General features: G+C 27.2%; 9 protein-coding genes and 2 long non-coding RNA genes across 15 annotated transcripts in view; 6 read left to right on the top strand and 5 right to left on the bottom strand.

Annotated features, from left to right (window-relative positions):
• The window catches only part of LOC114121091 (low-density lipoprotein receptor-related protein 1-like), a 15,937-nt gene extending 4,513 nt beyond the window's left edge, over window positions 1-11,424 (top strand). Inside the window, exons 2-10 of one of the 2 annotated variants that reach the window (XM_027983256.2) lie at window positions 3,388-3,854; window positions 6,312-6,442; window positions 6,569-6,812; window positions 7,053-7,352; window positions 7,923-8,097; window positions 9,861-9,985; window positions 10,087-10,197; window positions 10,352-10,499; window positions 11,220-11,424. In XM_027983256.2, the coding sequence (XP_027839057.2) occupies window positions 3,440-3,854; window positions 6,312-6,442; window positions 6,569-6,812; window positions 7,053-7,352; window positions 7,923-8,097; window positions 9,861-9,985; window positions 10,087-10,197; window positions 10,352-10,499; window positions 11,220-11,304 (1,734 nt within the window). In that variant the 5' untranslated portion in view covers window positions 3,388-3,439 and the 3' untranslated portion in view covers window positions 11,305-11,424. The remainder of the gene's footprint in view (window positions 1-3,387; window positions 3,855-6,311; window positions 6,443-6,568; window positions 6,813-7,052; window positions 7,353-7,922; window positions 8,098-9,860; window positions 9,986-10,086; window positions 10,198-10,351; window positions 10,500-11,219) is intronic. The other variant, XM_027983258.2, reaches the window with a different exon arrangement.
• Window positions 11,425-21,146: 9,722 nt separating this feature from the next.
• Window positions 21,147-23,853, bottom strand: LOC126550871 (uncharacterized). The gene is made up of 2 exons (XR_007604921.1): window positions 22,049-23,853; window positions 21,147-21,909 (listed from the first exon to the last, which is right to left on the bottom strand). It is a non-coding gene; the product is annotated as an uncharacterized LOC126550871 (long non-coding RNA).
• Window positions 23,854-32,417: 8,564 nt separating this feature from the next.
• Window positions 32,418-49,482, top strand: LOC114131047 (protein argonaute-2). 2 transcript variants are annotated; one of them, XM_027996166.2, is made up of 19 exons: window positions 32,418-33,023; window positions 36,130-36,240; window positions 40,546-40,653; window positions 41,357-41,637; window positions 41,700-41,831; window positions 41,904-42,078; window positions 42,139-42,361; window positions 42,419-42,566; window positions 43,058-43,315; window positions 43,435-43,589; window positions 43,705-43,775; window positions 43,843-43,956; window positions 44,046-44,212; window positions 44,273-44,457; window positions 44,523-44,619; window positions 44,741-44,847; window positions 44,908-45,037; window positions 46,077-46,276; window positions 47,444-49,482. In XM_027996166.2, exons 2-19 carry the CDS (start codon window positions 36,153-36,155, stop codon window positions 47,550-47,552), a joined length of 2,748 nt encoding a protein of 915 aa, XP_027851967.1. In that variant the 5' UTR covers window positions 32,418-33,023; window positions 36,130-36,152; the 3' UTR covers window positions 47,553-49,482. The 2 variants fall into 2 exon arrangements, with proteins under 2 accessions (XP_027851967.1, XP_050058611.1); XM_050202654.1 differs by lacking the exons at window positions 32,418-33,023; window positions 36,130-36,240 and adding an exon at window positions 37,262-37,605.
• LOC114131049 (uncharacterized) lies at window positions 35,417-35,705 on the bottom strand. The gene has a single exon (XM_050202655.1). The coding sequence runs from the start codon at window positions 35,703-35,705 to the stop codon at window positions 35,523-35,525; it is 183 nt and encodes a 60-aa protein (XP_050058612.1). The 3' UTR covers window positions 35,417-35,522.
• Window positions 35,417-37,033, bottom strand: LOC114131048 (39S ribosomal protein L53, mitochondrial). The gene is made up of 3 exons (XM_027996167.2): window positions 36,788-37,033; window positions 35,934-36,046; window positions 35,417-35,862 (listed from the first exon to the last, which is right to left on the bottom strand). Exons 1-3 carry the CDS (start codon window positions 36,931-36,933, stop codon window positions 35,708-35,710), a joined length of 414 nt encoding a protein of 137 aa, XP_027851968.1. The 5' UTR covers window positions 36,934-37,033; the 3' UTR covers window positions 35,417-35,707.
• Window positions 49,483-51,220: 1,738 nt separating the features above from the next.
• On the top strand, window positions 51,221-54,152 carry LOC126551269 (uncharacterized). The gene is made up of 2 exons (XR_007605141.1): window positions 51,221-53,247; window positions 53,743-54,152. It is a non-coding gene; the product is annotated as an uncharacterized LOC126551269 (long non-coding RNA).
• Window positions 54,153-56,506: 2,354 nt separating this feature from the next.
• On the bottom strand, window positions 56,507-58,129 carry LOC114131046 (immunoglobulin-binding protein 1). The gene is made up of 4 exons (XM_027996165.2): window positions 57,805-58,129; window positions 57,516-57,742; window positions 56,949-57,437; window positions 56,507-56,877 (listed from the first exon to the last, which is right to left on the bottom strand). Exons 1-4 carry the CDS (start codon window positions 57,928-57,930, stop codon window positions 56,685-56,687), a joined length of 1,035 nt encoding a protein of 344 aa, XP_027851966.2. The 5' UTR covers window positions 57,931-58,129; the 3' UTR covers window positions 56,507-56,684.
• Window positions 58,130-58,246: 117 nt separating this feature from the next.
• LOC114131045 (EARP-interacting protein homolog) lies at window positions 58,247-61,411 on the top strand. The gene is made up of 7 exons (XM_027996163.2): window positions 58,247-58,552; window positions 58,633-58,767; window positions 58,874-59,068; window positions 59,129-59,252; window positions 59,474-59,624; window positions 59,870-60,010; window positions 60,468-61,411. Exons 1-7 carry the CDS (start codon window positions 58,514-58,516, stop codon window positions 60,751-60,753), a joined length of 1,071 nt encoding a protein of 356 aa, XP_027851964.1. The 5' UTR covers window positions 58,247-58,513; the 3' UTR covers window positions 60,754-61,411.
• A 1,265-nt stretch (window positions 61,412-62,676) lies between these two features.
• On the top strand, window positions 62,677-72,756 carry LOC114131050 (delta-1-pyrroline-5-carboxylate dehydrogenase, mitochondrial). Of its 2 annotated transcripts, XM_050202588.1 has the most exons (13): window positions 62,677-63,103; window positions 63,757-63,849; window positions 65,235-65,311; window positions 65,852-65,985; window positions 66,386-66,433; window positions 66,504-66,718; window positions 66,781-66,952; window positions 67,015-67,202; window positions 69,812-70,034; window positions 70,104-70,282; window positions 70,362-70,550; window positions 70,615-70,733; window positions 71,861-72,756. In XM_050202588.1, exons 2-13 carry the CDS (start codon window positions 63,797-63,799, stop codon window positions 71,971-71,973), a joined length of 1,710 nt encoding a protein of 569 aa, XP_050058545.1. In that variant the 5' UTR covers window positions 62,677-63,103; window positions 63,757-63,796; the 3' UTR covers window positions 71,974-72,756. The 2 variants fall into 2 exon arrangements, with proteins under 2 accessions (XP_050058545.1, XP_050058546.1); XM_050202589.1 differs by lacking the exons at window positions 62,677-63,103; window positions 63,757-63,849 and having other exon boundaries at window positions 65,235-65,321.
• Window positions 72,757-75,466: 2,710 nt separating this feature from the next.
• LOC114133052 (bestrophin-2-like) lies at window positions 75,467-119,134 on the bottom strand. 2 transcript variants are annotated; one of them, XR_007605001.1, is made up of 11 exons: window positions 118,035-119,134; window positions 93,113-93,247; window positions 92,857-93,023; window positions 92,548-92,705; window positions 85,931-86,008; window positions 85,689-85,841; window positions 83,221-83,301; window positions 82,954-83,105; window positions 82,713-82,874; window positions 76,642-77,668; window positions 75,468-76,130 (listed from the first exon to the last, which is right to left on the bottom strand). XR_007605001.1 is itself a non-coding variant. In XM_050203693.1 (10 exons), exons 1-10 carry the CDS (start codon window positions 118,211-118,213, stop codon window positions 77,299-77,301), a joined length of 1,635 nt encoding a protein of 544 aa, XP_050059650.1. In that variant the 5' UTR covers window positions 118,214-119,134; the 3' UTR covers window positions 75,467-77,298. The 2 variants fall into 2 exon arrangements, 1 of the variants encoding a protein (XP_050059650.1); XM_050203693.1 differs by having other exon boundaries at window positions 75,467-77,668.
• A 14,125-nt stretch (window positions 119,135-133,259) lies between these two features.
• On the top strand, window positions 133,260-135,295 carry LOC114128471 (apolipoprotein D-like). The gene is made up of 5 exons (XM_050203974.1): window positions 133,260-133,510; window positions 134,267-134,397; window positions 134,480-134,571; window positions 134,750-134,842; window positions 134,954-135,295. Exons 1-5 carry the CDS (start codon window positions 133,385-133,387, stop codon window positions 135,145-135,147), a joined length of 636 nt encoding a protein of 211 aa, XP_050059931.1. The 5' UTR covers window positions 133,260-133,384; the 3' UTR covers window positions 135,148-135,295.
• Window positions 135,296-144,179: the final 8,884 nt, after the last annotated feature.

The raw sequence follows: 144,179 nt of genomic DNA on the forward strand, positions 1-144,179 counted from the left end.
GTAAAATATTTTGGAAAACACTTTAATTATTATATTAATTATTTTATATCAGTAAATTACTTTATTATTATTTTTGTTTAATTTTTTTTTACCGTTGCATCATATAATATTAAAATAATAAATAATTTGTTTGAAATTAACTAAAATCATTTTCATGATTTAACGATCGATAAATTTTTCATAGTATATTATTTAATTTCTACAGTGTCATTTAAACTGTATATTTAAATAATTATAATATTTAAGTATAAAAAAAATAATCACTATGTATAATAAAATGACTTAAATTGAATTCAATGAAGTAGGGTCTTAATGTCCTGTATAAAGAATATTATACAAATAATCATTAATAATAATGCGTTGATGTTAATTTCGTTTCTACAATTGAGTGCATGTGGTGCCAAACATATACTTAAATGACATTACCAACAAAGTAGGAAGTTAACAGTTATTATTGTCAGTCTCTAACGATTCATGACTTATGATCCCAGAGGTATAGTATGGCGTGTGAAATTTAGAGAACAATGGTTTTCAGAACTCGATCTACCTGGATGTTAGGGACCACCTATGTTTTTTTTGCACTGAATTATTTTGTAAAAAAAAAAAGAAACAAAATTGCTACCTTTTTTCACATTTAAAAATACAATTCCGGAAATTCTTAAAGAGAATTTGATGCAATAATATTTCCCTCTGAAAAGAGCCTTTTTATCTACTATATTATATTGTATAATATATTATATGTATTTATTTTTATTTCAAATGTAACAATAAGCTATTCATTTAAAATAAATGTTTATTTTATATTTTTATAGTCAAACCAAGTATTTATAAAACATTTAAAGAAATACAACGGTTTTTTTTTGCCAAAATGATCCAAAGTAAATAAGATCTAAACAAATTTCTTTACAACAGTTTCTCTAAAACAACAATTATTAAGTTAAGTACCCGTAAGTACGTTACACGCCAGTACACCATATTATTACTACAATGCTTATTGAGAATTTTCTAATGTTACAATTCCTTACTCTATTTTACTTGTTGGCTTTCTTTATAGATTCATATTCAATTAAATAATATTTTAAAATTAATATTTAAACAAATAAAAATAACTTGTTCTAGAACGTATATGCTGTATAAACTAATAAAAATAGTCTCGTTTTTTATACGAGTAAACGGTCAATAATTGCTATAGAACGTCATGCAGTATATTCAGCATATTAATATTGTATTTTTATCGTATTCATGCATATACATGATTTTATGGTTATTTTCAAAGCAGTTTTAATGGTGGCTAGATTAATTTTTGGCCTATATAATTATGTAATGCCGTTAATTTATTTTCTAGGATTGAAATCACAAAATAAGTAATAGTTTCATTATTTTTATTCACTGAAACTGGTGTAATTAATTAAATTATAGTAGCTGAATAAGTATAATGGGATACATTATGAAACGTAAAATTCTTATTAAAAAAAGTCTAGATTTATTTTTCTATGACTTATATACACGTATGATTGAAACAACACACTTAACATTATTATACATCTATATACCTATATTCGATATTAAATTTGAAATTAATAATGTTATTAAATTATTTAACTGTTGTTGGTCATCTCTAAGAACGTGCGAATATTATGTGCTATTACATTAGTTTATTGCTACTTGATATTCTATTTTTATAATTAATATAGTAAATATATTTATTCCGTTTAACTTTAATGTATTAATATAATATGTGATGTATTGCAGCAATCGCAGGTCTCGCGATTTTCTTCGTAAACAATAATTAATTGGTTTCTTGCATAATATAATCATTCATATAGTGATAAAACAACAACGAAAAAAAATTCAATGAACTTTTACTGTTTTAATATTAATAAAATAGACTCTCACGGACGTCATCATTAGTCATTCGTCGTTTTTTATCTTCCGTAGACGCCTGAAGATATTTTTTTCGGTCCGCAGCAAAGACGTTCGAGGTGCATCGGTCACTACCTACCTATAAATCTATACGTTTACGGAGAAATTTTATTTGTACAATTTTTATATGTCATTAAAAATACAAGGGATAGTCAGTTGTTCACGTTAAATAACCGGCCGATTAAATGTTTAAACGACCCCGGCACTTAATAAAACGTCTCGGGTTTTCTTCAGATTCTTTTTATTTAATTTGCGGACTCACTCACGGCTAAGAGTTAAAACGTGTTCGGCGCTTAATGAATATCCTAAACAACAATTTAAATAAATAAATAAAAAAAATAAAAAATAAAAAAACAACAACAACTATGAACCGTACAGCATATATACATATACATATGCGTAGTGTTCATATGGGTATATATATTGACTCGTAAATGTGTTATTTATGCAAATCGAGAGACGTCTCTTGGACATTGCCCATGAACACGCCATAAGACCGGCATTATGGTGGTGTGGTAGTGGGCATATAATATGTATATAAGGTATATTATAATGTATATATTATTATTGTGATGTTTTCGTTCAGACGATCACACACCCACGTGAAAAATTCCATATTTACTCTCAGTCATTATTCTGGTCGACACATGTACTTTACGACTATATGACCGGGCAACGATTTAATGACCCATTGAATAAAAAAAAATAATAATAAACTCGACAATAGGATTTTTGACGTTTCATTCATGTACCTACTATAATATAGTTGATCACAATGCTAGTGTGATGTCCACGATTATCGGAACGAAAATTTCCACCGGCGGCGCCACGTTACCGTTTTAATACACGCGAGACGGTGGTTTTCCATTTTCCCCTCAGCAAGTGGTATATATATGTATATATAAACATAAATAGGAGCAGTATATAATATTACTATTATTATTTACTATTATATTATGTCGTCTATACAGGAGTGTGTGCGTATAAAATGAGAGTCGCTGAACCCGAGATAGGATCGAACGCCCGTATAAAAATATAGTGTATAACATATAATATTATGAATTGTAAACGTCACGTCCGACTATATGATATATTATGATATTATTATTATGACGTATATATACAAGCGAAGACGGACCAAATCCGTGGGGGGGGGGGGCTATCGAGAAGTCTTAAATCTCCTCCCCGTTATTGAAATACATTATACTATTTCAAAGATATATTACTCCTTACGTCGGTTTATAATTATAATAGCGTTTTAGTCTCCGACTGCACTTAATATACGTTATATATAGGCGCGTATTTCGTATATATGTCCTAAGAGCGATATCAACCCTTTCCCTTCCGATTTACTTGATATTCGTCACCCGACTTACACAATAATGACCACACAATATTATACTGTTTTATACGGGGTTAACGATGATATGATTTAAAATAATCTTTACTCGACGACTGTTTCAGACGATCGGTGCTCCTGCAGCGGACTTGTCACCACCGTCGAAATCACAACACAATGGAAAACCCGGCTTACAACCCGGAGGAGGGCCAGCGGATGGCCAACGAGTGTTTGGCCGCGAGGTTATTGTCCGGTAAGGACAACACGGGCGGCCGCGGCGGCACCGGCACCGCGGTGTCCACGATCTACGACCCACGCGCCTACGGAACCACCGGCACAGCCGCAGCCACCAACGCCGCCGCGGTAGTGACGACGCCCACGCCGGCCGCATTCCAACCGGCGACCCGGCAACAGCCCGGCAAGCGGTGTACCTGCTGGCAGCCGCCCTCGGACATACCGCATTTGCATAAGTGCAATTCGCCGCCCAGGACCATGTGCCACACCAACATGTTCGTTCTGTACACGTTCCTGTTCTTCACGGCTCTCATATGCCTCACCACCAGCGTGCTGTTGTACATCACTAGAATACAAGGTACCTATATGGGAAAATTATGCGTAATATAATATATAGGTACGCCGACGAGCGTGTGCTTTATATCGTCTGCAGACGATGTATAATAATATTGTATTTAAAAGTAGGAGCAGAAAATATTATATTATATGTATAATGAATTATTTCGTACGATATTATAATAATAAGTTTAGGTATATAGTTGGTAATTGGTATACCTACAGGCAACGAGTATGTCTGTGATTCGACGACGCGACGGCTAAAATCATAATGTACCTACATATAGTATAACTTTGCGAGTAAATTATTACATTTACCAGTCCGTATTCGGGTTGTTAACAAACATCTGGACATTTATCCATATCGTATTTGAACATTACTATTATGTTAATCCTAAATTACTATAAATGCGAATAATTAAATATACCCAGTACTTTCGGGACGTAATAATATGTGATGAACTGATGAATAGTAAAAAAATTACTAATTATTTCCAATCATACTTATCGTCATATAACATTTGAATTAAAATCATTAAACACATTTATGATTCACTAAAGTATAATATTAAAGTATTAATCCGTAAGTCGTACCATTCATAATACCCATTAGCTAACGTCGATGGTGATCATAATATGAAAATAGGAATTTTCATTTAAACGGGCAGAGGTATTGTATTTTACAATATTGAATAGTATTATATTAAAAACGGGTCTCTTGTAAAATTCTAATATATCAGTGTTCCGTCACTATACACTATGGCTATACAATAAAATAATATGTACGTGTGCGTGACGTCCAAACGTGGGGCGTGCTATTTATAAAGTAATGCGTAAATTATGAGTTCCCTTTGGGTGAAGCAGCTGCCCAGAATCTGGAGCTGCGGCGTTTACGCTTTATAAAATATGGGTAATTGCTGGGTCGGTTTTTGAAACAAAATCCAAGGAATCGTTACTGAAAAATATGAGATTAGGTAATTAAAACTTCAACCCTAAATTGCCTTATTTCTGTTGGAAGTTGGAATTAGGATTTATTCATATCCTTTATTTCTAAAGTATAAAAAAATAATATTAACAATGATTGCGATAATAAGAATCTAATAGATTACTATATGAAATGAATTCATGTACAGAAATTAAGAGTTTATCGCGAGAAGCTATTTAGTCGTATACCCATCAAGGCTTTAATTTACATAATAATATTGTATACTCGGCTATAGAAAATTAAAGTTAGGTATTACAGATAACTACTAACTAGACAGATGATCCAATATACAAAGATTATACTATATCGTGTAATATATTCATGCGCGTATACTGCATTGACTACGCTTGTTTTCAAAAATTACAATCAACACACATACATCTGCAGGCGTATTTTAATTCCGCGTGAAATCCTCGAATCGTGGAGAGAGGAAATGATGTTGGTCCACTCCCTGCCACGAGCAACCGTATGGCGCCCTCGTATTTAGACACATAATGATATTATTGTATATAATATACGCGTTTGTCTACAGCGTAGTATACCTACCCGCAGTATTGTGCGTGTATTACTATATTATTATTGTGTACATCAAACGAAGACATGAACGCGCGATCCGCTACAATATGCCATATAATAATAAATACGTATATAATTCGATTTAGACAACACAATGGGTAGAACGCACATAATGTACCACGCACCGTATTATAGACGTATAGATCAATCAGATTACGTACCGAGATCGATTGATACCGAAATATCGATAGTGCACAAATAATACATTTTGTGTAGGATGCACGTGTGTAGTGTATTATTGTTCATTATATACGTACGTATAAATATAAGTATATGAGTACTGAATAGTGAATAGGAACTGATGAATATAATATATATATTGTATATATATAATATATATATAATGCGCAATGCCGATTTAGACCGTCGTGTTTCAATTGAAAAACATAACGCTATTGATGAAAACAAATTACCCGTAAAAACTAGGTTCTCCGGGTGTTTTTATTTATTATTATTTTTTTTTTATATAAACCGCTCACGAAATATTCGATATTGCAAGTTCTGTGTACTACAGATATATTATACTATTATACAATATTTTTAATATAATACAAGCATCTTTTAATTCATCGCCCGAGGCCGATAGTGTAGAGATATTAATTTTCAACGAGCACGTACGCACGCCTGACCAAAAACCAATAGTAATAGGTATAATCGTATATTTTATGAGTAGGTATATTATGAGTATACGTCGTCCGTCGATATTAATAATTAATAGGCAGATCATCGTATATCGTGAGTTTTTCCAAACCTTTTTTTTTACTTGTCTCGTCGTACACTGACCATCACCGTTGATTAAAATTTAAAAAAAAAAATCATTATATATTATTTTATAACGCGTTCGTGCTAGTATATTAAAATAAATAATTTAAGTATTTTGCATTCATTTTTAAATCTTTTTATTTTATATTTTTACAGTTCCACATAAAGAGAAATATCCATTAGTAGTAGAAGGAGAATTTCAAATCACAAATATCCCGTACACGATAGGCTTTGTGGATAGAAACTCCACCGAGTTTTTAGCACTAAGTGCCAATATTACGACTCAGGTAACTATAAATATTATCTCTTTATAGTATAGTAGTTACTATAGTTAGTACGTTTATCATTGTATTTCATTCTATTATTGTTCGTATAAGCGACTGTAAAATGTAACTAAACTGTTTTTATTATAGTTGGACGACACGTTCAGAAACAGTGAACTGTCACCTTGGTATGATGGCTGTGAGGTGATTGATCTAAGTCCCGGCCAAGCAAAAGGTGTTCAAGTACAGTGTGAGATCAAGTTCTCTCAAGAACCCGAGTCTGCGATCGGCATTGGGCAGATCGGTATTGCATTCCTTAAAACTCTTCGCATACAACATGGACATACTTGGCTAGGAAACTACAGCGTGGACGTTCAATCTATTGGATTTCAAAGTAAATAAATAAATTAGTACTTGTTTATTAATTTCATCAGATAAAATAACTTTAGAAGTATTGAAAAATTTAAAGTTAAACAGTTGGAATGGGTTACAAAATAAAAAAATGTACTATAGACTACTTTTTAGCAAAATAATTAACGGTCTACAATAAATTGTGTAGCACTTCCAACTACTGAATACTATAAACATCTACAATATTATAAAACCATAACGTTGTTTTATTTTTATGAAATAGTGAGTGGCGAGTTGGGAGTGTGGACTGATTGGTCTGAATGGAGTGGCTGTGAAGATCCCGGAGACTATGTAGCTACCAGAACCAGAAAATGTTTAACTCGGGACACGCGAGAACCGACAAGCGTAGACCGGTGTTTGTTAATACCTGGAAATAAGAGTGATCTGGACCTGATGCCCTGTCGAATATATCTATCACAAAACTCAGACCTCGATGAATATTTCACAGTCCCGCCACCGATTTCGACATCGACCAGCAAGGAAGTAATTGAACAAGCACCGACGAATAAAGTCACCGAAAACGGTAACTATAAAACCACTAATTTACTTTTCACCTAAAGAACACTGCTCGTATTTAAAATAGTAGATATCAATAGCAAACCTATTTATTAAAATTATAGAATATGGGTAGGTTTTACGAGTTTATTATATATAATGTGCTTTTACTATAATATGCTTACCTATATCGATTAAAATCAATGCGTTTCGTGGAATAGATAAAAATATATAAAACTGGGTAATAAAACAATGTTAGGGCGGGTCTCGTCTGCTTAGAAATTGTAAGTATTCTGAAAAAAACCTATTATATTTCTCATCATAATCGAAAAAAATTTTAAAACGTTTAATTCTAATAATAATTTATAAAACTACAATAATTTAATCTGTTTAAGCTTTAGGCTATATCTCGTTTAATATTTATTTTGATTACATTTTAACAAGGATGTAAATTTAATCAGTCATAGAACATTAATAAAAAAATTTTTGACAGTACCTGAGTACCTATATGCTTTATAAAACAATTCGATTCTCAACATTTTATTCTATAAAACGTAGGTACTATCTTATACCCGATTAAATTTATTTAAAATTTCAGTTGAAGATAATTGGATTTGTGACGAATGCAAAGATGACGAAGTCTGTTTGGCCGATCGTGACGAAGGGATTCTACAGTGTTTACCAAGCTTGGATACAAAGGATTTAACTGGATGTGGTGGACGGTGCGGTATAAATACCCAATACTGTCAAAATATTCATAGAAATGCGTATACGTAAGTCATCGTTATTTTATAATAATTATAATTATAGATATTGAGATCACTGAGTCATATACAATATTCATAATTAGTCTAAAAGTTATATAAAGTAAAGATGAAATATTTTTTAAATTTCAACATTCCTTTGAAATACCACTAAAATTGGTCATTCGGTAGTTACTACTTAATGACTATTATTAAGTTAAATTAATTGGAATATAAAATACCAAATTAAACTGGTTTTGTATTCGTACGTAATATACTACGCGACTGTGAATCCGTTCAAATTTATATAGTATATAGTTTTTTTCAAACAGGTTTTCCAAAATTATAAGAATATAAAAGTTCTTATTTTGACACAACATCAAACAATAGTTTGTAAATTTTCTTTAAAATTAGTTTTTAAATTATTCTTAAAACAATTAATTTTTTTTATTATTAGCTTTCACCTTAATAAGTACTACTATATAGTATATAGCTCAACATTTAAAATTGTTCATAATATATAGATGGAAGTTAAGTGATAAAATAATAACAATGTGATATTTGCATATAATAACAATTATTATGATTAATATAACTATAGACAATTACAATATTGTATCATTATATAGAAATAAAAATAAATTCGTTATTTAGTTGGTATAGCTTAAACAATTAAAACTGGTGTGAAGAGAAAGATAAAATGAATATAATAGCAGCTAAAACGTCGACAATTATTTTTGATAAAGTTTTGTTATATTTTCAAAGAACTGTGCAAACTATACAGAGAGCAGAGTGTTCCTTGTATTTAGTTGCCATCATTTACGGTACTCAAAATGTGCATATACTCATAGAAAAGTACTATATTATCCTTATATGTTTCCCAAATGCTTATACTGTATGAATCCAATTTCCTTATTTTTTTTTCACTCATTTTTTCTCATTCTAAAAATTTACTATAGTTTTTTATATTCTCGACTCTTCTTAGGTAGTAAAATCTTTAAAATCTTTTATTTTTAATCTTATCATCATTTGGTAAAACAGAGAACCTATTTAAACTACTATTTATATGATACTGTAGGATTTTAATGCAATATAATCTCGTGAAATCAATATACTGAATATTTTATTATGTATGAATAACATATTATTCTAAGTTATAAAGCTTGTAGTTATATATCTTCGTCATGTCTGGTTTCATATAATACGTCTTATTTAATTTGAATACCTATTTGATTTAAGATATTATTATCAAATAATGTCCGTTCGATCATTTTCTACCACCTACCCACACATTATTTTATTCTGTGTACATTATCCGTTTCAAACCCACAACATCTCATTCCCTACTTATCCTATAAATATCTAACATATAGACCACGTTGCCACTTCCTGGTAAAAAAAAAAACATGATTGTTTTATCGTGAATAATAATTGTTTTGAATCGTGAAATCAATTGTTATACAATAAATTAAAGTTACATAAAATTGTTTGTAATTTGGAATAAAATATGTTCCTTTTTCATACGTATCACCATTAAAAATTTTCAAATCAGGATTGAAATTTATGTATCTATTTTGCTAGTAGATTACTGCAGGTCAAAATATATTAGTAAGCTAGGATCATGTAATTATTAAGATGTCTATAGACTAGGTATATACTATCATAGGTATATGTTGATATGTTCGTCAATATAATTTGCCTCTCAATAAATTTGAAATATTTATTATATAACAGTAAATATTAATGAAATATATAAAATATAAATTACAATGTAATTATTGTTTTGGTTTTAGTTGTGTGGATACATCGCCATGCTCTAAAAACGAGTTCGAGTGTGGAAACCGCATGTGCGTATCGGATAAAGCAAAGTGTAATGGTATTTACGATTGTTTAGACCAAACAGACGAAAAAGATTGTCGTAAGTATATTGCTTGCCAGTTGCCATATAAAAAATATAAATTATAATATGATTATACACAAAAGAAACACACTATATAATATGCATGTTTTCGATTTTAGCATGTGATCTCGAGACACACTTCCGATGTGGCATTCAATGTTTCCTAAAGACAAAAATGTGTGATGGCGTGTCTGACTGCTGGAATGGCCACGACGAACTGAATTGCACTCGTAAGTATATATTTACGTTTAACGGTGTTTGTGATAAATTAATTTAGAAATAATAATAAATCATTTATAACTAAATAACTTCATATATTACATAAATAAATAATATTAATATATTATATACATAGTATAATAAACACACAAAAAAAAAATTTAGATTGCGAAGACGGTAAATTTGCTTGTAATTCAAACGATGAGTGTGTGATCTACGATCGTTTTTGTGACGCATACCCAGACTGTACAGACAAGTCTGACGAACCGTTAGGATGTGAAGGGCCTTGCAGGAGTAATGAGAAAGCTTGCAGGTAGATATTGCATTGAACGAATATGCTCCTTCACACGAATGTCTTCGAATTGTTTTGAGCACCATGTTTCTAAAAGAATTTTCGGACTGCGCAACTGTCTTATACTTAGTAATTTAGTACAATAAATAATAATGTAACATTATAACACTTGTTGCCGAATGAAAATAAAATTTATCAATATTATTCGCCATTGATTTATAATATAATCAGTATACCTGTTATATGTTTGGATTTAACGATACTTATGACTTTCGAGATGATAATACATCATTTATTGATGCAGAAATTGTTTCTTAAAAGATTCATAAATTAGTCAAAATTATTTAATATATTTCGTTTTATGATAATGATTACCTATACTATTTACATAGGAATAAATTATTATAATCATATCCCACCATATTGTTGCAATTATAATATTAAATTTTGCACAATTCGCACGCACGTCTGTAGAGCGTGGCTTGACTATTAATACTTACTACTGTACCTCTGTAGAAACTAGAATGTGATACTTATTTAACATATATATATGTATTTAATACAATGTGTGTACTTATACATTTACAAATTATAATGAATGTCTTTTACATTAGTTATTAACAATTTTAATATTCATAATTCGTATTAATTTTAGTTATTAACCATATTTTAAATAATCATTATAAATAATTATTATCATGTTATACATAAACAAAAACTCTATTCATTATTTTTTTTCAGAAATGGCCGGTGTGTAAAAATCCATGCACTTTGTGATGAAATAGAAGACTGCGGAAATGAATTTAACAATAAAACTAATTGTTAATTTGTAAAATTTAAAAATAATATGTATATTGAAACATTTATTTAGGTATATATTTTGTATTTGTTGTATGTTGTAAATTACTAAGTATTTATTAATAAAATATAATATTTAAACTTTAAATCTGATAAATTGTTAAATTAATTAATAGAAGTATAATGTGTGAAAAGTAGATAGGTACCTACTTTAAAATGCAATGTGTAACAACTAACTTGTCAACCACGATAAAATAACAAAAATATCACAGTTAGGTATTTCGTAATTAATAGGATACATATTATAATAAATCATAATTGTGTATTTTATGCAAAAACACAAAATTTTAAATGACCATACAGTTTACAAATTTCTAACATTGTCAAAACTCAATTTACTGTTGTACCTATATTGTGTATTTCTGATAAAATAATATGAATGAACTATGAATACTTATACAATGGTTAATATTACATATAATTATATAAATTAAGCAACTGAAGACTTAAGTATACTGCTTCAAATACTTAATACTCTATTTGTGCCATTAATAAATATTTATTATTTTTTCATAGGCAGACTATGCATTCAGTCAGACAGCTCACACATAAATATTGAAATAGTATTAAATATTTTTACTTCTTATAGTCTATAGATCTAAACAGTTTTTAAAAAAAACCTGTACACTTGATTCCAACTGTTACTACATACTTGTTAGTTGTTTGTCTGATCAACTATACCCATTTAATTTTAAATATTGAGTAGAGTGATCAATGATCATTGAATTTATTTTACAATGTGAATAGAGTATATTAAAAAAAAAAAAATGTTATGTGAAGGGAATTTTCAATTTCAAATATTATGATTTTTGGTAGCAAATCTGATCTAGTAGATTATGTGAAGGGAGAAGGGATCAAAAGTAAAAATCCTAAATAATCGGAAGAAAAGGTGAAATAAGTATAATAAAGCAAACCGGTTTTTATTGGTTTAATTTTTTGCCAGTGTAATTTTAAAAAAAAAACAGGAAAATTATATTTTCAAGTATTTACCTATGAATTTTTATTTGTATATAAAAATGCTGAACCACTTGAATATTCAATTCTGGATAATACGAACAATTGTAAAACTATGCCAGTACTTGATTAACTATGTAAAGGATTCGTTACCAAATATTTGTATATAATAGTTAAAATTTTTCTTATAATGTATATCTAAATAAAGGTGCTGCATTAGATGCCTATATCAAACGTATGCTTTTATTACTGTAAAAAAATAAAATGATAGAAGTTTTGATATTTATAATGTTTTTATTCTTTATTTACGTATGAACAATAACAACATTAAATATCATGTTTTGAGTATTTATCATTTCTTTTCAGGATAATGATTGTGTACTTATGTATTAAAAAGTGTAAATTTGATTCAATTTAGTAACAAATCTAAAAAAAACCTCCAAAGTTGATGACTGAAGCATTTTTACTACCTACTTTAAAAGATGGCGATAGACACAATCAAAAATAAATAAATACAGCGGAATTTCGATAACTCGAATTGGTTGAGGGTAAAAAAAATGTCAAGTTATCGAAAATTCAACTTACAGAAAATATATAAAATATATATTGTAAGGCAGGGGCCAAGCCATTCCTTCAAGTTATCGAAAATTCGACTAATAGAGGTTCGAGTTATCAAGGTTCCACCTTGTATTATATTATATCAATTTATTGCTCCATTCAGAATCTAAATTCATAGGATTTTAATATGTTTTTTTAGCTTTGTAACCTTTGTAAAATTTATGCTTTTTCACACTTTATTATATCATCAGTTATTGTTTAATATTATTGTTAAATGTTAATATGACAAATGCATATAAATAATATCACAATAAAATATTCAAAGTGCATGTCCATGATCTAATATCATTCTCAATAAAGATAAGTGCAAGAAATTTTTATTTTTAATACAATAGTTACTTCATCATAATATGTCTATCATCATACATTCCATAGGTACAATTTTTAAATTATAAAAATGAAAGTTATTTTGGAAATAATAATGAATGATAAATAAGTATTACAATATATAAAATATAAATATAAATACTAAAATATAATAGTGAATTGAACACATTTGATTAATAATATTTTATTATAATTAGTTATAATAATATACTTAATTCGAAATAAAGTGAAACTAAATTAATAATATTACATTAATTTTTTAATAGGGAATAAAGAATTAATTCATAATATTACACATAGACGGAGTTATGAATAGGCAATTACAATACCATAATCAAAGAATATACCTATAACCTATAGGGCTATTTTATACCGAATTATATCGTTTTATGTATTTTTTTTTTTTTGTTTGTGTGTGTACTTTGTACTCTGTTCTTAACATAAAAGATTAGTTACTAATATTTTAATTAAATCAATTATTTTTATAATAGTTTTTATGAATATTTAAATAATTTAGATGTTTATTTTATTTATATTAATAGACATAAATCAATGGCATATTACGTCTTTATATAAGTAGTATTAAGCTCAGTAAATACGCCTTAAATTTAATGTTGTGCAAAGATAGTTAACCAAACTAAAAAGTTAAACACCATTAATCTAGATATTAGTTTTTTTTTATAAAATATCTATAGCTGTTATTCAACATTTTTTTTTTTTTTTTTAATAAAATAAAATAAAACATTATACAAGTATTTACATTTTCAATGAATTTATATTGTTAATAACTAGGGCTTGGAAATTATAGGAGCAAAAACAAATATGCGCAAAAAAAATTTAATTTATTGCAATGTTGTATTGTTAGTATTATATCAAAAAAAGATCTTATATGTGAAATACTGCTAGTCGTTTATGCTAATAACTATTGAACTGAAAAAAAATTATAGGTACTAACTTAAATAGTATTAATATAATACACTTCTTATATTTATTAAGTTTTATAATGAAATATACAATTATAAAATAAAAACAAAAGATTTTTGGAAAACATTAATAAATATGAATAAAATATGTACAAAGATGGAAAAATATACGTAATCGTTTTCTAAAAATGACAAAATATACTATATACATTTTAAATTCGCCATTGCATAGAATAATTTCAAACAGAGCATGTAATGAAATTATGCGATATCTTCAAATTTCAGCTTCCGAGTCCTATATTCATATAGTTCCTGTGTCTAATAACTATGTACAATTGTATTCAATAATAATTATACTTATTAATTGTTATATTATATTATATATAAATATCATATACAGGTTTTTGCAATAGAAAGTAATCTTAATGAATATCAATTATATGGTTTACTAATAATTTAGAAGAAGATATTATTAGTTTTTTTTTCAGTAGCACTACAATTATTAATATTCTATATTCTATAATAGTACATAACTTCTATTAATTATAACATGGTTAAAATTTAAAGAGGGGATAAAATAATATAATGATTAATGACAAATGTCATATTATGTATAATATATATATGAGTATACTCATACGTATACAACAAATAAGAGATTAATAATCTATTTATTAAATTAAAGATAAATTTAATGATAATAATTGTTTGTTTGATAGATGTCCACACATTAAGTTAGGTTAGGTTGTCCAACATATGAAAAAAGTACTTTGAACATTTACGTTCCAATAATTAATACAGTTTGTAAATTTTTATATTAAAATATTAATCAATTGCAACCAAATTTAAATAATATTTATATTGTCTTTGATGATAACTCATTTGTTTTTGTCACATTTGTATTTATTTAATGAAACACTCAGCATCAACCGTGATGTGTGTGATACTATATGATTAACAAAATGTGTTGACTTTATAAATTACATTATGAATATTATAAACAACACATATAAACAATAATATGCATTATATAAAATTCTCAGTTATTTAATATATTTTGCATTTCTATTAAGTACATTTAATGCATATTTTAAAATACCGAACTACGGGAAGCATACGTGTATAATGGTAGGGAAGATATTAGGCAAAAAAGAAGCAGAATACTTAGGTTTTATAGTGAAGAAAAATATTTTATTACTCCTTGTTTAAGTTCTAATTCATTGAATATTACAAAATATTAATATATATATATATATATATATATAATATAATGCTTGAGCTTGAATATTATTTTTTTGTGTACAATGTAATGATGTATGTAATTAAGATTTTATCATTAAAACATTTATGATGTAATAAGTACACTTAAAATATTGTTCATTATACAAAAATTATGAATAGTATACTATAACTTGATATTATATTTTCAGTTTTCACTAATTTTACAATTCTACAAACTCAAGGACTACTGTAATATTTACATTTATTATTGGTAAATTATTTGATGGTTATAGAATGTTGTCATCTACTATTATTCCCACTATATTTTCTATTTACTATAATACTATATAGTATATATTATTTATAAACTATAATTAACAAACTGTTAGCATAGTCGCGTTGGAAACAACGACGCCATTAAAACATAATTAAGATAATACTATACAGTATAGACTTTTTAATTTTTAATACATTACACGTACACTGTATTAGAAGTCCAATTATACCGATAACAACTGATATATTATATGAACGTGACGCATAAGAAACGTTTTTAAAGTTCTGTGCGAAATTTCATTGCAAATATTATATTTATTATAGTCATATGGTACTTAAAAATAACAAATATTATTTTAAAGCGTATGTTTCAAATAAGTATTTTTTTCATTAAATTCCTTACACTAATTTTTACGTTTTCCTTTCTTTTTTAAATTGAAAAAATCATAATAAAATATTGTAACTATACGTTGTTAAATTATTTAAAATTTATATAAGTATTATAAGTAATTAACAAAATTAATCAAATTAAAGCTCTTCAGAAAATTCAAGTACTTTAAACATTACCACTTCACAGTCATCTATGTCAGTCATATCTATGAAACTACAATGATGATAATATGAAGTCAATAGATCTATTCAGAACGGTAGCTATGTATTGATTATATTGTATAATAAATATTTTAGTTTCTCAGCGGAGCGACGAATGTATTGATTTTAGAATTTTAGTGTTTTTTTGTATCTGTATGTACTATTTATGATAATTGATAAGTACTTAATCAAAAATCCTTCGATTATAAACTTTGTGTATGATTTTAGTTGAAAAATTTAATCTAGTTAGTGCTTAAGTTTAAACAGGTCAAATTTTCAGTATTTTCAAAATATAGTTAAGAAAAAAAAACAAAAATTTAAAAAAAAATTGAGACTTTTTACATAAAATCAGTTTTTTATTAATTCGATTTTGTTTTTTTTCTTGGTGTTACTTAAAAATGAATAACCATAGATGATATTTGAAATTTTCACTGATTGTTTATGTGAACATTCGTTACGCATAATGTAATTTTTAGAACTCTATAGATTAACAGATTATAATATTTGTAAACTCGTTTTTAGTTATTTATAGTCGTACGAAATATATTTAGTTTTATTTCTATAACTGTCAATAAAATTTTTCAGTTGGCTAAAGGACTTGAAAAATAAATATAGATCCACATATATGTATATTTTATAGTTATATAAAAAAAATTTAAATATATTTTCACAATTTATTTTATAGGAATTTAAAGTTAAAATTTTAACAAAATCATGAATATTTTAAATTTTACATTATTTTTACTATACACACTATTATGTAGATTAGATCAAGGGTAGCCAACAAGTCAATCGCAATGATATTCTAAAAAAAAGAAATGTACATAAATAATAAATATATTAATATATTTTTAATTATTATTAATAATTTATTAACGACCTTTTTTTTTCGATCAATATTCCATAAAAGTTGGCCACGCCTGGATTATATTAATGATATTATATATTTATACTTGTACATAACTTTTTATGTCAAAATACGAGTAGTATTGACTCAAGTTTTTTTTTTATTTAACAAAAACAATTGTCTAAAAAGTAAAATATAAAACAAATATACATCGATATTAACCAGTAGAAATTATATACAAGAGTTACATATAATACAAAAAAAAAAATTAAATAAATTAGACTTCACTCAAAAGTTAATAATATATTATTGTAGTATAAATACCTAAATAAATATATATATAATTATAATCAAGTAATAATTGTATAATGTTTTAGGTAAATATTTAATTAAACTATTGTAATATTATAATAAAATATATATTAAAAGTACGAAATATTCCTTAGCTTTCCCTCCATGATCCCTTTCTCAAATAAAAAAGAGAAATTCCTTGTTGAAGTAGAGCTGTTATTCAGAATTCACACCAAGGTACTAACCGATATTTTAATAACAGCAATACAAAATATATATTATTCTTTCTATTCGTTATTCAATTTTTGATAATAATGATACATTATGTTCTTTAAGTGTACCTATATGACAATATTATACGGTTACCTATATGTACTATTTATAAATTGATTACAATCTATCAATGTTACGGATAATAATTAAGATGTATAGGAAATCAATTATAGTATTTTATATTCTATTTTATCTCGAAGATATAATGGAACACACTGGATGTGCAGTAAGTCAGTAAGTGTACCTATATAATATTATTATATACATAAAATAACTAACTTTTGACAAAAATGATTCACGATTAAATGGATTCTAGAATACAAAGTACCCCTTCACAACCATTATTTTTAGGGAAAGATTATATAGTGTTATAAATTATATTTTTAGTTTGTGTGTGCCAATGCGCAATATTTAAATAGGTACCTACTTACTTAATAATTACTGGCTGTTATATTTATTATCACAAGTTATTATTTATCAAAGAAATTTTAATGGAAGGCTTCTTTAATCCGTCTTTTTCTCAAGTCATAAACTCGCTTATCTCTTTTACTTATTGTTCTATCTAGTAACAGATTGTAAATTTTATTATAAAAAATAAAATTAAAAAAAAAGTTATTATTTATTAAACAACCAAAATCTGCTGCAACTGGTGTGTACAATGTACATACTATATTTTTATTTCTATACAATCATAATGTGTATAGTTAAATGTTCAAACATAACCACTATCCACTTATAATAGTTAACGTCTACAACAATTTTTATTTAAAAAGATTAATAATTTAAATGCAGCTTATTATTTATTAAATCAACTAACCTCTTATTGTGACCTTCATCCCCCGGGCCCTAATATAGCTAATCTCTTCGCTTATCCTCTTATTTTAATAGCTTATATGTGATACCAGTTCCTTTATTAATTATATTGTCTTGATTAATGTTTTTAAAATATATATAAATATAAATAGATAAAAGATATACGATAATAATGTGTGAAGTACGTCATCTGTTTTATTTTATAGATTAAAGAGAATATAGATTATCAAATAGAAAATGAATGGTTTAGTATGAATCATAATGAATATAAGTATTAATGAATCCATAACCTAAAGATAATATAATCTAAATATAAAATCGTATTAAAAAAAAAAAAAAAAAAATGAAATGAAATGATTAAAGCCGTAAAATAGTATAATGAAAACTTTGTCATATACTCGAAATACTTAAGGAACATTTTAATTTTTTCTCCAGTTTTACGATATGGATAAGTTTCTTATAGGTATTACAATAATAAGTATTTATAGTTTACTTTTTTGTATGTGTATTTTATGTATTATATATTTAATAGATGTATATTTATTCAATATTTATTAGCCTACTTTTATATGAGATATTTTTTAAGATTTTGTTCTCAAAACTAACCGTTATTTTATTGAAAACGCCAATAACAATAGGACTTGGATAATTTACGTCACGGTTTCGCGAATCGCGTGTTTATGGCAATACTCTCTTTTCACAATTCCCTTTCTACCAACATTATCAGCATTCATTATTTGAGTAGGTATATAAAATTCAATTTTAACACCTGGCTACATGGTAGATAATAATAGTGTCTACTTTCTAGAAATAAAAATTAACAATTTTATTTCTATGTGCATACATTTTAAAAGTGAGTAAAGCCAAGAATTTATTAAATTTATTACAGTATTATATTTTTTCGGATGCTTAAGAACTACGTAAAAAATGTACTCCGACATATATACCTATAATAATTAATAGTAAGTAGGTATTCTTTTATAATTTATACATTTTTTGTATCTGTGTATAGCATAACTTGTCGAATTAATACTTCAATTTCAAACTTCGGGGGTGGTTTCCAATGATCAGGTGAATATCCATGGTGAATAAAAAAATCTTGAAAAACAAAAAAAGAGTGACGGAAAAAACGGGAATTTTTACGCAAAACCAGTATTCGACCAAATCGATTCTTTTATATGGTGGTAACTCGAAAATTAATAACTGTAAATATATTTCCTTATGAATTGTTCTTATTGTAGTTTAAAAAAAAAAGCGATTATACTTCAAACTTTTACGAAACATATCAAAATTGTGAAAATGTGCAGGTAATCTTGTAGTTGAAAAATCATAAAAATATTCGTGTTTATATCTAAGGTTAAAAAATTCAACACTAAGTTTTTCTTCAAATAACTATAAAAAAAACTCGAAACATTATTTATAGAAAAAATTGTATGTGTGTTTGAATTTTATATTTTTACGAAACTGCATAACAATAACGATTTTAAATATTTGTTATTATTCAAAAAGTATAAGTCGTAGATACTTGAAAATTTCACCAATTATTTAGATTGGCATTTTCTTTACATAATTTGAAAATGCACAATTTTTTTTTAATAACATTTGAAGTTCAAATATTGACAACAATTTTTCAAAATCATGAATATTTATAAATTATTTTGTTGATATAATTCATAAAAATTGTTGTATAAGTAGCTATTAATTAACAATTTTCAAGATAGATAAGTGTATATTATATATAATTATATGATTATAATGTTAACAAAATATCAACAATTATAAATTATAAAAAATATTATTTAAGAGCTTCATTTTTTTTCAATCATAACAAATGTATTTTAGAATAATAATTTATGATTACTTAAAATAAACATTGTGTAAATAGTAATTAGGTACATTATAACAAGAGAAAAAGTAATAGAAAATAGTAATGCCATATAGCTTGAATTCAGTATAATTTACAAATTAATGTAACTATTTGTTTTGGTAATATTTTTTTAAGTATTGTTATAATGAATAGTATTTTGATGAATTTTAATCAATAACAGTCTCTACATTTCTAGTAAATTTTGAACTAACTAAGTAGAATAGTTTAAACCAACTTGAGAAATAATATGTTTTTGTACAAATACAATTTTAAAAATTCCCTTTTTATTTAAAAAAATTCACATTGTTAAGATGCGTCATAAACTCATAACTTTTGTTTTAATATTTTGGAAATGGAACAGTCATTTCATGACAAACGATAAACACATAGAGTAGCATGGATTATCATAAAACATTGATATACAGTAACCGATGGTCTCGACGCTCTATGTAAGAAGACGTAATAGACGTATAAAACAGTGAGCTACCGATGAACCGAATGATACGTCGACTTATAAGTTTTTAGTATGGGGTAAAAATACTTAATATGACTTAATATTATTATTTAATATGTATACGTCGTAAAAAATACATAAGCCATAGTTGATTTAATAAAATGGTAAAATATTATGTCTCGAAAATAATTTAAATTTTTAAATTTTTGGAGGTTATATTCTTAATTTTAATGTTTAATATATTTTACTCATTCATTTCATTTCCATAAATATTATTTTCTTCACCTTAGAAACAGTATATTATTTTAAATTTTGAACTTAAAATTTGACCTTTCACAGTTAACAAAAATAAAAATTATATTTTCTTGATAAGTTTTATTTATATAACAATTTACAATAAAGATAAGAAAAAAAAAAGAAAACATTTTTTAAAGAAAGAAACATAAAGATAAACATAAACATAAAGACTAAGACTAAGGTCTGAATATACTAAAAGTCTCTCCATTCAGAGCACGGGTAGGTGCATTTTTCCGGTTTATTAGAGGTATATAACGTCTTCTTAAATGTTTTATTTTTTGTCGATATCTTTGGCGTGAACGTGCAAAGCTCGCTAGAGCACTTGTACGCTTCTTTTCCGAACCGGACGTGGTAATAACACCACGACTTTGGGATTGTATGGGTTTGTTCAGAGGTTTGAATTAGAGTAGCGCTATTTGTTGGCGCGCAATTTGTTGGCGCGCGATTGGTTGGCGCTTGAATTAGCGTCGCGCGATTTGTTGGAGCGCGATTTGTTACTGATTGTACTGTTGGCGCTCGATTTGTTGACCCTTGAGCTGTTGGCACCTGGTTTGTAAGCGCGTGGTTAAACTTGAACTGCGCGAACTCGGCCGAGAGTAGCCGGACGGCGTCCTCTAATGCACCGAGGCGCTCGTCAATAATTGTTCCAGGCGCATCGGCGATATCGACTTCGCCGGGCATGAGCGAGTCCAGAATGAATAAATACACGATTCCTAATAACCGTTGAATAAACGAATAGGAATCTGCCGACCACGTCTTTAGTTTTTGCAAGGAGTTCAAAAAATTCATCTTGAATGAATTAAGCACAATTGAAATATCACCTTCAAACAAATACAATTTTTGATTTAACTGATAAAAGTAGGTTAATAATACATTTTAGTAATTATCTCTGTGTAAAGTTACGTAGGCGAGTTTGATTATTGAAAAACACACTCTTGAAATAATTAAATGTATACTTACAATTTAAACAATTGTTCAATATTGCTTACTATTAGAATAGGATTCTAGAATGCCAAAAGAAAAGTAGAAATTATGAATTCTTTATACTATAGACGAGTTAAATTTATTTTATACTGCAGATGTCTACGGTTGAACGTTCAAAATAGTACTGACGAAATTTTATGTCTAACAGGAATGAATAGATATATTTTAACACCGAAAAATCATATCATTGACGACAACATTTCTATTGTTTTTGTGGCCAGAATATATTTATATGTAAATAGCTAAATTGGTTTTATAATACAATATATCTATGGCATTACTCCTATATTGTAATCGTGCATTATGTCAAACAATTCTATTTATTTATTTTTTTTTTTTTTCATTAGACATTTAATCAGTATTGTTAATAATTAAAATAAATCGGCTCATTTCGTGAACACGAGAAAACTTTTTTTTTATTCGTGTAACCTAGCTGGCTGGCTATAAGTGTTGTCCGGTCTCTATAGGATATGCTGTTTATTCAATCACGGAACGTTTTCTTATGGTTAACTCATATAGCATTTTTTTTTCAAGTTCCTATTGTAAAGCACATAGTAGAAATAAATAAATTTTTATTGTGGTCCGCACATGAAACTGCATTAAGTATTACTGTATAACTGATTGTACGTTATTTGATGAATTTTATAGTTTTTTGAAAACGATTTTATAAAATAAAATAAAAACTATTTTATTATCGTCACCACTGGCAATTGCTTCGGGCCATGAGTAACACGATGCTCGGTAAGATTATAAGTTCAATACAGTCGTTTGTAAAATGCAATTGACATTTCGAGTAACGGTATTGGCAAACACTATTGCACTAATCTAAAGTTAGACGGAATATTGATAACCAAACTTCATCGATGACAAATCTATATAATAAAGACTTCTCCGGTCTACCGAAAATGCATTATACAAGTTCGACGTCCAATATAAAATTTATGGTACTTGAATCAAGACACGATGGACAGAACTCGGTGCGGATTTATAGCTGTCTCGCTGAAAAAATATCATTCGCCGTACCAAACACCTATCACAGGAAACACGTCCAAAGTCGCCGACTATATTATGTTACAATATTAAAAAAAATAAAGAATAAGAAACTAGAAATTTTCTTGATCATTTATATTGTCATTCTCTATACCATTATCGTTTTCAAATTATTATTATAGCTCTTTGTACCTATACTTCGTTTCTAATTCACTGAGAAAAGTATTTTATAGTAGGTACTAGACAAATTATCGATATTAAAAATCTAAGCATTTTTACTGCTCCAATGTTTGACGACAGATATCAAAATAAATACATCTGTGATTTGTCGATTCTCTCAAAACCTAAAATGTTTTTTTTTTTAATACAGAAATGTAACAATATAGTTTATCAGCGTTACGGCGTACGCATAAAATAAAAAATATATATACTATATAGGTATAATAAAATTAGCTGAATAACCCGGCTTTGCCCGTGTACAGTTTTTTGTGTTACCTACTAAAACTTTTATTCAATCAGTTTTTATATTTATTACAATCTGCTTTTAGAAATTATGTTGATTCTAGGTTTCCATGTATTATAACAATTATAAGTCGCCAAAAAATATACATTATGGTGTTATAAAAACTAAAAAAAAATATTTACATTGACATATTTTATTCATCTCAATAATTCTTTATAAACATTATTGTTTCTACTGCCTTTTAGGGCTAAAATAACCAAACTATTGGCAGAGCTAACTCTAGAACATGCGACATAGAACTGTCCGTGTGAAAAACATTCTTCTCTCAAGTCAATATCTATGTCATGCCCAACGATTGTCCTTGAGACTTATTATAATAGTCATAGCAAAGCAAACTTTTAATGGGAATTGTATTCTTTTAAACTAAAAGGGATAATCATTTGGAATTAAAATTATTCTAGGGATTATAACTATATCTGCTCTAGCACACCCAGCAATAGCTATAGCTTTTATAAAATTTTTGTGCAGAGCTTTAACTTGCGATCTCGGTTCCTTTCTGATTCAAATTTTTCATACAGTTCACCATTGAGGTACACCTCAATAAATACCAAAAATAATTGTCCGGCTGCCACCAACTCACATTCGACAACCATATTAATTACTTTTTTATTAATTTGTAAGAAATAGAAATGCGTATACGAAAACGCATCAATATTCGAAAATAATAAGTAAAACCCTTGTCCTTGTATATGCGTAAATGCGTAGGATATTTTACGACTTCATGTTATTTTAATACATTTCAATATTTAGAAAAAACCGTAGTTACCGTATATAAACTTTGTAAGTGTGCGTATACGAAGACGCGTTATTTAATAATAATAATAATTAGCTGTAATAATAAAGTGATAAATGTGTCAATACATAAATTAGGTTGTTATAGCAACCATTTGTAAACAAAAATAATAAATACAATTTCCATCGTAAATCTCAAAATCCCCGTTTAAGCAACCCTTTAAAATGCGAATTTTGAAAAATCCTTTCTTAATTCGCTTCTACATTGCTACTAAGGAACCTCTGTACAATTTTTTTAAGTCTCTAGACCCAACGGTTTGGTCTGGGCGTTAATGAATCACCCAGGAAAAGTTTCTTTATATAATAAAAAGAAGATAATATAGACAGTATAAGTACATAAGACGGTTTAAAATGTTTAAATTGTTAAAACTAAAGGGAGAAGATTTATAAAAAAAACCCGGCTAAGTGCGATTCGGACTCGCGCACAAAGGGTTCCGTTGTCCCTACCATGAGTACAGGGAAAAAAGATCAGGCCAGAAAAATAAATTTCCTCCAGGCCATTATACACACCAACTTACAAAGAACCAACTACCTAATTTAGCTTTAGATGTAATTTGTCCATCATGATTTATTCTGATTAATAATAGGTAGGTACTTTGATGAAAAATATAGGAAAAACGTATATTTGAATCGATGGCCGCTCAGCGATAAGGTATGATTGTGTTATAGAGCTTCGGTGAAAATTATAAAAATAAATAGAGAGTACTGTAATGTGGGTATATCGCATATTTTATGTATACCATTTACGGGCTATGAAAAATTTATATCGAATAAATTAATTTATTTTAAAAAATTAAAAATTAAAGCCATGGCTTATCAGAATTACTAAAATATAATTTCTTACGCGCTAATTATTATTGTAACTAATAGCAACCAAACTAAAATATCAAATAAATAAAATTTCCATCGTAAATCTCAAAATATCAGTTTAAACACCTCCTGGGGTCGAGCCTATTACTTTTTAAAGTATTTGTTGTTAATAAATCATTAATAATAGTTCAAATAGACATTTTAAAAAACCCATGCTACGGTGTTTACCGTTCGAAGTGTATATTCGTACGAGTAATCGGGTAATCAAACAGCGCCCTCTATCTTGTTATGCATTCCATACGCTCATTGCTTATCTAGTAGTATAAGATCTATGCATCTACCCCAGTCGTGTCGTATACGATGTGTCATCCGCTAATACTTTAACGTTTTCGAGTGTAGTTCGGTGGCAATAATGTTACTTTGGTTTTTCATATTCACACTACTAATACCGACTGTTTTCACAAGTCAATCATAACTTATAACATTAACTTAAAAGTTATAAATTTAACTGTATATAGATAATTTTAATTTAAACATTTGGTGAAAATTTCAAGTATTTACAGTGATCTGATTTGAATGACAACTGTATAAAAACATCGATTATGTCAAAGACTCGTTTTGCGTAAAAATTCCCGTTTTGCCGTCATTTTTTATTTTGTTTTTCCCGATTTTTTTTTTTTTTTAACTACTGGAAAATGTTTACTTTTGACCTGTACAATACACCAAGAATATTCAATTTGCAATCGAAAAGCACCGATCCCGAAGTTTGAAATTGAAGCATATTATTTCGACAAGTTATGCTGTACACAGACACACAAAAAAAACCAAAAGTACTTAGTCACGATTTTCACTAGCCTTTAATTAATTTTACCATAGCGTTTTGGGTCTTTTATACTATTTTACCTGTATTAAATAAAAAACAGTTAAATTACTCAAAGAAAATATTCATTTATTATATAACTTATTAATAAACATTTAATAAATGATCAAATATGAAATACTTCATCAAAATGGTAACTATGCATAAACTAATGATGAATTATTTTAACAATAATAGATAGTATAATTAGTGCGTTTTTGCTTTATGTATCAAAGGGATTATTGTAATATAACAGGCATTTTTTTTTCATGGTATGCCTGTATATTATAATAATCTTTACACCTCTGATGCATAAAACAAACTTTACTAATTATACTAGCTGATTGAAATGGTGTATTAATAAATTTATACATAGTGTTTCATTAAATATAAATTGAAAAAAAATTATCACAAAAAAGTTATAGCAAATTGAGCACAGCAGCAACACAAGTACTTGAAAAATCGCTTGACTCGCTTGAATATAGTTCGCCGTTTCTTTTTTGGAACTTCTATTTCTTCTTGTGCGCATTGTATTTCGGGTATTTTTTCCGAATTATACGCCTTTTTTATTTCCAATTCGTTAGAATATGTTAATACCATGTTTGGCAATGATTTTGATTTGTTATCAGAGTTCAATTTTTGATTTGTCCATTCGTGTTTCAGCGTCAAATTTGGACAAGACGCGCTTAATTTTTCGTTGTTTTCTACAATTTTAAATGTATTACTTACACTCGTGTCTTTTGTCTCTATCTCCAATTCATGATACAACAATGCCATATTTGGCAATGACTTAATTTTTCTATCAGAATTTAATTTTTGATCTGTCCATTCGTGTTTCAACGTCAAATCTGGAAAAGACACACTAAATATTTTTTTATCTGCCATTTTAGACATGTTAAATTTATTTTACACTGTAGATGTCTACGGTTGAACGTTCAAAATAGTACTAATGAAATTTTTTGTGTAACAGAGATGAATAAGTATAATATATTATTTTTACACGACTACATATCTATTGTTTTTATGACTAGAATATATTTATATGTAAATAGCTAAACCCGTGCACTTCGTTGCCCGTTAAAAATGCCAATCTACAATATGATTCAAACTTTGTTTAAGTTTTTATCTTTAATACAAAAATATTAAATGCCGCCCTAGGCGTGGGCCTATGTCACATGTCCCTTGAGCCGGGCCTGCTTACGATTATGCGAGCAGTATTTTATTATCAGGTAGGGAACCCACCTATTGTGGATTGTGGACTCCACGAGATGTGTGCGTAAGTTTATAGCTTCTAACCCTTAAGTTTCAAAGTTATATCAATTTTTTTTTACTACGGTGGATTAGAAGCAATAATGTGCAGTCTTGTGGTTTTTATTTGGTTGGTATAACAATCTGACTTTTGCGTCGACCACTTTATTATTATAGCTAATTATTATTAAAAACCTATAGCAACCATTTATAAACAAAAAATTTTATATTAAATCTCAAAATACTGTTTTAAGCTTTTTGCATCTACATAAATTGTGTTTTTTCCAAGCTATTGTGATAGAAACCTTCTCCGTGATATACTCTTATTTCGTTAAAAAAAAGAAATTCAAAAAGATCTCATGAGTAGTTTAAAACTAGTTTATAGAAGTTTAGTTTTTTACAGTCTTTACCTTGTACTCTGTAGTATATCTGCAAAAATATGTATTCGTCATATCGATTTGGTAGTAGACTGCCAGCCAAATGATATACCCGGCCTTAGACTTTAAAAGTAGGCATCACCTTCAACTATTTTACCACTTTAAAATTATGTTATTTGAAAAGCATTATTATAACGAAATATGTTACGCTTGAATTATCCATGTTTATAGGATGATCGCATATAAGTAGAGAATTTAATGGTTCAGAAGGGGGTCAAATCTCTTCTAATTTAATTTTTCTATTTAAACGACACATTCTTTTAGATTCATCATTTTACTTTAGAGCTAAACAATACTGACAAACAATAGACATTGCACCTAATAAAACTAGGTAAATCGGATCATTTTTATAATCAATAATAAAATCGTAATTCATTGCAGAGTATTCTTAAATAAATTATGAATTAACATTTCTTAAATTTATATTTCTTTCACAATTTTGTAAAAGTCTATTGTTTTGTTCAGTAGAATTTTCATTGCTACGTAGTAAGGTACTCTTTTTGTATTTGCTGTATTACGTCTTGTAGTAGACCGTTGCTTAGGCATGATTTATATGCAAACGTTCGGTAACTACAACTTCAAATACCAAACGTGACAGTCCACTTTTCGCTTATATGCGCCTGTTTAGTATTGTAGCGTGCCCCGTGTGAGCAACCGTAGTGATGTAGATTTGAGGTGGAAGTTGAAATAATAAATGCTGATGGAATATATTTAAAGTGTTTTATTGTAAAAATATTCTAAGTCCAAATAATTATTTAAAATAAACTGGTGAAATTATTCTAAGTCCAAATAATTATACGTATCGACAACGATAAATAATTTGTTATTTACATACTAAAATAACTAGGTTTAGGTTATTGTGTTTCTACAAACAAAATTGTTACGATGTTTACCAGTATAATAATTTTTGAGATTAGACCTTTACAGCATATTTTCTATATACGTTGAAATTTTATATAAATATTTTATTTTTAGATTAGAAAGTAGTTGGTTGTCTTCAAATTCTATGCTGCTACAATTATAATCATTCCTTTATCAAGTAAATTAAATCGTGTTTCTTTTTATTTGCGGTAAACATAAGATTTTACTAGTATGATTAAAATATAAATAACCTTAATGCATTATGATGTTATTATGATCTATTTTTTTTAAATTTAGTAACACATCAGGAGTCAGGGATTAGGGTAATATCCGGTTTACGTATGGGTAAGTATCAGGTATTCAAGTGTAGATATATAAGTATCTTGTATTAATTTTTTTATGAATTATAGTTATATCATATTTAATATCATGTATATTGTATATTGTATATGCTATGTAGTTTAAGTGACCTCTCGATTTGGATTTCAAGATTTGAGTTAACCTCAGTGGCACAACTATTGTGAGGGTTGGGTGTATCGATCACTAAGGCCTCTAGTATTAACAGCCCCTGCCAAACCAACAATATCGTATTTCGTTATTTGGTTATAAAATGTACAACAACAAATACTTAAGTCATAATATTTTGAATATTAAAATTAATTTGTGAAATACCAATGACCCAATACGCTTTTAATAACAAAGTAAAACTATTGAGGACACAATAAAAAAAAAAATATTATATAAAAATACAAGTCTAATGAGTATATGAGTATATTATACGATTTATAATCGATATTATTGTATTATAAAACTAAATAATTCCTAATTGTACAATTAGTGATGTATTGATAAAAAAAAAACGTGTATATTCAGTGTATACTATCAACTCCTTTTTTATGTAAAGATATCAGCAAATGGTAAAAGCTTATTATTAGTTCAAAAAAAAATGTTGTCGCTTATTATTACCTCGTAATAACTATTTTTCTATTATTGTATATAAGATCATCTAACCCTTTATTAAAATTAAGTACAAGTATGGTTTTATGTTAACCTAAAAACGGAGACAGAGATGACTTTGGATCTGAAAAAAAACATCATGAAAATAGAAGATATGTTACACATAAATTTACTAGACTAATTTGAATAAACAAATATTACAGTTACTAATTAAAATGACTTTTTTAAATTATTTTCTATATTGAGTTAGATCAATGGATTACTTGGAGAAGAAATAGTAGAAGTACTCTGGTCTCCGATGACTCATGGAAAAATAATGTTGTGTCCCTGTAACTATATACGTTTTAATTAATATACGTAGTATAACCGTAGGCGACTTAAAATTTTCTAACCACTCCCCTATTAGACCCTCAAACATATCATAAATCAAATACTTATATACCTATTGTATAAACTATAGAAAAAATATCAAAAATCAATCTCAAATTCTAAATATATTACTCAGGTATTTTAAAAATAAACGTGTGTATAAGGATTAATTTGTCATCACAGGAAATTTCTAATTTGTAAATGTTAACATTTATACATATTTAACAATGAGAACAAATACTTTTTAGATTTATTAATCTTAATTAAACTTTCAACTCTACAAATGAAAATATTTTTAATTAATAAAATTGTCTACTTGTATTTTATCATTCGTGGTTACTTATCATACCTAGCACCCTATATTCAACTATTGAACATAATGTATTAATAAAATCATATAAGTATAAGTTATCAACATTTACATATATTTTGTAAATGTTTTTTTTATAAGAAGAACTAATTATCTATAATGGTATATAAAATCTCAAATAATATACAGTTCTATGCGTTCTTATTCAAAAAAAAATTAGTAAAAATTCTGTTGAAACACTGTTAAATAACCTATTTTTGAAATTTTACGTATCAAATAGTTTGAGATACTTATATTTTATGTATTTTATATACATTTTGAAGATTTTCATTTGGCGTAAAGTATATTATGCACACATACGATCGATCTAGTAATTAAGAACGGAAATCGATTGGCGATAATAATAACCATCTCGTGGACAATGCTGAGCTGTGTTATTAACAGTGTTAGCACTATATCAATTACGCCAGTACACATAATACGTATTAAATAATGTGTAAATACTAATAGTATCGGTCGTATAGAGGCCAACGCGATAAGTGGTGAACTGGCGACAACGACGTCAACATATTATATCTAATTATTATTTTAATATTATACTGAATTATCGATTACGTGTAAATAAGAACATTATGTACGTATATACATTTTATCAGCGTCCAGTAACTTACGGAGAGTGAGAAAAAGAAACTAATATTCATTTAACCGTGTATAGCGTGTACCAGGGGTCACCAACCTTTTCAAACAAGAGTGAGCTACATTTGAAATTTTAAGTCCCTGGTGTTTGACGTCCAGGAGAATTTAGGTCTCTAGGAATATTGTTTGATGAGCAAAAAAACAAAAAAGGTCAATATGCTTCATTGCTCCAAAGAATAATTATTTATTATTTCTTCGTAGTAATAATAATAATAATAATCGTAATAATTTATTACGCGATCAACCGATAATGGTAAAATTAATTTTTATAACGATCGACCTAAATTCATAAAAAGATAAACCAGACAATCGCGATGGACTATAGTTGACGACCCATGATGATGTATACTGTATAATAGTAATAAATAAAACTCGTTTCTGAACGCTCTGTATATAATTTTGTGTAGGCGTTTACACCGTGTTCGCCTTTACTCGTCTTTACTGAGCTCCGTCTTAGTGACGGAACGTCTTGCCCGCTACAGAGGACTACGTGTCTCCCGCACCTCGATGGCAGTAACAATAACAACGACGACGTCGCCGCAGTGGTGTATTAACAAGGTAAGGAGTATTAATTACATCCCCTTCCTCTCTACCCACCCCTTTTAGACTCCACGACACTCGAGAGCTTTTCTTTTAACGCTATCGCGCATTTTACGTGTTCTTAAAATATTCTTTAAACGGAAACGGTCATGATTGCAGGATTATGGTATTAAAAGTGTAGGTATATACGTTTCAACGATATAATTACAGTGAATGTCAAGTCCCTCGAAAACCGTAGGTATACATTCAAATACTCGATACGCCACTTAAAGACTATAATATTATGTGAGCGCGCGTGTGTGAACGCGTCGCCGAGGAGGCCTGTGCGGGTTGACGTGCGCCTACCACACGCATTCTCATCGCCGCCGCGCCACAGCAGATGCCGGCCAGGTATAGGCCGAGAGAGAGAGCGATTCGCAGACGATTTGGCTTCCCGAAAGACAAAAAAAAAAAAAAATAAAAAATATTCACCCGAAACTCGATACCGTTTTGCTCGCGACGTATACGACTCGTTTGAGGTTCTCAAAACCGAAGAATTTTTTGTGTTCGCGGTACATAAATCTGCGCGTTATCATTTACACACTTTTCGTTTCGGGCAGCCAACAACCCTCTGCGCGTCATAACACGTCGTCGTCCCCTCGAGGCTTCGGCGGCCGACCCTGACAAAGGCCGCCGGAGCGGTGCGCGCGGTCCCTTATCGATTATCACCCCCACCCGACGGCGACGGCCTCGCCGCCGTTCTTTTTGACGGTCATTCGAAGGGATGGTTGCGCGAAACCGACGGCACCACCGTCGTTGCCGGCAGGGCGGCGGCGGGTGACTGCGGAGGAGCGATGCTGCTGCTGGCGGCGGCGGCGGTGGTGGTGACGGTGCCGATGCAACTACGTCGTCGGTCTGACGCGGCGGCGGCGGTGGTGGCGGTGGATACACTCGCACAGACAGTGCTGCGCGGGTGCGCGCGTGTTGTTGTTGTTGTTGTTATTATTATTATTATTATTGTCGTCATCGCCGCCGCCGCTCCGTTGTAGTAGCCGTCGAACAGTACCAGCGACCGGTCCGTTCGATCGCGTTCGCGTCTGTGCAGTGAATCTGTTTTCGATTTTCGCTTTCGTCCGTCGGCAAAAATACGAAATCCGTGTCGTCTCGACTCCACAGCAGTCACTGTACTTGGACGTGCATTCGTCGAACCGTCCTTTCGGCCGCGTCGCGAACCATAGGTATAACCCCTCGGTCAGTACCTATAGGTAAAGGTAATAATATATATATATAATATTATATAACGTCCTCACTGCAGTCGTCCGATGTAACGCCACTGCAATATGGGACCGACCGGACGGAGGAAAAAAATCATAACAACAACAATAATATCGAATAGTGTACCGCTGCCGAAAACGTTGCGCACGCAAGACCTTGACCTTGAGACTTCAGTTCAGTAGACCAGCGCCACCCGCCACCGCCGCCGATAGGTGTGCGTGCGTAAAGGTAGTTGTGTGCTTCTACGCTGGTTCTTGTTCCACTGCACGGCGCCCGGTGTACCCACATCGGAAGAAGAGAAAAAGGTAGGTCGGAGGGAACGACGAGAAGAGAGTGGGAGAGAGACAGAACATCCCCTGTTCGGAGGCCGAGGATTGAAGGTTGTCTCAATCCTTTGTCGCGGATGATACACGGCACGGGTGCAGGGTGGATGATGGGTTCTTAGACGTAATTATTAATTTTTACAGTGACTTCCTATCCACGTCACGTCCGAAAATCGAATTTATTTAATGATATTCGTAGTTGTCTTATTGTCCTCGTCGTAAAACTAAAATGAAAACTGGCAGAAAACGATCCGCCGCCGTCAATTCGATGGTCTCTTGCAGTGTAGTTGTGTCTAAACTCTAAATCGTCTTAATACCATGTAATATGTTATATAACATAATATTATTATTATGCCATGGGATGAAGCCACTCGTTATCGACGATGATGTATAAGTGTATAACATAAAAAATACCGTCCTACGATAATAATTTCGGTGTTGGTAACGATGCGGCTGTTTCAGGGTTTCTCTCTCAGTACTCAATCAGTAGTCAGTATTCACTAGTCAGTGTGCTGTGTGCAACGCGGCACCGTACCTTGGTGGCTGTGTAATTTTCGACAAGTGTTACATAAATTATTTAACGTCATTCGATGTCGATGTCGTCGTTGTTGTTATTTGTTCACCTGAGTTCAACGAATATCATGGAACAGTTAGGTACCTATCGAATATCCGAGTCCTAAATGAAAATAATCTCGAAAAAGTTAAACAACGTTTCTATAACTGACCGATTAGCCGTTTTTAAAGTAACAATAGGTAAAATCTCTGCAAAAAAAATGTGCGAGCTTAATTTACCGAATAGTAGGTATTTTTATTTTTTACAGTATAATTAGGTTAAAGAAAAGTTTCACAAATAATTTTATTTTTACCATAATTGATTTATCAATAGCATAGGTGCTTATACAATTTTTTTTACGATCTACATTAATTCCCTCAATTATCCACTTAAAGCCAGTGACAATATTTGAATCCGATTGGCCGAACATCATTAATACATTAATACCAACCGATATAGTACAATATTATCATTTATCATACAATGAGTATGTGCAATATACATAGCATGGTGTTGCATTTTACTAGGTAAATTTACAAATTGCATGTTATAGTTAAAATATACCTCGAAAAATATATTCCATAAATATGTACTCCAACTTCTCCAACTATATAGGTAAAGAATTCCCAGGAGGCTAGTGGTAGGTATTTTAAGACAATAGTTTTTGATCAAAACTTTAGGTACTTAGCATCACCTAACAATGGGTTGTACTTTTATATCTTGTATTTTATATGCACATTTTTCAATTCTAAAGATAATATCATATTATGTTAATACTTATTGTTACATATTATTACAAAACAAATCAAATTGACTTGATCAATAATTATTTTTACTTACATATTTGTAATAGAAACATTTCGTATATTTATGTTGAGTTGTTTTGGTTTGTATTTTATTTATAATACAAATATTCTGTATGCTTTAGTTAAGAAGTATTAAATAATATTTTTATGCAAATGATGATTAGTGTCTACCTATTAGCTAATGCCTAATGTATGATAGGATATATTTTATTATTGGGCCTTTCTCACTTTGGCTATACAGCAACATTATAGTATTTTACTATAATATATAAGCATAGAGTATACAATGGTATTCAAATAAAACATTTTGATCAATTTAAAACTCAAGGTACACAGAAATAATAGTTGATTGGAAACTTTTAACCCAGAACTAAAAAATTCTTATTATTAGTTTATAATTGTATGTCAAATAGTAACTTACCTACATTTAAAATGATGTTGATACAAGCATATTATCTTATTTCTATAAACTAATTTAAAGATCGATATATTTTGAGAATCATAATATACTGTAAATTATATTGGAATTAACTTATAATATAATGTATTATAAAATAAAATATTTTTTGGATTACAGAGCCAATGAAAAACATAATAATATAGATTGTTGTTTTAATTTATAAAATAATCCATCAGACTAGTCACGCATGTAAAAATAATTAAGTTAAAATTTTAATTTAATTAGTTTATAAATATAAATAGGGTTCAAGTAATGAAATGGTTTGTTGTATAAAGTAGTTTTATAAGATTCACTAAGGTTAGTTTTTTTTAAAGATTACAAATATATTTTACATTTTATGAAATTGTTAATAACTTACTAATAAATAATAATTTACAAATTAGATTGCATAAATGTATAAAAAGTTTGAACTGTTAATGCTAGTGATCAATTATTAAAGGTTTTTGATTTTTAAATTACGCATTTTAGTCTAAACCAAAGGTTAAAATTTTAAATGAATACATTTAAAAAGCAATCTTATGAGTAAATAATGTTAATAATAAAAATATTACTAATATTTTTAGTTTCAAAATGCATTCTTTATTTAAAAACATTACAAATTACAAGATTTTTACATAATGAAATAATTTAATTTAAACAACTATTTCTAAAAATATTTTTCATCACCAATCTACAGGTTGTAACTTTATGAACTTAGATAAAATATAAACAACTATTAATGTGAATGTCACAAAACATATTACAAATAAATACCAGGATTCTTCATCAAAAACATCTGAGAAAGCTGGTAATTGATTATAGAATCCATTGATAATTGTCGTAGTATAATGTTCTTTTTTGGCCATTCTTACCGTTTTCCTCCTTTTTTCTTATCAGTCTTAGTTACAAGAACTTCGGTAACTTCTTCTTTAGGTGCTAAGGGAGTTATATGCTTGTTAAACTGTTGAAAAATTTCCAAAACAGTCAAATTTTGGCATTTAAATAACACTGATTCACCATTCACTGTAATTAAAAATTTGTATTAATATACATTCAATTATTTACATAACAATATACAAAATTTAATATCTTACCTAAAGAAACATCAACTGTTGATTCACTTCTATCGTTCACAACTTCGTTTCTCACTAAACACTGAGGATTTGTCTGGATTACTTTGGGTGATAGTAAATAGTACATGAAATTTCTAAAAAATAAAAATATATTGTATTATATACATAGAAATTAAATATGTTAGGAATGGAATTTATATCAATTTTTTTGTTTTAGGAATAACATAGAATAAATAAATCATGGAAGTTAATGCTAATTTTGTAGCACCTCAGGAACAAATTAATTTCAAACCCGTTTATGAAAACATCAATGGACATTTCAATGGAAGTAAGTACTTATAATTTTTTAGTTGTTTGAGATTTAAAATATAACTACAATTTAAGCATTTAATATACATTAACAACTAAATTTGCAACGTTTTGTAATTTATTAAGTTTGATATCATGAAGTTTATTTCATTGGCATATAACACAACTTAATAAAAATTATTAACATAAGAAGTATAAATTATTTTTTTGTGTATATGATTTATTTATATATTGTACCATAAAAATACTAAATAAGATCATCATATAAATCACTATCTATTCAAATTTTTTAAATTGTTAAGATCACAACTAATTTATTACAATCGTGAGTTTTATAGATTTAATTGCGTATTTAGCCAAGTCTAATCATAGTGTATTTAAAATAAACAGTGTTTTTTTAATACAATGACGAACTGAAACTTTCCTCAAACATACACATACCACTAATAGATAAAGTTATATTATATTCGTCGTGACCAAAAACGGCGCTCCGTTCAAACATGGCGATTCAGTGACATGGCGTTTCGTACATAACAACAGTAGGTAGAGCGTAAAAAACAATTTACCTGGCTACGGCAGAATTTTGGTGAAAAGGATCGAACTTGACCAACACTTTTTTCACCGGCTTAAGGTTCAACAGTTGCGTCTGTTTCCTTATCGCGCTCACTATGCCCGCTGACTTTGATTTCGAGCCGGAAAATGGTAAAGACATAGTTACAGCCGTACGTGCTTATTTAGGAACAAAAATCGATAAAATCCCTGCGGGAGCGGCTGAATAGCCTGCACTCTACGTCTTTACTCTTTACACTTTATCAGTTATCATTATAGTTTTAGTTTAGTCGCTACCGCGGCGCTCGCAGCGGCAGCGCTGACAACACGCCTCGCGTGACGTCACGAATCCTAATTATAAAAGCACGGTTTGTCCAGAGATTGAGGTTATTGTTTCCATCGCTCATAGATACCGTGGTAGTGGTTACCACCCGCGCGTCGGCCATTAAATTTCAATTCTGCGAGGTTGACGACGATCGAACTTACTGCTGCAACCAGCGAACGTGAAACGAAATCCAGTTGGGCAACACTGGTCGTCGGGCTTGGGTCAACTACGTACGCGTCGTAGTGCAGTCCATCGCGGTTTTTTTAATTTATTTTTTTTTTCTCCCGCTATCGTAATCATTATTTTAGCGTCAGCCTTTTTTTATTAGCGTATTGTTTTTATTATTTTATCGTTGCGATTTTCCGCTTTTTAAAATTTTCATTTTCAATAATGCACTCGTTCAGTTGATCCTCGCCGCCAACAGTATCTGACGCGAACGCTTAAGCGTGTGAGCTTGCTGCCGCTGTCATAACTCATAACCGGAACAAGTCATGTATCCCGTCGGCCAACGTGAGTACAAGGCACAGCGCGCGCGCACACACCAATACTCTAATACGTACACACATACAAGTTTACACGCACGCTCAAACACTATCATACTTCTTATAGCTTTGTGTGCGGATTGATCATCAGAGCTATAGAGGCAATGACCTCCATTCCCAGAATAATATCGCGGTAATGAGACTACTGTAGTGTCGGGGGTTTTTTGTCATCTCAAATGTCGGATCTCATGCTTGCGTCCCGCCCTTTAGATGTTCGTGATAATGGGTTTGTTTTAAAAAATTAAATTTTTTGCATCAATAAATCAATCAGCTCGATCCATGAGCTCTCCGGTCGCCTGTCCCCACTTACGATTTTTTGCTGCTTGACATTTTTCCGTTCCATTCCATTAAAAATTATAAAAACTTTTAATGCTCTTACTTAAAAACTCGGTTTATCACCACTTCCAGTCCAGCCACACCACTATATTATGCTAAGTGATGAAATGTTAAAACTTTGTGAACTGTTGATAATAATTATTAAAAATTGAACTAGATGAATGGATGAATGGCAGTTACACTTATCAGACTAGTGGTTCATTTTTTCACCTTAGATATTTATTGAATTAGGTACCTATATACTTTTAGAATTGATGTTAATATCCCAAACTTTATGAAAAAATACTTAGGTGTTACTGAATACAATTTTGATATTTATATGTTTTTCATTTTGATCCTTACAATTGTTGTACTTGTTATATACATCTGAGTTATTATTTAAATCTCAATAAAATTATAATTACTGAATAGGTATTGTGTTGTATTAATTATTGTGCTTAGAGATATTGGAAGCGATAACTTGTTGTCATTGCCTAATAAATATACAATATAAAAATATTGACATGTTCTATTTTCAACATACTACTTGATGTAATAAATAGCCAATCTATCTTACATTTTTGATTTTATCCCTCTAAATTCCAAAAAAAATATATATTTTAAAAGTAAAAATTAATTAAATTGTATTCTTATATTTTTTTTAAAGAAGTTGAAATGAGAATTTGAATCAGAATGATCTCAAGTAGATTTGACAACAAATTCAAATCTTTTTTCCGTTATTGCTTCACTAGATCAATCTGTATGCTGAGTATGGAATGTATTTAAATTCTTTTGTTACACAGACATCCAATCTTAAAAAAATTATTACATTATTATAAATATAGGTACTTATCAGAACTTAGAATTCGATGTCTATCTCTCATTATCTTAAAGATAGATTAAATAAGAAGATTAGAATATTTTCATAGTTTTCTTCATACAGTTAGGCTCACAAATCTGGAAAATTCCTGAAAGTTGGATTCGCAAGTTAAGAGCCATATGCCCATATTTTGTTTATTTAAAAATTAATTCTTTATTTTAGTGTAGGTATACTAAGAAGCCAGTTTTGAATGAGTAAGAAGTTGCAAATAGCAATAATTTAGTGATAGCCTTAATAGACAATTTTTTGTAATCACTCTCTGTGAGAATCCAGAACTCCTCAATTCTATGTAACTCAAACTTGATTTTCAAATCTGAAGAAGATGTTATTTCAAGCAAACTTTCATATTCAATGAATAAGGTCTTTGAGCTTCTTCTGAATTGAAAATGGATTTTGTGCCCACAAATTATCTGAATCTTCATTTTATTCTTGGAAATTAGGAGAGTGAACCAGATTTTAAATTAATTAAATGGTCTTTTTTTTTATTATTGATGTCACCAAGCTTTCATTTTCATGTAAGAATGCATTTGGTAGGAGAAACATGAAAAATAATTTTCTTGTACACGTTTGACTTTAAAGTCTAATTTTTTAATGAGAATTTAAATCTTTGAAAGATCAAAGTTTCTTTTCCTTGTAAATTTGTGTTAGTTTTATTTGATCTGTTGAAAATACCAGAGAGGTAAGCTAGCTTTAAGAGCCAATTTTTATTACAAAACCACTCAGAAAGATATGTGTTTGTATGCTCATTGAGGAAAAGTATTACTTCATCTCACACTTCAAAAAATCTTGTTAAAACTTTCCTTTTGAATAACCACCTGATTTCTGCATTTAAAAGAAGATTTTGATGATCACTTTCTATTATCTCACCGAGTTTTTTAAATAGGCTTGTTTGCAAGGGACATGATTTTATAATAAAGTTAATTTTTAGTGTATGACAAAGTTCATTATGTAATCAAATATTTAATTATAAAAGAAAAAATCATTGAAGCATTCATTCTAAGTTCAAATCAAAAATATGGAACATCAGTTAGAAAACACTTTTAAGTGGATAGAGTATGTGAAGAAAACCATTAAATTGTTAAAATTCAGAAATCAAATGGAGGAATACATAATGTTTTTGGCTTTAAAATAGACATTAGGTATAGTGTTGTTATTACAAATAGTTAAAAAATTTCCTAAGATTAAAATGGGTGGGTAAGGGGAGTAGTGCTTGATAATGAATTTAGTATAATTAAAAGTTTTTATTAAATTATTTAGTGGAAAAAAAAATACAAGTTGAAAGCTGTGGATGTGTAGGTGGTCAAATAATAGTAATATTTGCCTCATGTCTAAAAATTGTCCAGCATGTTTATGTTTAATGATATTGATAAAAAATTATAATAATTAATTTTGTCAATAATATTAAATAATATATAATACATATATATATATTTAAACTGTTCACAATATAGAATTAGATAGTTCAGTAATTTAATTGAATACAAATGTATTAGGTACTAAAAATATTTTTGTATGAAACTTGTTCTTACCTATTAAAAATTTTCATACTAAGTAGTACCTTGAAAATACCTCGAATATAACTGTTTAAGTTCTATGATATTAGTATAAAGACTAGCTAATTGACATAAAAATAAGTATTTGTAATTTGAGTTAGTATAGGTATGATGTTTTAATTACCTATTAAATTATATATTTTTTTTATAAATATTTTAGCCCCTGCGGCACCTGTTGTGGCCCCAGTACCAGTTGGAGTTCCTGGAGCAATGGGCGTTCTTCAACCTCAGGCTCCTGCATTGCAACCACAACTAGTTGATGTACCAGGTAAAATCTCATAATATTTTAAAACATTTAGGTATAGTATTTTAATAATCATAGTGATTTTTGTTTATTTGTAAGGAACAAGATTATTTTATCATGCTCCTAGTTAATTTTTTTTTAAATAATGTTGGAAAGTATTGATATATTTCATCAAGTTCAGAATGATGGTGTAATCATCAATTTCACAGGGATTTTGTTTCAAAATTAAAGCCATTTAAAAGTTTTTTATTTATCACAGTAATCGGGTTTAGTGATAATATAAAGACAGTTTCATAGAATCACAGGTATGTTGCCTGTATGTGATGGTCAATATACCTGTTATTGTTTTCTGCTGATTTCCTATCTTAAAACCAGTTTCTAGGTCCTATAGTCCTTTCATAACATTGCCAATCGAAGTATAATATCTAAAAAGAGTAGGTAGTTGCTCCCTATTCCTACTGTCTCTGATTGCAAAAAAGTTGCATGTCAACAGTTTTCATACACCTAAAAGCAACACCAATGTAGACAAGAATATTATGTGTGACACTTCCTGATTGGCAATCCCAATGATAAATGAAAAACTTCAAACAAAATCTAAGTGACAATTTATAATTGCACCATCAATTTTACTCTGTGTAATACGAAATTCCAAAAAAAATTTTATTTCTTGATAGACATGGTAAAGTTAATGTTGGCCATTTATAAATTGTTTGTTTTTAATTTATAGTATTTAATTGTCCACGTCGACCAAATTTGGGACGAGAAGGCCGACCAATTGTGCTTCGTGCTAATCATTTTCAAATATCAATGCCAAGAGGTTATGTTCATCATTATGATATCAATATTCAACCAGATAAATGTCCACGAAAAGTTAATCGTGAAATTATTGAAACTATGGTCCATGCGTACAGTAAACTTTTTGGTAATCTTCGACCTGTATTTGACGGTCGAAATAATTTATATACGAGAGATCCATTGCCTATCGGAAATGATCGAATGGAATTAGAAGTATGTTTTTTCTTTTAAATTACATTATTACTATACATTAAATTGTATTAATTTTTAATTAGGTTACATTGCCTGGTGAAGGTAAAGATAGAGTGTTCCGTGTTAATATTAAATGGTTAGCTCAAGTATCATTATTTGCTCTGGAAGAAGCATTAGAAGGCCGCACAAGACAGATACCATATGATGCTATTTTGGTTGGTTAATCTTATTCTTTTTCTAGTTAATATTTTTTATTTGTGTTGATTTCCAATATAATTTTTATACAGGCTTTGGATGTAGTCATGAGACATCTTCCATCTATGACTTACACACCAGTGGGTCGATCATTTTTTTCTTCTCCTGAAGGATATTATCATCCATTAGGTGGTGGTAGAGAAGTTTGGTTTGGTTTTCACCAGTCTGTCCGACCATCTCAATGGAAAATGATGCTTAATATTGATGGTAATTTATAAAATAAAAATAAAATTAGTTTATCTTCATTGACATATTTTATGTTTTTAGTGTCAGCAACCGCTTTTTATAAAGCACAACCAGTAATAGAATTCATGTGTGAAGTATTGGATATTAGAGATATTGGTGAACAAAGGAAACCGTTAACAGATTCACAAAGAGTTAAATTTACAAAGGAAATTAAAGGTCTTAAAATAGAGATAACACATTGTGGAGCAATGCGAAGAAAATATAGAGTTTGTAATGTTACAAGAAGACCAGCTCAAATGCAATCGTAAGCAATTAAATTTTAAACTTTATATTGTCATACATTCTTTGAAACAATTTTTAGTTTTCCATTGCAATTGGAAAATGGTCAGACAGTAGAATGCACAGTAGCTAAATATTTCTTAGACAAATACAAGATGAAACTACGTTATCCACATTTACCATGTCTTCAAGTTGGACAGGAACATAAACATACATATCTTCCTTTGGAGGTTCGTGCATTTGGATGATTAATATGTTAATATATTTTGAATACATATATCATATGTATATATAACAGTTTTTAATTACTTTTAAGTTAAAAGTCTTAACTAATAATTCGACTATCAATCAATTAAGCTGTAATGATTCTGCTTTATCATTTTTTAACTTAATATAGTATTATAGTGTGTTTCTCACACATTTTATGTTCATTCAATATTTTCTCATAACATTTTTATCATAATTTTTTTATAAAATGTAATAGTATTACATTTATTACAACACGATTAATAAATATTTCGTTATATAACTCGGAGTTTTGATTTAATACATTTAATTAATTTGAGTATCTTGAATTTTAAAAATCTGAAAATGATTTTTACCCTCCTTCAACTTCAAGTTATCGCGACTTAACTGTGTATACAATATGTATGATAGGATTATAATATAGATTTGTGTTTGTTAGTAATAAGTAAGAACTATTGTAAATTTCTTTTATTAGGTCTGTAACATAGTAGCGGGTCAACGGTGTATTAAAAAATTAACTGACATGCAAACATCAACGATGATTAAGGCAACTGCACGCAGTGCTCCTGATCGTGAACGAGAAATTAATTCCTTAGTTCGCAGAGCTGATTTTAATAATGATTCATATGTACAAGAATTTGGTCTTACCATATCAAATAGCATGATGGAAGTGCGTGGTCGTGTCTTACCACCACCAAAATTACAATATGGTGGACGAACTCTGCCTAATCAGGTACAAAAATATATCTACTCTGTACATTTCGTTACCCTTACAATTTTTATAAGTAATCTTCTATAAAAAAATATGTCAAAATGGTAATTTTTTAATTTTAAAAATTATTTTTGTTTTAGGGAGGATTAAATGTTCAACAAACTAAACAACAAGCATTGCCCAATCAAGGAGTTTGGGATATGAGAGGCAAACAGTTTTTCACAGGTGTCGAAATTCGCAATTGGGCAATAGCTTGTTTTGCACCACAGAGAACTGTTCGCGAAGACGCGTTAAGGTAATTAAAAATAATTTTATTATTATTATAATGGCAGAATTAGTTATCATAAAAATCTTAAAAATCCATTGTAGTATTGTTTGTTAGTATTTACTTTATATTATTTATATTATAGAAACTTTACAACACAACTCCAAAAGATAAGCAGTGATGCTGGCATGCCAATAGTTGGTCAACCATGTTTTTGTAAGAATAAAATATACAATAAATATAATTCTATTTTACTAAGTTAATTATTATTATTTTTTGTCAGGTAAATATGCCACTGGACCTGATCAAGTAGAACCTATGTTCCGTTACTTAAAATCAACATTCACTGGGTTACAACTCGTAGTTGTCGTTTTACCAGGAAAAACTCCAGTATATGGTATTATATTTTTTTTTTTTATATTTAGAATTTTTAATTTTCCCCATTGATTTCAATACAAATCATGTGTTATTAATTGTTACTATTAGCTGAAGTCAAAAGAGTTGGAGACACTGTTCTAGGAATGGCTACACAATGTGTTCAAGCAAAAAATGTTAACAAAACTTCACCTCAAACATTGTCTAATTTATGTTTAAAGATCAATGTGAAATTAGGTGGTATCAATAGCATTCTTGTACCGAGCATCAGACCTAAAGTATGTAAACTAATAAATAAAGTACTGACTTCTTATTAATTAATAAATTCATTTTTTTAGGTATTCAATGAACCAGTGATATTTTTGGGTGCAGATGTAACTCACCCACCAGCAGGTGATAATAAAAAACCATCCATTGCAGCAGTAGTTGGATCTATGGATGCTCATCCTAGTCGATATGCTGCTACTGTACGTGTCCAACAACACAGACAAGAAATCATTCAAGAACTTAGTTCTATGGTTAGGTATGTAGCACATACACCTTTCTTTAATAAAATTGTATTATTAATTTTTAATTTTTAATTTTTAGGGAACTTCTAATCATGTTTTATAAAAGTACTGGTGGTTATAAGCCTCATAGAATTATATTATACCGTGATGGAGTATCAGAAGGACAATTTCCTCATGTATGTTTAATTTTATTTATTTATATAAAAGATACATAAGTTGTATTTTCTAATAAATAGTAATGAAATATAAATGTTAATGTATATTCTATATTATATTAACTATTTTTTTTATTGACAGGTCTTACAACATGAACTTACAGCTATTCGAGAAGCATGTATTAAGTTAGAAGGTGATTACAAGCCAGGAATCACATTTATAATTGTTCAAAAACGTCATCATACTAGGTTTGTTTTTATTTAGTATATCAAGTCTAATTTTTATAATAAATTTTTTTTCTGTTTTAGATTGTTCTGTGCCGATAAAAAGGAACAATCCGGAAAATCTGGAAATATTCCAGCAGGTACAACAGTTGATGTTGGAATAACACATCCTACAGAATTTGATTTTTACTTATGTAGTCATCAGGGAATTCAGGTAATAATTTTTTTATTTGTATAATATACAGAATGATTCTTTTATCAATTAACACTCATTATTTCAAAATCTATTGACTATTTTGAAAATATTTTTTACATAATTTTCAATTGAAATAGGTTACCAATATTAAAAAAATGTAATTTAACACATGGCCTTCAGCCATCCAAATGATTTTATTTATTGGTAAGCCAATTGGGTAGCTGGCGACCCAAACCAAATTATTTTTCAGGAGCCGCTTGGGTCGCCAGCTACCAAATTCGACATTATTTTAATACAGCTAAGATAGAAAAATATAAATATTACCGTGGCCTAGACAACAAAAAGTAGACAGTTTTGGAAAAAAAAACCATTAAATATTCAAATTTATGAAAGCTTTATTATTACTTAAAAATATGTGAACAAAAGTTACTTTTATATTAACATAATACATAAAAAATTATTATTACTAAGTATTATGTATTTAATTTATTGTGTTGATAATATTGGAAACATTGAGGCACACAAATGATTTTGATTGACAAATGCCACAAAATGTTGTCACTTCTTTTGCCATGTTTATGCTTCTCTAAAATTAATAATTATATTATTTAAACATTATTTACTAAAAACATGTTTAATTCAAAATAATTTGCAAATTTAAGTAAAATTAAGTGTTCATTTTTCACTTTTAGCTTACTTGTAGCCTAATTCAGCGGAATACTTTGTGTAGTATTCAGTGTACTTTCTTATTTTTCTATTTCTCTGGCTTTTGTCTTCAGTTTTTTCAGTTTTTGTTTTATCGCTAGTTTTCAGTAGAATCTATTTTCAACTAATTTTGGTGTATGGCAGATGTATGTGAACATTTACGATAAATTACATAAAAATAGTATGGCCCACCACACTTTGAAATGATAAAAGTGTTAATAGATTTTGAAATAATGGTATGCTATTAATCTTAAATTTATTATATATTATAATATATTCATTATGCATTTTTATGGTGATAAGTGAAATAGCTTAAAAATATATTGAAATATAATAATAAAAATGTTAACAGGGAACAAGTCGCCCAAGTCATTATCATGTTTTATGGGATGACAATCATTTTGAATCAGATGAATTACAATGCTTAACGTACCAATTATGTCACACTTATGTGAGATGTACACGTTCTGTATCTATACCTGCACCTGCCTATTATGCTCACTTAGTTGCATTTAGGGCTAGGTATCACTTAGTCGAAAAAGAACATGACAGGTAAGAATATTGAATTTACTTATATCATTGTATTTGTAGAGAGGTCTTTTTAAGAGTGTACTATATTTGAAAGTATTTAAATCCAGAGGTTGAGGTTTAGAATGGTATTGAAAAATATTTGTCTAATAATTTAAAATTTAACACATTCATCTTATTTAATTCAGGTTTAACCTAACCTAATCTTTAGAGCTTAGTCAAAAACTTGATCTTGGATAAAAATTTGCTGATATTCTCACAATTGTTTTTGAAATATTTTCAAAAGTACAATGATATTTTTACTTTTAAAGTTTTAACAATCAAAGTATAAATTAGATCTAACTTGGTACTAAAAACCACCCTTAACACTGAAGATCGTAGTATTTTTTGTCTATAAATATGACCATTTTATTGAAAACAACAAAATAAATACATACTTATTTTTATTTTATTTGCAAGCAGTATTTTACAGTGTTACACAATAAGTAAATTGGGTAATTTTGATTAGTTATATTAATTATTAACAATATTTTGTTTATTTAATAATTAAAAAAAAATTACATAATGTTATATATTTATTGTTGGAATAATTTTTTTTTATTAAGTGAGATTACTTCAGTATTGAGTAGAATGCTGATAAACTGAGCTTAGGTAAAAAAAAATATTATACATTTATAAAAATAATTTTTCCTTATATTTTCTTTGTGTACCTTATGAAAATGAAACACATGTCCCAAAAATTTTACTGGTGTATAATGGTATAGAAGTATGAAAAACTAGTCATATGCCATAATATGGTCTTCAGTTTTCTACTATTAAACTTGTTCTTTAGAAAAAAAATGATTAAAATCAATATAATAATAATATATCTGTTTAGAATCTAATATAAAAACCACTTTCCCAGTAGCTTATGTAATCTTTTTTGAGATAAATGTTGTTATTTATTATGTGTTAGGATTTTTTAACATAAACCAAGTAATAGTAGTAATACAATTCTTTATTTAAAATATTTAAATAAAAGTACGTTTTACTTAAAAATGTAATCTAATAATGTTAAATTGCTTATAATTAAATTTAGTTAGACCTTAATTTATTCTTGAATTAAGATTTAATGTAAAATTTATTTCTTGCACATACATAAAATTATGTAAAAATAATTACATTTTGTAAAAAAAAAAAATTTGTTTTCAGTGGTGAAGGATCACATCAATCTGGCTGTAGTGAAGACCGAACACCTGGTGCGATGGCACGAGCTATTACAGTACATGCTGATACCAAGAAAGTTATGTACTTTGCTTAAAATACCAAAATTAAAAAAAAAATTATCGCGCAACATATAAGTTAATATTAGGCATAAATTATAATACGACCTACCTTGCCAATCATTGCCTTTAAATGTAACTTTAGACCAAACTAATTATTTTTTCGACCTCTGATGATTAATTTTAAGTTTCATTCTTATATTATTTTTTTTTTTTACATTTTGAATTCCCATATAGTTTTTAGACATTTTCCAAAGTTCAATTTTGTTGTTGCTAGTATTTGTTTTGTTACCTATTTTTCTTTTATTTTTATTTCTAATCAAAATTAGACATCACTTGAATGCTTCCAGTATCTTAGTTATGCGAAAATTCTAGTCTAACCGGTTTATCGAAGGAAATGGTTTTGAATAGCAACAGCAGTAATGAAAAATGCATTCCTCTTTTAAAATATATAATTATTGTATAATAAATATATCGTATTATTGTTAAGTGTGTATTATAGTCATAATTAGTAATTGTTTGTAATGTTTGTATTCCAATCTTCCTGCCAACTTAATCTCTACTTATCTGATTTTATTTCTTCTTATCTCGAGCTTAAATAATTTTAATTGTGATTAACTTTAATTGTATTTAGTTTTCCGGTTGGTTAATTCCCATTTCTTGTTGATATAGACATATGTTAAATGTGGTCCTCAATTAAACCGGAAATGTGGTACCAGTCATTGCTTAATATCTCAATATTCTTAATTTATACATTTCAATAAGTTTTATTGTTTAATAACTTCCAACAATTTTCCAAAATACTTCTATTGTGATAAATATTTTAAATTATTTTATTTTTAAATTATACATATTGGTATTATACCTGAAGTATATTATTTTGTTTTAATAAAATAAAAAAGTGTTTTCATTTGGGGTTAAGTTGTAACAAACACTAATTGTACCTGATACTTAAGAATATCATAAAACTTAATATTAGCAGATAAGATTTCAGTTCAATTTCATTTTAGGTTATTTTGATCAAATTTTAAGGGAACCATATTATTTTCCCTCAAAATTATTTTATACTTAGTTAAATAAAACAAAATTATATATTTAATATTAACTTATAATATTTAATACCTTAAACTATATAACATTTTTATGTTAATTAGAATTACCATAGTATTATAATAATCAAACAATGCATATAATTTTAAAATGTGCATTTGATTGGTACCACAATATTGCTAACCCTCCGATTTTATAATTTGAGTATTAAATCAATTAAATTTTAAAAATATTTATATATATACATACATACATTTACATAATTATAATAATAATTATTATTACTATTTTATACAAAATATTTTATCAATTTTATCTTAGTTAGAAATTAAAATTTGGTTAATATTTAGTTGACCGGTATTTAAAAAGTATATAAGTATACTTTAATTTTAAGTATACTTTTTATGCCTTTTGAATTGCTGTTATAAGTATAATTCATATTTATAGGAAAAATAAAATGGGATAACTTATTATACCCATTTATATTATACATTATTACGCTTATATTCTGTTAGTTTTTTTTTCATTAAATGATAGATCTATTACTTTTTTGCAAATCATAAATATACGAGGTATTTGTATTATAAATTATAAGAATATATATTTTAACATTGTAGTTTAAATTTTGTTTTAAGTAATTTGATTTTAAAAATATTGTTTTTAAGATTATAATATATGCAACAAAAACGTATAATTGTCGTTTAATTAATATCCATGTATCTATCTGATAATTCTTAATGAAAACGTGGTTTAAGGGGTTCAACAGTATGCATAATTTTAAAATTATTTTGTATGAAAATAGCTGTTAAAAATGGTTATACTTGTATATATATTACATATTATTTATATAATAATAAATATGATATTTATTACCTTTTGCAGTGCAATTGGTGAACATAATATTTAAACTTTGTAAAAGTATTTGTTCAATTTTATAAACATATTGGTAAAGTTTTGTGTAACATCAGTTTAAATGTATCATAAATTAAATGTTTGCTCTTCCGGTTTTAATATTATATTTTATATTGAATTTATTAATTATTACAGATGGATAATATATGGATAGGTTTATTTCATTTTTTTTCTTAATATGAGATACCAAATGTTTCCGTAGTAAATTTTATCTACTGTAATGATTGGTAAATATGTATAATGTATGTAAAATGTTGTAACTTATAAGAATATTAAATAAAGTTATCTAGGTACTAAAAAAAAAATATTTTACTAATTAAAAATTTCAAAAAATACTTATAAATGTCATTATAATTTACTTGAAAATACAAGAAAAATTAAATATTTAATTATTTGTTCGTGTGAGTCACTAACTTAATTTCATATATATGTTCATTAAAACAGTGGAATGTTTCTTAACAAAAGAATCTTCATATATTGCTGAAATAAATACTGTTTTACTGATGTCTATGAGGCTATGAAATGAAATTTTCAACGTGCTGGCAGAGTATTATTCCACAGAAAGGTAAAAACATTCTCATGACAACTCAGTTATTTTTAGTAAATGAAAAATTATTGCATTTGTTTAATTAATTTAAACTATAAATTAATATTTTAGCACCAATCATACAGGGGGATGCTTTGAGAAAAAAATGTTTAGTACTTTATTATGTTATACAATAACATAATGGTAGTTTTCACTTTTGAACAGGAATGGTACACACACTATTGCACTAATCTTATAATTTTTTTAACACATTTATTTCATACAATATTACTTCATATTAGAAAACTACAATGGTGAATATTTTGTATAGGTTTTAGGATGGGTAATTTAATACAGTGTAAAATAATATGATAATATGATAATAAATTATCATACACCTTATGATCTATAGAACAACCTGCCGTTGGTCGCGACTGTCAGTATGTCATCGACACTTAGGTTGTGACCCCAACACGTACAAGCGGTAAACGGGAGAAATCATACCAGACGACAGAAGACGGCAAGTCGGAAACGTCTTGTCCGACAACGCGCTTAACAAAACGATCTCCCCGCCGACTCACGATACCTAGTCGTGGTTGGTGGTGTCGGTCACAATCTGCGACAACCGTCGATATTTTGTTGAGTGTTTGTATTATTGCTCCCAAAGTTTATTATATTATTTATTATTAACGTTCCATTGAATTGTTTTAGATTGATTCTTTCAGAGTCCTTGTTCAGTACTTAAGATAAAGTATCAAATATCTTGGCCTTAAATTTATAAACTTTACTTAATTTTGAAAAAAGAGCACTTTTTTCTTGCCAGTTTAAATTTTCCAAATTTTATATAGGTAGTTCAATATTTTAATCATATTATTATTATTATTAATAAGTAGGACTCGAATTTTAAAGCTTATGCTTCTTTTTTATTTATGAGACAGAAATATAATTTTTATACATAAATTCGTTTCACATCATTCTGGTTCCAAATAAATAGATTTATTTTTACTTTTTTCGGCTATTTTTAGGTACTTAAATGTTTGTTGCTTTTTTTAGTTATTTTAACCGTAGAATTTTTATATGTTATTATAATATGTTAAATAAAGTAGTATAATAAACTTATAAAAATATAACAGCTAAAATAACTGAAAAAAGCAAAAAAAAAATTAAAAAAATATGTTATCTTTATTATGCAGCTTTTATGGTTTCCATACGAATAAATAAAAATTACTATAATTTTATTTATAGTAATAATAAAAAATTGAATTAATAAGAAGCGTAAAAACCCAGAATGCGGACTAAATGTTTATTATTGTTTTCGTTATGTAAGGGTTGTCGACCTACAGATAGCCTGCAGTACCTATACGGTCAGTAATCAGTATGCCTTTAACGTCGGTATCGACCACTTCAAAATTTAAGTGTTGTAATTTGAAAACTCTTATATGAAGTATGCTCCGATCATTTCAGTGGATGTAGAGAGTGTTCGTTTTGTATGTTAAATGTTGAATATTCTGCCGGACAATAGTCAGTTTCACTACTGCGAATTAAGAGAAATATACGTTAGGTAATTACATTTTTTTTTTTTAATTTAAATTAACTTTTAAAAAAAAATTTCAACTAGGTAGGTAGTTCATATTAATTTTTGGTCATGCTATTTTTTTTTGCTTTTTTTTTTTAGAAAATAAATACACTTCTTATTTGCTTTTTTATAATAATCGTGTGCTTTTTTAGTTGCTTATTATGCTTTAAAATCCGAGCCCTATTAATAAGTAATTTAAAACATTAAATACCGTGTTGTAACTGGGCCCCCATAATTTGGTGCGAACAGGGGCCCACCGGGAAAATCCCAATTTCGCTATAATAGGCCTAATAACCACCTCTGCTTACCAATAACTTACTAAAAAATTACAGTATTTCATTAATAATAATTTATCAAACCAGTTTTTAATGTATTGCTGATGAGTGATGATTAGGGTTAGGATGTTTATGATTTTCCATATTTTTTTAGATTGTCCAATGGCTTTCGTTCTCATACAGAAATGTGTCTCATGATATCTATATTTAAAATACCAAATTTTTATTTTGCATACTTATAATTGCATATTTTTCCATTTTTTATTTATACCTAAGTGCATAATTTATGTTTTTTCTACTTATAAGCGCATATTTGACGGTTTTCGATGAAAAATGATAAAAAATAACGTAATTTTATGGTATAACGAGCAAGGCCGCAACTGAAAAAAAATTTCGAGGGGGAGGTCCAAATTTTTTTTTAAATCTATAGATATTGAACGTAATTTCTACGTTAAAAGTATAAAATTTGATTATTATCGTTATTGAAAACTTAATTCGTCATTATAATACTTAATTCACATAATAGTTAATTATTTAATAATAAAAAAATATTTCTACTTTTAAAAATTTCGATGAGGGGGCCGGACTCCTGCACCCTCCCCTCAGTTACTGCCTTGAAAACGAGTACATAAAAATAACACCAACACAATTTGTTGATATTTTAATATTCTATCTATTAATAATAATTTAATTTATCTCTATATATTTATTGAACTTATTTTCACATTTCTTTATTTTTAATGCATATTTTTCAAATTTTTCATACACATTTAACTGTTTTTTTAGCGCATAAGTGCATACTTATTCATATATGTTTTAGTGCATAAACATGCTTATGCCGTTCACCGTCATTTTAATCGAGGCCTATGTTCGTTATCACTTAATGTCACTCGTACTTATAAGATAAAATTAAATTATTATTTTTCTAAAATTGAATAATAATTATATTCACAGATATATAAAATAATAAATAATATAATATGTAAATTGTAAATATTTATTTTATATATCTGTGTGCTATCTATATATTAGTATATAATATTATTGTTATCTTCATGATAAACGTAATGTAAATCTATTCTGTTAATCAGTATCGGATATCTGTGCTGATTCAAAAGTTGTAAGTTATTATTTACAATCTTCAATCTTGTAAGTTGTTAGGTTGTAACGCAGAAATGCACAAACAATTGATGGAGATATGAAATGGATTTCATCCATTCTGTGGTTAGTAAGTATTTGATAATTGATATTATTATAATATTAGACCGTTTCCGCGGTTCTGTGTATCTTGATGTTAATAGGCAGTATTGAAGATGGGAATTAAAAGATAAAACAATAGCCATTTATTTAATATTGGACGTACGATTTTCGAAAAGTGAGCATTTTTATTTAAGGTAAGATCACAATATCTCAATAATATTTATTGCCAATTTATACGGGTACCTATCTATATTGTATTGTCTTAATTTGTTATAATATTATATGTTAATACCATCTCTGTATTAGTTACAATTAAATAAAAATTTTAATTTTTATATTAAACAATTTGAAATTAAATAATCTACCATAATGATAAATATTTGTATACATTGATATTAAGTACCTATATAGACAATATTGTCTATAATATTAGTTTTTAATCATCAAAATGTATTTCATGATACACATGTATGTTTTACAATTCTGACTTTTCTTTGATCTAAAATCTTTTGCTGTACACTTGTTATGGGCCTGTAGCATCTTTTTAACTATATATGAACACTCTCGTTTTAAATAAATGTGACTATCCTATGTCATGGTCAAAATTTTTGATAACTGAACAATTATTTTGTTAATTAATTATATTTTATTTTAATACAGGTGTAAGATCTATTTGAATTTTGTTCCAGGTTTTTCATTGTTGCTTGATATTTTTCAATAATTAATTAGTCGAATTAATAAATTACACAACATTTAATTAAAATGGAGAGTGTAAATGATAATGTACAAAACAAAACCAATCATGTCATGACGGATAACGATTATTTGTTTGATTTTGAACAAGAGAATTGGCACAACCAAAAAATTCATCGTTCAAATATTATGACAAATAATGCAGTGAAGACAATTGAAAAAGAACGAGAAAACGTAGCAAAAGATTTAAAGTTATTACAAGCTATTGAAGAAGAAAAATCAAGGTTGAAAAATTCAATGGAAATATTTATACAGTTGAAAAATGAACTTGAAAAAAAACTCAAGTCATAGTCATTAAAGAACTTATTTAATTTACTTAAAATATACGATCTAGTAAAAATGAAAATTGTTTAATTTGATGTATAAATATTTACATTCTTCTACTTTCACTATCTCTTCTAACAGTTCAAGATTCTTTGCCAATACTTAGCCTATTTATCTGTCTATTCTATGTCCATTCTTCTAAATCCATAACTCTTATTTTTTTGCCTTCTATAATGATATTTTTTAGGTCCTCTCTGTCTTTTGTTTTTTTTTCTAGTTTAAACTGTGGATTCCCTTCTTAACTCTTTTCATTACTTGTCTATACCATTTAGATTATTGTCCTTTTATAAAATTACGGATCCACTTCAATCTTTTAATTTCCTTCAATTTTTATTTTACCTTCTCCGAGATTTGGTCTCTATATCATATATTAGTCCACTACAATAACCCTTGTTTTATAAACTACAATTTTCTTTAACATTTACATGGATTATAACAAATTATAATTAGTTATAACCAACTATTGTAAATGGTTCGAGTTTAAACAAGTTATATTTATTTAAGTAATGTAAAAAATTTTTTTTTATCCTATAAAAATAAAATGGGTTAATAAAATATTCATAGAGCACTGAGGGCTAATAAGATTTTTATGTTTATGACCAATGGCAGTGGTATATGCATGGTGTGGCGTTTTCCATAAGAGCAGATCAGTGAAAGAAACCTAAATTCTAGATTTGTACAAAAATAATAGTTTTGGTCTAAATAAAAAAAAATTGTATGCATGATGCAAATCCATATCATGCATGTTTTACTGTGTGAAAGCTTTATCATGCTATTTTGACAGCATTTTTATATTGTTGTCCTTATGATAATAGCTGGTTTAAACATTATATTAGCTCATAGTTGTTACAATTGAAACTTTAACTTTTTGTTTCATTCAACTACATCATTGTAATGAAATTGGCGATTACTTTTATTATATTATTTATTTTGTATATAATACATTATTTATAGAATATAGTTATACTCAATTAAATTTATTTTTATCTTGGTGCTATAAATTTTATACAGGGTGATTCTTTTATCAAACAACACTCATTATTTCCAAAAAGTATTCATTTTTTTGAAAATATTTTTTTTTTTACATAGTTTCAAATTGTTAAAAAAACAACATTTTTATAAAAAAAATTATATTTTTGAATATTTTTTATCCTTATAATTTTTAAGGTTTTTTACTTTTTTGAACGACAACATAGATTTTTAATTTCATATTCCAAAGCAGAATAATTTTTTGAGTATTTTTATGTATCGAATTACTCAGAAAATTATTCTGCTTTGGAATATGAAATTAAAAATCTATGTTGTCATTCAAAAAAGTAAAAAACCTTAAAAATTATAAGGATAAAAAATATTCAAAAATATAATTTTTTTATAAAAACGTTGTTTTTTTAACAATTTGAAACTATGTAAAAAAATATTTTCAAAAACATTAATACTTTTTTGGAAATAATGATTGTTGTTTGATAAAAAAATCACCCTGTAAAATAATAATATGCATAATATTGAATACCTTTTTTTCTAGGGCTTAACATTTCCACATCATTTAAGCATATTGGATATTGTAAATTAATTTTTTTGATGTCCTTAGAAAATTTTTTTTAATAATGGAAAGGAGCTTACCAAAAAAAAAAATGTAGGTTACTTTGAATGTATGCTAATTTATAAATTCTAATATTTTAAGGTTTTTGAAGTCTTACCTTTTCTCATTATAGAATTAATTATAACAATGAAAACTATTATTTAGTTAATACTTATTAATCATCTACTCATTAAATTTATAGTATTAGATGGTAATAAGATAGTAATACTCATGGTGGTAATGGTAGTATAACTTTAAATAAACCTCTATTTTAATGTGTTTATTCCGTGTATTAACTTTACATTTATATATTTTAGTTTTTGAAAAGATAAACAGATATTCCATGAATATAATTGTAACAACCAATCATCTAAATAAAATTTATTTTTCAAAGTAAAAATTAATGATAGATTATGAATTACGCAGTATGTGTATCTATTAAGCTAATTTATATATTATGTCAAATTAGATGACAATTTAGTACAAACTATAACCAGAAGTAGAATAACAATGTAAATATTGTTTATTACCATCAAAAAAACAACTTTGTTTTGTAACATATTCATTTTTATTTATAAATGAAACATATAACACTATGTTAAATTATGTTTTTCTTCTATAATGACTGATAAGGTTAAAGATCAGTCTCAAATTACCCAAATAATGTCTTATACAAATAAATAATTTTTTTTATCAAATACATTAACAAAAAATGTACTATTTTCAAACTATAAAATGTATATTTAGATCTTTAATATAATTGCCTAATGAATTATGTACATATTTACAACCAAAAATAAAACTTTTAGATAATCAAAATTTATTCAAATTTAATATAGCTATTTACAAAAATGTATTAGTTGTATCTGTAGAGAATTGAACATCATTTTTTTTTTTTTTAATTGTTCATACAAATAGACACATTTTGTGTATACAATACGCTGCTAATATCAACGGACCTCTAAAACAGGCCCTTTAACTTCTATTATGTCTATTACCCCATCCTCGGCGATGGTTATCTTTGTACTCATCGCGAGCATTTAATCGTTGTCTTTCGTTTTCTTCTTCTTCCTCATTGATTTTGTCTTCTTTATCTTCTTGTTCCGGTTCTGGGGCTTCAGACAATTGTTGTAAACATTTGGTATTATCAGCTGTAGGTAAATGCCATCTAATATAGGAAAAAATAATGTAATTAGAATTTCAAAACTTAAATAAATACTTCTTTTAATATATACTTACATTCCATCGTTAATACGTTTTTGACAAAATTCTTCAACTGTCATTGTTGGCAAACTTGGATAGCCAGCACCAAATACTTGTTTTTGTAATTCGTTTTTAGTAATAATAATAGGCATTAATGGTTTAGGTTTAATTTTTTGGGATTTTGCATGTTCAGGGTTGTCTTTATCCTCATGTTTCAACTTATAGTGTAAAATTCTCATTTCAGCTTGAAGCGAATCTAATTCTTCTAGAGCTTTACCAATATTGTATTTTAGTAAAGAGACTATGTACTTTCTTCTCATTTCATCATCAACAGACTCGCTTTCGTTTTGTTCCTTCAACAGCTGTAATTGAGACTCCATTAATTTTTGTTCCTTGTAACTCTTGATTTTTTCAGCACGCCTACGAGCCATCAGAGAAAAGTCCATAGTGGCTTGGGTAGTGGTTTCTTCAGAGTCTGTGTACACAGGCGGAATAGTATGGTCAGACAGACCGTAATCTTTACACCTACAACATGCCAAAAGGGATGAAGTTTGTAAATGAGTTCAAACTTAAAAACTAATCAAATGCACTTTCTAGACAAACCTTTGGAGATAATCTCTGAAATACACCTCCGCTGTTTTAACAACATCCAATCTGTTGCCGTTGTTTGTGAGTTTTAGAGCTAGAGACCCCAACATGAATGGAAGTAACATGTATTTGACGTCGGCCGTTGGTATTTCTTCAATGGTCTCATTGTCACTGAACATGCCAGCCGCCGATACGAGTTGTGTAGTGTGCTCCAAGATTTTCATGCATTTTATTATCCTATACTGAAAACAGAAGATAGTCATTAGAAAAACTGTAAGAAACCAGCAATGCTACAAACACTAACCTGTGTTCCGGATTCCTTAGCTGGCTCTGTAGAGTCGCAAATACTCTCGTAAGACGACAAGCCTTGGTCGAAACATTCGGACAATGTGAGGTTTTGAAATTCTACGGGGACTGACGATGTCGCCATTTTTCAAAAATGTTCAAATATTTTAAATTAAAATTGGCGATGGTGATCTTACAACGGATCACGGAATACTGACTAGTGACTAGTGAGTAGTAACTTTTATTTATTTTTTGTTTAACAGAAATGTTTACAATTGGATGTACACCATAGGTAAGGTAATTTAAGATTGTGGATACAGAATAATAACACAGAACATAACAATAATAATAAATCGTTTTTTATCAGTCGTATCATTCATTCTATATATATACTCTTAGAATTCTACACAGATAACATATCATCAAAGAACAATATTATCAAAATAGAAATAATTACAAAAAGTAGAGATAGTATGTGGAAATAACTAATAATAATAAGAAAATAATATATTAAATTATACCTAGTACTTCAAATTTATTCTAGTTACCTATTAGTTATTACTTAGTACTCAATTCCTTCTTTCTTAGTAGTTATTTTCTTGCTTTGTATTAATTACTTATTTACTCCTAGATCGTGAGATGTTTACCTAGACGTCAGATGACTGTTATTAATTGTTTTAGTTTAAAGATTTATAAACGAACACGAAAGAGTAACGTTGATTAACATAATGTCCAATAATCCTATAATTTATGGAGTTGAATTCCAGGTAGATACTTAATAATTAAAACATAATTAAACATTGTTGGGAAAAGAGTTTAATTTTATCAATTTTTAATTACATTTTAGGCCAGATCGTTGTGTTCTTTGCACGCTAATGTTGATCAAGACTGTTTTTTAATCGGAACTCAATCATTGATCACGTCAAATAATCAAGTGCACCTTGTTACATTACAAGAAGAAACCAATACACTTAGTCCTCAAGTGTGTATTTAATAAAATATTGTCATTATTGTTGTATTTTACCTATAAATAATTTAAAGAAAGATAAAATTAATGACTTAAAACTGTCTTATTGTGTTGGTTTTAGATATATGAGCATAGCAGTGGTGAAATATGGTCATTAGCATCTTCTCCAACAGATAAACGTTTAATATCTACTTGTTATGCTAGTATAGAACAAGACTGTGAGAAACGTACAGCTTTATGGCGACTGCCAGAAGATGACGGTCAATTAGAAAATGTCATTACTTTTCCTTCAGAAAAGTATGGTACTGATGTTAAGGTATTTATAACTATAGTTTTATTTCTTGATTTTTAGAATTTTAAATTTCATCTAATTTAGGTGACCACGTTTCATCCCACAAATGATGCATACATGTGTTCTGTTATTGATAATAATTTAGTGATGTGGGATGTGAGTGAAAGTGGAGTAAAAATTGTATGTACTGCAGTATTGGATGGTAAAGGTATGACATTATGTATTTTACTAGGAAATAAACAAATTGTTTTAACCAAAGTTGATATTTTATACTAGACCTATTCAAATGTTTTATCTAGTAATCTGGATATACCTAACACTAGGACTTACAATTTCTAAAATTAAACAAAAAAAATTATTAGAGTAATGATTTTTAGTAAAATAATATATTGATTGTATTTCGTTAATGTGTAGTTGTTCATTTTTTAGGGCAACCAAGGTTTACTACTGGAAAATGGAATCCACAAAGTGTCAATTTACAGTTTGTAACTGCTGATGATTGTAATATAAAAGCTTGGGATTTAAGATCCCAGACTAAAATTGCATGGAGTTTAGATGGAGTTCATACTCAAATCATTAGGTATGATAAATATTTTATCTACTAAGTTTTGAACTACAGCATTTGCAAATAATACTTTTTTAATGCAAATTATAAAATCTACTTTTGTTTATATATTTTAATTATTTAATATTATATAAATTAAAGTTTTTTTTTTAGTTATAATAAAAAATATACTGTACTTGTCATTAATACTTAGTGTTTTTGTGATTTTAAATGTTTCAAAAGTAATATGTTTTTATTATAATAATATTAATTAATTTTAGAGATTTTGATTTTAATCCAAATCGTCAATACTATATGGCGACATGTGGAGATGATGGGTATTCTAAGTTCTGGGATATACGCAATTCTAGCAAACCTGTAATATCCCGTGCTGATCATTCGCATTGGATTTGGTCTATTAGGTAACAAAATACAAAAATACTTAAGTGAAATAAATTACATTTATTTAGTATAAATACCTATGTATATTATTTTTTATTGCAATAGTACATTTTAACTTTAAGAAATACCAAATATATTTTTTAATAATAAATTATTTATAATATCTATTGCATATAATATATTTAAGTTTAACTTGGAAAATTACATTTTAAAATTTAATTATATATAAAAAAAATTATTATTAATGCTTAGTACCTATATTTTACAGAAATTTGAGAACATTAATCAAATAGTAAAATTAAAAAATATTTTATTTTAAGTTAAACTTAAAATTAAAAACCTAAGCACACATTTTTTTACATTTTGGATTTATAATTATTATTTTTAAAATTTAAATAAGTAGTCCTCTTTATTTTTCTGTTTAACTTAATTAGCCACCATAATTTTTTTTGTTTATTATTGCGATTCATTTTATAGGTATAACCCAGTACATGATGAATTAATTGGAACAGCCTCAAGTGATGGTCAAGTCTTAATAACGCGTTTAGCTGGGATTTCATCAGCTGCCATTGAAAATGAAGATTTAAAAACTAAAACTTCCATTGAAGATAAAATAGTAGCTACGTGTGATCAACATGAAGATTCTGTGTACTGTGTTGAGTGGTCCTCTGGAGATGCATGGATATTAGCTTCTTTAAGCTATGATGGTCGTTTATTGCTTAATAAAGTACCAAAAGACGAACAGCTTCGAATTTTATTGTAAAGGGAACATTTTCCAATACTATTTTTTCAAACATCAATTATATTAAGGTTTAATCTGTTATATTAATACATTCTATTACTTTTAAGGAAAACAATACACATCTACGATCTACTGAATTAAATTATGTCTTATAGATTTTGACTATATATTTTAGTTAAATCTTTATGAAAATAACTAAATTTAAGTACACACACCCATTCTAATTTTATTATAGGTACCTAATACCTATATAAAATACATTTTATAATATAACTATATATTTATTTGTTTCAAAATGCTGTTGTTTTTATATTTTTGTTTTTATTAAAGTTTGTTTAAGATGTTTCTGTGGTAGGTATATTCAATGTTTTTTACTTGTATAAGTCTTATAGCTGGGATCATTCTGTTAATTTGTGCAATACCGAGAATGTTACCAGTTGAGACAGTGATTGTTTATAGTGACCGGTTGTAATAGCAACCGATTGCTATAACAAGACACATACATGTACAGATGTATCTGTATGTAGTGTAGATACTTTTTTGTTATTTTTATTATAATTTTTATCCAGTGTTTAGAAAGTTCACTCGAAAATAAAATATTTCATTCACTTTTATTTTTTTTAAGAAATAGGTTATTTTATTTACATTTTAAAATAAAATGAATACCTATTGGACTGTTCATTAAAATCATCATTTTATAGATCTAATTACAATGTTGTATAAGCTATAGATCATTTTTAAACAGTTGTTTTTTATGTATGTAATAATTAAATGTTATGTAATACTTTATTTTAATAGAAAAAAAAATCTTGTATAATAACAATTAATAATATATAGGCAAAATAAGATAATCAATTTTTATAAAACATATAATCCTTATTTATACATCCAATATAGTCATGGGCGCCCATTCGTGATGGTGGGGGGGGGGGGGGTAAGATAGTGTACTAGCCCCTCCTGGGCAAAAAATATAATGAACTTGTAGTTCAATAATTATAGCATATTTACATTTATTAGTGAAAATAACATCAAATCTTATTGTGTTACAATTGAGATTTTTTTTTAATTTGACTACCTCTAAAATTTTACCTATGGGCGACCATTAATATACACTACAAATTAAAAAATTATCTTACTATAAACATTGTTTAATATTGCATTTGTCAACATCATCACATGGATATAATGATTAAATGATAGAAAAAATGAAATTTTATTTTTCATTTGAACGACTTAAAAATCGTTATGATCTGAAGGTTATATCGTGATGACTTGTAATTATTATAAAATAATATTTTTTTGTCGTTAAAAATATGTGATATAGTCGGATGGTCTTATAATATAAAAGATACATTAATGTGTTTTGTATACTATGTATATTTATAGTTTATTTTGAAACGTTTCTATATTGTTTAAAATGCATAAACAATACGTTTTTTAATGTTGTATCCGCCGTGAATTGGAGTGAATCGTAATGTTATCCGGTTAGACATTTAGTACACCGTTTCAAAACTGTCGGGGACTTGCGTTTGTTAATCAGACTACGGCCGACGGCGCGTAGTTCGACTCTAGTGGAAAACGTCATCACAGCGAATGAAGAATGAACAGCTCAATAATTAAAATAAACGACGGGGCTGGACTAATAAAGAGTAATAATTATCAATTCAAATTATTTTGACCGTTTGAGCTATCGGCTGACGTCGGCCGCGTCATTTGTGCGGTCGACAGTTCGACACTCTACAGTAGGAACACAGAACGATTTATGCTCGTGTACTCGTGTAGTCCGGTAGTCGACGTAAGTTCGTATTCGTCTACGGGTCGGAGAGAGGAGTAAGAGGAGGGGTTTATTGGCGCCTTCGGTCACATTTTGATTTCGGAACGAGCGGCGTGACAATATCGTCGCAGAGCTGTGTCACGTTGGCAGCACTCGGGGACCCGTAATTTTCGTTTTTTTAGTTTTGGCAATCGACGAACCGCGCGCCAACGTCGTTTGCGTCCGAGCGAGGAGGGACACCTCTCTCCGTCCGCCCTCCGTCGACAATCGTGGGCGAGGCGCCGGGTGGCGGTGCTCGCGCATTGTGTAACCGAGTCTCTCTCTCTCTCTTAGTCGGACGTATTGACGGTGTCTCGCTCGCTCTCAGTCATTGGCTCGACGCAGCAGCGTACACTGTTCGGTTCTTGGGTCACATCGTTGCCGCCGTTTTGAATTTCTGGTGGTGCCTTCGTTGACCGTTCGCACTCAGTTGTCACCACTCACTCGTCTCGAACGTTTGTCCCAGTTTCAATATCGCGTTGGCCGTGCGTCAGAGAGGTCGTGTCGTACGCTGTGTGTAGAGCGTTTCGTCGTCGTGCGAAAACAAAAAAAAAAATTGTAATAATAAACCAACACTCGTATAAGTCATGTCATAATAATAATAATATGTATAATAATCGATAGATAATTGCATTGATGTTTATTAATAGTAGTCGTGGTGGTGAACGGCGAGCAGGGAAAGTCCGGCGATATCCAATGATCCAATGTAGAAAACGATCGATTCGTACCTATACCGCTCTAATGTGTAACGATAATCGTCGTAACGCTTCGTCGCAATTACTCATATTACTGTGGTAGCAGTAATGTTTACCATTAATTAATGTTTATGTCGGAACGTAGCGCCGCTCACCCGTTTTGTTTTTCACTCAGAAATTTTTTTTCTTAATTTCCCATATCCCCTCCCGTCTCGAAATCGTGCCTACCGACTGTACTATCGTTTGAAACACAATTTGATTTCGCAGACCACGGTACGCCAGTACACGACGCTTTGTTATGGTGTCAGTGCGACATTTACGACCGTAAACGACGTTGTTGTCGACCGTTCGATTATTGTTTTGTTATTATATAAATTGTCTAGCGATTAATCATAAGTTTGATACCGGGTTCCTCTATCATTGCATCAACCACTAATCTATCTGTTCTGGGAAAGAAATTATTTTTTGTTTTAAAAAAATCACTGCTTAATATAACGTGTATTTGTTACCAACCAGGTCGTAAGCTGTCGAAAGAACGACACTTACCCAAGTCATAATGCTGTCGAACGCCAATCGTTTCTCATCGGCCACGCTGAAAGGATTTCAAAGGTAAAAATACTTTTAAATATATTATCTACTGACTTTTTTTGACGGGTAGGGGGTGTGTAATATGACTGTTTATTTAAACGAGGCTAACGAATTACAGATGATCCGAGGCATTGGTTTGAAATCTAGATAGTAGGTTTACAATATATTATATTAGGTATATGTCGTTTTACACTAATCGAATACATTATTTTACTGTATGGCATTACGAGATTCGAATTTTAAAACTTAATTTTCAGGCTTTGTAATGGCTTTTTTTGTATAGGTTATTTAAAATTAAGCGCATATATTATTCAGTATATTCTAGGCTTTAGACACAATTATGTACAATTACAAAATTTCCTATTATTTGTTGTTTTAATTTAGAACTTTCATGATTGGTTACAGTTTGAAAAACCTAACCTATTCTTTTATACACTTAACATACCTACCATTTAAATTTAAAGTAGGTTTTTAAAAACAAATATTTTATGTTTCAACTGTTGAATATTGTCTATTATTAGTAATAATTTATTACCTAGTAAAGAGCTGAGAATGCTTGAGAATTAATTATCAATGTTGCCTAGGGTCATGGTTTTAAAATTTATTTTACGACGATTTACATAACCACTATTGTTATGTAAATAAATAATTAAGATAGTAATATACACATTTTTTTCTAGTTGATATACATTTGAAGTTGTTACTATGCTTTTAAAATGTATATTAAATGATTACACTAATTTTATTATTTTAGTTGATAATAATTTACATCTTGATAAATAAATTTAATCAAGCATCTATGTAAGTCTAATATCAAATATAATAGTTTTTATTTCATCTAAGATTTGACTAGATTTGAGGTATAATTGGAATGTAAAATAGAATGTTTGAATACTGGCAAACTTTCCAAATCTAAAAGTGTAAATAAAAATCAAGATCTCTAATGTATTCCATATTATTTTTACAACTAGACTTAACGTCATCTGTTTCATATAAGTTATTGTGTTAAATATGTTTTATACAATATATTTAAAACACTAATAAATATTAAAAATAAAACAATGATACCTATGTTTATAATACCTAGGTATGTTTTAAAATTATTTTGGTGGATGTTTCATTTATTTTAAAATCTATTTAAAACATAAATAAGCACTAGTTGACACATGATTAACCTTGACCAGTATTTTTAACTGAAGACATTAATAACATTGACTAAAATAGATTGATAAATGAATATTTAAAAGTGAACCAAATCAAATACTCATGAAATATTTACCTCTTGCATACTAAATTGTAAAATATACTTGACCAAAAAATGGGACTATCAAATATATTATAATATTTAATGTACTAGGTACTTGTTTATAGTTTGGAAATAGTTTAATGCATTATTTTATTTTTAGTTTATGTTGTCGAAGCATTGGATCCCTTTCACTGCCTAAAGTTAAAGATTTTAGTGTTGAAAATGAACCACTTTTAGGTAAGCAAATGTAAGTTATATTAGTTATATTAGGTAACATCTTTCTCCCTTATTAAGTTACATATTCAATTAAAACAAATAGTTCTGTGTCATGTAAAGGAGAAAATAATGTATAGATTAAAGTATAATATACCAAATTCTGGATCTATTAGAAAAAAATTGTTATCAGTCAATTATAATAATCATTCAATGGTTTTTTAATTGAGGTCAAAGTAGCGTGAAATTAAGAACTTAATCTAAAAAAATATATAGTAATGTGTAGCTTATTTATGTTCTTATAATAATAAATTATATATAATCAGTTTAATAATAAATTACTCATTTAATTATTATATTGTATTAATATTTTCTTTTAAATTTATTCAGAAATGTTTGCAAGTATTTGTTTATTGTTTTTTATATGGCTCTTAATATTATTTCTTTATTTTTTCCTTCAATATGAATGATAGGTTATTATAATAGTTCTAAGTTATAAACATAACAATATTTATTTTTAGTTGATTAATAACTTGATAACATTTGGTGTTAATATTTATTTAGAATATTTGCCTGGCAGCAAAGAACGAAAAGAAATCGAAGCTGAATTAAAACGCTTGTCTAATAACGTGGAAGATGTACCTATTATCATTGGTAATGAAAAATTCAAGACTAAAGATGTTAGATATCAAGTCATGGTAAGACTTTATTTTAGGCTTATTGTATACCCATGTATTTAATTATAATAATAGATACCATTATAAATCTAAAATATTAATAAATAAATTTATTTTAATATAACATTTGAATATGGAAAAAAACTAATATATGGATTTATTTTAAAACTGTTCAATATATCATTTGTAAAACATTTAAGTATTATTTTCAACCAAATATTTTTCTTTATTTGAATGTTTTTTATTTTATCATTTATATCTATTATTTATTCTTGTTTAATATATTTGGACTTATTATTCATAAATAGTTGATCTTTTCTTCTATAACTCAGATTTATGAAGATTTATAGTTGATGGGATTAATAAACAAAATATTAGATTTTTAATGTACTTCTTCTAATGATATTACTCTTGATTTTAGCCACACAATCATGGAAAGAAAATTGCAAAATTTTACTATGCAACATCAGTAAGTATTTATATATTAACCATTCAATTATTAATATCCAGTTTTATTAAAAATTGTGTATGCCCTAAAGGATTTAGTGTCAAAAGCAATTAAAGTTGCTACTGAAGCTCAAACAAAATGGGATGCTGTACCTTTAGAAGAAAAAATAAGCATTTGGCTTAAGGCTGCAGATTTAATGGCGACCAAATATAGAATGAAATTGAATGCAGCTACTATGCTTGGTCAGTCTAAAACAGTTATCCAAGCTGAAATTGATGCAGCTGCTGAATTAATAGATTTTATCAAGTTTGTCAAAAGTGTGAATATAATAGTTGAAAATTGTTGTACTAATATTAATCAAATTATAGATTAAATGCATTTTTTGCTAAGGAATTGACAAAATACCAACCAATTAGTGAAAATAAAAAAGTCACATTAAATAGTTTACGTTATAGAGGCCTTGATGGGTTTGTTGCTGCTGTGTCTCCTTTTAATTTTACAGCAATTGGGGGGAATTTAGCATACACTCCTGCTTTAATGGTAAGTATTGATTTTCATACAATTTTTATTTTATTTTATTTATTAATGATTATATTTTCTAGGGATGTTCTGTTTTATGGAAACCTTCAGATACAGCTTTGTTATCAAACTGGGTAATATATGAAATAATGACTGAAGCAGGAGTTCCAGCTGGTGTAGTTAATTTTATCCCAGCAGATGGTCCTGTATTTGGTGATACTATTACCGGATCACCACATTTATCGGGTATCAACTTCACTGGATCTGTTCCGTAAGAAATTTTATATAAAACTAATAAGTTCTGAATAATCTATTTATGTTCTATTAAATTAATGCTATAGATTTTAATTTAGGCATTCTATTTATTGTCTTTACATTGTAAAGAATACAGTATGATTTTTAACATAATGGTTTTTTTTTTTTTTTTTTAGTATTCAATCCGTAGATTGGTTTACAATAAAATATGTTCTCTCCATGATTCTCTGTCTTGTGCTTTATCTTTGAGTTGTTTGTACGAATCGACTCTTGCATCTTTAATTTATTTGACTTAATGTAACATGTTCTTGGCCTACCTCTTCCGCGTTTCCCTTCTATCATACCTTCCAGTATGAGGCTATGGAGTTCTTCATTATGTCTATCATATGCCATCGTCTTGATCTTAAATTATTTAGCAACATTCTTTTCTCTTTGACTAAATCTAATACTTCTTCGTTAGTCTTCAATTCTGTCCATTTTATTTTCTCCATTTTACGCCAACACCACATTTCAAAAGCTTCTAAAGCGGTTTCCTCTTTTTTGTTCAACGTCCATGTTTCACAACCATATAATGCTGTACTCCATATGTATGTTTTAATAAAACGTTTTCTTGTTCTTTGATTTACATTTTTTGATGTTAGTAATTTACTGTTAAGTAGAAATGCCTTTTTTGCTTGCCCTATTCTACTTTTTATTTCCTTTTTTGATCTTCCTTCATTATCTATTATACTTCCCAAATATTTAAATTGATTTATTTGTTCTATTCTTTTTCGTTTTAGGGATATGTTAATGTTTGGCTCATTTTGTTTACTACATATCATTACTTTTGTTTTTTCCGTATTTATATTTAATTTGTATTCTAGAAATATGTTATCCATTTCAATAATTGCTGTTTGTAGATCGTTTTCAGATGTGTCGATCAAAACCATATCATCTGCAAAGCGTATCATCGATATTAATATACCTCCTATTACCACTCCTATCATTTGTTCTTCTAGCTTTTGTTTTATATCTCTTATCGCTAGTTCAACGTAGACATTAAATAAAGATGGTGACAGTGGGCACCCTTGTCTTACTCCTTTCTATATATTAGCTGTCTTTGTTGTGGAGTTGATTTTGATTTCCGCTTCTTGATTTTTATATATTGCGTGTAGAACGTTTCTATCTTTAATGTCTATTCCAACATTGTTCATTATGTTAAACAGTATTTTCCAATTGTCATTGTCGAAAGCTTTTTCTAAATCTACAAAAGCCATAAAGGTTTTCTTTTGCCTATCTATTTGTTTTTCTAATACTATTCTTAAGCTTAAAATTGCTTCCCTGGTACCTTTGTTTCTTCTAAAACCATATTGATCGTAGTCTAGCTGTTCTTCAATTCTATTTCCAACTCTTTTACTTATAATTATTGCTAGGAGTTTAAAAGCATGTGAAATTAGGCTTAAGGTTCTGAAGTTATTGCATTGATCTGCCCCTGTTTTTTTCGGTATTAGTACAAGTGTACTTTTGTAAAAGTCTTTTGGAACAGTCCCTGTATTGTATATATCATGTATTAATTTAAATAGTTCTTCTTTTGTCTTTGTGCCGGCGTATTGCAGTAACTCTGTGTTTATATTATCTGGTACCAGTACTTTATTTGCTTTCATAATTTTTAATGCATATTCAAATTAACATAATGGGTTAAATATACATTTATAACTTAATTTACTATATTTATAAACTTCTTAATTAATTCAATTAAAATAATTAACTTATCCATCTTGTGCTTTATTTAAATTATTGGATATTAAAATATTGTACTTTCTTATTTATGTTAAAAAATAATTACAAATGACAGAATATAGTTGGTTGATTAGTTTTTGTCTACCTGTTGGAAAGATCAGCTGATTGTTAAAAAACGGATTTAAAAATTTGTAATTGTTTAAATTAATAATAATAAACATTCTGACTATACCCTGTTCAAAATAAGATTGTACCTTGGTGGTTAACTTGTGTGCTGCTTCGTTCCGCAGAGCTAGCCTTACGAGCTTTACCTATTGAAATTATTGTCTCACTATAGGTCTGACTGTCAGTGACAAAAACTGATTGGTGCCAAGGTATGACCTCACTCTTAACAGAGTATATTTTATGTTTGTCATTTTTTATAAAGATATGGTTTCTCTGCAACATTAAGCAGTGAAACAGCATGGCGTCATAATACCTAACGTGTCTAGACCAATAGTTGACACTAGACGTCGCTTCAAAACACGGCAGGAAAATTTTACCTTAATAATAGTATAATTGATAAATGAAATAATATGTCTTAGTAGTTATCAATATTTTATATTATTATGCACACATAAATTGAATGCCCATTTAAACTTAAAATAATACATTAAACTAAATTATTTTATCTATGCATTGATTTAGTTTTAAGAAAAATGTCAAATTCAAATCATAGGTTACCATTAAAAAAAAAAACCCTAAAATATGATTATAGTGATATGTTTAAGTTAAGATCTTTTTTTATAAATACAGAAAAAAATTATAGAATAATATTATTTGTACATAATATAGAATATAAAATTAGTTGGTTCATTTATATTTTATTTTGTATATCTTAATTTATTTTTTGATTATTTTTTGTAGGACATTTAACCGACTATGGACCCAAGTTGGACAAAATATAAATAGCTATGTTAACTTTCCAAGATTGATTGGAGAGTGTGGAGGTAAGAATTATCATTTTGTACACCCATCAGCTGATGTGACATCTGTTGTTACTGGCACCATTCGATCTTCATTTGAATATTGTGGTCAGAAGTGTTCAGCCTGTTCCAGACTATACGTTCCTCAATCGTTATGGCCTAAAGTAATATTGTTATTTATAATTATTCCTGTTGTATTTACTTTTAATTGTTTTTTTCTTTTCCGTAAATAGATTAAAGAAGGACTATTAGAACTGCGTAATAAATTGAAAATTGGTGATGTCAATGAATTTGATTCGTTCGCTTCAGCAGTTATTGATGATAAAGCATTTAATCGTATTGTTGGGTATATTGAACATGCAAAGAAGTCTCCTAATTTGGAAATAATTGGTGGAGGACAGTATGACAACAGGTAATTAAATATAATATATTTAACATTTTAACAGTTTATCATTGTATGTGTATATAATAATATTATTTTTCGAATTTAGTAAAGGATACTTTATACAGCCAACTATAGTTGAAACAAAGGATCCTTTAGATAAAATTATGACTGAAGAAATTTTCGGGCCTCTTTTGACTGTTTATGTTTATAATGATTCAGAAGTTGATAAAACAGTTGATCTCGTCGTTAGTTCTACTCCTTATGCATTGACTGGAGCTGTATTTGCTCAGGACAAGTAATAAGACATTCAAATAACACAATTTATGTAATTATTTACTATTTTATTTTTATTTTTACAGAAACTTTTTAAAAAAATCTCTTGAAACATTAAAGTATTCAGCTGGTAATTTTTACCTTAACGATAAGTCTACTGGTTCTGTAGTGGGACAACAACCATTTGGTGGAAGCAGAATGTCAGGTAATTTGAAATAATTTTTAAATTCATAATGTGCTGTTCAATTATATAGTTATAAGTTTCTTATAAGTCATTATAAAATAAAATAAGTGTATAGTTAATTTTGTTTTTTTCAGTTTATAATAAACTGAATTTAGGAATAATTGTATTATTAAAATTAGATTTCTCCACTGTTCATAGTTTTAAATATACATATGATGCTGTGGGAGTCATAATCTTTGATAAATACTTTTTACTACAAACTAAATGTTACTTTTTCCAAAGGCGGCTATTGTTTATTTAAAAAAGTGCTTAAGTAGTAATATGCACCCCTTTCATTGATAATAAAAAATGTATTCACTAGGTATATAGTATCTGTGAAGTAAATGCATTTAAAACTAAAGGTTTTTATATGGCCAATTTTAAAAAAATCAAAAAATACAATATAATCAACTTTAAATGGTGGTAGGTTACTTTACTAAAGCTTGAAATATTGGTAAAGGGTACTAGTTCTTTTAAGTCAGCACCTGTACAATTTTTTTAAATAGTTGCTACTATAAATTATTTGCTTAATTTCCATAAAACTCTTTCCATTTGATATAAGATGTGTAATTTCTAAAGTATTTTATTCATGGACCATTTAATAGTTAGTTTGGTTTTTTTTTATGACGTTTAAACATTTATTTTTTGATTATTGTTTTGTTTATATTAAAAGGTTAGATTTATAGACGTTTCTCTTTAAAAAATAATAGAATATTAATTGATTCATGAAAGTTATTAGTTATGATATATTTGACTAAATATCTATTTTTGATGGCGGCAAAATATAAAGAATGTTTTAATTATACTTCAAATCAGTATGCCAAATATATAAAATGTTCTGAATATGTGCATTATAATTAACTGTGCTTATAAAATTGAACATGATGAGTATGATTGTTTTTTTTTAATGGGTGTATATAAGGCTCTAATACAATATTTCTTCATAAAATGTAAATTATCTTAGCAATATAATTGACTTAATTCTATAAATTATATTTTATACTTATAATTACAGTTATATAATATATTAATATAATATTAATTTACAATTTCTAATTTTATTTTCTTGAATTTTTTAAATTCTTATTATAAATATTTTTTTTTTTTAGGTACAAATGACAAAGCTGGTGGTCCCCATTATGTTCTACGATGGACGTCACCTCAATCTGTTAAAGAAACATTTGTACCATTGACTGAATGGAAATATCCTTACATGGGTTAATAACATACTGGTTGAAACAAGATCTAGTGTTTTGCTATTTGTTCACTAAAACACTAGCAAAACTGTGATATTGATTAAATCCAATACTACTAAATTACTAATTGTTTAAATAAGATAGAAAAAAGAAGCAATTCCTTTTTATTTTTTAGAATAAACACTATTTAAAGTTCATAAAAATACCTGAAAGAATCTCATTTTTTTTTTTTAGTACATTATGAGATTCAATTTAAAATAATTATTTTTAATTTATTAAATTTTTTCCATCTTATTGATAATTTTTTTATCCTACTGTACCTTGATATACCAACATTTTGAACCCACTGATTATGTCTGTAGTTCTAGCACTATTATAGTTTTGATAGTAAACTGAACTTAATTGCTAAGCGTAAATAGTGATGTATTGATGTTCATCACTGTATTATGTTGGCTGATATCAATCAGATAAATTTATACTTAAACTATAATATTTGTTTATATTAAACTTTATAATTTATGTTTGGCTATTAATTTAGTAATGATAAATGGCCTAATAACGTGTTACTTGTATAATAAACAAGAGAATATTTTTAATTCGAGAATAAATGTTTCTGTATCATTGAAATAGTTTTGTAGTACCATACTTAGCCATAATCAAATTATTAGAGTTACTCAACTTTTAAGATTTTATTTTTGTCTAATTAAAAATGTTGTTGTATGTAAATATGAGAGTTTTTTTTACAGTGTATACGCACTCTTATTATATTATGTAATAAAGTTGAGTAAATAAAATTGAAATTAGAACTATTTGTTATTGTTAATAGAATGATAGTAACAAATTACACATTGGATTTAAATTTTTTTTAAATAACATCATTTTTAAACAGGTAATAGCACTTTAAATATTTATAACTTTTTTTTATTCCACCTGTTAGCTATTGCATTTTAATTTTAGAGAATTACAAAATATTTATCTTTTATTATTATTTTTTTTTTACATTTAACACTAAATTAAAGATCTATTTTATTATGTTTTGGTTAATTACCATAGGAGTGGCTGTCTCAATGGTTTATTATTATTATTAAAGTCTGATGAATTTTAGTTATTAATTCATCTTGTTTTTACGTATAGTTATTAAAAACCTAATATTTTTCAAAAAAAATATATCTATATTATTAAATGTATATCATTTTTGTGATCGCTGCGATCAATGATAAATAGGGTTTGACAGATATAGAAATTAAAATGGATAAATACACAAGAAAAAATTTAACAAAATGAATGTATTATTTGTTATTAAAAATAACTGATATTAATAAAATGCTGTGTAGAATTGCTCTGATAAAATGAATATGTTGTAGTATTGCCACAACAATAATATAATGTCATTAAATAATTTTACAGGGAATAAAATTGTCTGAGGTATAGCTTGCAAGATAAAGAAAATACCTATACTATTGTTTAAAAATTGTATTAGAATATATAGATAATTAAAAAAATTGGTAGGTACCTACATTCAGTTTTTTCTGAAATGCTAGAATATGTTAAACAATACCTATGTGTTATAGATTTTTGTTTTTTAACAACTCATACAGAAATACAGAATGGATATCCAACTTGGTCTACCATAAATTGAGAGTACCTATGGAAGTAATAATTATGCAATTCTTATAATTTCTTAGTCCTAATGATAATTTATTGTTTAAGTGTAATGATAGATTTGTGACAAATTTATAGTAATGTTAATTGTTTTATACATAGGTATAGTGTTGCTGTAATTATGTCATCATTTCAAAATGTATAAGAATACCGAATAACTTCTTATCCTTTTACAGGTAAATCATAGATCATAATAATTAAATAAAAGCACAAAGGATCCCCTTACCTTAAATTTCTAAGAGGTTGAACCTTGATACTTAGTCACTTAGAACCTGTAATACAAGTATAATATGTATGTTTTTAGGTACTCCTGTTTGTCAAAAAAAAATTTGGTTGCTTATAAAATGATTGTAAAATACTGAAACTGTTAAAAAAAATTCGAGATTATAGTTAAATGTGCCATCGCATAAATAAATTACGGTACTATATCCATGAAAAGAATGTCAACTCATAATAAAAGGTGTAACGTAGTTGAGTGTAAAAACAGAAGTAAAGTCATGCGCTAGACTCGGAAAACATATAACAAATGGAATAAGAATACAAACTTCTTTCAATTATTCATAGATAGTATAGGTAGGCGTCAATATAAATGAGATCTTAGTTGTATTGAAATAATCAAATGGTAATTCAATAATACGATTTTGATTAAACGGCGTTCAAGATAGGCTATTTCACTACGTCACTGTCGGGATTTAATATTATATTTTACTGCTATCTCACAAAGGTCTATTGCATTTTTCTTTTTTTGTAGTGTGAATCGAAAATGTACTACTACTAGATTTTAATTTTCCATAATTTATGAAAGTAATCATTTATTTTTGTGCTGATCCTAATCTATATATATGTATTTTGTAACTTTATTTATGACTTGCAGGACACACATGTCAAAAGTGCAGACACTCAGTGCGGCGACACTTTATACGAGTATAAGAAGATTAGACTAGGATTGATTATAATTTAAGATGATAGAAATTTTAGTCTCTACGCCAATTTCTGTTTAGCCTGCGAGAAGGATTACCAAGGAATAATGTCGGAACTAAGAGCGGATATTATTATAGTGAATACGACTGATTATACGTCAATCGAGAGTAAAATCTTTTATAATATAGGATGATTTTGGCAGTTTCTTCTATTGTATTATTTATTTTTAAATCTATACGAAAAGCGTGGTCGGAGACATACCTCGTTATTATATATCATAAGGATTATTGAGTTTTATTAATATATATTTGATTTGTTGGCCTCACCCCATAGTTGTACGTTCGTACGTAGACATTAATATAGTGTCACATAGTAATCATTAATCAACATAAACGGTTTTTATGCAATTAGTCGATTGAACGAATACACGAAAAGAACTCGACAAAAATTCATAACTGCAGGTGAGCATTACTGTATTATAATAATTAATAACAGTTTAATAAATTATTATAAAAGCAACACTATGTATCATAATTTATTAGTAATAATATTGATTATAAAACGGTTTATATTCTATAGGTATTATGATCAACGATATGTTATGGCTGATCGATCGTCTATTGACTCGTAATCGTTTTTCGTATAATATGCAATTATGTAATCCATCACTGAATTCAAATTTAACACATCCATTACGGAGTCTAAATAACAACGATAGGTACACAATCGTCACTTACTTGATATTTCACTGTACATCGGAGCATTATAATTAGTAATTTAGTAGGCACTACTACGCTCTGTTTGTGCCATTGATCCGCTCAACCCGTTTTCAAAGTTTTCAGTTGAATAGTCCATGAACGCCGTACAGATAATATATTCAAAATAGTCTTCCACATAGCACAACTTGTTGCAGGCCGAGTAGGCCGACAGTTCTTTGGTTATATATAAGCACGTAACGGGTAAACTATGCATTTATTAAAATATATATATATTGAAATATTTTACATAGAATTCTTATATTATCATAATACAACATAATAATATATTACTAACAAAATATAATAATAAGCTTATATTATTAGGTAGGCAATTGTGCAATATTATGATGTGTAAATCATATATAATTTTTGAAACATATAAATCGGCATAATGATTGTCATCGTTTCGCTTGCTAGACGAGTTTTCAATGTACAATATTACAATAAAATATATACTTTTTTTTTATAACGATAAGGTGTATACACAGTGTCACAGTACATACTATTTATACAATACGCATGAAACGTATATAAATATATGTATAAAAGTAAACCGATCTACAACTATTACCGTGTTATAATATATTATATATAAATATTTACAATAAAATAATTTAATGGTACGAGGCATTTAAAATTGTTCTGTAAACTCATGCTGGGCAAGACGTCAGTAAGACGCCGAGTTTATAAGTAAAGTTTATTATGAATACCTATTCTTACTGTAGAGGCGAAGACGTCATGACTCGTCTGGGAGGATTTCAAATACTATGGCTTACAGAAAAGGTTCGTCAAACAGCACTTGTGGAAAAATAAAATCCTTATACACAACCCCGATGGCTACTCTGTTAACACGTAATATGTTATTATTTATGATTATATCGTTACATTTATTATATATATAATGTAATTTTTTCAGTATAATCTAATGATGAATTGGACAAAAAATAATTGTACACGATTAAAATTACAGGTGAAAAGATTATGTCAAAAATAGGACTATGAACAATTCGAATAAATTATTACCTACTAATACGTAACTACTAATTAGTCTCTCTTAAAATAAATGCATCTAGGTACTATATTATTTTCTACATAGTAGAATAATTCGGAATTTTAATGACATTTTGTTGGTTTAAAATAAAAGAGTTCTGTCTAACGACCTGTTCAGAAAGATCTATTTGGTAAAGTTTTAATTTAAGTCAATTGCTCGAGAGTAAAAATGTATACTCTTTAACATTTCAGTTCAAAAGGACTTTATTTAATTTTATTAAACATTTGAAAAAAACGATTTAATAAATACCGAAGTGTCAGTAGCGTATTTAGGAATTTTTTTAACGTAAGAATGTACTGTACTTTTTTAGATTGAAGAGTCGCGACCCGCAGCACTGAAGAATTCCATAAGAATATTATAGGTATTTTATACCTGCAGCTACGCCGCTGATATTTCTCATGGGGCGCGAGGATGGTCAATAATAATTGAACACTGTAAAAAACCTGTGGATTTGTAAAAATGGTTAGTGTATGACCCGTTGTGCGATAACTCGGATAACTATACACATGTTACCGAAATAATAAGTATATATACATTATCTAAGGTATAATCCGGAATCGGAGTTATTAAATTATGGTTGAGATGATTTGGTATCAAAAAAGTCGACGACAATCCTTTATAAATACGGCACTGTCGAGTAACACGCAATACCGGAATTAGAGGGGACGTAATGCTGATGGTCGAGAAAAATAGCGTTTTAAAAAATTACTCGTACCTGTTTTTCTTATCCTGTCTCGGTTTAAATGAATACACGTTGAGTCATGATAGATACCTCTATAGTAAAGATGTTTTCTTTTTAAAACTCATTTTCGCTTTTATCAAATGCCGGGAAGAAATATAATTAATGCATCATAACATATATGTATATGACTTATAAATAGTAACTTTTTAAAGGGACCTCCGATATTAGCGGGGTTGCACCGCGTGGCTGTTCCCGCAGAGACCGTGCTGTCACCGGATCACACGTCGTTCTGCAGTCTGTCCGGTACGAACGCTGCGTTGACCCGTCCTTCCGGTACTATCGTCACCGTTTCCGGTCGGACACTTCTCTGCAGATCCACGTTCGTCTGCTGATGCTGCAGTTCCGGGCGCGAACCGCCTCCGATGGAAGCGCGTCGCTGTTCGCCGAGGTCCGACGATTTCCACTTAAACGGCTTCCACTGTCCCGAATTGCAGCTCGGCCGTCGGGTCATCGACACCAGTACGACCGGTTGTGTTGCGTCCGACTTCCGTTGAGCCAACTGTTTGAAACCGCCGCCGCCCCCGCGTTTGGTCGGCGCATTTGAATTTGGTCCTTCGCCGCTCATCGTCGACCGCTGTTGCACTACCCTGCACATAAACACAACATAGACATTAACTATTTAGTTATTACTATATTATTATTTCATATGCGATGCTGGGGACTTTTCTGGTATCTTTATACCGGTGTTTTCCAACCCGAGTGACGCGAGCTGTCGTATCCCAAAGAAGTAAAATTTATTTATTTATTTATTTGATTACAATATATTATATATATTCAATATTTTCAATTTATTGGAGGGGGTGTGAACATTTTAACTTTTGCCAAACGAGGTGAATAGAAGAGGTGGGAACCACTACCTTTAGTTACTAACCTTTTTCACCAACCACTGGAAATTATATCCAAGGACCTAGACTGACAAATCATCTTCGTTCAGAATCGTTTTTCGTATACAATGATACCTATTATTGGATTCAAATTTAACACTCCTATAATATATAATAGTGATCCAAACGTCACCTAATGTACAGCAGAGCGGTAGGTACCCACTTACCCGCTTTTATATTTTGATCACAGTTTGTAAAAATATGATTTTAATATATCATTAAAGCACTAAAACAATAGGTAAGTTATCACATAATATGAATTATTTTAAAGGTCAAATGAATCTAGCTTGCCAGTTGGGTAAGTTGTTAAGTTAATAAGTATAATAACAAGCGAAAAAAAAACGTATGGTATTCTTCATCTTTTTATAATTTGAGTCTGGAACCATTGATTTCATTTTTTTCAATGTTTCCATACGTTAATTTACTAACTGCATAGTTGTAATGTGTGACGTATAAGATGATTTTTATTGCACAAAAATAACTACCTATAATCATTATTTATAATTACATTATATAGGAATTGTCATATACATATACAAATAATTCCTATTAATAATTAATAAGTATTTTTAATATTTACCACAGCGTAAATATTTAATTTTATGTGGACCTGTTACTATATTTTTGTCCGATAGAGAGTCATAATATCACATAGGACTCGAATTTCTTTATAAGACATTGTTTGTAATCATACTTACGCGCGTTTAGAATTTGAGAAAGTAAAAAAAAAAACAAACGAAATACTCATATTATATGAAAATACAATATAATGTACCTACTTGTAAGTTGTAGACAGCGACGAGGCAAGTCTAACCACTTTCTAACGGTTACAAATTAATTGCGATCTAGACGTGTACGCGACTATAACTGAAACGCGCTCGTTACGTTCTCAAATATTATAATATTATTATTATTATAAATTATAATATTATAATATCACTTTAATGGCCGTACCGCAAACGTATGCATAAATTGATACCGTTGACGTTTCACCAGTATTATTAGGTATATTCGTAGTGTATTTTCGTATACGAAAAAATATGGCGTTCTTTATTTATTTTTCTTCGTTCGCTGCGGGCCAACACGATCGTACACGATACGCACACATCACATGCGTATAATAGTTCGGTCCTGTTAACATAATATATATATATATTTCGCGTGCGACCCGTATATATATATATGTACGCTGCACCATCATAATATAATCTTTCTAAAACATTTCCCATCTCGCCCGCACCCATGACTTTTGACCAAAAACAGTATACAATATATATATATAAAACGCACACATACTATCATCGGTATAAAATATACTCTCTCTCACTCTCTCTCTATTGTATCATATAATATATACAGTACCGGAAACGCAGTAACGTCACAACAGTCTCTCAATATAATCCTATGCGAGAATCTGTTTTTGTTCGTATCGTACCCTCCGGAAAACTCGATCTGGCGCGTGTTTGTGTGCGTATGTGTACATTGTATATAAGACCGCTCGCACAGACGTTTCTCTCTCTATCCGTCTTTATTTCTCTGTGTATAGTCGTCGTCGTCTTCTTCATACCAATAACGATGTAAAGCCGTCGGCGTAGCCCGCGGCCCGTTAATACGCGTACGTGTATATATATATATAAAAACGCTCGTTGGTATTGCTGACACGCGAAAGTCATCTGCAGGGATTATTATTATACGCACTGCCTATACCCATTAACAATATTAATAATGATAATAATAATAATAAAAATAACGAAGATAATAATAATAATCGCGCTCGCACAAAACACCGCAGCAAAAATAAACGTGTTATAGATTTTACGTTCGATATTTATATTAGTTAATATTATAATGTATTCTGATGTTTGAATATAAATTTTACCGGTATCGGGTCTCGATTTTTGGTGGGGATCATATTATAATATACGATCGACCAGATCACAGTATCACGACCGCCGTTAGAACCCGTACCCATATACCTATATAACATCTAGTATAATTCTATATGCGATTTATTTTGTGTGCGAAGAAGTACTATACGCACAGGTATTTTAATCGGTCAATTCGCGGTCCTAGTCCGTATTCAAATTAAAACTATAGCGATGTCGGACGAAAGCCGACATTGCAGTATTTGTTTATTTTTGTTTTTACGGGCTAAGCACTCTGACAAAATAAAAATAAAAAATAAATAAATAATTTTATAGTATATACCTATAAGATTTTTGTTTCTTTTGAATCTATTTGGAAAAAATGTTCGGGTTTTTTTTTCAAACACGCGAATAAACATGAGCGATACATTTGTTATTAATTATAATAATTATTAATAAGTAAAGCGTAGTTTATGTTTAAATTTTTGTTTTATACTTCAAAACTATTCTTACTCAGTAATAAAATAGTGGCGTATTTAGGATTTTCAAATGGACAGATGCTAAATTGGGATCAAAATTTAAGATTCCCCGAATCTAACTGCAGAAACACTTCAGTAATCTTAAGTATATAATAAAGGATTAATTTTATTAAATCGCCGTGTGACAGTATAATTATTATTTAAGTATTTTTTTTTTCAAAAATGAGAGGATAACGTCATGATGATATTTATTATTTAAATTGTATCACCTAATGTCTAATATAATATACGTATTTTATAGCGGTAAACGGTTATTCATAAAGTAAAACCGATTGAAAAGAAAAAAAAATATTAAAAAAAATCATAAACATCCAAAGCCCAGTGTGATAAAATATCACTATATGACTATACTGTTTTATATTACGTGTTATAAATGTTTAAGTCTCTACCGTCGTATTTTCTCATGCGTTTATATTTTATTCGTATAAAACGTACGTATCACCGTGTGCCCGTGTCTATATGCGCTTTTATTTTGTAATATAAAAATGAGATCAGTTGTTGAAAATTTTTGAGAAATAAAATAATAATATAAAGCGAGTTAAATTTATCTCTTGTGGTTTGGAGTGGGTCTAAATCATATATTATAATTAATACACACGTGTTGAAAAACCATTAGTTGTGTACACAAGTAGTAAGCCACACTGAATGTAACGGGAACTTAATGCGAAAACGTAATACGTGTAAGTATAATGCATATGTTCCATTATTGCGGTTTCGTACACAAATAAACCTAAATTTTAATTTTAATATATGTAAAACAAAGGCTCGACGATAGGTACCGAAAAAGTGCACAAAACCAAAAAACTTACAGCTATACACACATTCAGAGATTAAAAACTACCTGAACTAAGTACGGCGTACTTCAATACGATAATGTGATTTTTAATTTTACCACATAAAAACGAATACGACGACCGTTTAGAAGATACTACTGCGATATTAAAATACAATCATTCAGCCATATCTTCGGCTTCGTAGAAAAACTGCGTTCTAAAAAATTGTTTGTTGTTGTGGAAATCAAATGGTAGTAAGTAGGCATATTTTTATGAATATAAACGCGGAGTTTCAAAGTACTTGATCCTAGATTAACCTAGTTTCGGATTGTTTGCCGGAGTGGTTTTTGTCTCTCGAGAGGACTTATTCAAGCTACAATGGAAATCATGAATTCTAGTACCAATCTATTAGTATTGTGTAGGCACATCAAGTCTAACAATACAAAATAAAATAGGTATTTACTATAAAAATCTTAGTAATTAATGAAAAATTATGGGTTATAACCTATGACCAGTATAGTTTTACGAACACAATAAATAAAATATTGGATTATTAAAATGATGATATACATTTATAATGTCGCGTAAACCATTTCAGTAAATAGGAAAGTATGTGTCGACGAATCCGGTAAGATGACAAATAATGATCATATTTTTTAACAAATTATGATAGCAATCAAATATTAGTAATTTATTACGTGTATGATGATAGGAATTTTACGTCCATTTAGCATAAGGGTTCACCGATAGTATCAAAAGTATAATAATTATTAAATCGATTTTATACTTTGATGTTACACGCGTAACTATGTAAGTTATCTTTTGAATATATTTATGTGAAATATGATACATTTTGTGTGTTGAAAAATAATTAAAAGTTAAAATGTCAACAAAAATGTTGTCAGGCAAGACAACAGAGATAATATATGAATAATACATAATAAAACTAAATAATAAATACTAATAATAGGATATAAAAGATTTTATATGATATTATGTAAATCATAAAATGATCTTTACTATAAATAGTATAAATCATTTAATTAATACTTTTGAATAACTTAACTTTGAATTTTTTTTAAATTTTTAGTCATTCATTATAGTGGTTAAAAAAACGAGGCTGTAAAAGTAATAAAAAATATCCAACCTTAAATAATTAACATGTGAAATATTATTTTTTTAAATTTTAAAATATACCTACCCATTAAATTAGTTTTCAAATATATCTAATTAATTAAATTATTTTTTCTTTATGTGAAACTTTTGTGTTGAGTCACATTATTGCTGAATAAACCAACAAAACCGAGTTATAATTAATAATTAAACGTGCTCTGAGGACTAAAAGTTGCGAAAGTACATAACGTACCTATACCAATTAGTCTTGATAAATTACTAAAAATACATGAATTATTAGTCAACATATGACATCTGCAGCGTGTCATATTTTTATTATCTACCTAATATCATCATATGTAACTAGTTAAAATCAATTATAAGTAATACGATATAATAATTGAATATAATTATTAGAAAACATAAGAGATGAGGATGTTTATTTGTATCGACTTACTGCATAATGCCAAAGGAATCATTGAATTTATCCCTGCAGTTCGAGTTGATTTTTCCTTCACTTTTGTTCGAACACGTTGAAGTCCTTCTGGTTTTCGATTGGTCGGGGTCTACCTCTTCTATGATTTCGGGTAAGAACATCATGTGTTGGTCTTCGGGAACACTGAAAGAGAAAAAAACAAACATACCTATAGGTAAAAATAAAATTTTGTATTAAATGACTGTAGTAATTTTATTATTACGGCATGTGGTGAACTGATCCTCTATGCGTTTTTTTCTTGAACGGCGCGGCCGCGCTCGTGTAAGGAATCGATACTTCCAATTCGTTGAAGTAAATATCTTTGACCAGAGGAATTTTAATTTTAGCAAGATAATCTACCGCCAAAAAGGCTGCCTGTCGGAACACAATTAGTATTATGAGTACGATTTAACAACTATTTGTAATAATGGGCAATAAACGTATAGTTGAGATGTCAATATATTGTTGTTAGTTTTATGTGTTGATTTACCTTTGTGTGTCTGTCGATTAAATAATTTAATTCAAAATCTTCTTCGTCGTCACCAAAAGGATTTATTAATTGTTCAGCTACCTGTAAAAAGAAATAGGTATATAAATATTGTATATAGTAATTTATTATATTAGTACAATATTGATTATTGATACACTATATCATAAGTACGATTCATTTTTTAATAAATTATTGAAAAATCGTATTTATTATAATGTTAAAATGATAAATGATTTAAAAGGAACTGTTTCAAGAATCTTTTTTTTTTTTTAATTAAATTTTGAAATGACAATAATTACATATTATCGTGCATTCATTTAAGAAAAAGTTAAAATTACGGGTTAAAACGAAAAAAATAGCAACGAATCTTTTTTTGATTGATCAATGAACTAGGTACACATATAAATATTAAATCCTGTGCAGTGTATTTATGATCGATAATGTTTCGATGACTGATTTGTGATTACTATTTATTAAGTAGTATTATTCAAATAAAATATATTATATTATGTCATAATAATTCTGTAAGCCTGTATTTGTATGTTAAGTTTAATTAAGAATAGCTTATTATTAACTGTTTAATATTCTATATTGCATACCCGTTTGTCATTGTTAAAAAAAAAAAAACTCCAGCTATTATTTAATGTTGTTTATTTAAATATTTACTTTGTAGCTTGTACAGTAGAAAGAGATGAAAGTTAAATATGTTAGCATAATATTTCTAAACTCAAATGAGAGTTTTCAGTATAATTTTGTATATTGTTTGTATTATTAAATATTAACTATATTATGAATAATATTTCTAAGATAAATAAACCAACTTAGTTATTTACAATATATATATAAAGACAAATACCGACAGATAGTATACAAGTCTCAAAATTATATTAATGATAGATATATGAGTATATTATACGCATAAATGTATTATGCGTGATTATTATAAAGATTGATTTGATATGCTCATAACTCATAATAATTAAAAAAAAAATGATTTTAAGATTTAATTTGCCTATACACGCTGATATAAAAATTATTAATCAAGAAATTCTTGTTTAAACAGTTATGTTGATACTGTCAGAGCTTACAGCAGATTAAACTTAAATGTGTAGATCTGTTGTCGTCTACATTTTTTTATGATCGATTTTATTTATCGGTGTTATGTCATTATTAGAAAATAAAAATATTTCCGATATCTTTATTATTTATAAATATCGTTAAACTCATAAATTTATAATCATAAGTCATATTTGCATCCACTGTATGTTTTCATCAAATAAATATATTTTAATAAAATACAGTGAAACTTTTATTTTACGAAATCTCATGGGGAACAAAAAAAAAATTGTATTATAGACGAATTCGTTAAGAATAATTAATGCATGATTAACAATGAAGGTCATGGTTTTCAAAATTAATTCGTTAAATAGAAAATTTCTTTGAATGGAAGTTTGTTTTATGGAAGTTTCACTGTATATCTTATATGGTATTGAATAAAATCATTTAAAATAATTTTAATATTTATTGAGGTATTGCCGTTAACCCAAAGTTTATTGAAATCATTTAAATCTCTCAATAATAATGATTAATGACAATTATCGGTAGAGCATACGTTTTGTAAATTATTTGTTTACTTAAGTTAATAATATTAACTATATACCAAATACATCATATAATTCATGATAATATTATAATATATGATTAACTATTGTATTGGTTAAGTATTATAAAATTAAGTCCTAAAATAGTCTTATGTGCTTAGTTTTTTAAAATTATTATATTTGCCAACTTGTTTGTATTTTTAAATTTAACGCATACGTTTTATTTCATTATTATTTTAAATAAATATTCATAAATCGATAATTAAAAATAAGTTTTTGACAATCGTTAAGTTTATTGATCTACTTCAATATTTTACTATTCAGTTTTATCAATATCCTAGACTACACAGAAATGTACTTTTATGATTTAAATTTGTATTTACCAAAACCGTAGTAAAATAAAAAGTTGTTCTTGAAATATTATAGCTCATTTGAGCAGTTTGAATTTATTGTTGCAGTTATTTCCTTTATATTCTAAATATTTTATTGTTTTAGTTGTTATTATATCATATTTTAAAATTAACTAATCTTCCCAAGGAATAATAATTATATCTGTAAAATGGTCAAAATCCATAAATACAATAATAACTACTCAGTAGGTACGACTTAAAATAATATAATATTATTCAATTGCGCTTTTCCTTCAATTTTTTAACCACAGTAAAATAATAAGTACACAAAAGGGAAATCGTTCGCGTAAAAGGGTTTGTTTTTTACAACATTATTAGTTATTGAAATATTATGTTCTTTTAGCAGTATTTATATACGAGTTCGATAAACTAATAAATATATTTTTTTAATTGTTGGGTGGGAGTACGCTTAAAACACTGGATTTTACGTTGAAAAGATAATTAACTGCGTACTTACCTTTAATAGTCCCATGAAGAATAAAAACTGTACAATTGTAAACACCGGTATATACACATCGAGTTCTGTTTGCAGCATTTTGTTTGATCCTTCCACGTATTGCCTCCCGACAACGGCAGTAATGAAAAACGAATACGTTGCAATTGTAACGACCTGAAAACAACGAGAAAAACAGTATTTTTTTTTTATTATTTATTCACAAAACAAATAAAATCATGATATTATTATCGTATAATAGTTACCTGTGTATACGCTAAAGGTATGCTGATCCAATCGTAACTCCACAGATAACCGCATTTTGATCTGAAGTCGATAAATTCCTAAACGAATCAATAATAATCGTAATAAAATTGGATTATATCAAATACTTTATCATAGTAAAGCACATTCTCGATTAAATTCTACATTGTTTGTAGTTAACAATGGACTCCTGTTAGGTATTATATTTTATCCGCTTAATATATTACATAGTATTATAGGTAAGTATAAGTTTGAGAAAAAAATGATTGAAATTTATTTTTATTTAAATTTCAGCTTGTAACCTTTTTTTGTTATACAACTGACTCAAACCATAAAATCTAATTTTCTCAAAGTTACAATACAACATATTAAATACCTAGTTTGAATGTTATACGATATTAATAGTAAGATTATTCACAATTGGATTATTTTTGTCATTTACTTTATATCGTAAAATATATTTGTCAACAATACAAATCACTAACTTTAAATTTACAATACCCTATTTTGTGATAACTACATGCTAAAAAAGATTTAACGTTTATTGTATAGCGGTTGGAGTAAAAATTAACAGTAAACGAAACCTTCACAACTAATAAACTTTAAAATACATTTTTGCCAGTACATGCAATATATATATATGTATTACATCCAATTAATTTTCGTCGATTATTGAATATTTATTTCATTGTAAACACACTCCTTTTCTTTAGTTCACAGAAAAATACAATTAATATTTGGTAATATAATTGAGGTTAACAGCTCAAATTAGGTCAAGTTAATTAGCGAATGAAATTAAAATAATTTGAAATAGGAACAGATAATTTTAAATTACAAAAATATTTGACTGTAATTATAACTGTGAAAGTATCAGTAATACTTAACGTTATATTTACATTAAAATCGAAACTTAACACAAAAACGAAATCAATATAAGAACAATGCTTAAAGATTTCTATAACACTAAAATATTCACTGATGGGGCAAAAACTGAAGACTGAGTATAGACCCTCCTTGATTCATAGTAACGATAAAGAGATCAAGATACCTAGCTTCTTTTCAATGTATACAACAGACGTATTCATTGCATTGTCAAGTGCTAACGTGAAACCAAAAAAAAAAAAAATAATAAAAAGCTATTGTTTAGAAAGCTTAGCAATCGTTGAAAATACTTATACCGACCAAACTTTGATATTTCCTCTGAAGTATAGAATTAAATATTTCAATATTTCCAATAGAGGATCGTTGACTCATTTTTAGCAGAATAAACAAGAAAACATTTATCGAAACCTAATCAAATCGTTCTAGATTGATAAATATAATTTTATTTACAATAACGAGTTAAAACCAACGATTAAAGAATTATTAAAGATAAGGTAAATAGTACATACGATTGTTGGAGACTTTTGGGCTTTTGCATTGGTAATGATCACTTTGATTTTGGGTGTATAACGTCACATAAAAGTATAGTGTAAATGCAATTTGAAATTGAGTATGTTTATCTTGTTTGCAAAGTTAGGAAAACGTTTTACTAAAATTTGCATATCAAAAACAATTTTTCAGCTTTGGGCTGAGTACGAAATTTGATTTTGTTTTATAAAGTATGATGTTGTTCAAGATACAAGTGAGTTTGAATAATTTTTATCATCCCGTGTCTTGTAAAAATGATATGATTTGATAAAACTTCAAAAAATATCTTAAAAAATTATCAAAAATATCTACTTAAATAATTAAGTAAGTGAAAACAATTTAATTTAAAATTCTTAAACAAAACAAAACTGCACCATAAAATTAAAAAAAAAAAATTGTAATTGTAAACTGTAACTGATGGCTTTGGTTGTCGATGTAAATTAAGATCAATAAAATAAAAAAAAAATTTAAAAATAATAATTATTAATACATATATTGAGTGATAATGTGTGTCGGAGTAATTTAAATAATATGAACTGTAAAATTTCAATAGACAATATAGCTAGTGAACATTTGAATATTAAGTTCAAGTTAAAGTTAAAATTATTTCCGAATAAAAATAAAAATTTTGTTATTTTGCTTATCGGAGCTTCCGTTTCACTACGCAGTTAAAATGTGACTGATGCGTTTAAAATTTAAATAAAATACGACGACGTCTGTCAGGTAATAAAAATTGAAACCTTATTGGTACGCGATAAATTTAATCATAACAAAAAAAAAAAAAAAACCCATAATAATCAAAATACACTTATTTTTTTGAATATTATACAATTTTTCTTAAAAATATAAAATTTGTGAATAATGCTCCCCGCATCGAATAAAATTACAAAAAATGACCTAAAATATGAAAAAATTACGTAAAAATGTAAAATAAAATAATTATATTTTGTATCAAGGAAACATGATGTACATTTTTAGCTAAGATATCATTGTACTCCTGTACAAAGGAAAAATACCCAAAAGTCATCAATATCCTAACTCTAGATATAACTTAAAAAAATAAGGAAACACTTGTAGATTGTATAACGTGCTCTTGAAGTTAATATAATAAGAATGATTCAAACTGTAATATCTACCTAGTCGCCTTAGCATCAAACATAAATTTTGTAATAGATGAATAAATAATTATTATTTGAGTTATAATAAATTATTTAATAAAATATATTTTTTAATATTATTTAATATTGGTATTTGATATAAAACAACGGGTACATATTATTGTACTATCACATACATTGGAGCAATGTACTGTTGAAAATCAAAAAAAATGCATTTTTTCAAGATTAACGTTAACCTTAATTTCCCTACACGTCTATAAACTGTTAATTAAATAAAAATGAGTGTCAGGTTAGCATATTTATAGGAGATTGGTTAATCATGAATTTGTAAGACAAGCACTCGTAGATCAAAAAAAAAAAAAAAAAAATAAGTAATAATAATTGAGTATTGTAGTTAAAAATTTACTCTCATCGATCGAAGTCTATAGATGATCTTGACTATTGCATGCAATACCTATATTATCATTTTTAGAAGTGCTTATCTATGCCATTATTTACGATTTTACAAAAAAAAAAATCTATTTTACTATTATAATTTAGTCCATATAACTAGTGCGATTATATTATATTTCTATTGATTATAAAATAGAATAGAATAATTAATAATATTTCTATAGTATTGTAAATCAAGTTAATGCAAAAAAAATTTAAGCCAACAGGATTTACCTTGAATAAAAATTTAATTTAAAATTTATAATTATTAATACCCACATAATAATAAGTATTATAATGAGTGATATAGTAATTTAAAATATGAATTGTAAAATAATTTCAATAAACAATAGCTAGTAAACATTTGAATATTAAATTTAATTTATAGTTAAAATTATTTCTGAATAAAAATAAAAATTAGAATTTTGTTATTTTGCTTATTAGACCTTCCGTTACACTGTGCAGTTAAAATGAGACTGATGTTTTCAAATAAAAGACGACGTCCGTCAGTAAAATCTTATCGGTACTCGATAAATTAAATCATAACAAAAAAAAAAAACCCACAATAATAATAATATAATTATTTTTTTTTATTATTATTCAAATTCTCTTAAAAATCTAAAACTTGAGAATAATGCCCTCCCCCACATTGAATAAAACTACAAAAAATTACAAGTGTAAAATAAAATTATTATATTCCGTATCAAGGAAGCGTAGAATACATTTTTAGCTAAGATAGCATTGTTAGAATCAAAGAAAAAAAATGCAAAAGTCATCATCATCCTAACTCCAATAATAACTGATACAAAATAAAGTAACCATGAGAAAATGTTGACTCTAATATGACTTATTTAAAATGATTGTTTTACAAGCAAGTGACGATAAAGTCTATAAATTTATTTAATATTTTAATATTATTTTTATTATTATTAATCATTTACAATTAATAGTAATAAATAATAATGCATTTCATAAATAATTGAATTAGACAGCAACCCTAATTAGACACCACAAAAAAGGGAGAGGGGAGATTAATTGTCCATCATGTATCCTCTCTCACAATCCTGACTGAAAATTAATATGGACTTGTATTATTAAAACGTCATAAAAATGTTTGCGCAAAATTCATCAAAATATATAGCCATACCATATGGGTAAAATAAAAATCACCTTCTTGTGAAATATAACTACATTACAATGTGTACGTTTATCATATTTTTATAACTATTATTGTGTTTTAGATAAATATAAATTTGTGCTGCTAAAATATTGAAAAGATCACGTTTAAAAAATGTATCCGGTTTTTACCTCTGGCACAGCATCATGCTTTTATTTTCTCAAATATTTAAGTAAATAATAATGTGAAGTTCGAACAAGATACTTGGTGTATATAATTATAATATACAGAAATATTGATGAAAGAAAGATACTGTGCAGATTTCGGAGTTTTTTTTTACATTATTGATTGCATTTTTCTTTCTGTATATTTTCTGTCCTCCGGAAGATGATGACTTGATAGTTTTTCAAGGATAATGTATTTGAAGAGAAAGAGAAGTTTTTAAATTTTTGTTTGCGATGGTTTTGTTCATATTCTAACATCAGCAATCGAAATATCTTCAAAATACTTATAATATATATCTTATAACTATACCTATGGTTACAAAAAATATTACTCTACCTTTATACATTTTTTTTAATCATCATTTTTTGTAATATAGTTTACAATATAATATGTGATGATATAAAAATAATCAAAAGAGAAATTAAAAAAAAAGTCGGCAAGTGGGTACAGCTCTGCTGTACATTAGGGGGTGGGGTGGACTTCGGACTAGGGTAGGTTAAATTTGAATGCAATGATAGGTATCATTGTATACGAAAAACGATTCTGAACGGAGATGATTTGTCAGTCTAGAATATATTATATTTAAATATTGTCATATATTCTAATAAATGATTCGCAAATATTCATGATTTTGACGAATTTTTGTCAAAATTTGAACTTTAAATGCTAATAAAAAAAAAAATGTGCCTATGTATTCTTAAAATTTTTAATCACTATAAGAATAACATATGAGGAACTTTGTATAAAATTTTTAAGTATTTTGATTGGGCCAAAAAATTTTATCGACACTTCAAAAAAATTTTTTCAGAAAAATTGAAAATTTCAGTTGTCTATAAATAACTCAAAAAAACTCAAAATATTTTGAAAATTAAATCATGTAAAGAAAATGCCAATCTAAATAATTGGTAAAATTGTCAAGTATCTACGAATTATACTTTTTGAATAATAACAAATATTTAAAATCGTTTGAGGATAAATCGTTATCGTTACGCGATTTCGTAAAAATTTAAAATTCAAACGCACTTAAAATTTTTCCTATAATGATGCTTCGAGTTTTCTCTATAGCTACTTGAAGAAAAACCTATGGAAAACTTAGTGTTGTATTTTTAATCTTTAGTTATAAACACAAAACATTTTATGATTTTTCAACTTCAAAATTACTTGCAAATTTTCGCGTTTTCGACAGAGTTTGTAAAAATTTGAACTATAAACGCTTATAAAAAAAAATTGCGACTAACGATTTTTAATTTTTTTTAGCTACAATAAGAAAAACTCATAAGGAACCTTGTATTAAATTTTCAAGTTTTTTGGTTATCCAACATTTTTTTACCGACACTTCAAAAAAAAATTCGCATAAAAATCGAAAATTTCAGTGGTCTATTAATAACTCAAAAAAAGTCAAAAATTTTTGAAAATTTAACTGTATATAGATAACACTAACAAAAATTTGGTGAAAATTTCAAGTATTGACAGTGATTAGTTTTTGAATTACAACCATATAAAAAAATCGATTCGGTCGAAAACTGGTTTTGCGTAAAAATTCCCGTTTTTCCGTTTTTTTTTTTTTGTTTTTCTCGATTTTTTTGAAAACTGTTGGAAAATGTTTTACCTGTATAATGCACCAAGAATATTCACTTTTCCATCGGAAACCACCCCCTAAGTTTAAAATTGAAGCATTATTTCGACTAGTTATGCTGTACACAGACACAAAAACAAAGAAAAAAAAAACATACATCTTTGTAAAATCAATACATTCATCACTCCGTTCAGAATCTAAAAAATCAGAAAGAAACAATTGATAACGCCACCGCAAGAGAGTAATATGAGTTTATTAAATATGTTTTTTTTTTTTGAAAATTTGGTTAAAATTATTAATATAATAGTACGTCTATGGAGTTTTAGATTATGAGTATCTATATTGATAATGTGATCATTGATAAATTTAAAATTTAAATAAATATTACAATATTAGATAAAGCGCGTGTTATATGGTCTAATATTAGTTATTAAAATGAGATGAGACCTCAGTAACATGTAATAAAAGACTGTTAGAAGTCTAGTTGTCTAAAAAGTGGAATTTTTACAAAATGAACACTAATGATTACAACTAAACAACGACGAATAAACTAATGTAAAGTAGACTGTAGACAGATAATAGATAAATAATACTATGAAGTGTAGAAAGATAAAACCGTAATAATTGAAGTGATTTTATACATATAACTTTTTGTCTGAGTATTTAAAATTATTTAATCAAACAATCAATATTAACGTTTGTCCGTATAATATCGTACCTAATAAAACAAGACATTATTACCTGCATTATGAGTTTGACTCCTTCAGAATCTTCTATTCGCTTGGATTTTCTCGCCTCTTTCAACAAACTAATGAACCAAGTGCAAGGCACCCAATAAGTATTAAATTCTACCTTGGGGAGCGAATAAAATACTTCGATCTCATCGGCGGTCATGTAACCTGCGCATATTTTTTTTTATTAAAAATTAATAATGATTATGTAAACTAAGATATATAATATGTACAATGTATATTTCAATAATATGATATTATAATACAGAGTATTATGTATATTTTTGTGGTTTGGATCGATGAAGTTGTTATAACTTACCTGACTCAGCGACGTGTTCCAATGTCGGAAAACGTTTTTTCACCGGCGAACTGATAGAACGCAACACCAAAATCAATGTCAAAATCAAATATCTCATTAGCGATCTTCGAATCATACAACCATAATCGTCATTGCCCTCTACATACATTGATATTACGTGCATTGCTCTTATGAGAAACAAAAAATAAAATATTTTATTTTTTAACACGGTTGTGTCGATTCTGCGGAAATCGGATGATAATAATATTCCACATACCTGTCGGGCCACGGAATGGCCAAGTATTGGTTCCACCATCTTTTGGCCACGTATGTCACATAAAATCCTAAGATGAACGACAATGGTAGTTGACTAATAAAGGCATCACAATATCGAACTATTTTTTCAAATATTCTGAAACATAATCAGTATTGAAAATTAAACGGTTATCTATAAAAATAAGAGTTAAAATATTATTCATTGACATATAGTATTAACTATATTATATCTTATTATATTAAAAAAATGTGAACAATTTTTCGAATAGAGACAATAATTATAAATTACATTGTAATCAATTAATTTTAATAATAAATTAATTAATCAAAATTAACTAATCGAAAATATCGATAGTTATTAAAACTATAAATATCGAGTTATTCCTAACAGTGATCGGTTCAAGTACAATGCGTGGCGTATTATAATAAGAGAGCGTGGAAGCGTTACTTGAAATAGTCAAATATAATCATATTATACCATAATTAAAGTCAAAAGTTGTAAACTTTGCCATAATACTAAGTACGATATTGTCCTAATGCCAATTATACGTACGAACACGCGTCGTTCTATTACCTATTACATAATAATATATATAATTTGTTCTCGCACGTGTTTTCTATTATCAGAGTCACGCGGACACGTTAATTGAATAGTTACAAAACACAATGTATAATAATTATATATTATATAATGTACACAATGTGAGATGAAAAACGAGAATCGCGACGTGCCGAGACGATTTGATTCGATTAATTATTATTAATAACATTACTTACTATTTGCGGTCATTCTTTATAATACGTCAATACGATAAACAATAATATTTATTACTCGCAGTCGCCATTGAGTGCGCGTTTTGTCAAGGGTTCGGCGGCGGGAGATCTGACCGTGAGAATCTTAATTTTTTTTTACAACGAGCACATAGTCGTATAATACATTAATATTATTCGTACACGAAAAGGCCAATGTACGAATCGTAATATTTTGCTTACTTTAATCGGGAAGCTTCGACTGGTAATTGAAAAAAAAATATAATACCACCACAAGGCCTCATTCTCACTACGGTCATGGATTGGCTAGTGACCACTGAGGTTTAAAGTGCATATGACGACTGTGTCCTATATAATATAATTATTATCATTGTCGTTTTTACGGAGTACTTCATAGATTTTACCAGCTCTCAGTTCACTCCACGAGCCTAATTACTAAATAAAGCGCTTATAAATAAAAGACGATTCAACCCCAGATAATTTCTGTGAAATTCTAAATAGTCATGATTATTTTTTTCCAAAAAATTATGAATTATAAATATCAATTGAGGATATTATAGTGTGGTCTAAGCGAAATTATATTTTATAACAGTTACCTATATTAGATTTATTCATGTCGATATAAATACTGATCGTGTTAAATAATGCTCAGTTTTTTGAGCCATGTAGATAATTTAATAATTAAACACATAGATCGTAGATCAGACACTGTATACAGAAGTTTTATATGAAAAAAATATAAAATATTAAACTTAATTTGTTGTAATTCATTTATTAAAACTGATAGGTACTTACAATGAAATTCCATCATTGGATGGTTGCTTCATTAGTGTTCTCACCTTATAAAATATTTCTATAGCATTGTAAATCAAGTTAATGTAAAAAAAAAAATATTTTTAAACTAAAAAGATTTACCTTAAGTAAAAATTTAATTTAAAAATAATAATTATTAATACACTTATAATAAGTATTAACGAGCGCCGGAGTAATAAAAAAATAGTATGAACTGAACATTTTCAATAGACAATGGCTAGTGAACATTTAAACTTTAAATAAAATTTAAAGTAAAAAAATTATTTTTGAATAAAAAAAAAAAAAAAATGTTATTTTGCTTATCGGAACATGCGTTACACTGTGCAGTTAAAATGTGACTGATGTATTTAAATAAAATACGACGACGTCTGTCAGGTAATAAAAATTGAAACCTTATCGGTACGCGATAAATTTAATCATAACAAAAAAAAAAAAAAAACCCGTAATAATAATAATACAATTTTTTTTTGAATATTATACAAATTTTTTAAAAATCTAAAATTTGAGAATAATAATCCCTACATCGAATAAAATTACAAAAATGAAAAAAAAAAAATGTTAAAAAATGCTTTTATAACTAAAAATGCCTAAAAATGGAATATAAAATTATTATATTCCGTATCAAGGATGCGTGGAATAAATGTTTAGCTAAGATAGCATTGTATGGGATCAAAGGAAAAAAAATGCAAAAGTCATCAACATCCTAACTCCAACAATAAATATAGTCAAATATATACAAATGTAAACAAATGTGAATAACAATGTAAAAGTGCAATTTATAAACCTATTTTACAAGATATGAACGGCGCACGGCGTTGTGAACTGCGATATAATAATGTATGCCTGCACTTCGGCAATGGCATTATCTAGGTTGATAATCTATATTCGACGTTTATTTAAAGGCTCTTCAATAAACGTCAAACAATAATATTGGCAATATTGCTATAAAAATAATAATAGTGCGTTTTTCGTTTTAATATAAAATAATATATACTAGTATTATAATATGTAATATTGTGATATTTATTCATTTTATTTTTTCATTACTTTATTTTATTATTTGAGTTTTTTAATTTTTGTAGTGATTTAAATTTTAAGTCATACGTTAGCGACCCTATGTTGGTGACCCCTAGGTTAAGAAACACTAACATAGGATAGAATTTAAAAAAAAAAAATTATTTATGGGGGTGTGTGTACGATATTATCAGGGCTGTGTTAACGAGTTACGCGCGGTAGTCATTTTAATTTTAAGGAGTCACATAGTATTATGAACAAACATTAAATGAACATTCAAAATTATCGTTATATGTATACATAGCAATGAAAGTATGGCAACAATACAATGTTTTAAATTCCATTCTTTTTCCGATTTTCTAGGGTTACCCCTCATAGGAAAACAAGGAGAGAGTTACATGAAAATGATTGCCCCTGGGTATCAAATGTCTTAATACCGCTGACGGTTATACGTATTTTACCTGTAATGTGTATAGTTTACAACGCACTTACAAGTTTTAGTATCGTATAAAACAACCATTCATCATAGAATAAAGTATATTTTTAAATGATAATTAAATATTTATAATTCACGTTGCTCAAATATTGCGGACGTAGTTACACCACATGTCCGGGTATTCTATTTACATTGATTAATATTTTTCACTCGGACTGTAACGTATTGTATTATTGTATAAATATTTAATAGAGACAAATAACTATATTTTGGTCATTGGCACGTGTAAAATTAGAATAGATCAAATGGTTACGTTTTTAATCAACATATAAATAATAATTATTTAAAAAACTTGATTTTTAATCGAGTTATTTTGTTCGTTCAAATAAGATTAGTTAGGTACCCATCAGCAAATGGTCGTGAAACTTTTGAACATATTTTTTTTACGAAACTAAATTTATAAGTAATACCATATAAACACTACAATAAATGCATCGTAACGCCTTTTGAAGATATTCTAAATAGGATTACTGCGTAGGTATTTAAAATTTAACGCTCTCACGCGTATGCCTGATGGAAAAACTGATACTTTTCTTGATTTTTGAAGGGACGGTTATTATCTAAACAGTAATCTTATAAAATTATTATAATAAAAGTTAATATAATTATATTATACTACTCTACTGTAACAAAGTGCAAAGGTTTCAATCAGCGAAGGAAAATATTTTAACATACTGCAACTGACGTAGGTACTATATATATATTCAACAGTGATCGTCTAACGTGGTATGAAATATAAATCTTCATCGTTATGCATAGAACATATTACTATGTTGTATTTATATATTATATATGTAATTTACAATGTATATTATATATATATATATATTGTGTTGAAATGTATTGTTATATATTTATTATTTTGTAGTGATCCTTTCGATCCTCCCTAACCTTTTACTACATGACCCAACCGTAAACCTAACCTTTATCCTTTCTAACTTAATCGAGAGGATGTCCCAGAACATGCATTCATTTATCATAATATACTATAGAAATACATGAACTTTTAGACATTTTTTGTTTATGAATTTATGATCACTGAAAAAATAATTTATTTTCATTTCGTAAGAAACAAGGAAAAATTCAAACGTTAATGACAATTCTTTATTGTAATTTGTCGAAATATACACTTAAAAAGATATAGAAGATTTATAAGTTATTATTTATACGTTTTTCACATCATGCATATTTTGAATTTTGACGCATATTGGTATGTTATAATAATGTGATAAATTTAATAAACTCTTATAAAAAAGTGATCATTTAAATTAAACATATTATTATGATTAAGGTTATTACTATTATTATTATTTAGATAATATTCTCAAACTTATGTCGTTTCCATACTATAAAATGATCGATGTTACCAATAGTTATGACACACACAGCAGACGTATATATAAACATGAAAATGAAAATCTTTGTCATATGAGTTAATGAAAAATGGTATTATTAATTTTTAGTCTATAATGAAAAGAAAACTAAACTTGGATCTTTCAACCAACTAGAAAAAAAAAGAAGAAGAATTTAAAAAAAAATGTTACAGTTAAATGGTAAAAAAGCAACGCCAGGCTAGGCAGCTATGTAAAGTTAATATGCCGGAGATATAATCTATACTTCCACAAAATCAGAAAATCAAATTTAACTCGAATGCATTTTGTAAGGGTAACTAGTGCACGGGAATACTTAGTAATAGTAGGTATATGCTTAAAAGATGATCGACATTTCTGATCTGAATATCTATAATAATATTTATTATACAAATTATTATAATTTATAACATATTATATACGTTTAATATTATTATAAGTTATAAAAACCTATTAACAATTCACTGTGAAATTTAATTCGCAAATTTAACTTTATTCTCCAAACACGCAGTTCGTCGACATCGTTGTAACTTGAAATTTAAAGTTAAGTTGAACATGCTTTAGGATAGGTATGGTCACCCGTTCGACGGTCATGTATTTGAAAGTCATGTGATTGAAAATTTGCGTTTGAAAGTCTATGTCTTCGAGAAATCGTGTACCTATAATATTTTCGAAAAGTCCTGTTTGAAAAGTTATCTGTTCGAAAGGTTATTTGTTAGAATTTCTATCTAATTGGATCTAGAACGTGGTCCGATATCTCACATACAAAACTGGTTTTATTTGACTATCAACAAGAATAAAGTAAATGTGGTCTGGTCAGTAACTGACCGTCTGAATCATGGTTCGCCAAGAATTACAAACGTTGCAAAATAATTGTAAAATTGTATCTCAAGAAGATAAATAGACTAGTTTCTCCTAGTTTAGATAAGTCCAAACAGTTAAGTGTGTAGCAATGGCTTATTTTCTACAATATTTTTCAAGTATATTCAAACTCATCACATTAAAACACAAAAAGTGCAAAATCAAATCAAATCAGTAGTTCAACACCTAATATAAGGATGGCTTTTAAAAGGATATAAAAGAAAGTTGATGTATAGAAAACTCAGCTATGTAGTGAACAAAGAATTTACAATAACGATAATAATTTAGATAAGTTAGAATTTTGCACCTTCTCATTCATTGATATAATAGACCTCTTTTTGATATATATTAGATTAATAATAAAATAAAGTTAATGGAAAAAAAACTAATTTAAGCCACAGGATTTACTTGTAGGTACCTATAATACTATAGACAGTAGTATTATAATAGTATCTAGGTACTTATTAATGATTAATTTAGACTTTTAGAGATAGGATTTTGATGACCTAAAAAACATACAAAAATGTCTTAAAAAAATGACTAAATAAATCTACTTAAATAAATAAAAATAATTTAATTTAAAAATAATTATTATTAATACATAATATAATAAGTGATAATGTGTATCGGGGTAATTTAAAATATGAATTGAAAAATTTCAATACACAATAGAGCTAGTAAACATTTAAATATTAAGTTTAATTTAAAGTAAAAACATTATTTTTGAATAAAAATAAAAATTTTGTGATTTTGCTTACCGGAACTTCCGTTACACTGTGCAGTTAAAATGTGAATGATGTATTTAAATAAAAGGCGACGACGTCTGTCAGGTAATAAAAATTGAAACCTTATCGGTACGTGATAAATTTAATCGTAACAAAAAACTCATAATAATAATATTATCCAATTTTATTTTTTTGAATATTATAAAATTTTCTTAAAAATCTAAAACTTGAGAATAATGCTCCCCACATTGAATTAAATTACAAAAATGACCTAAAATATAAAAAAATGAATACATTTTTAGCTAAGATATTATTGTACATAGGACCAAAGGAAAAAAATGCAAGTCATCAATATCCTAACTCTAATTATTATGTAACATCCATCTATCTTTTATACATAACCATATACATTAACTGTTTTTGTGTATTTAAAAAAATATTTGTTTAAAATGTTCTCTACGTTAACTGTTTACAAGTTGAATTAATAACTATGTCTATTAACTATTAAGTATTCAAATAGTTGACTAAGTTATAAAGTTTTGGAATGTGAATGGAACATAGATTAAAGTACGTAAATAAATACTAGATACTTGAAGGCCCACTATTTAGGTTAAATAATATTATATTATACTAAGACAAAGATGGCTATAAGACACCTTGTTAAGAGCCTAAAAATAAGACAATTGTTGAAAAACGTTTCAGTTGACACACACACACACACACACAAGTGGTTACGACTATTAAACTTTAAATAAATTTACATTATCCCTGGTCTCGACCACCTCATGGCATATTGTGATGGTTAATTTTGTCATTAGTTTTATAACTTGTTGGACGTTGTCAATTCCTTATAGTATACGTATACTTACCTAGAACAAGTCATGCATTAATTATATTTTAATTCTATGGAGGAAACATACAATTTATTTAACAATATATTGTTACAACAGTGGTCAGTGGCCACTTGATTTTGTGATTGGTGAACTATAATGCGCTTTTGTCTATCATTGTAATCTTACACACGTCCAGTCATATACCATTTGCAATGGACTCTTTTTTTTTTATTTTCATCGTTACTGTCATTGTTCATAATGTACTGTCTGGGATATTTTGCACTAGGTATTTGTCCAGGACCTTTTGACATTCTATTCGAGGTCATTTTAATCGATTACTTACAACTATAAACTTGTCTACTTGTCAAGGGCGTATTTGACCTATGTTTATGGGGAGGGGGATATTTTGTTAAAATATTTACGTATTTACGCATTGAATACAATATATACTATATATACATATATATTTTTTTTAGAGTATATTTTTATAGTTATTACTCAAGTCTCTTCATCCTAAGAGGAGATGATTATTTGAGTAAATAAATAAGTCAAAAGTATATACTTTTGATATCAAATATAACTTAATATACATTATATTATAACATATTAAATAGTGCGTTATTCAAGGGCATAATTTATTTTTACTCATTGTGGCGATGACACCATTTAATTATTTAATTTTAAATGATCTCAACTCGCCTTATAAAAATATTTTTCTTCGTCGAAATAATGTACATTTATTTTATATTTATAAAATATCTCATTAGTAATTTTAGATTCTGTGCGGAGCGATTCAACCATGTATTTTGGAGAGGTCAAATATAAAAATGCTCAGTATTTATTTTAATAATTGGGAAAACAAACAAAAAATTACCTGAAAAAAAGGACAAAATCGATTTCGTTTTTATTTTTTAAGTAACTCAAAATCAAATGAATTTTAATTTTTCACCAAATGTTTATTTTATCATTTTCTATTAACGATAAAATTTTCGAAATATCCCGATTATTGTTAAGCTATTTATAGTTATAAGATATTTTAAGTATTTTAGTTGTTTTTTCTTTAAATGCCGATAAAATTTTTTTGATTTGTAAAAATTCCTAAAAATTGAATACAAGATCCCACAAAAGTTATATTTATATGTGTTTAAAAAACTAAAAATACATGAGCACATTATTATTAATATGTATTTGAAGTTAAAAATTTATAAAAACTTTCTTTTTGTAACTAAGTTTTTAAAATCAAATACAAGATTTTTTATAAGTAGATAATATTGAAATCATAACTCTAAAAAATGTGAAATAAGTAATAAACTGATTTTTTTTTTAGATATTTTAAATTTAAATTTAGACAAAATTACTGATTTAAACGAAAAATTATATTATTAATTATTTTGTTGTAGTTAAAAATAAATATTCGTGGAAACTTAAATTTTGATCTATATTGTAATTAAAATTAATTAAATAAATTTTATTAATTATTTTATTATAATATTTATACATATATGTTATACAAATTGTAATATAAACTTTTTTTTTTGATTTAATGTGATTAATTTAGTATCAATGGAACATAAGATACTAAATAATAACACTATACCTTCGATATTTATAGTATGCTACCACCTCATAAATAACTAAATAAAATAAAATTATATTGTTTATAATTTTTGTATCTATATATATATATATATATACTTTTATAGTAAATTAAAATAATGGCACAATAGTAATATCTGCAATAATTGTATTATTCAGTATTTACTATAATTTTTCATATTTATTTTGATATTTAAGAGAAAATATAAATTATGTAAACAAAAATGATATAACTTATATCATTTAAGAGTATATGCGTAGAGACAGAAAATATACATGCAGTTATTTGTTTACTTAAATTACATAAAATTTGTAAATAAACTAATGTATCATCAAAATAAAGAATTAAGTTATAGAAGTTAAATGAATTCTCCTTTCGCTCTCTTAAATATTATGCCTTTACCAATGCATTATTTCAAAGAAATCGAATTCCTAACATAAATATGATATATTTACACATTCTGAAATTTTCTTTTGGCCTGGTCAATGAAATCTAAACTAAGCTATAAATTAAATTTTGTTATTTCTGTGCAGAATAATACGTGATTTATCCATTGAGTTTTGAAGAGTAATGCTGAAAGCTTTTTGGTGCAACGAAATATTTTTTTTTTGAAATCCACTTAAGGTTAATGCGGTTCAATGCAAGTAGATGGAACAGACAGTACCTATTTACTCATGTGTAATATTGAAAGAAAGCGATGATGAAAATCAATTTATTCTTCTAAAGTACTGTAGCTGTGTAGGTACATTAACATTTATTGTGTCACACTGTCACTAACAGTCTGTCAAACAAAATTGTATTTTAAATTTCAAAAATTGCAAACGTATATCAAACAAATATTACAGATTAAAAATATTTTCAAATCCAATATTTGTAATCATATAGTATAATTCTTTAACTAAAGTCTATGTTATAGGTAGTATTATGTAGTTGCCCGTGTACTTGTAATTTTATACTAAATAACGTCCCGTGTTTTAATCGTATTTTTAACTAATAGTACCTATTTTATTATGAAGTTAATCATTAATTCAGGTAGTTATAGAATGTTACTTAAAAATAATAATACTGGCAAGTCCGAGTCAATTTTAATAACCCTGAACATACTGTAAAAGTATAATTCATAACTGTCAGAAATCTTAGTGAAAAATGAAATTATTCAGTATTAGTGTATTACTCAATACTCATATCATTAAAATAATAATATAATATTCACGTAACAACTATAGGTAAGTAATACGTATACAATGCATTTTAAATTTAGTTATTGCTATGCGTTGTTCTAACAAGTATTTTATGTCGTTCGGTGCCCATTATTGTTAATATATATATATATAATAATATAATGATACTGATTAAGAAAACATGATATATAATAGAGTACGACTTCACAGGTCTGAAGTGATATACGATTTGTATGTTATGATAATAGATTGATAATTAAACGAAAATAATCATTTGTAAGTTTAAGTAACTATTATAGTAAAAAACTAGTTCCGATTTTTATAATTTTATTCATGTGTTTCTAATTTTCTATAATAATTTAATAGATATTGAATTTCAAATCAGTATGACTGATTTTTGTATATTTTATATTTTGAACCATTATAATATATTTTACAAATAGTATCTATAAATTAAAATTATTTTTACCAATTTTTGTATCAAAATATTTGAATTATTTAATCACTTGTTATGATTATACAGTGATTCTTAACTGGTGTTGCGTGAACTTCGAATAAATTTCCCATCGACATTTAAATACCAGTGGAAAAATATCTATAAAGTAAACGAAATTATTATTTCATTGTAATTTTGACTATTATCAATTTCATTAATAGCATAAGAAGTGTAAGAATTATTTTAACGTACGAAAACGTTAACCTTCCTACTATGATCGCACAATATCACCACCACAATATGACAATAACAGAAATAAATTATAGGATTGATAACTTTATTTTTAAAAATACTATTTTATTTACGCTTGTGTTTTACGAAAAATCTTATAAAATATTAAGTGATCAGTTATTCAAAAAAGGTTAAGACTTAAGAAACACTAACGTAGAATAACGCTTGTTAGGTTAATTCCACAGATGTACAATAAATAATTAAGTGTGCAAAAAAAAAAATATATGTATGAAAAGTAAGTTACATCTAAAAGCTGAGCAGACAATATCGTTTTTCCACTTGATATATCTTGGTATTATGATAGAATTCAAGGGAATGAAAATAATAGCATTAATGCAATCACATTATCTACTTAATATACGTGTAGTTGAGAATTTTAAATTTATTTTTATTTTAGTTGTGTATTTTAGAATTAAATGATGCGTACAAACTGTCGTGTAGGTGTTTAATATATACAGGATATAAGACGAAAATAAGGAAATTTACATTGAAATAACATTTACAAATGTATCAGACCTTCGTGATATATTTTGTAAAATTAAAATTAAAATACCTCTGAGACACTGTTAAAATTATATTATCCTCTAATAAATTGGTTATAAATGAAAAATAAAATCTAAAAATTATGTGACATAAATTTGTGATAAATATATTTCTAAGGTCGCAAAATATATAGTTTACCTATTTGTCTTAATCAGTTCTTTTGAATTGTTTTAATACGTTTTTCCAACGAATAAGCAAACATAACGAAGCTGATATTCTTTATCTTTTTTAAAGTTACATTAAAATATTAGAATAGGTACATGATTAGTGACATTTTTAATTTAGTGTATGAATATTGAAAATCTGTCACGGTTTAAGAATTAAGAATTTATTTTTTTTTTAAAGTGGGCCACCAAACACATTAATCACAATAATGATGTCTTGTATAGAAATATTATTAGAAACCAGTTAATAGCTATGGGTACATTATTTTAAACAACTGAGCTTTAAACTTTTTTAAATATTATATTTAATAATTTTTGTTGTTAATTTTATCGTGGTGTGGTATACATTTTTTTTTAAATTAAAATTTTTATAATACATTGATAAATTTAAATGAAATCTAAAAAAAATGATTATTTTAAACAAAATAATAATATATTGAATTTAATAGTGATAAATATCAAATAATTTTAGTATTTTTCATGTGTACACGATTTTTTTTTACTAATTTAAATTACAATTTTGCAACATTAGTTACATTATATATTTAAATTGTATTTACTTAAATGTTATTTAAATTTGTATAAACATTTTTTTATGGATTTAGTGATCTTCGAAAAATAAAAATGTCCATTTTTCAAATATACCACACTTTTATGGTTTATCACGCTAATATTCGCTTTGTATAGGCTATAGATATCTACTCTGTACTTTTTATGTTTTCGTTAATCGCAGAGATAAAAACCAGCAGTTATTCAAATGTCGTCTTAAATTTACTTTCTTTTTAAGTACCTAAACAATAAAACACATTTTTGGGTGAATAAATTACTACGTATTTTTTTTTAAACTTAAGAGATATCAAGTATGAGGTCATACTATTTTAGCAGCGGTTTGTGTTACGTATAATTGAGAGATTCTTGGAAAAAAAATCGCTACGTTGATATAGTTTATAATCGATTGAAAATGTAAAATTATAAGTAAAATAAATATTTAATTTGCAAACACTAGATTGTCCATAAATTAAATGTAATAGAAATTCGTCGAAATCACTTGTTTATAGAACATTCTATGTTGGTAAGGGGTATTTTATTGAGACAACTTTATATAGTTTGAACACTTTTAACTCTTGTTGTTATTTTTAAATTAGATAGTATTTTAGAAAAATCTTCATTCACAAAAGCTATCAGAAAATTGCTATCATATTATTATACAGTTTTATTAGCGTAGTTAAGTTTTTTCTTTTACCAAACAAACCACTTAAACTACAAAGCTAACTGAATGTACGTTATAAGATTTAACGAGATTGCAGTTTATGTTAATACTACTCAACTTTCGTCGATGTTCGAAATTAACTGACCATGTATAATAGTATTATAACTGCCTAAAAATTTGGTAATATTTTGCTGATAAACGATACTATATAAATAGAATATCTTGTACTATTTCTTACCGTGGATTTAACATTTTAAGATATAATATAGGTAGTAGGTATACATCAATTTGAGACACGCAATCATTGAAGCTTTAAATTACCTAAAATCATAGTTTGTTCTACTTTTACAAAATGTTGCTAGAACTCGAAACTTTACTAACTATGTATGCGATATTATATAAAAACAAAAAATCCCTACTATATTAATATTTATTACTTAGTCAAGGATATTGAATATAATCGTATTAAGGAATAATTTTCATATAAAGACGAATCGATGTTTACAAAACAGACATTAGAAACTCTTATATAGCTGTAGTAAACTATAATAAATATTATTATGGACTATGGTTAGCATGTTTATTTGGTCATCAATCAATAGTTAAGATTTTCCATGTTAAAAAAGTTGTGTTCCATATTTCAAAGTTGATGTTTCTTCATAACGATATAAACTTTTGAAACAGCTTCGAAAATTCACGTGCATATTATTATAACCAGTTGGAGGAGTTAAGACAGCTACCGAAGTTGGCAACTTGGATAAATTACTCATATCGTGATTGATTAAAATTCACACGAGAAAAACAAATATAAATAACATAATACTTGTAGTAATACTAATATTAGTGCCTACCTAAGGGAATAGAGTAATTAAAAAACAACGTACAAAAATGTAGTCGGCTGTTTGAAAACTTAAGATAAATTTTAACAAAAAAATTTTTGTTTTTAATAATTGAAAAATCGTTAATTAATGCCTACCTGATTTAATTTAATGTCTATATTGTGTACGGACAACATTGATCTAAACAAAATTTTACAATTTAAAGTTTATAAATAGTATTGCTGATAAATTAATGAGAAAAAAAATGTTATTTTAATAACAATGTACCTAAACAGTGTAGGAATTTAGATGATCTAGTTGCTTTGGCTCGCGCGTAAGAGAGATTGTGTAGATGATTTTAGCAAATCAAAACTAACATCAATTATGGAAAAAATCTGTGAAACACATGCTAGTTTAGAGGCATACTCAAATTTAGACGGGGCTTTTCTAGACATAAAACCCTGAGACTGTTTGAAAGCAGACTACCGTTTTTTGTTGTAGAAGAGAGCAACTTTTTGAGATGGGCAAAAGAATCTATTTTTATTTTATGTTTCAAGTTTATATTGTTTGTTTTGTTATTATTATTGTTTGGAGATGACTTATGGACATATGTGAGTTATTTGAGTTGGAAATCTGAGAAAAATGTGATGAAGTTATTTCTAGGTATTTTATATTATATTAAACTTATAATAATTCTTCAGTTATTTAAAGAATTTGGCAAGAGTATTAAAAAAAGTATATATTTAACGGTTGTTTTAAATGATGAACATGTATGCAGATAATTTAATTGTTTTTTAGTTTAATATTACTTAAATCATATTAATATTAGTTATTATAATACTTATGTATATTTATATTTGTCAACAAAAGATTATTTTATTTTTAACATGTTGTACTTAAATAACATTGATACATATTTAATAAGTATATGATATGTTTATGATACGATCTTATGAAGCTAATTTCGAATTACAAGTTTATACAAACATTTGGAAAAACATCAAAAACCGGTGATTAGTCATGACTCATGAGTCATTATTGATTACCATACTGTGCTATGATTAGTGCTTATAATTTTGTTTTCTGGTTGTTCACCTAAATGTATAAACTTAACATTTTCAATAAAACTAGTTTTCAGTTAGTGTATTTTTAATTTATGCACCTACCACCGAATTCGTTTGATAAAGTGTTTGTTATGTTTAAATTAAAAACTAAAAATACCCATTTGTAGTATTTTTAAAAATACGACTTGTATTTTATATTATACTTCAATTTATTCTTCAATTGATCGTTGCTACATAAAACCTATAAAAGAATATTTCGACGACAGGAAATATCGTACCCATTAATGGAATAATATATCAACGGCTTCGTCTATAAGAGTATATATTTCTTATTTCGTATTAGTTAATGCTAGGCGTGTGAGTATAGATATAACATAAGTTCTAATAAATAAAAATAATCATTTTAAAAACCGTTAGATTATAATATTATATATTATTATTTATTATCATTGAAATATATAGTCGAATTAAATACGTTCGGCGTATCTGGTATAATAATATATATTAATATAAACATCTGTGTATTTTATATTGTTATACGGACGAAATGAGCGAATAGGAATTAAATAAAAAAAAAAAAAAAAAACCATAACACATGTCGTAGTAATATAATTTATAATAATACTGTACGGCGGAAGTCCAAACTCGTTTTCTTTCGATCGTGATCAAGACTAGCTGGCATAAAACTATAACATATTACGCGTAGGTGTGCTGTTTTATGACCGCTGTGTCGAATTCTAACGACCCGTTCGGAGTAGTATACGACTTATGTGCGAGGATATGAGTTCACCTATACAACAGTTAGTACTATATATAGTAGATAGGTGGCATAGGCATTGATTTTAGAATATTTTGAAACTTCAGGCACGTGTGTAGGATACTATTATATACGATAGTGACGTTACGGTTCCTATGATTCGTATAGTTTCCGAAGACGGTTTAAACCAAAATAATATTATGTGCATAATAATATAGATAATAACATATTAATGTGCATAATTCGAGTCGTGATAGTGTAAAATTCGATAATTATTCAGTACGTCTACACCGACTTGATACGCGTTTGAGTGTAGCTGTACGCGTGTTTGTATAAAGTACGATTGATTTGACGATGCGAATTCTAACCATGCGAGGACATAAAATAACGCATTAAATCGCCTATTCGCGTTTCAAAATATATAATCGGCATTCAACAGGAAATTTAAATAGTAATACTATCGAAATGTCAACTTTCAAATCAGATTATACGTTCTGAAATATTGTTTGCCAGGTGTAAACAATAAAAGATTTTATGAAAACCAGAAAAAATTTACGTTTATAAGACCACACAAAGAAAAAAAACATCGTTACCGTTAAAACTGGATTTTCAAAAAATTTGCATAGACTCGGTGGGAGTATATGATATACGAGTATTCTGTGTAGGTTACGCGTATTTTGCGGGATAGGCATATCTTAGACGACATCCAGTTATAATAATAATAATAATATAATAATAAAGTGATTTGACGTCGTCAGTATGAGATGTTTTTATTTAAATCATTTGTTGAGCTACAGATATAATAATAAGTAATAATTATTTATATATTTATTGAAATGAGTTAATAAAGTAAAGCCAATAAAATATATCTTATAAAAAAAAAGTGTACCGTGTTTGTAAAATGTACTCACTTAAAGTATAATCAACTTACAATTTTTCGAATAAAAATTAATATATTATACATGTATATTGTATTTATCGCAGATATGTATTTTACAAGTGTTTTTGAACTTGGGTATTAAAATTGTTAGGTAATTGTTAAGTAAACCATACTGCACAATATAAGTTATTAATTATTCAAAAACTAAAAGTACCGTGAAAACGAAAAATACTTAAGAGTTAATCGTATACAAATTAGACTCCATTATGTCACAATAATAAATTTGCATAAGCCAATCAATGAAAACTAAAGGAACTAAGAAAACTTGTACCTACAATAAATTACACATTAATTAGGAGATTTAATAGTAATTTAAATTAAAAAAAGCAACAAACCCAGGAATGACCATAGATCAAATGAAAGTTGGTAAAAATCAAAAAATAAAATAGGTATCTAAAATTGATTAAAAATAAAACAAAAAATGTTCAAATGTTCTGTAACAATAATATCGTATATTAGAGATTATATTTAGATGATGTTTATTATAAAACGATTAGAAAATTCTAATTCCAATTTTATTTTTTTTGTGTATTTTACTTCAGAAGTAGTTTTTATACCAATTTAAATTCCTAATTCTACAGATTCTATAATTACCTTCAAATCAATACCGAAGAAGTTAATTGAACTCTGTTAATAATAATTATGGTTCAAATTCAAACATAAAATATTTTCAATGATAATTTAAAAAAAATAATAAGTCATGGAATGAGTTTGTGTTACAAACGTATTTCGATTCATTTAGGTTCAGGATTGATAAAAAATATATGATTACCTTATAATACTATATTTTCATATTTCAACAAAAATACCATCAGTATTAATTATGCCCTAATAATTTAAAGCAAAAGCTCTGGAAAATGTTGACATAAATATTTTCTAATTAATTATTGAGAATTCGAGTAACCGATTAATTTGTTAAAGTGCAATGAGAATAAAAGTATCAAAAAACATAGAAACATTAGTACTTTTTTTTTTAAAAAAAACGTTTGAACGTACTTAAGATTATTACTAAAGTTTACTTTTAATGTACAATGTTAGTATAGATATCAGTAGATATAATATATAAATTAATTAACGTAAAATAAGTAATATTTGAAATATCTATTTTACCTTACTAATATTTAATAGAACTGTTAATAGCTGATAAAATAAACATTAAGTATTTTCAATATTTATGAATCAAGATCTTTCACTAGGTATATGAAATGATTTTGTTTTTAAATACAAATAATTAACCAAGTTTCATACAGATATACATATATTATACAGATTTATATCATATTTAAAAGACCAATAAACTAAATAAGATTTTTTTTTATATATATTTGAAAAGTGTTTGAGGTTTGATTTGCATTTTTAATGAAGATTTTGACAATTATTTCCAAAGAATTTCCGTAAGCTTATATACTTTCTAGTTGAATATATAGTCTCTGTTAAAACAAGGAGTTAATCACATATGTAAATAACAAATTTTCGATTGAACAAATAAACGTAAATAGACCATGTGACAATGCATAATTTATTATATATCTCAAGTAGCCTCAGTTATTCATAAAAGAATTTAAAAATACATTTATTTTTCACTATACATTGGGAAAGTTATTTTTTAACCTAATGAATTATCATATATTTACCTATAAATCATATTTGATTTATGGTTTTAAAGTTTATTTCAAAATTTAAATTCATATTATAATCCGAATATAATAGAAATCTACAAGTTGAAATTGTATTTAATTTTAAATTAGACTATAGATATGATAATTTCGGTATAACTGTAAAATTGATATAATTCCATGCAATCCGAATTTTTAAGAAGGTTCCAATATTTTAATTTCATCTTTTTAAAAAACAAGAAATGTTTTTTTTTCTTAATGGATAGAATCTGAGTCTAAAATCTAAATGACTTAATAATTTTCAAACTATCCTATTATTGGTTGCTTTTTTAAAATTAATTGATTATCATAAGACATTTGTAAAGTAAAAAAACATCAAATTTTCGTTTTCGATTATCTTTTTGGTAATAACTTAGTTAGCTCTTTTGAGCTTATAATAATATATACGTGAAATGCTTATTGACTTTTTGTAGTTTTTTTTTCTATACATGTGTGTACAAATTTTATATGTTAGACCAAAAAGCTTGAAAATTCGCAGTAAGTCGAAATACAAATTACTCGTATTGGAATGAAAAAAAGTTTAAAGTTAAAATCCACGTTAAACTTTTATGAGTGTTATGAGTTAAAAATATGTTTGTGACATTTGGTATTCAATCATAAAATAAAGATTTATTTTTAAACAATTTTTTTATTATTACATTAAGTACTATCAAAATAATATTAACTGCAGATATTTTAAATACTACTCTATTAATTTAATTTTCTTTTTCACTACATAACGCAATTTTCAAAATATTTAGACTGATTTTAAGCTATTTTATATAACTTGCGACATAAACATGTTAATACTGTTCTATGGTGTGTTGAAATTAAATGAAATAATAAATTATTATAAATAAGTGATTTGTTTTTGAAAAAATAGTTTGGCTTATATTATTAATTATTACTAGAGATAGGATGGTGATGACCTAAAACACATACAAAAATGTCAAAAAAAAAAAAAAATCAAAAATGCTCTAAAAACTTCAAAAAGTGATCTTAAAGAATGACCAAAAAAATTTATTTAAATAAGTGAAAAAATTGAATTTAAAAATAATAATTATTAATGCATAATATAATGAGTGATAATGAGTTTCGGAGTAATAATATGAATTGAAAAATTTCAATAGACAATGGCTAGTAAACATTTAAATGTTAAGTTTAATTTAAAGTAAAAAAAATATTTCTGAAAAAAGGTAAGAATTTTGTTATTTTTCTTACCGAATTTCCATTCTGCTGTGCAGTTAAAATGAAACTGATATTGTAAAATAAAACTCGACGACGCATGCCAGTAAAATCTTATTGGTACGTTATAAATTAAATCATAACAAAAAAATCAATAATAATAATAATTATTCAATTGTTTTTGGGGAATATTATAAACATTTTCTTAAAAATCTAAAATTTTAGAATAATGTCCCACACATTGAATAAAATTACAAAAAATGATAAAAATGCCGTAAAAATGTAAAAAACTTCATTGACACAATTATTTTATATTGTATCAAAGAAGCATGGTCGCATGGAGTAGGTACAATTTTTAGCTAATATAGCATTTTTTATAGGATCAAAGAGTCATCAACACCCTAATTTTAATTATTACTTATAGAAAGATAAATATGTCAACAAATATAATTTATATATTTATATGTAAATATATAATAAGATATCTTTGGAAATAGGTAAAGGTTAACAGACTGTATTTTCCCAGAATCGTATTATGTATGCATTAGTTTATCAATGAATTCAACATTTTAGTGACCTACTTATATTGATGAAGTACACTCGACACCTATTTTACAGTTGACTGCAGAATGACTTCCTAGTTTTTTTTTCAAATTTTATTTTAATAAAAAAGTGTCAATATTTATATTTGTGTATATATCATAAAATACCATTGTATTCTATATACTCTGATATATTATGTGTAGATATTAAATTTATTGTACATGTTTTGAATCGCAATTTTACTATGCATTAAACTTAATAGCATAAGTATAATATTTAAAACAATATCAAATAATTTATAAGTAATAAATTATTTAAAGTATGATTTAAAGTTATTATCTATTGAATAAATGCATAAAAATTATAATAAACACTTAAATTAAGCAAATATTTTTTACGACCGAAACGTTCATAAATAAGCAACGGTTAACTTTTTTCTATGCGTTTTAATATCGCTATTAATTTTAGTGCTCAGCCTAGCTATGTAAACTTCTATAATTATCAATATTTACAGAACTCATTCACACGATCGACACGTTTTACCATCATTGATTTGAGTATAGGTACTTGATATGGATATTGGAAAAAAACAGAATATATATTGATCAAAAAAATCGAATTATAATTTATTGAAACTTTGTAATTATTAATGAAAATCCTTTTACACTTCATATACGAGTTCAATTATTATAGCTGGACGTTAAACGTCGTTTGTAACTAAATGGTATGATAATATGGAGTGTGGCTAATAGTTAATATTATATATTATAATAACAAAAAGAACATTGTTTCTAAGATGGTACGTGTAAAAAATTTAAATTATTCATTATTATTGAGTATTAAACAATTTATGTAGATATTGTGCCTAAAACACTGTATAAACGATATTGGATGCATTGTTATTGTTTTGGGTTTTTATATATACAATGTGTTTTTTATACTGTTATGTTATACAGATGATTTTTTGTGACGAATCGTAAAAGTTTGGAAAACCGTCATTTTGTTTTGTCATTTGGAAAGACCGCTAATTCTATAAAGGTTGCGGCAGTCTATATTTTGACAGTAGTGAAAAGTCATTGCAGCTCGTTATCGTTATTGTCGATTATTTAGAATTTTATGCCAAGACGCATACGAATCGTTTATAATTTATTTTTACTGGCCAACAGATGTACGACGTCGAATAAAATAATCCAAACAGTTATTTTAGTTTACGCAACAGTAATACTTTTTTAAAAGTTCGTCCTTAAAGTTAGATAACACAAAGAGTTCATTCTATATTTTTTTTAGAGAGAAATTTGAAAGTTGAAAATTTAAACCTATAATTCAAATGTATAATAAAATATATGAAGTTGGTATAGTTACAGATGCACGGGGGCGTAAATAAGACGGTTGGGAATTCGTGTCTGGACCCCCAACCCCTATCAAATTAAAATTTTATTTTAGATAATATTTCTACATTTAAGTGTAAAAATTCGTTAATTAACTTTAATGTTCTAAATAAAAATGTTAAATGAATTTTTCCAAACTTAACATTTTTTATGTTAAGTGTTGTAAACAGAGATCGGGAATGTAAATGACCTAAAAACACAGAAAAATGCCCTAAAAAAATTCAAAATTGCTCTAAAAACTTCAAAAAATGTCTTAAAAAATGATCAAACAAATCTACCTTAACAAGTGAAAATAATTTAATTCAAAATTAATACTTATAATTAATATACATAATGAGTGATCATGTGTCGAAGTAATTTAAAATATGAATTGAAAATGTTCAATAGACAATAGAGGTATAGTAAACATTTAAATATTAAGTTTAATTCAATGTAAAAAAATTATTTTTGAATAAAAATAAAAATTTTGTTATTTTACTTACCGGACTTTCCGTTACACTGTGCTGTTAAAATGTGACTGATGTATTAAAATAAAAGACGACGACGTTTGTCAGGTAATAAAAATTGAAACCTTATCGAAACGCGATAAATTTAATCATAACAAAAAGCCCCACAATAATAATAATATAGTTATTTTTTTAATATTATACAATGGATGATCATGACTATTGCACGCAATATCTATATTATCATAATTTTTAGACCTTCCTATCTATATCATAACTTAGATTTTACAAAAAAAATTTGTATCAAAGATACGTCTGTTTACTATTATAATATAGTCCATATAACTTGTGCATATTTTATTTCTATTGATTACAAAATAGAATAGAATAATCAATAATATTTCTATAGTATTGTATACCTCGTACCTCATAAAACATTATTAGCACATTTACCTATATAAAATACATTTTTGTATAAATCTTTATAACACTAGATGAATAAAAGAGATCAAAGACGCGCATATTTTATTAAGTAAGTTTAATACAATTATTGTGTATAGTGATTGTGATTCGATGGACGATTTATTTGTTGTCGCAACGTTTAAAACATTATCGCGACAATTGTAAACCGATATGTATATTATTTTACCTGACATTAATATTTCATATATGTTAAGGCACACAATAATATAACATTATGTGATTATTTTAAACACATAAAACATATGCATTTTTAGATAAAAACGTATTTAACGGGTGTACAAAAACGTTGTCGTACGACTTATACCTCTAGCATATAACACAAGTATATGATATTTAACCAAGTTAATAGCGGTCAAATAAGACAATGGTGAAAATTGTTTTTCACATTTTTGCGAAGGTATAATTTAAAATTATCAACTAAAAATGAACAGCGATTAGAATTTATGTATCTGAATTGTATTTGATACATTTAAATCTAAGAAATTATTGATGTCCGATAAAAATTAGGAAAATTACTTATACAAAATTCATAAAAGCTCAAAAAAACTAAAATAATGCACTTGCACTTATAAAATTCACTAAAATCATAACATAAGGTATATATTATGCATTGTAAATAGAAATAATATATTATTTTAGTTTTCTTAAATATTTTCGTTGCTTGTAGAATATATTATCATTATTATAATACATCAGAATCCGTTATAAACCTTTACTTTTTTTATTAGAAAAATAAGTTTCGATTTTAAACTTTGAGGTAGAATGAAAATTTTTTTCTTTGTAACAATTATTTATCATTGAATTAAAACTTAATACAACTTTTATAGTAATTTAATTAATTACTAAGTATAATTGACATCTACTACATGTACTTGATGGCATTTTTAAATTTTACAATCTTTTTTTGCTCATAAATACAAATGAATACAAATTATATTTTGTATCAATTTAAATTAGATATGAAAGAGATTTGTTTAAAAATGAGCATTATAATTTATATTATATAGTTAGCACAAGGGAAAATTAATTTGCATGCATTGAAATCTTTTAAGTTTGACGAAGTTTTCACATGATTGATGAAAGCTGTAACGTATAAGTAGCAATAGAAAATCATATGATTTAGTAACCCTGGTTCGAAGAATCTCCAATTGCTGATGCAAAAAGCCATCGAAAAATCAAAAATAAGAATTAGCTGTAACGGCGCAACATCCTTGAAGTCATTTAACCAAAAAAATTTTGGTAAATCAGAAATTTGTATGATATAGTTTGAGCTATAATATTGTTACGTTATCATAATTTAAACCGAAAGTAGGTGGTATATTGGATACAGTGGTATTAGAAAACAATGTGTTTTCTAAACCTTCTTACAATAAAATTTTAATAATATGCTTATGAAAAATTTAATTTAGAGCTTATGAGTGGATGGTAAATTGTTTTTGGACGGTTAGAACTTTAGAAATTATATTATTTAATACTACATGGAACATCGATTTATTTAACATACCTATTTATAATTATCATTATTATTTTATGGGTGACGGAATTGATTGGAATTCATATTGTGAACTGAATATTTGCAAAAAAGTCTATTTGGTGTTCATTTGATAGTAATTATTTTATACTTATCCAATAGCACTATATTGATCTGTATTAAATCGTCCTTGTATTTAATATATCGACTAAGTTATGAGGCCGTTTAGCGCTTACTGTGTGTAGGTATTTTCCTTTTTAGTTTCTATTCGATGGACGTTGTTGGTATGTCGTACGCTTTTGAAATTACCACAATCGCTATTGAAGATAATACTATATGTTATCGGCTAGTACCCCCTCAAGTGAATCAGCGGTAATTCCAACTAATATATTGGGTACTATTTTCCGAACAACTGTAAGTTCAGTATAAATTCGGTATTGGGTAGTAACGGAATGAGATAGTGAATTGTTTGTTTTTTTTTTTAAATTTTAAGTACAGCGTTATTGGGTTTTTAAAACGATAAATGGCCAAGAATTATCCTATCTTAAGTAAATTAATTTAATTTACCATATCTAAATGAACAATTTAATAGTGATGTAATGGTGTCCACCGACATTTACTACATTTTTAGCAGTATTTTTGCCATTACGTAAGCACTGTACCATATATCCGAAATGTGGATTTGGAGCGTTGGACTCGTACTCTATATTGATTATCTAACGTTTACATTTATTGTTTTTATATCTACGGTTGCCTACGTTTTTGTATCATCTTATTTTATTTAGTTGATCAAAAAGACTATAGTGATTCTCAAACTTACACATTCTATTTTTCATAACAAAATTATTTAAACAATTAATTATATATATAATATAAGTGATAAATTATAATAATAGTTGATTGAATGATTGTAATTCAAACTCTTAACACAAAATCTGAATTTTTTTTTTTTCAAGAAACTGTAATTAAATTAACTTGGAATCAGAATAAAACGTTCAGAAACCAGAATATTATTTTTATTTTACGAATTTCATGAGATCATAATATTTTGTATGTGTTTTTGTGTTTAAGACAATGTTGTAATTGTGGCTGTAGGAAATAAATGCTCTTCGTGGCGGCAGATAAATATCTAAAAGACAATTTGATATTCATAATATTATCACGACGAATGAGCTGTGATATACCGGTTGACGGGAATTAAAAAATAACAGCTGCAGAACCGAACAACAACAATGAACTAAATTGTAATTTTTTAATAACACTCATATAGTTGTTGACTATTGTTACATTATAATACTATCGTTTATGATACCTGTATCCATCATATCGTATGAATTGAATTAAATATTAATTTTTATATTATAAAGGTCATTCTATGTCCTATATGAGTTAAAAATAGTTACCACATAGTTTTTCAAACTTTAGTTTTTCTCGAACTACTTACCACACTAATTAATAATAATCCAAATAATAATGGTAAGGAACATCCGAACGGTTTTTTAAATTTTATATTTCGATGTTTGAACACCTGAATATATCCAAACCAGAAGCCCAAATAACTGATTTGAATGCTAAGCCCTATTAAACCTGTGAAAACGAGAACGAATTCTCGCGTACCGGACTACTTTACTCGAGAACCGACTCGAGCACGGTAATGGGGTGAATCAAATTTGAACCGGAACCAATATAGTTCACCATTTAAAATGCTTAATTCCTAGCGTGAATCGATTCGGAGACTATATCTACCTACACGAAACAAACGAAGGGCAGTCGATCGATGTCCGAATAACGTTTGAAACGGCATCGAATACAACCCGACTATACATATTAATATAATATATCGTTACAACCGGATCACGCGGACTTACTCTTTTTGCTCGACGGTGAACGCGTTCCGGTACAGGGCGCTGATGATGATGAAAGCCACCATGAACAACAGCAGTTCTCTGTACAGTACCTGGTACAGACTTCCCCGCCACAGGAACAACAGTTTGGTGAATCCCGCACTGCTCGACGACGACACCTTGGACTGGTAGCTGACGGTCATCGTGGTCGGCGGCGATATAGGACTTTTGGCCTGCGGTGCAGATGATTAACGACGCCTCGGGCAGCATCCGCTCGCTCTGGAATGCCGGCACGCACGGGGATCGATTGCCGACGATATTATATTAACAGCATTAAGATAACAATGACATCAAGATCGGTCAAGTCAGGGAACTCGGGGTATCACATAATATATCGTGTATACGACGACGAAATGACGTTATTATATATAATACGTTTTACGGTCTCCGGCTCCGTCGTCGACGTGTCGTTTTCATTTTGGGCCGTCGTCGACGAAATGCGCTACGATTGCGATTTATATAATATTATAGTATAGGAGTTTGATTGACGATCGACGCGGGCAAAGCGATTTTCTGTGGATCTATCGATCGGCGCAAAATCCTATCGATCGTTGTCGCGAAATATATCGAGCGCGGTTCGGCGACGGCGTGTTAGGTAATAGGTACCTGCAGCTATTCGACGACGACGACGATCCTACTAGGCGCGCGCGCTTTTGACTGACGCCGCCGGCCGGCCCGTGTACGCGGTTAGGTACAGCTGCATGTAGGTACGCGCATTACTAGGCGTATTTTTCTATTATTTAACTACCTATACATTTTTTTTTTCGTTTTAGGTTTATACATTGTTTTAGCAGCCGCTGAGCGCGTAATATGTCGCGCGGTCCCACCTTCTCGGCGTTTTCCCGACAGAACGCGAAAGCCCGCGCGCACGCGCGCGACCGGCAAAAAAATATTAAAACCGAGGACCTTCCTAACGCGAAAAAAATTTTCTAGATAAACAACGCAATCCGTGCCTCGCATTGTTAACACGCGCCTGTGTATTATATTCACGCCTGTAATCGGTAAACAGGGGAGGGGGGTACTCATTGTTTCGACCCGTGCGTGAATAACACGCGTGCCGCCTGTAACGCACGAGATAGTTATGTATGTATATATATAAAAAAAATAATATTTATATAATATTGTTATTGCCGCGAGGTTAGGTCGGCGTATTTCGCGCAGCGATTATAGTGATATAATACTGCTACGACGTATCGACTCGAGTTCGATTTTTTTAGGTCCGTTTGATCGTTTCGTATATACGTCCTGTAGTTACACTACATATATATTATAATATTATACGCGTTATATGATGTTATTATATTGTATTGTCCACTGAATTTGTCACGTCGATTCGACGGTCATTACCCGTTTTTGCACGAGACACTTGGCGAGAGCGCGACTTACACCTGCACAATGTTAAAGACATTATAACGTTATTACGCGTATATTGTAGTGACGGATTCGATACGCGAAGAAAAACGACGTAGACCAAGAGAACGCGGATTTATGATATTATTATGTTATTGTGTTTTATCAATAATTTAAATAATATATATTATTACCGGGTTCTCGGTAGTTATAAGATCAAGTGACCTTAATATACATATATTGTCCATGGAGACATATTTGAGGCGGATTATACTGATTATAGTACATATACGATGCGAGAGTTCGAGGCTGCCGTCAAGCGACCTCGCGTCAGACCCTTTTTTCCCCAGGAAGAGACGTTATCGCGAATAATTATAATACGATATGGTGTTCTCGTATATGGCGATAGTGTTCCGTGAATGTGATCACTACTGCAGTAGATAATTGAACAATGTCGGAAAGCGAACTGACTTGTCAAGGGAAGAAAAAAAATCACTCACTCACTTTGATGAGCTACAAAAACGTTCGATAAACCTGAATTCCCAAACGCTTGCAGACATCGTGTAGAGAAAAATATTTTGAAAGTTAGATTATAATTTATAATCGTATAAGACCTAATTCTTTAGTGTCGTATGATAAATAAACAACCGATTTAGTATACTTATATAAACCAATAATCAAGAAAAAAAATAATAATGAAATGAGTGAGCGATTACGCTTTGAGAAGGTCTCGGTGATGAATTATCAGTAAATACCAAATAAATAAACTAAAATATATTGTCTTATAAGCTAAAAAGAACTATAGTTAAAGAACGGAGACGATTTCTTTCAACTGTTCCAAACATTATAGATAATCGCATTGCTTAATACCATCGTAAAATAAGCATTACTAACTTACATATCAGTATTATAATATAATAAATATTATGAATAGTAAGTGTATTAATATTTTAGGCTATTATGGAGAATAATACAGTAAAATGTTGTTTATTATATAATATATTAGTAGTTTATTTTCTTTACTTTAGATTTATTTTTCTTATTATATTTTCTTATGGTTTTTCAAATTGTTAAGAATAATGATATAAACCTAAACGATATAATAAGCAAAATTCACAGTTTTAAATTTTCTATTTTTAAACGTAAATGACTAAAGCAGCGAAAATATTATGGGCTTTTTCTACGAAAAACTATTTTCGATTATATTATAATCATAGCACAATGTTATAATGCCAGTGATCACGAATCTGCAGTAACATAATATATGGTGTATAAATAATAAAGGTGATATTATATGATGAACTATGTGATAAACTTATATTTAAGATATTTCCTATAATAATAATAATAGCTATATGTTTTATAGTTTGGTTGAATGGAGAAAATTCTTTTTTATAAAACATTGAAATGTTACTGTGAAATTATGTTGAACTTCCGAACAGGTACTATGAAACCGAAGATAGGTACCGTGGCATAATAAAACCTAAAGGTGGAAATAAATCCGTAACTCGTGTAGTGTATATCGTTTAATACTTTCAATAATATGAAAATTGACACCGTTCTTTTGATATCCATTTCAAATACTACCTACTTTTATAACAGATAATACCACCAAAGCACTGCACAGTTATTTTTTATGTTAATTTTATTTATTATAATATATTCATTTAACGTTAATAACGAATATATTATCTGTATATAAACAAAAGTACATGCATTATAATTTATATTATCGCGTTTGAGCACCACACGCAATGTAATTGTGCTGTGCTGCAGAAATGAACGATAATAAGTTCACATAGCTGAACAGTCGCAACGAGAAAAAATCGTAAAACTTCCTAATTTTACCTATATTTCACTAAAAATTATAATATAATAATAATATGTTGTATATTTAATTAATAATCAATAATTTATTAACCTTTAAAATTCGGAGTAAGTATACAGAATTTTAAGTCTAGAGTAGCCCTACGCGGTCTTCTAAACATAAATTATTAAGTAAAATAAAACAAAAACTGCATAATATATTATGTTTTGGTTTAAAATAATTACATCGGACTTTTAATTTTTTTGTACTTATGTTTTCAAAACATAATCACAAGATTGTCACTTGATGTCGAGTGGTTTAATAATCTTACCTGCAGCAAAGGGTCAATGGCCCAACTACACAGTTGACTTGTACTAGATAGGAAAAGAAAAAAAGTCGACTTTTATAACCATAAATATGATTATCTGACAAAGAAAATAAGCAATACAAATCATTCTATATTATATTTTATAGTAGTCAGTGTACCGATAAGATATATATTATGTTATTTATAAGTCAGACACTTTAATAATAACGCTAATAAATAGTGATTTCTGAATGTATGAAACCTGCTTAAGTTAATTATACAGTATGGTAATTTTAAGTCTTCGTTTCATGGAACAATTATAATTTTCTTTTTTTTTTTTTTGAACGACTCGTATAGTTATTATTAATACGAATAAACGTGCAAGATTGTATGTGTACAGCTGATGATAAATTTAATTTTTGTAAACCGGTAACGTTTTGTCCATGGCAACGTGCACTCCTTTTCACCATAAAAACAACATAAAAAACTATCATTATCGTACTTTTTTAATTAATTCGTTGTATATCAAATAGAATACGGTTTTTGTTTTGTTTTTAATTGTTAAAAAAACGTATAGTTTGACATAAACGTGCATTTTGCGGTTACGCTAATAATATAAGTACAAAATATATTCTTTTTATCTCATTTTTAAATAAAAAAACCCTTACACTAATATATATTTTATTTGGTTAGTTTTTAATTATACTCGATAATATATCCGATACAACACTTAGGTAACTAATAGTAACAAAGGGTGGAATTATGAAAAAAGTAAATAAAAATTAAATAGCTTCCACAAATTTTAAGTAAGATAAATTACTTGTTATTATATTATTAAACATATTATTTTTGCTACTATATAAGTGCTATATTTTTCCTCTAATCATGTCAATTCATGTTATTAAATTACTATCCTTTCATACTGTAATATAATTTAATTATTCTATTATGTAGATTGCAGTAATATTTTCAATAATAAAAAAAAAAAAAAAACAAGAAATAGCGTCTACGATATTTTATAAGTATATAGAGTCTATATTATAGACCAATAGAGATCATCGCTACAGAGTCTGTAGTACAAACAATACGCATTTTATAAAATTAGTGTCTAAAATGACAACTAAATAAATGTGGTGTATCCATATATTATCAATAATAAATTATGATAAGTATAATATAAATAGAATTTTCTTAAATAACGATGATGGGTGTAACAATACTATTCAAATTATGTATTCATGTTTAAAAACTAGTTTAGCTTATTATTATGGAGTTTTTCTAATTTTCTAATTGTATTAATAATGTAGGTAACTCGTAGCCCATAGGTGATAGATAGGATTTTAAACATATTTTAGATTTTGAGCGGAGCGAGGAGTGTATTGGTTTTACAATGATGTTTATTTCTTTTTTATTCTGTAAACACTTTTTCTCCCCCTAAATTTGCTCAAAAGTACTAGTGTAGTATATTTTCTGAAAGGTTATGTTCTTGAGCTGGTACTTTAAACAGGTCATTTTTCGATTTTCGAAATGATACTCGAAATAAAAGCGGTTAAAGGAGAAAAAATGTACAACTTCACGATTATGTAATATAAAATAATTACGGATTTGTTTATCACCATAGAAACGAATAAAATTAAATAAAAATGATCTCGTTTGTTCAGAATCGTTTTTAATCGAATGCAATTATATTGCATTCAAATCGAATACCTACAGTAAAATTACATTATCCTGTCCGAGGACCGAAGGGACGATGGACAAACATCCACCACCGAAATGCGCTGACCTACTTTTTTTTAAATTTGTTTTACTAATAATAAAATGTAAGCATAATTATATAAATCTATTGCTAAAATGTTTTCAAAAACTTATATTTTGTAATTAATATAACGATGATAAGCTTTTATGTTTATACATTTCTATGTTTTATTAAATAAAATTTAAAACTTCATGCAAAGTTTAAATATGAGATTAATTTCGTCCATAGTTCCCTACCATATATTATCTAATGAAAATAAAACATAGCTATAATATATCTTATTTATATTATAATAAATGTCATGATAACATCTGTAAAATAATGTCTTTTAAAAAGACAGAGACTCACTGATAACCTCAACCTTAATACTTACAAAAATAAACTATTTTTATTACTTGTTTTATATCCTATATAATATAATTTTATATATGAATATATTTTTATGTTATAGATTATTATTATTTTTTTTTTAGTTAATAGCTGATAAACGAATTCCATTTTCCATCGTTACGGAAGCGTAAAAACGAACGACAAAAAAAAAGGCATTGAAAAGGATATAATTTTTGTAAATAAGTACCTATCTGATGGATATAAAAAGAAAAACTTTTTTTTATCGCTAAACGAAGGGTTTCCAGTACCTATTTCACGTACCGGGAACATGTATATATTCACTAGAAAATTATATTTTGTGTACAAACGAATGAACGATACATTAGTAAAATGATGTTAAAAATTTGTTTGTTATTATTAGCATTATTGTTATTGTGGTCATGATAGTTTCATGTATAATAGCAATAATAGCATAAAAGAACGAACAAAAACATTTGGTCGTATACTTACTTTATTTTTTTGCTGTTGGAATATCTGCACACCCGTTGCGTATTCATACTTTGTGTAACTCTTGTTTTTAAATTGCCACAAATCAAACGGTTATAATTTTTAAATTATGCATGCTTACACATACATATATATAATACATAATATTATGTATAGCATCCAAGCATACTTATACGTGCATTTCCCTTCTTCGTAATCGCCCTCGGTCTCGATTATTATTATTATTATTATTATTATTCTACAATTGACTCCGGGATAAGCTCAATCGACTTTCTTAACTGTTCGCAGTAACAAAAGAACACATATTATTACCTATACGTGTTTCTTTATACATTTAAAGGCCGTTTCAATAGATTTATAATTATAATACTATAGCATTGAATAGCCACTGCATCTTGACATCCGTATTGATATATTATGACGTTTATTGAAAGACAAATCAAAAAGATTTCTACGCGTTTTCTCTGGGGATAGCTGCTATAATATTATGCACGCGATAATTAAAAGTAAAAATTACGATGAACTAAATATACGCGAATTTACATATACAGGGTGGTCTGTTAAAAGAATTATTGTTACACGTCTATAGTTTAATAAGTAGATTTTTGTGTTGTAGAAAATACAAATTAAATTTTTGACGATCGGAGTAATGAATCTTAGCTTTTGATAGGTATTACCCTGTACCATTTTTCAGTTTTTATGAACCTAAAAAGTTCCATTATTATTCCATATTTTTGAAAATCTACATTTCTATAAATGTATTCTTAAAATTAAGAATTTTTAACATAGATAGGTAATACTAAATACCTACATAGATGTTTTGTCAAAATATAGAGTAATATATTTGTAAAGATTTAAGCTATAATATTAATATAAACGCTTTTTTTTTAAAACATAAATATTGCCTTTAAATAAGTGTATTTATTCAAATGGATCACTCTGTATGTGAATTTTTTTTTGTTATCCTATGAAACCGGTTGAAGGATAGTACATAGAAAGCGCAAATTAATGAATTGATTTGGTTTAATTTTAATATATTCATTTTTTAGGTTTACAAGAACACTGTGAAAAAAAATTTGGAACTAATTTTTATGAATTTTAATCTCTATAATACTTATAATATTATTATATTATATATTATAGAAAAGACGTACATTTTTAAAATTATTAAATTAAAATTATGGTGACTTAAATTTAAAAAAACTATTTAAGAATTATTATCATATTATTAATATTGGATATGCGCTTGTGATAAATTATGTTAAATAATTTTTTCAATTTAAAATTGATTATGGCTAAAATAAATTTTACGTTTAAGGTTAAAATGAGTATTTATCTACTTTTTTAAGTAACGAAATAATTTTTTAACACACATTTTTTGTTATTACCAAAAAAATACTGAGTTTTAAAAATTACCTAAATTATTCAGGCTAATTACTTTTTACTAACACATGTTTTTCCTTCGTGACAGTCAACTTGCATAGATAGTACTATACTTAGTATTTTTATCTCTGTTTTTTTCGACGTCACTGGGTTCTACTTTCTTTTCTACACTGTTAAATTAGAAAATTTAATGTATTTAAAATAATTTATAATATGCTTGAAAATAATAAATTATTTTAACTATTAAAAATTTAAATATATACACAAATGGTACAAAAACCTCAAAAGTAGTCACTAGAGTTCCGTCGATGGATATTGCTACAGTAATCGTCACACAAATAAATAATTTATTTTTTCCTTTTGTAAAATATAATATTATGACTACTGTGTACATTATTATTTATATAAATAGTACCTATATTTTTCCTCAAAAAAAAAAAAAAAAAATTAAATTTTCGTTTATTACTGTTATTGAGACATTAAGTTAATATTTTTATTGAACATTATTTGAAAATATATCCCATGCAGCTTAAAATTATTTTTAATAATAGATATACATAATTTTGTTATAACAATATACATATAATACAATTAAATCAAAGAAGTTTTGAATAAAAGTTAGATAACTCAAAGTCCAAAATCGTGTTCGGGTAGTTGAGTCAAGCTGTCCTATTATTTATTGCTGGTTGAAAAAAATAGTATTATATTAGTTATATTTTAAATTTAATACTATGGCTATCACTTTTAATGCAATATAATTATCTCTTATTTTTATAATATTTTTTTGGTTACTCGACAAACATCTATAAAATTTGGTATTAAATATTATACTTAGTAGGGACCAAATTTTGTAATATGATATTCTGAAAATTAAATTTTCAGTAGTTTTTTATAGACTACAGTAATACATTTTTTAAAAAAGTGTATTGATCTACAAACACTACAAGATGCTATTTTTTTTATATGCATATTAATTATGATTATCAGTAATCGTAATAAATAGACCAATAGAGTTATAACTTTTGAAGTTATAGAAATTATTAATGAATATTTTATTTGAAATAGAGTATAATTTATCAGAAGTCATAATATTTTAAACGATAACATTTCATACTTTTGGACAGTTTTTCTTTCGATAGTAGTTATTTTTGGTAGCGGACAAAATACTTGACAATAAAGAGTAATTTTGGAATGTACGTGTATGTTTGGATGTTTTTATGTATTAATAATAGATGCTTTTATACTTTTATACTTACTTTTATTTATTATAATATAGAATTTTTAATTTTTGATAAAATAAGTGGTGACTTTAAAAATTACATATTATTCAGAATAACACGAATATTATGGTATTCCTGTTTATATAATTTGACCACAATAACATTAATACTTATCGCCCAGTGATAGTTGAATTTATATATTATTGAATAAAGTTAAGTGTTTTTTTTTAGATATTCTTAGAAAAAGAAATTTTTTTTCCACAAATTCTAGTTACACACCTAACCGTTTTAACCTGATGAAATCAAAATATTTCCATTAAAAAGAAAGTTTGTTTACCGGAATATTTAACAAATCATAATATTATAATATGTGTCATCCATAATATTATACTGTTGTTATTACCGCGAGTTGACAAAACAGAGAACGAATGAATGTGATAGACTTTCATTTGGTGTTAAATACGTGTAACGAGTTGAATTCTTGGATTTTCCATTAAAAAATAACACACATAAAACAAAAATAAAAAATATAGTTTCTATTTATCTATAAGTCCTATTGATAATATTATACCTACGTTATTGTATTATTGAAGACGTCGTATTGATTGAAACGTATATAATAATATGTATAATAATATATTTAATTATTAAAAAAATTTCTGATTATATTATTATAATTTAAATATTGAATGCACAAATAAGATCTCAAAATGTTTAGCATGATATAAATGTGTCAAGTTTCCCAAATTGTATATTTTTAAGTAAAAAATAATAATTACGCTATTAAATAGTATATTATGTTTATAATATTGCGGTGAAACTTTTATGTATCTATAGTTATTTGAGAGTATTGAAAATTTGTCCGCTATATAAAGGTTTCCAATATTTATAAAGTAGCATTATTTTGCGATTAAAATTACTGTCATAAAATTTACATTGAGAAGTTTCAATAAATAATGATTTTACTATATTTCCAAAAATATAGCAACTAAAATCAATATTTTAATTAGTTATGTTTGCTTTCTAAGTTCAAATTTTTATCATACATAGGTAGTCGATTGATCAAACTAAAATTCTAGGAAAAGAATAATATTTAAAAAACATATATGCAGAACCATCGTTTTGTTTTCTCACTGCATTTGAAAATAAAAATGATGATTTTCTATTCTATTATTATGAACAAATGTTTATGTTAAAATAAAAAAACTAATTTAAGTTCAATTATTTTTTTCTGTAGCACTTATAGTACTTGATAAACTTAAACTTGCATTGACTTATAATAATTAATGACTTTTTAGACCTTTTGACATAAACATGAGAAAACTTGAAAACTTTTGAATAAAACAATAATTTTTCTAAGAACTTTATTATCTTAATCATTTTTTTTTGATACTTATATTATTCACTAGCTATTACGATACACGAATTATGACATATTGTGATTATTTAAATTAATCAGTCGAAAATTCTTTGTATAATACGCCGCGTTCAATTAGCTTACGGTAAACGACTTTTATTTCGTTTTTTTTTTCACATCGGTTTTATACGCCTCATCTCATCTCATTATCGGGTCTATAATAAATTAACCTAATTAGTAGATTCTTATTAGGTATATGTTAACACGCATGCGGTTACACGGTATTATACTTTATAAATTCTATGCATAATTTAAATACTAGTAGGGAACAAAATAAAATATTTTATTCACGTAGAAAACAGTGTATTTTCAGGCGTTTAGCTACACGTTTAAGAATCCAAAAAAAAGTTGTTGGTATATGGTTTTATACGGAAGTATAATAATATAATAATATACGCAGTAAGTCATACGTCGTAGAAAAGAAAACAGTATAATAAACTAATACAATAATAAAAAAAAAAAAAAAATCATATCTAGTTATACAAATATATTCAAGTTTATTGGTGAAAACATGTAGGTCAACCGAGTGTATAGTGTACTATATTATTATACATGCTCGGTGTCGCCTGTAGTAAATTATATACGATCTGGACACTAAATGGAAGGATTGTTGTTACGACTCTCAATTCGGTTATACGAGTGTAATAAAGATAAAAAATAAATAAATAAAAAAATACTCGCTCGTATACTGAAAATTTACCGATTAATTTAACAAACATTACGATCTATGATATTTAAAAGCTATTTTTTTTAAAAAAAAATTTAAATATAGTATTAAATTGCCTACGCGCAGCCATATAGCTCAGAGTTAAATTTAATATTCATATGCCTATATTATAGGTGCCTTTTATTTTATTATTCATTACTCAACAAATTTTATCATATAACATTATATTGGATATAAAACATGAATGATAAACTAATAAATGTATTAAGTTCGTATCAATATCGTAGTCAATAAATATACATAACTACCAACTTATTTCGTACCAAGTTAAGTTAGTTTGTTTAATCAGATATAAATAATATCCAGCGCCACGGTCGTGGCGCGAGCTAAGTAAAAAAAATAAAAGCGGCGGCACGACAGTGTATATTATCTCGAAGCAGGAGTTTCACATTAAAACCGTGTAAATTTCGGTGTTTTTTGTCAGATGAGATAATTAATTATCTACTGAATCAATTTATACCTAGTAAATTGCAAAACATGAGGAAAATCATGCAGATGATCCTTTTGTAAAAATCATAAAAATCGTACTGTTAGAAATTAAGTTATCAAAGGAAACGTGAAACATTTTTAATGAAAAATTATATTGAAATCTGGAATCACGGCGGCCGCGTCTCGCGTTGTCGTGCCGACCGGGAAATAAACACTAATACCTATATGATATGTTAAATAAACATTAATATAATTAATATTAATTAATATATATTTATTTTATTATTATTTAGGTATAAATGATAAAAATTGGTGATATCAAAACAAAAACCCTCCGTCTAACTCCGTGTAAAAATTAGCTAAGTAAAAAAAAGAAGAAAAAAATCAAAAAAAAAAATCATTGTATAACCAAAACTTTTTCGCTTCATAAAGAATTTATAAAACCAGTAATTCAAAGCACTATAAAGATGTGATATCATAAATAAATGCTAAGTAAACTGAATTTAAGTATATTTAGTCTGTTTCGATAATTTATTTACTTGGCGAGGAAATTTTTTACTTCATACGATACAATGATACAATATAAGAACCGTGGCGCTGGATGAATAATTAGACAATAAGACATTATAAATTAAAAATATTACAGTTAACATTTCTATACTAATCAAAATAATACTCTACAACCAATAATAACACTTTACACTGTATACTCTATATTAATACTAAAATTTCCTCGCCAAGTAAATAAATTATCGAAACAGACTAAATATACTTAAATTCAGTTTACTTAGCATTTATTTATGATATCACATCTTTATAGTGCTTTGAAATTACTGGTTTTATAAATTCTTTATGAAGCGAAAAAAGTTTTGGTTATACAATGATTTTTTTTTTTGATTTTTTTCTTCTTTTTTTTACTTAGCTAATTTTTACACGGAGTTAGACGGAGGGTTTTTGTTTTGATAAACTAGTTCAGAAGTACTTGGTAGTTAATAAGTAATTGCTTAGTAAATAATAGTAAAATTAAAAATAGAATAATATATTTTATTAAATTCATAAAAAATAATAATATTCAAGTATATATTTTAGTACCCAGCTTATAATATTATAGTTATGTAAAACTTATAACTATTTCGAGTATTAAAATTTGATTACTTATGCTTTACTTGCAGTATTGTATTATTATATAAAACAATCAATGTAAAATATTTCAATTCTTATTATTATAAAATCTAATTTAATTTACGGTGTATTGAATCTTTTGTATATTTTATTATTAAAATGAATAATGTTAATAGTTAATACCATTTAGAATTTACCTTAAATATTTAACAAAACCAATTACACGCGTAATCAAATTATTCATTATCATTTAGTCATCAATTAACTTCAACATTTTGTTCTAAATTAATTAAATGAAGTATTTAAATAATTGATTAAATAACTGAATACCAAAGTCCATAATACCGTGTAATTACTATGTCATTACGATATTTCATTGGATTCTTCATAAATCAATCCAAATTGCTATTGATTTTATCAAAATCATAATTAAATACAATATTATTAGTATTGATATACACATGTAAAATATTAATAAATAAATAATAAGTAGTATATTTATATTACGTGACTGATGATTCAAATAAACCTACACGGGAAATCGTATGATCCACACATTTTGTAAAATAAAATTTGGAAGACCCTGTATAGAGATAATTAAAAATTGAGATTTAATTTATTTTTTGTAATATATTATGTTTGAAGCATATTTTATTTTCATCAAAATTTACTAAAAATTGTTTATAAATAAATTTTTAAATAATAAAAATAATTCTAATACTTAAAACAATGTTATGTTATATTTTATGATAGGTATACACTGCTAATGTATCTTATAACATAAACTTTTGAACTTACAATCAATCAGCATCTTCAAGCTACTTGAATTCATATCAAGAAATAAACTTAATTTAAAAAAATTTATGAAATATAAAATTTAATTTATATAATTAGTTTTATTTTTTAAGCTTTATTTTTACATACATATGTCATTAGCGATTGTTTTCTTTTATATTATTAAAGCATTTAAAATATTTTATGCTGACAAAAAATATATATTATTCAGAAATAGGAAATATTAATTAAATATAGCTTGTAATACATCGACCACGATATTTTACATTGAGTATTATTCGTAAGAAAATTCAATGTTTTATGTATAATCGAAATACATTCTCATATAATAAAATGAAATATTTAAGACTTGAAATAATAAATAGAATATTACACTCGAATATGATCTATATTCTATACCGATAAAGTTAAGGTGAAAACGAAAAATTTTTTATGACATGATACTGCAGTGTTGCAGTTTGCGAATACAATAATTATTGATCACAGTGCTGTTTGTCTATCTCTATTCGCGGTACATTTGGCAATAGACATTACTGTTTCAATTTACGATTTCCAATCGATTGCCTAAAGTATATTAATCGTGTCTAACTCGATTACGCTGATTACTGCGTATAGATATTTTTTCATTATTCATTAAACATTTTGTATACAATCTAAGCTTTCCGATTATTGGTTTAATTTTATTGGATAAAACCAAATAAAAAAAAAAAATCCCATTTACAATAAACTAAAAAAATGGGTTTTCCCCAAAAATATGAAAATATTCTATTTTTGTATATTATGATAATTATTAAGTAAATATAATATTTAAAATAACTATTTTGAAATTTTCATTTATATTGCCGAGTAAGTGAGGATTACTATTTTTCACGTAGCTTTGCTTTGTGATATTATATTAGTTTTATCTGGTTTAATAGCAAAAACATCTTGAACCTATCATTAATTTGGTGGTCACAATGACCAAATTTATGTAAAAAAAAAAAAAAAAAATTGAAAAATGTTAAACGATCACTCAAAGTTAATGTTACTCACGATATTTTCTACGCAGCTTATATTATATACAGCCATAATCATATTATATTTATAAGGAAATAATTGAATAATATTAAACATCGGTCGAACTATAATAGGTACAATTCAAAAACCGAGTAAAATAATGATTTTCGTGTGAACAAAAATATTATGTTATAGATCGAACAAACCACAGACTCGCCGCACGTTAACAGTGTTCGGTCTTATCACGTCTGGCGTAAAATAGCTGCAATACGCATTATAAGACACGGCATACGCTATTTTAAACGACGACAAAGGAAACGTAAAAAATAAAAATAAATGATACGTGTGGGCCGCCGGTGGAAACCCTGTTTGTAGAACGCCACAATAAGTACTAGATCGTAAATCCACGCGGTCCCGTTACCCGGAATCCGTTATGGGGTCACGCGCGGAGACATAATATATCAGCTAGGTGAGCAGCTCGCGTGAGGGGTTTCACCAGCGCACGAACTCACACTCGCATATTTATATATATATAAAAATTAATATATGTATGTATAACGTGTATTCGATGTATAATATGCGTTTATGCGCTGGAAACCGGTCTCCAGGCCAATGGAGTTCGTCGACCGCCCCCACGTTGTCGCCGTCGTCGTCGTCGTGAGCGATGGACCGCAGCAGCCGGGGTCCTGCAGCGGGTTAAACCTATTCCGATCTGCACCTCTTCCGCACGCCCGGAAACCCCCTGGTAGAAGACCACCACCACTGCTCCCCCCCCCCCTCTGAGCACTTTACAGTAAGTGCGGTGGACAGACTCGAACTGAATTTTTCACGTCCGAATGTAGATTACCGTTTCTGATTTTCGTTCTCGCTTGACAGAAAAAGATATTTGATATATTGTCTTAATAATAATAATAATAATAATAATAACGACCGGCGACAGCGGTGGCGTTTTGAAATTTACATACTCACACTCGCACACAAACGCACACACCGGACTTTCCAGACAAGTGTGCTCGAGCGTCCGTTCCGTATAAAAAGACCGCCGGTCCACAGACTGGCATCACAATCGTCTTGTACGCCAAACCGGACGTACGCAACAGATCGACTGCAACGAAACGGTGCAGAGGATTTTAATTTTCACGACAAACGTAGCCGAACGAAAACGACGATGATGTTCAACACGAAATTGGTTTTGCTGCTGGTAGCAACTTCGATCGCCATGGTGTCCTGCCAAGTGCCCGCCATCGGTGGATGTCCGGAATTCGATTCCCAACCAGACTTCGACATGAACAGAGTAAGTGTGCGAATTCTGCAGATCTCGGGATTTAACCCCTGAAGATTTCCAGTATTGATAAGAGTGCAAAATTTTCGTCATCGGTTTTTATAGACAAATACCCGTAAAAATTATAATCGTATCTCATAGCCGATATTCCACTTTTTTACTCTAAAATAAGATAAGTAATTCATTATTAATTTTCGTGACTATTAGCGACTGATTCTCGAGTTTCTGGCTATACTTTCGTAACAATTGTATATCTACTATTATAAAGGGAATAGATAGTAATATTTTTTAAATCGGAAATCATATTTTTCCTTTGTAGTATTGGCACGCTATGGGTTCTATATTATAATATTATTATTTTCATTTCACGGCCAAGAAAAAAGGATAAAAGCTAATGGTATTGTATACAAATTATATTTAACTAAAAAAAGATTCAATAAATAGAGACTTTTCATTTTAATGAGAAAAAGTGTTTTAAATGATAATTTTTTTGACGCTATACATATTATTATATGCATAATATGTTTAAAAAAATATTTTCCATTATTACGTTGTAAAAAGCGATTTAAAAAAAATCATTCAATTAATTTAAAACGAATTCCAAAATTATGATTAAAACATTATGTAGGCATTATTATTTATGAATTTTTATTTTTAGCCAAATTAGTTTTTTGAAGCATTTTATTCGATTACAAAAAATATATGAAAAAACCCTAACAATAAGATAATATTAATTAATAAATTAATTAGAAATTTTGTTTTTCATAGTACTTGGGAACATGGTATGAAGCCGAACACTACGTGAACATCTTTGAAATCGGAACTCGTTGCGTGAAAACAAACTACACAAAGGCCGTTGACGGCAGATACCTCGTCTCCAACGAAATCATGAACAGATTGTACGTAAAATAATTTCCAACGCCTGATATTGACATTCTAATATAAAAATAATGTGACACTTTGTGTTTTTTATTTCCTCAGCACCGGAGTGAAACGCGTATTGGATGGTGAAATCAGATTGATCGTCAAAGGAGCCGAATCCAAAATGAACGTCAAGTACACAACATTGCCAAGTAAATATATGTTATTATTTTATGATCAAACTATGGTTTATATAAAAGAAAATTAGACCTTTTGATTTTGACGAAATTGATTTCGTTTGTAAATTGAAACCTTTGACGGTATCTTTTTACGTTATCGCGTAGAATGAGAGTGTTAATAATCCGTGCAATTTTTTATTATTTTTTATAGTCTCTTACTCCACCGAACAAATGATTTTGGAAACCGACTACGATTCCTTTGCAGTCGTTTGGTCTTGCTCGTCTTACGGAGTAGCCAACACACGTGAGTTTTCGTTAATTTTTTGATCGCTCATCACTCGTCCGATGTGCTATAATTTAATATAAAATCGAATGTATTGATTTACGGTGAGCATTTGTATGTTACCTTTGACAGAGAACGCCTGGATCATGACTCGTGAAAAGTTGGCTCCAGGTACCGTCATGCAAAAGGCCTACGGTGTATTGGACAAATACAAGTTGAGCAAGAGCTACTTCCGCAAGACAGACCAGAACAGCTGTGCCATCGCCGAAGCTGCACCCAGCGAGACCACCAACGAGAACAAGTGGAGAAGGAGGAGCTTGAACTGAACACATGCATCTATACGACAGCAGTACAAAGATCACAAAAATATTTATTAGTAAATTAAGAATACGATCATTATTTATTTATTTATATTTATTCAACGATATCATGATATGATAAAAAAAAAATATATATAGATTTTAAGCGACGAAATCGATTGTTTAATTTTATTATCACGCCTTCTTGTCGTACACACAATACTGTGCACGGTAATATACGTACCTAACCCGATATGATATCGCGTAAAAATACTTATTGCCTTATTATTATTATTATTATTATTATATTAGTGGTTTAAAAAGAATACCGGCCGATGAAACTTCGTCTCTATAGTCATAATATGATTAAAATATAAGTGTTGTGCTAGTGAACTAGTTTCGGCGGATGAATAATACTGTCTACTATCGAGTACTTACTTATTATTTGTCTGCTGCACAATCACAATGGCCACATAGATAACTGTCGAAAATATACCTAGAAAGTATTTTTTCCGATTAATTATTACACGTAATAATATCACAACAAAACCACGACAAATCGTTTGGTACACTTATTGTCTTATAAAACACAGAAACATTAAATATCAAGTAAACACAATACTATTAAGTACACTTATAAACTCACACAATAATTTCATATATTCCATCGTCGATTAATAAAATAAATACTTTTATAATACACAGAAACATAATAACACACAAGTTTTTCACACGATGATCTCGTTAATGAATACAAGAGTTATATTGCTTTTATTATTTTTTATTATAAGCGGGTAGGTATATGGGTTTTTATTCGAAACGAAGGGGAGGTACAAAGGGGGGGGGACAACAACAAAAACTAATGAAAATGATTTGCACGATAATAATAATTAATAATAATATTCCCGTCACGATGTTCAACGAGCTAAAAACATCTATTAAAATGTGTAATAACACCGATTTTTTCACGGGTGAAACGTTTTATACGGAAATTTCGACTTACAATTATTGCTGTGCTATATAACTCCAGCAGTAAAACGATAATGTAGCGCTCACGTGCTGGACGCAATAATCGATGCGTGGTCGGCGGGTAATCGTTCTCGTCATTCTCATTGTCTTTGCGACTCGAAGACGTCTTCTATAGATCTGAGATACGATTGAAATAGTTTTCTCGGCAGTACGTACATATAATAATATAATAACTGGCGCCACTTTAACTATTATTTTTTTTCGTATACAGGGTGACCCACCGCGTTTTCACATTTTATCGATTACTCAACACGAAAACCGACGGTAAATCGTAATAAGCCACACTATATTTTATATATTATACTGGACGGTTTACCAAGCATGCGGCTATTTCCTTTTATTATACATTGTAATGTATTTATTAAAATTTTGAATTTTAGTATTTTTGTAAAAACTTATTACATAGTAAATACCATATATATTCAAATATATTTAAATTTTAAACAAAGAGTATAAGCCTGTGACAGACAACTAGCTTGACGATACAAATTTTCTAAATAAAACCTTCTATTTTTTTTATTTTTATTATTATAAATTATTAGTTAAGATGTTATTTTTGAAAAATTTGACACTTATAAATGCAAATTAAAAATGTAGTCTCTAATATATTATTTCATTTTATGTAATAAGTTAAAATTCTTTTATTGGTTTTATATAAAATACTTAGTACATATACAGCTTAATAACTCAGAAAATATTAGTTTTTTTTTTATATTTACGTAAATCTAAATTTAAAATAAAATCGACTTGACAATTGTATTAACAAAAAAAGAAATAAGTTTTTATTTGAAAAAAAAAATGTTTGCTTCGAGGTGCATTTATTTATAAGTATATGAAAATATAGTTTTTAAGATTTAATACTTAAAACTTAAGGAAAACCAAAACTCAGAATTTTAATAAATATTAATTACGATTATAGGAGAATATGATAGTGATCACTGACTACGCTTGGTGAATGGTGAGTCACACAGTGTTGTACATAATATGTTTCCTCTTTGCTTAAGTTATTAAACAACAGTTTTTGCTCGTTTTCCACTTGGAAACAAATCGTAACTCTATATAATAATTAATCCAATACTCAAAGTATTTATGTACCCACGGGAACGCTATATACGCATATTATTATTATTATACCGATGAAAAACAACACAGATGCCAAATTACATATTCTATTCGCAAGAAAAAAATAGTCATCCAATTATTAGTCTCGTTAAATCTGTAATACTAATTAACATTGTAATTTACGTAAGGCTATAAACTAATACGAAATAACAAAAAAAAATGATAATGCCATTTCACAAACTTGCAGACATATCTGATCTTACAACAATTTTTTTCAACCAACGATTTAGCATTATTATCCTATAAACTACGCTAAACAAACTTTAAAAAAATATAACACAATTTTTTAATAATAATTTTGGTCAAGAAAAATACATGTCAATATTATTAATAATGTGTGTAATTAGGATACATTATATTATGGACTATTTTTTTGGCCAATAACATTTACACACATATCATTAATAAAAAGTATGAAAATTTAACATGTAAACACAAATTGATTGTATAAACTTGAAAAAATCAAATCATAAAAATAATTGTACATTTAAAACAAAATCGGTAATTTGAAATGATTATATTATGAATTGATAAGTATGTATAAATTATTTGTTAAGTTATATTGTAATTTATTGTTTCTTTAAATTTTAAAAATCAAATTGATATTTATTATAATATATATACGATTACAGTACAACCGATATATAAATTATTGATAAAATATTTTTACGAATTTCAAATTTGAGAAGTTTGTACTAAATCTAATGTAATTTCAATCTACTTATTATTAATGTTAACTAATTATTTTAAATGTATCTAGTCATCTAATGGTGAACATAATTTTCTCTATGATTACAAATACTTTATACATTCGACTTACACAAGACATGATATGTATATAAACATGTATTAGTATAATATGAACATTGTGTAAATCATTTCATGTTAATACGTTTTAACCCAAATTTATTTTAAATTGTAAACTCATTGTTAATAAATAATAATCAGAGATATCTTTCATTAAAAACATATTTAAATGTATTAATATATATATATATTTTATTTATTTAGCCTTTAATACTACCATTACAGTTTGAAAATGATAAACAATATACACTATTAATCTAGATAATGAACTAAATTATTAATCGTAACAAAACAAAAATACAAAGTTAATATGCACTTCATAATATGAATAGTTTGATAATACAATTAGATAAGATCCATATGGCATATATTATATTATATAAAATATAATATATTAATACAAATATAAAATATAGGGAACACAGAATGTAAATAGTTAGATAACGCATAATGAGATAGTGTAATTGCAGTGAGTAGAAATATTTATAATTGGGATTTCTTTAAAAATGAAGTAAGAAGGGAAAAGAGGGTTTTTCTGATAAAATGTACAAAAATTACATTTTTATTTTCTTAGTAGTTTGTCTTGAAATTGCCTATACTCAACCCCTTATGATAATTATTAATAATTTTGTTGTCTTATTTTGATCACTATAAATAAATTATAATAATAAATATTTATACATTAATTTGTCTACTACATATTATTATGAGTTGTTGAAATAAGTTAATTGGTTACAAAGTTGATAAAATCGTGAATTTTAATTGGATAAAGTGTCATAAACAAATTTTGAATATCTACATACACCATAATATTCATATTGTGTTATTCCAAAGACAATTTTATGGTATAATATTATTCAAAATTTCAAAGTATGATTAAAATTGTAGAACTTTTCTGAAACTTTGGCACGAAACTACCTGCTAATAATGAGGTGTAAGGATGGCACGCTGCACAATGGTTTACAAGTCAAGTTTATGGGCACCTTGTTTCAATTTGGGGAGGGATGGTTACTTTTAAACTTTGGCGTACATAGTAATAAATTATTTCAATATAATTACGTATTGATTATCCGATAATATATTATAGTTAACCAATGTTGGAAACTAAGGACCTCAATGCTAAAAGTAATAACGCATGTTGATTTTGCAAACTTTGTGATCAGTTATAGTTTGTAAGAAGTAAGACCTTAATTTATATATACCTACTATCAATATAATAATTATAAAATTACAATATATCTTAACATTAGAGTTATATTAAATTAATTAATATTTTATGGACTTCATAATATTATAATATATAAATATAAGTATCATTATATATAAATTGTAAATTTACATTGCACTTATAGTTTTTTTTGCGATGATAACCAAAGAGTAAAACTGTAAAACACTTTGAAGTCTGTTATAATGATTTATGTTTAATCAAACATAATTGTTTCACTATATTTCTATCGATGATAGATAAGTATCAGAAACATCAAAATTATACAAGATAATAATACATATTATATCATATCAAACACATCGTCTTGCAATTTATTATGTTTAGTAAGCCATCACAATTCTTTCACTGCAAATAATTACTAATTACATAATCAATTTAAAATAAAGAAAATTGGTAAATAAAAAATGGTAGTTTAATAATCATGATGAAAATATAATTATTCTAATTCTTGTAATGAAATACCAATTACTAATAATAGCTTAATGAAAAAAAAAAAATAATAAATAAATTCCATACTCAACCGAATATTTCTTTTCGTTGAAACATTATACCACAAGAGTACAAATCGGACACACTAACTTTGCACATATACACATAATACAACTTAACTATAATCAATGTGAGGAAATTTTCACAATAAAACACATAATCTTACATTGTTCACTATACACCGCTGCAAAGAAATATTTTCGACTATCCTTCAACAATGGAAGAAGCACTCGAATAATAAAACAAACACTAAATTCACAGCTTTTTCAACACCGGCATCAATATCAAAATTTTAAAAATAAAATATATATTATAACAAACAAAATATGTATGTTTCATAAATTTTATAATATAACACTGTTTGTGCATGCTTAGGCATATAACTATCATGTCAATGTAGTTTTTGAATAATGACTTGGTTGTTGATGCCAACACACTTATTAATAAAAAAATGTTTGATACTTAAAATATATAAACTGAAATAAACTTGTAAAATTATACTTCTAAACTTAATCAAAACAAATAAAAAGTTTAAAGTATAAAATATATGCACACAATTGTGTTATTTTGAAAGCAAATATAACATTTACAAAAGAAATAGTATACAATAGTCATGATGGAGTTTTAAAGAAATATATGAGTAAAATATAAAAAGTAAAACGTGTATTAGAAAAAAATCGATCTTGAACTAACATTTCAACAAGATCGAAACATATAAAGACTAACATCGACAAAACAAAAATAAGAACATTTAAAAAAACTAAACTAATAAAATATTACAATGAAGTACTCTTGTAAAAGAATACAAATCGAAGTAAAAAATATAAATATAACGGAAATCAATTATTACAGAGCTTATTAATTTTTATTTTTGATAAAATGTTCACATAACTAAATGTAACATAATTAAAATTGTTTTATATTGTCAGTCTAATCTTGTTTTAATCACTATTGGAGAATATTTTAATCGTTTTAAACATCGAGCAAGTGAGCCTTGAAAATTACGTTGATTGCAAGACCTAATCTATAGTATTCAGTATTTACCATTTCTCTCCTAATTTGACTAATAATGACTATATATATTTTTTTTTGAATTATGTTATTTAACCTCAGTTATTTGATCTATAAACAGTGGTCTGTTTTTTTTAGACATGCCATAACCATTAAATGAATAATGATATGCGGTTATACTTTCATAATTTTATATATATACATATATGAACGAAAAAAAATAATAGTGAAAACAATTGATATCAAAAGGTTATCATTTTCCAGATATTATCATTATATTGTTTCGTCACTTACAAGTTAAGTTTTCTGAACAATGGTAAAGTATAGTGACTATATAAGATAAATACCTAATAGCTTTCCAACGATATTATGATTTTCAAAAAAAAAAAAACCAAATACTCTTTTAATGTATTAGTGTACACAATCACCATGACATACCTAAATTTCCACGAAAAGCATTAATTATTTAATGGTATGTACATTTTAATAATTAATTTGCTTATGAATAAATAATTATTTAAATACATAATAACAATATAAGTGTATAGATATATTTATGGTTTTTATTCCATTCCTATAAAATTATGTAAAATATCATTAAATTGAGTAATGACTGCCAAGTAATTTTAAATTATATGCAAAGTGACAATTGTATTGAATATACAATTGTGTTTTTATTTTTATTTTTGTGTCATATTTTATAGTAAAAATAATACTTCAATTTTCAAATAACTTCGATATATTTTAAAGTAAAAATGAGAAGTTAGTTGGTACTTCGGTGGATTAAATGTCAAAAATACTCAGTATCTTTTTTAATTATTAAGAAAAACAAAAATCAATCAGAGAAAAATAGAAATTTTCACATAATAACCATTTTCGAAAAATTGGTTTTGTTAATCAAAAACGAATAAGTAACCGTAGATGATACTTTTTTCATTATTAGTAACAACTGACATTATGTTAAAAGTTTGTTAGAACTTTAGAGCGCTTATGAAAAGATTCCTTTGTTTTTATAAATATTTCAAAATTAATATAAGTATTTTCAAAATTTACGAGTATAGAAAATGATAATTTAATTAATCACTGAATATTTTAAGTTTCTAGTGTTTCTACAATTAATAATTTTTAAATCAAAACATAAAAAAAGACTAATATATTATATTATATAATAATATAATATATAATATATATTAATATATTCAACTTTGTGAGTATTTAAAATTTAGACATTTATAAAAAATATTTGTAGAATTATATTCAATTTATTTTATAATTCTTGAAAATTACTTTAATATTGAATTTTGTAAATTTAAAATTTTATGGAAGGTTGTTAAAAATGTATATAATTTTTAACTACATATTTCATCACTCGTCGCGTCTAAAAACTCTCATAAAAATTAGATAGATGTTTTTTTTTTTTATTCAAATACTAGCAGTTTAAAAGAATCCGGCTTATTACTTACGTTATATTTTCAAGCTTTTTAATAAAATTTTTATTAAAATTTATAGAAAAAAAAAATAACTAAACAATTTAAAATGTTTAAAAACAGCTCAAATGATTTTGAAAACTACATCATTTATAGAAAATTTTAATAATATGGACCTATCGTTATTTATTTTTGAATGGCAACAAAATATCAAAATCAATTTTGTTAAAAATTGTTTTAAAAATTCTCGTTTTTCCTTAATATTATTTGTTCTCCCTTTCCCGATAGTTATTAAAGTACTAAAACATTTTTACTGTTAATTCAGTATGATACTAACTAGATTTATTTTTATGCTAGAAAATATATTATAAAATATATAAGTTTAAAGTTGATGTAAAATTGTTTTAAAACTAAAATTCACAGAGTTGTAAATTCAAATAAATTCATCGCTCTATAAATAATATTGTATAAAATATTTTATATTAGGTATAATATATTACTTATTATCAATAAGTAAACTTTCATTGTGATTATTTAATTTTTCAATTTTTATTGCAATAGCATAATAGCTGTCTTGCTAAGTAGATTATAACTGTTAATGTTAATTATTGTAAATAAATGTTAGTCATAACTAAATATTAGCTGTAGTGTTAACCATAATAATTAATTATGTTATTTTATTCTTATAAATGCACAAACATTATGCTATTATTCATTTATTTTTTAATAGGAAATTAACAACACTGAGTAATTACGTAACTTAACTAACTTTATTATAATATAATATAATAAAATAAATTTGCCGTACCTATTTTATTTAATAAACTGTTAAGAATAATATATAATATGTGTATCCTTTTCCAAAATAAAAGTAAATCTTATTGAAGCCGTTATATTATATTTGAATCATTTTGAAACTACATTTTAATGGAACGAATATTTTTTTAATTCATTGAAACAAAACAAATGATCATTCTAAAACATTCAAGCATACTTAACTTTCAAATATTTAAACGTGAGTTGTCGGTCCCCATTCATACCTGTAAAAAGGATAAACTCGACAGTAATTTAATTTGAAAACAAAAAGGGTTTTAAATTAATTTATTTTAATGCAAAATGAGGAAATTAAATACAAGCGGAAGGTAAAATTTGTACAAAGACCTAAAACAAAATAAGCATCCCATTAAGTGTATACGTCAAAAAATGTATAAAATTATTAATATTATCATTATATATTAATATTATACACAAATATTGAAATATGTTCACTAATTTATCTTTTTTAGTTAATTTTAAAAAGCATTATACAAGTTATAATGAGGAATCTTATACGCATAAAAATATACTACAGTTATAATGTACTAATTTGTTAATTCAAAATTAGTAAAATAGTTGAAGCTACAATATTGGTACCTCGTAGAAGTTATTAAATGGAGATATTGATTACTTTGAATTTTTTGTAAACTGATTTAATTTAAAAGTTCCATCTTTTTATTCAAGTCTCGTCTCCCCTATTGTACTCCTTATTTGTTCCACCAATTATACTATAAACAGTATAAACCAAACTATTGTGAAAATGATGAGGATTGCCAACAAGAATCTGTCTTTTTGCCATGATTATTTTAAAACAATTCATTTGATTATTTTTGTAAATTATTTTATATACATTTATTTTAACAGTATGTCACACTTAGTAATTATTCATACATATTTTGTGCTGAATTAAAATTTATAAAATATAGTTGTCAAATTTAAAATTTGATTGTGATAAATACTACTGGGCAAAGCCTGCATTTTTGAAAATAAATCAAATATAAAATATAGCATAAAATACCTAATGTTCACATTATAACTTAAAGTATTCAATTTCATTATTTCAATTATGTAATATAATATTTTAATCAATTAAATGGACTGAATTGATTTTATTTTAAATTTATATTTTT

This window comes from Aphis gossypii, chromosome 3, assembly GCF_020184175.1.
Source record: "Aphis gossypii isolate Hap1 chromosome 3, ASM2018417v2, whole genome shotgun sequence".
NCBI lineage: Eukaryota > Metazoa > Arthropoda > Insecta > Hemiptera > Aphididae > Aphis > Aphis gossypii.

Coding starts and splice junctions, on each gene's coding strand:
- LOC114131049 (XM_050202655.1), bottom strand. CDS start 35,705: ATGGCCAAAAAAGAACATTATACTACGACAATTATCAATGGATTCTAT.
- LOC114131047 (XM_027996166.2), top strand. CDS start 36,153: ATGGAAGTTAATGCTAATTTTGTAGCACCTCAGGAACAAATTAATTTC. Junction 44,213..44,272: donor TACCGAGCATCAGACCTAAA/GTATGTAAACTA, acceptor TCATTTTTTTAG/GTATTCAATGAACCAGTGAT. Junction 44,458..44,522: donor GAACTTAGTTCTATGGTTAG/GTATGTAGCACA, acceptor TTTAATTTTTAG/GGAACTTCTAATCATGTTTT.
- LOC114131048 (XM_027996167.2), bottom strand. CDS start 36,933: ATGTCTTTACCATTTTCCGGCTCGAAATCAAAGTCAGCGGGCATAGTG. Junction 36,047..36,787: donor CAAAATTCTGCCGTAGCCAG/GTAAATTGTTTT, acceptor TTTATTTTTTAG/AAATTTCATGTACTATTTAC. Junction 35,863..35,933: donor AACAGTTGATGTTTCTTTAG/GTAAGATATTAA, acceptor TTTTAATTACAG/TGAATGGTGAATCAGTGTTA.
- LOC114131046 (XM_027996165.2), bottom strand. CDS start 57,930: ATGGCGACATCGTCAGTCCCCGTAGAATTTCAAAACCTCACATTGTCC. Junction 57,743..57,804: donor CTAAGGAATCCGGAACACAG/GTTAGTGTTTGT, acceptor TTCTGTTTTCAG/TATAGGATAATAAAATGCAT. Junction 56,878..56,948: donor AAACGTATTAACGATGGAAT/GTAAGTATATAT, acceptor TTCCTATATTAG/ATGGCATTTACCTACAGCTG.
- LOC114131045 (XM_027996163.2), top strand. CDS start 58,514: ATGTCCAATAATCCTATAATTTATGGAGTTGAATTCCAG. Junction 59,253..59,473: donor TGCAGTATTGGATGGTAAAG/GTATGACATTAT, acceptor TTCATTTTTTAG/GGCAACCAAGGTTTACTACT. Junction 59,625..59,869: donor GTTCATACTCAAATCATTAG/GTATGATAAATA, acceptor AATTAATTTTAG/AGATTTTGATTTTAATCCAA.
- LOC114131050 (XM_050202588.1), top strand. CDS start 63,797: ATGCTGTCGAACGCCAATCGTTTCTCATCGGCCACGCTGAAAGGATTT. Junction 66,953..67,014: donor CATACACTCCTGCTTTAATG/GTAAGTATTGAT, acceptor TATATTTTCTAG/GGATGTTCTGTTTTATGGAA. Junction 70,734..71,860: donor TGGTGGAAGCAGAATGTCAG/GTAATTTGAAAT, acceptor TTTTTTTTTTAG/GTACAAATGACAAAGCTGGT.
- LOC114133052 (XM_050203693.1), bottom strand. CDS start 118,213: ATGACCGTCAGCTACCAGTCCAAGGTGTCGTCGTCGAGCAGTGCGGGA. Junction 86,009..92,547: donor GAGTCAAACTCATAATGCAG/GTAATAATGTCT, acceptor TGATTCGTTTAG/GAATTTATCGACTTCAGATC. Junction 77,669..82,712: donor GATTCCTTTGGCATTATGCA/GTAAGTCGATAC, acceptor GTTTATGTGCAG/GGTAGTGCAACAGCGGTCGA.
- LOC114128471 (XM_050203974.1), top strand. CDS start 133,385: ATGATGTTCAACACGAAATTGGTTTTGCTGCTGGTAGCAACTTCGATC. Junction 133,511..134,266: donor CAGACTTCGACATGAACAGA/GTAAGTGTGCGA, acceptor TGTTTTTCATAG/TACTTGGGAACATGGTATGA. Junction 134,572..134,749: donor CAAGTACACAACATTGCCAA/GTAAATATATGT, acceptor TATTTTTTATAG/TCTCTTACTCCACCGAACAA.